The sequence below is a fragment of the Gavia stellata genome, chromosome 12 (genome assembly GCF_030936135.1).
Source record: "Gavia stellata isolate bGavSte3 chromosome 12, bGavSte3.hap2, whole genome shotgun sequence".
Lineage (NCBI taxonomy): Eukaryota > Metazoa > Chordata > Aves > Gaviiformes > Gaviidae > Gavia > Gavia stellata.
In genome coordinates, this window is record NC_082605.1 from 11,278,202 (window position 1) to 11,422,380 (window position 144,179).

General features: G+C 37.2%; 5 protein-coding genes and 1 long non-coding RNA gene across 8 annotated transcripts; 2 read left to right on the forward strand and 4 right to left on the reverse strand.

The window, feature by feature from the left end:
• Nucleotides 1-208: 208 nt before the first annotated feature.
• Nucleotides 209-10,280, reverse strand: ASB14 (ankyrin repeat and SOCS box containing 14). Its single transcript, XM_009821541.1, has 10 exons — nt 10,153-10,280; nt 9,575-9,629; nt 9,378; nt 8,054-8,185; nt 7,799-7,957; nt 5,570-5,815; nt 3,716-3,887; nt 2,231-2,774; nt 1,192-1,345; nt 209-402 (listed from the first exon to the last, which is right to left on the reverse strand). The coding sequence occupies exons 1-10, from the start codon at nt 10,278-10,280 to the stop codon at nt 209-211; spliced, it is 1,785 nt and encodes a 594-aa protein (XP_009819843.1).
• Nucleotides 10,281-13,521: 3,241 nt separating this feature from the next.
• Nucleotides 13,522-83,384, reverse strand: DNAH12 (dynein axonemal heavy chain 12). The gene is made up of 73 exons (XM_059823567.1): nt 83,221-83,384; nt 81,332-81,422; nt 81,021-81,047; nt 79,885-80,074; nt 78,511-78,586; nt 77,496-77,654; nt 76,649-76,844; nt 75,257-75,445; nt 74,085-74,235; nt 73,888-73,979; nt 73,446-73,624; nt 72,513-72,648; nt 71,493-71,618; nt 69,760-69,894; nt 68,586-68,779; nt 67,449-67,689; nt 66,683-66,868; nt 66,116-66,316; nt 64,828-65,022; nt 64,568-64,689; nt 64,151-64,433; nt 63,414-63,533; nt 62,866-63,022; nt 62,463-62,635; nt 60,833-60,985; nt 60,179-60,418; nt 58,770-59,015; nt 58,354-58,473; nt 57,543-57,652; nt 55,838-56,021; nt 54,548-54,688; nt 53,580-53,663; nt 53,308-53,496; nt 52,504-52,623; nt 51,514-51,702; nt 50,687-50,838; nt 49,824-49,962; nt 49,570-49,736; nt 48,263-48,518; nt 45,464-45,763; nt 44,081-44,259; nt 42,289-42,481; nt 42,037-42,198; nt 41,537-41,731; nt 39,506-39,639; nt 39,011-39,173; nt 38,477-38,557; nt 37,096-37,272; nt 36,162-36,293; nt 35,629-35,718; nt 33,933-34,073; nt 33,556-33,797; nt 33,060-33,207; nt 32,059-32,204; nt 30,538-30,752; nt 29,596-29,788; nt 28,542-28,734; nt 27,387-27,559; nt 26,737-26,877; nt 25,631-25,789; nt 24,486-24,630; nt 23,473-23,623; nt 22,889-23,142; nt 22,230-22,370; nt 21,263-21,400; nt 20,086-20,319; nt 19,479-19,664; nt 17,414-17,517; nt 16,071-16,275; nt 15,738-15,875; nt 15,182-15,273; nt 14,855-14,922; nt 13,522-13,712 (listed from the first exon to the last, which is right to left on the reverse strand). Exons 1-73 carry the CDS (start codon nt 83,382-83,384, stop codon nt 13,522-13,524), a joined length of 11,877 nt encoding a protein of 3,958 aa, XP_059679550.1.
• Nucleotides 83,385-87,143: 3,759 nt separating this feature from the next.
• Nucleotides 87,144-91,954, forward strand: PDE12 (phosphodiesterase 12). The gene is made up of 3 exons (XM_009813196.2): nt 87,144-88,400; nt 89,483-89,561; nt 90,304-91,954. The coding sequence occupies exons 1-3, from the start codon at nt 87,144-87,146 to the stop codon at nt 90,744-90,746; spliced, it is 1,779 nt and encodes a 592-aa protein (XP_009811498.2). The 3' UTR covers nt 90,747-91,954.
• Nucleotides 91,955-99,308: 7,354 nt separating this feature from the next.
• ARF4 (ADP ribosylation factor 4) lies at nt 99,309-110,442 on the reverse strand. Of its 3 annotated transcripts, none has more exons than XM_059823014.1 (6): nt 110,304-110,442; nt 103,840-103,920; nt 103,227-103,336; nt 101,797-101,868; nt 101,140-101,265; nt 99,309-100,265 (listed from the first exon to the last, which is right to left on the reverse strand). In XM_059823014.1, the coding sequence occupies exons 1-6, from the start codon at nt 110,368-110,370 to the stop codon at nt 100,179-100,181; spliced, it is 543 nt and encodes a 180-aa protein (XP_059678997.1). In that variant the 5' UTR covers nt 110,371-110,442; the 3' UTR covers nt 99,309-100,178. The 3 variants fall into 3 exon arrangements, with proteins under 3 accessions (XP_059678997.1, XP_059678998.1, XP_059679000.1); XM_059823015.1 differs by having other exon boundaries at nt 101,140-101,259; nt 101,791-101,868; XM_059823017.1 differs by lacking the exon at nt 103,227-103,336 and having other exon boundaries at nt 103,820-103,920.
• A 969-nt stretch (nt 110,443-111,411) lies between these two features.
• LOC132317852 (uncharacterized) lies at nt 111,412-114,916 on the forward strand. Its single transcript, XR_009484244.1, has 2 exons — nt 111,412-111,451; nt 114,307-114,916. It is a non-coding gene; the product is annotated as an uncharacterized LOC132317852 (long non-coding RNA).
• A 49-nt stretch (nt 114,917-114,965) lies between these two features.
• On the reverse strand, nt 114,966-142,828 carry DENND6A (DENN domain containing 6A). Its single transcript, XM_059823103.1, has 20 exons — nt 142,655-142,828; nt 139,276-139,314; nt 139,139-139,181; nt 135,503-135,615; nt 134,434-134,514; nt 133,953-134,058; nt 132,646-132,725; nt 131,069-131,131; nt 130,334-130,389; nt 129,862-129,984; nt 129,596-129,691; nt 126,224-126,318; nt 124,365-124,430; nt 124,206-124,270; nt 123,476-123,565; nt 118,394-118,447; nt 118,198-118,307; nt 117,510-117,612; nt 115,946-116,020; nt 114,966-115,437 (listed from the first exon to the last, which is right to left on the reverse strand). Exons 1-20 carry the CDS (start codon nt 142,826-142,828, stop codon nt 115,306-115,308), a joined length of 1,764 nt encoding a protein of 587 aa, XP_059679086.1. The 3' UTR covers nt 114,966-115,305.
• Nucleotides 142,829-144,179: the final 1,351 nt, after the last annotated feature.

Below are 144,179 nucleotides of genomic sequence, written 5' to 3' on the forward strand. Positions count from 1 at the left end.
CTTTCAGATAGTTTATATTCCAGTAGATACGTCAAATGGGATCACCAGTACTTACATTTTGGGGTTCTCCCCATTTTCCTCAGGGAGGGAGGGGGAGAATGCTGATATTCCTTAATATACATAGGAGATAAAATCCCCAAAGAAAAAAGCAGCTGCACAAGATGGTCTTATCCACGTCAACATTCCCTTCAAAATACAGAACTAATAATTATGTACAGTTGAGGCTGTAGGTTCCTATGAAGTTTTCCTGTCCATAAAGATCATATTCCTTGTATAGTATGTAATCTTTCAAGCAGTTGGGCAGTGGAAGGAAGGTCATGAAGACAGGACAACGGAGACGCAACCGACCCATGCATTCCCGTATCTTCAGACGACAAAGATGCTTCAGAGAGCGAGGATTTGCTAGAAATGAGAAGGCGAGATTGATATTAATATGTTATTTATTAAATTTTGATCAATTTATTTATTCAATAGTCTGCTACCTTTCAAAAGCTTTGTTCCCGATTTTGCTGCATATTCACTCTCTGAATAGACAGATAAAATGCATGTGGCTGTCACTAGACAACCAGACCTGTCAGGATCTAGGCTTTTTACCTCGGTGTGTACATCTCTCAGTTACATTTACAATCACTGGCAGCTAAATCAACACATTTTGTTTCTGTCAAGTTGGCTAAATGGAGGTTAATGCAAGTTTAAGTAGTCAAGTTTGGGGAATGTACTTCAACCCCAAATAACTTGGGCCAGTTTTCTGTCAATCTGAAGAAGCTTCTAAAAGTAGAATTTTGAGTCACTACTTCTTAATCTATGTTCCAGCAAAAAGGACACAGATTTAATCTAGACTAGAATCACCCAATTAAAAATAGTTATTTATTAGATTTGTTCCATCAACTTGAGGCAGGGGGAAAAACTTTTCTCCCCTTGAAGAGGATTGTGTTGTCTACATTGTAATTAAAGTTCCCAGGTGTTCTACATAAATTGTGCAGTTACTGTCTATCAGACTTGTGAGAGAAACTTAGCTTAAATCCCACATAGACTGAGGTCTCTTACTGTCAAAACACAACTTTTGGCCTAACAAGGGTCAAGAAAAGCATCTGAGGTAAAGAAAATGAAAATTAAAATACTACCAACAAAAAAGGTCCCAATCCCAAAACAGCTTATTTGTCATTTCAAATGTAAACATCAGATACTTACTTAAAATCAAATTGATGTCTGGCCAGAGTTCCTGTTCTTTGAGCACTGCTTCTAGCTTCCAGCAGATATTAATATGATCGACATAATCCAACATTACTCGCACTACCTTCCCAGACAGATGCTTCAACCATGACAAGGTTATCACTTCACAGAACTGATTGATAGAAACAAAATATTTAATAGGATAATATTCAATACTCCTGTAAATGTCTTCCACCTCTGCAGGACAAGAGCAATTAAATAACTTCAGCAGAATGCCAGGACGAATGAGCTTTCTGTCAGTCAGGGGAGCTTTAGAGGTTGTCACAGCTTGCATTAAGCCTCACTAATAGAATCTGAAAAACTGAGAGATGGTTATTTTGTACTAGATCCAAAAATGCACATAAGCAGCTGTATATTTGGTAACTAAGTGCTTAAAAAGAAGCGCTACCACTCCCTAAGTGGAATTTAGACCAGTGTCCCAGCGTGCTGAACAGGGGGACCCACCAGCCCAGTGTATGCAACCCCACCTTACCTTCAGTTTAAGGAAGGGTTTATTAGGTTCAAGTGGACTTCACAAACTGCAAAACAATGATGCTGATGGGCGTCTCTAGGAACCTCTTTAGATTGGTCCAGGTTTGTTAATTTCTGCTCAGTGCTTATCATGCCAGCTCCAGGGGCTCCTTATAGCAGGCTTCTAGTATTAGTCTATGATTCTAGTGTCATGATATAAGACAACCTAGCGAGCCAGTCTGCAAGTCCCTGCTTTTACAGCATGGACAAGACTGCCCTGGAGAGCCAATTCTGTACTGATCATTAGCATATCATTAGCTATATTTTCACAATTCAAAAATACCATTTATGATCATTTGCTGTCATGAACCAGGCCTCACGGCAACATCTATTTAATTTTAAAGCCTTGTCTATTTCTATCTTTACGTGTAAACTGTCTTACAATTTCAAAACTTCCTTTTCTGACACTGCATTAAGTACATTTTCATTTAGTTTTAGGAAGGATACCGGTAGTAAAACAACGTATGAAGCCATCTGATATACTTACCATTGTATCTTTGATAACAGTGGAAGTCCATCCATCAGTCACATACTGGGAATGCGAACTGTTTCCCTGAGGGCAATCAAAGCAGCGGTGCACATCATACCCATAGTTCATCAGCATTCTTAACATGACTTCATCTTTCAGAGCATACTGTAGAGCTGATGGAAAATGCGTTGTATTCACTCTGCAGAAGTAATTGACATTAGCCCCATGTCGGAGCAGTAGATTCATTAACTCATAGTTGCCCATTCTCAAGGCTATTTGGAGACAGTTGATGGGATCTTGGTTTGGCAGGGCTCCAGCATTCAACAGCAACTGTGCTGAACAGATATCCCCGTTGGAAACAGCGAAGTACAATGCTGATTTCCGGTGGTCATCGTAGCCTTTGCGAACTCTTTGATCCAGCATAAAATTGGCATCAAACCCAGACTTGAGGAGAAACTCAAGGCACTGAGGATGTGCTCCAGCTGCTGCTGAGTGAACTGGACTTATCCCACTTTCTTTAATGGCATCAAAATTAGTAACTGGAACTAAATTTTTTAGGGCTCTGAAGAATTAAAAAAAGAAGAATCTCAGAATCTTAAACATACTGGTTCACCTAGCTCAATCTTTGAATTTCTCTGTGTTGCTGAGCTTCAGAATTCATCATGACTATATACAATTGTCTTAATCTACCAAATCAGTACCATGGCATGCTATACCTCTGCACTGAGTTTAATTGCTAACAGTTAAATTGTTAGCCAGCAATGGATACTGACTTTACACCTACTACGCATAAAATATTATTCTATTATTCATGAACAACCCCATTTGATGTTAGAGGAATAATGATTCCTTCTCAACAGAAGCCTTTCCTGAATGTCGAGAGCACAGTGTTATTGCTTAACCTATAGGAATTAGGGAATTAACAGAATATAATATATTATAACATGAATACATATAATATATAGTTTAATATATACATTTAAGTTCAAATATAATTTAATTAATATATATAAAATACTAACATAGGAATTAAGAATCCTCAGATTCTTAACCACAATGCAACATTCCTAGTATGGAAGACTTGTTTCTCACTTACTGGTTGTGATTTTAGCATAAATACCTTCCAGTAACCTTCCTGTCTTTAAAACAGGGATAACCCTTATCCCCTATTTGTTTATTTAGCATGTTTACCTTCCTGTGATGGGGTGGAGATGAGGCATACCCAAAGAGAGTGAGGATGTCCCAAGAACCTCAACACCAGATGGGACAGTGTTACTATTTGTGACAAGTGGGGGAATACTATAGGAATTAGTATGTTTATCCTAAAATGATGAAGATTGTATCCTGACTGGTCTCTTACATTCAAACAAAGAAAACTCATATTTACACGGTCAAAAGAATTTATTCTACAAAACTATAGATTTACTGCCTGCTTTGAATAGAATTAGCAAAGTTAACATTTGTGGTGTCACTATTACTTGATTTTTAAATATATTAACTCACAGAAAATGTCCTCTATATGCAGCTCTGTGGATTGGCAAATGACCCGAGTGCTTTGGTACATTGGCATCAGCCCCATATTCTAGCAAAAGACTCAGAGAATCTGGATTTCCTCCTCCTGCTGCTTCAAATAATACAGAAGCACAATCCATTGCCTGTGAAAGCACATCCGCACCTGGAAAGAAGCATCAAGGATTTTCACAGCAGTCACTGTAAATATTCAGCAGTAATTAATATCTCCAGCCCTCCAGTGACACAGTATTGTGAATTCTATTCTTCAAAAAAAACCACTATGGGCATAAATCTTCATGTTAGATCCTTGATTTTAGATGTGTTTATGTAATCCTGGGAACAAGAAGGTCCGAATTGCTTTGAACACAATTACACAGTAAGACTTGCTGCTAGAACTGGGCAAGCAAGGGGTTTGGTTCTTACTCATACAAACAATTGGGTTTTGGCTTACAATGCATTTCAATTCTTCTACTTTACAAAGACCAGACAGGTATGACTGTAAATATGTGAGAACCCAGTACCAAAACAGTTCATATAATCCAGTTCCAGCGCTGCTGAGCCATCATATAAAATTCCTCACCATAAATGTCTTGTCAGGCCTTCCCTAAGGTGACCTCTCTACATGAGAAAACAGTATTGCATTTAAAACCAGTTACAACTACTCACTAAAATATTAATATATTATTTGCATATTAAGAAAATGTAGTCCTTATCAGGTCTTTATTTAACTACATCACAACAATCCTCTTGATGCAGACAGCATTTCATTTTCTTTAGTAAGGGAAGTTACTTCTGCTGCTACTTCTAAAGGTGTATCTTACAATATCCAGTTTTAATCCAATCACAGAACTTTCAGAAGACTAATAAAAATGTGTGTAAATAGGCTAACTACTTTAGAGAGAATATATATGTGTGTGTGTGTGTGTGCATGCATATATACATAGACATATCTCTCTCTCTCATAACATGAAATTGAGATACCAGGAATTCTTTAGACGGACATCAACTCACATCATTTGGGAGTCAATTTCTTCAAAAAAATTAAGATGCCATCCAAAAATGCAAACAAAATATCTTCTGCAATGTGTCAAATTTGCTTGCAGTTTTGCAAAGCATTCACTGATGACTATTACAGTTTGCTACAAGTAAGTCATCTCTAAAAATATATTTTGTATGTGTTTGGATCTGTTAACACTACAGGCTGTATACTCAGTAACATGACAACCGTTCATTTCCTTTCATTTCAGTAATGCAAAGTGTTACTGGCTACTGAGCTAAGAACAATTTTTTGCCTCTGCATTTAGCAATGATTTCCTCAGTTGGAAAGAGGATTCACTTTGTCCCATTTGGGCTTTAAACATTTCAGTACTAACACGTGGCTTACAATTTCTGCCCACTTGAAGAACACCACCACTGAATCTACATGTTACTAAATCAATCTACTGAGTTGTAAAACAGAACCACAAAGTAGCTGAGGGTGGAAAGGACCTCTGGAGATCATCCAGTCTGACCCTGTGCTCAAGCAGAGTCAGCTACAGCAGGTTGCCCAGGACAGCATCCAGTCAGGTTTTCAGTATCTCCAAGGATGGCGACTCCACAACTTCTCTGAGTGACCTATTCCAATGTTCAACCACCCCCACAGAAAAAAGTGTTTTCTTACGTTCAGACAGAATTTGCTAGGTTTCAACTGGCGCCCATTGCCTCTTGTCCTGTTATTGGGCACCACTGAGAAGAATCTGGCTGTGTCTTCTTTACACCATCCCATCAGATATTTATAACACTGGCAAGATAGACCCCCACCCCGAGCCTTCTCTTCCTATAACATCTTGTATAATAAAGTCTCACCTTTTTGCAATAAGAGCTCCATAATTTCTGTATGTCCAATCTGTGCAGCCAGTGCTAGAGGCGTAAGTCCATATCCACTGCGAGGGTCAGGATCTGCTCCAGAACGAAGGAGAAGCTTCACCAGATCTTTCCTGCCTAGTCTGGCTGCCTCATGTAAAGCAGTCCTCTTGTGGACACACTGCAAATTCACTTTTGCACCAGAACTTATCAACAAGGAGGCAATCTCATACGAATCATGTTTAACTGCTGTAAGACAATAAGCAAAGTATCAGCCAGAATGTTATTCAACACTATTCTAGGCACTATGGCTTCTGTTATATGGCAGCCCAGGAAAGCTCGAGCTGTTCCTGGCAGTGCTATTTATACACTGAAAAATGTCACACTACACTGAAAGGTTTAACTTATCAACAAGTCTGTTCTCTGTTTCCACAATAACATTAACTATACAAATGAATAATTTTATGGTAATCTCCTTTTCTCTCTGTAATCCTCTGTTACATTTGGTAATGCAACAGAATGCAACTTTCCTTGCCACCAGATGGAGATCATGTACCTGGTGCAGTCAGGAGCTGGCCTGCTCAGAGAGCTCTGTTTAATCTTCATAAGCAGTTACCATAATATGAAACAAAGTTTAAAATGACTGTCATATGCCTCCTTAGCTTAGTAAGCCTGATCTGTTAAGTCAGTAAGGACCTTAAAAGAGTAATTTGCATTGGCTCCAGTGGATGGAATGAATAGCCAACAGCTTTCCCTCCTTCTCTCTGTGATCTTCCAGGCTGTGCGGGGTAGAACAGTGACTGCCCTCCACCAAGACAGATTATGCAGAGAAGCTTTATGTGCCATAGCTGATTGAAATACCATTGACAGCATACTATAACCTGTGATGTCGCATTACCTGTAACCCACACGGCTGCTTTAGATAAATCCCATACATCCCCGTCTTGGGGGATGGTGCCTCTTAATATAGTGCACTTCAAACGTATCTAGGAAATCTCTGCACCTTTCCTAAGCAGGTGGCCCTGACTAGAAGCTTTAGTCATTTCAAAAGGATGGACTGGGGGTCCTACAGATAGGTAGGCTTTTTCCTCTTCTTTTAACAATAGTTTTGAAAAAAACACCCTTCCAATACGGAAAAACTTACAAGTTCATCCAAGAAACTTACAGTGCTCCTTTAGAACTCAGATAATGAGAGCACACTTCCCTTTTTTTGGCTAGGACTCAGTAAGAATAGCAGCATCATAGACCAAATCGGGGTAAGCAAATGAAATAAACATAGAACATTTTTTAAAAACATCTTGGCAAAATATTAGGACTAGTTCTTTACAAATCAAGAATTACAGTTCTTGTGCCTGATCAAATTAAAATGGCATTCACACTAACAGTGATACTAGGTATGGGACCACCTTCTTCCATCAAAAAAATTTCAAAGAGAAGCAGCGAACCGAGATTTTAGGCCTGGCCAGCTTCTTCACTTGTTATACTTGGATTAATTCCAACAATGTCTGAATAGGGACAAACACTGGTTTTCGCTCTATGTAAAGCAGATAAATCAGGCTGGTTTGCTGTGATTTTTGAAAATCCAAATCAATTACCATGGTTTTTGGAGAAAGAGAAGCTGATGCAATGAAAGAGATACCATGTTAGCAGAGAATATAAACGTTTTATGCCTGCAGACATGAAGAACAGTAACAGCATGACGAAGCAGGAGGACCTGGTTATCTGGCACCACTGCATAAATGATGCCAAGGAAAGCAGAGGAAGACACTCTGTCACTTCATGGAGAAAGCTATTTGATTCTTCGAGGAAAAAGACGTTATGTTCAACCTGAACCTCAAACTCTTTGCAACTGAGGGATGGAAAACGGTAGGCATCTGCAGCTCCCTGCATTGGATCAGACTTTGTGGAAAGATTTTTAGCTTCTCCTACCTCTATGTTTCCCATACTTCAGTAGACCAATAAGGATAATACTTTAATTAATAAATAATGCTAAGAACTTTGTGGTGACAGTTCCCTAACTTGGAATTGTGAGCTCACTTAAAGCCTTGATACTGCCTAAGAAAAACAGAGAGGGACAGAGGCATTCAATACTGAGATTAACATTTTTTGCTCCTTATAGCAAAATATTTTAGATAATGATTTGAAGTCAAATATGTCAAATTGAAACCTAAAATGTGTAACTATGACCTCACCTCATTCCCCTGCCTCTCCACCCCTAAATAAGGTATTCACCTATAACTAAAGGAGAATCTCCCTCTTCATTCTTAACATTGGGATTGCAGCCATTGAGCAGGAGAAAGCGGACATTGTCTACAAAGCAATTTCTTACTGCCACCAAGAGAGGTGTTTCCCCTTTTAGAGTGGTCTGCTCCCACATAATGGCACGGGAGGCTGAAAGACAGAAAAACAGAACACATTTGAAGCTGGATGATTCATCAAACCTGACTTTGTAAAACTTACTGGGGGAAAACCAGAAGGACTCTGTACCTTTCAAAGTTATTTCAAGGATGTTCTTATTTAGCTGTGCTGCAGCTTCATGCACAGGAAGCCAGCCTTGCTGATCTGCTTCTTCAAAAGCAGAACTGTGCCTCACCAACTTCATCAAGGCTTCTTCTTGGCCTGTGATATTTTAAGACAGACACATACCCCAGTACTCATCATAAAACAAAATTCAGGCAACTAATATACTGAGGGCCATTTATACTACCAGTGTATCTAGAATAAACAACTTGGTTTGTCAAAGCAATTTTTTCTCAGAGGATGGTTTACATGAATGGAACAATCAATGATTGACATTGATTCATAAAGCATTTTGATTTATACATTGAAAAAAAAAAACTTACTTACAATTAATATGACTAAAAATATTTCAAATATAATCCTCTCTTATGAGCAATAGTGGATGGAAGTTTAATGTATGAAGTAAACAGATGTCCTAGTGAAACTGTAGGAAAAATATTTAGGTTGGCAAAAGTAAAATGAAGCTGATTTAACAGGATGAGACCTATCTCGTTATTCCTGCTTTTACTAACAATCTTACCAGAACTTTAATCAACACAGATGATTATGTTTTCAATTTTATATCTCACCAAGAAACAGCAAAACTTTCTTGACGGGAAAGCCTGTTTAAATAGAGGCCTGGTTTCTGCTCTTGTTTTTTATCCCATCATTCCTGGGAGAAGGCAGTCTGCCCTCTTGTTACCTACAATTACAGGGTGAGGGGACAGACCGCTCTCAATGTCTGCTGCTGAAGTTCTCCTACATATGAAAGAATTATATATTCATAAGGCCAGAAAGCAAGTGCAACTAGAGTTTACGCACAGTCTTCATAGTGTATGGAACATATATAGCATTTGTTTTTCCAGAAAAGACTTGGTTTCTTGATTCCTGCTCCACTAAATATCTCTATAACTACTTACTACGACACGTATAAAGACTGGACTGTAGGTTTCCCACTGCCAGACAACTGTCCTAACAACTGTACTACTTATGCTCATTGTTTACTTATCTCTGTGACTCAGTATATAAATGGATTATACCACAAAAAGTAGAAGTTTCAGAAGAGCAAACTAAGAGCATCTCATATAGGAATACACTAAATTTTGGCAGTTAAGGAACAATTCCGGAACACTCTTCAGGTGAAGAAGGGATTTTAATCTCGGTATCTCACAAAGTGAAGTGCTTTTAGGAAGCATTAATTGACTGGGGGCCTTGCCATTGTGCTGCTTATTTTACAAGAAAGGCCTGGCATTTCCCCCTAATTCCAGGAGATGAAGCACTGGAATCTGAGAGGAGTGACATTTGACCCCACCCTATTACCATGTTCCTATCTAATAAGTTAGTGTTTGGATGTCCTGTTTTTAGTTGCCTTATTCTTCCCAAGACTATATAAAGAAAAACTGCACTTAAATCAGGGGATCAAACACCTAAAATGTAGGCATTGCTCAGCAATGCAATACCCAAGTGATTTATGGCGTATAAGTTTAGTGCGGTGTATTTGTACTTAACTGTCCGAATTGCTGCAATTATCTTTCCATGTTCCTTACTTGCAATATACTGGAAACTGCATAAACAGAACAAAAATAAAGTGAGAAGTAAAAATTAATGTGAAGTTCAGGATATAATTATACCTTAATTTAAATACTCAAGTCTAGGCTACATGTTAGATTTCTGTAAGTTATGTACATTTTGTCAGGGTTTAACACATTAAAACACTTTTTTTTGGTCTTCCCTTGCCACTGTAAATATTGGATTTTTCACACAAAGGCCAACAATTAAATACTAAAATGAGGGAAAGCTACCATACCAACCTGTTTTTTACATCACATACTTATCTTCTTCATAAAGCCTTGTACTTATTTAGGTGTTGATGTAAAACATCACCTGAAAGTTTTGTATTTTCCATATTTTCAAGGAAATGCGTATACTTTTTCAGGGAGAACTCAGAACAAGCGCGCTATTAGTGGTTTCCAGTATCCATGAGACAAGGTCAGAGCAATACAACATAGTCACAAAGGAAAATAAGGTTACTACATGCTTATAATAATGCCAAGAAAACACCCAAAATAGAAATAATAACTTACTACCTTTCATCCTCTGTTGCATTGCCACTTGTTTCAATTTTATGCATATCTTGTAAGCTTTCCTGAATAGCTTGTTGGGTAGGGATTTCATCATCAGAATCATCATCAAACATACATGTAAAATTATACATGGCAAATGAGCACAACTTGGATCGCTTTTCGTAGAGAAACACTGCTTTTTAATTGGAAGCAGATGTTAAATCCTCAGGTTAAATCTGGAGTAATAGAAATAGCAATTGCTGTTTAAGTATCAAGAGAAATGAAACATAGTTTAAAATAAATCAGTTGGAACTTCCTCATCTCAAGCTCCAGCCTTTTCCCAAGTATTTACGTTTGCGCTGCAAAGAGTTATTCTATTTAGAACAGAGTAACCGTTTTCTATTCCAAGAGCAGGTGCTAGCTTTTATATCTGTTCCACAGACTGAACATACAGAATAGCTACTTGTTCTGGCATTAACTTATTGGAAAGCAACTAAAATAAGTGAAACTCAGTTTTCAGACGAATAGTCATTCCCTCTTAAGTGTTTTAGGCACTCAAATATTATCACAATTGTGCTCTGATGTTTCCTTACTAGGAAAACAGATGTGCAATAAGACTTGGGATGTTTTTTCAGTTTGTTCCAGAGGGCCTGGAATTGAAGGGCAAGTGAAGGACATGAAAGTTTTAACAATAGCTTTTGTTCAAACTGTTTTAACACAGATATCATTAGGACCATATCTTGTAGTCAGGAAAGTATTGTAGATTTGTGCTATTATGTGCATCAGCCTTCCAACTGAAACAACATCAAATTCCATGCTTGAAAAAAAGACCAACTTTAGCACCTTATGTACATATAATATATATGTACATATATATAATGTACAGTCATTTAGAACAGATAAACTTACAATTCTGCATTTTTCATGAATGAATGCCTATTTTTTTTTCTAATACTTGTAAGGGATATATAAAAAATACTGCAATGATATATATCCAAATACAGACAGAAATAAAAAACACTGGCGTAACCACAATGGAGTTAATTAAAAAAAAAAGCTTAAGAATAGCATTAATTTAAAAAAAAAGTTTGCCAAATTGAAAGGGTTCAATTGAAAACATTTTTACCCTTTTAAGATTGTAATACAAACAATGGAGCATAGACATAAATCCCATTGATATTATTTGTTAAGTCTAAATGTTAAAATTTAAGAATAAATCATAAAAAATTATGAACAATCAAATCAATCATTAAATAGCACATTGTGTGTAGATATACACTGTCATACGCATAAGCAGTCACACTGTTCTTTCGTATATTCAGCTACATGGTATTACAGATTAAAATCACAAATGTTCTGTTAGGCTCAAACCTCTCATCTGTTCTACCTTATCAAAACTTCCACTTCTGTCTTTCCAGAGAGTTGGCTTGAAAAAACAACCAAAAATACAGGGCAAAGTAAAACAAAATTAATAAGTAAAACTGAAAGCAAATAAATACATTAGCAAAATGAATGAGCACAGCAAAAGGAAGGAAGTTGTCAACATGCAACTTAGAAAGTTTGGAACAATTCTAGAAACATATTAAAGTTGAGCAGCAGTAATTCATAGCAAACCCGCATCATTTAATCTGTTACCTGATCCACCTAATTTGTGATTGCCAGGCCTTGCTCTGTAATTGCACATGTAGCAAAAAAAGAGAAATATATTAACAAAATATACAGACCAGTAACTGTTAGTATTCAATTATACCTATAGTACAACAAGTAAATAAATGTTTTAAATTTAGACTATTTATTTCTTTTTTGTAAAAGACTACCAATTTTCCTATGAATTGAGAAAATACACTGTTTTTCCTCACCTTCTGAAAGGAGGAAGACCTCACACTTTGAAGAAGTGATTATTAAGTTGAAAGTGATATTTTCAGGATTGAAAATGATCTCAGTAGAGTCTATGTCCATTAATAGCTCACTATAAATACCCGATCATAAGATACTCTGGAACTTTCTCCATGTTTCTTTCATATAGGTTAGTTATGTTTGATAATCTGACCTGACAAATGGTGTCAGCAAAAGAAGGAATTAAAAGTCCAGTTTCTTTGTACAAATGCTCTTGTTAAAAGTTTTTGGAATGAGAATTTGAGAACTGTAAGAAGTAACTATTACATAATGGAAAGAAAACTCTTTAGTGCTTTCCTAAGAGAGTAAACTGAAGATACTGTTAAGAGCTTAATTAAAAGAGTAAGACAGCATAAAAAGAAAAACTAAACCCAGTAGAAGCAAACATAAACAATCAAATAAAATCAAGCAAGACCTCTTACTATGTGTTTCTGATTCCTTAATCACAATTCACATATTAATATAAATAGGAAAGCAAACAGAAGATAAACATATAGACTCTTTAAAGGGAAAAGCACAATTTCAGAAAGACCGACCTATGCTGAAAACTTATGCTGGTGCAATACACAATAAGCAGGGAAATGAAGGACAGAGATGCCTAATTATAATAGTGAAGGTAGGATGGAGTGAGACTTTCATGTGCTTAATTTATTCCTACTGTATTTTACAGAGGGATCCTTACAAAGAAATTATGATGGCTGTGTCTGAATGCAAGACAGAAATAGTTTTTTGCTAGAGGAGATCCAGGAAGAATGCTTGACTAATTTTTTTTGTTCTTTTTTTTTTTTTTTTTAAGAAAGCAGAAGTGCAGAATCAGTGAAGGAATTTAAACTGGACTGCCTCTCTGGAGCAATAGGGAAACAGATAACAGTTTATGGCAGGTGGTCATAAGGGCCATTTTATAATTTATTCTTCACAGAAACTATTCAGAAAAAAAACCCTTACAAAAATCAGAATATCTGAATTAAATCCTGCAAAGGTGAATTTGCTGAGGAAAGCAGGCATCAAAAGTACCTACTATAGATAGTTAAACAATTTCTCATACTGTAATCTCTGCTGTTACTATGACAGAACATAGGCTACATATAAATCTAGATTGAAATCCCAAAACTTACTACCTACTAGCTTTCCACTCACATGATTCACCACTCTTAATGCTTCAAGTTAATTAACTGTAATGTTTCTCTCAGAAAGAGACTGTTTTCATCTTCTGTTAAGATATATTTTGTGGTATGAAAGAAATGCATAAAATCGATGTTTACACTTTATAATATTACCAAAGGCTACAATTCTAGCTGTACCTTTTATAGATTTTAAAAATGCTAATAATACATACATCCTTATTTAAGACAAAATATTGAGGATCAGAAAATATTTGTATGCCCTCTTTTAATATAAAAAAGTCCAGATGTTTCTGTTACACAGTATGTTCTACTTCCTCTGTAAGCCAACAAAAAGAACAGAATCTTGTTAAGACTGTATCTGAACTGTCAGAAGTTAGTCATCCAGCTGGCAGAGCAACGCAACACCTCGCTTGATCCAGTGTTGAACTGGTTTATCCGTGTTAAGCATCAAAGCAATGACAAAGTTAGTAGAATGTCCAGTAGTAGATAAGATTCCTTTACGCTCACTTGTCTTGTAGAGTGGGCAAACATATGCATTAGATTTCTTCATGTCCGATTTTTCAGCTTCAAAAAAAACCCCAAAACAATATATTACATTCAGCAGATCTATTGATAGAAACATAATCTACATAAAAATATTAAGTATTTGCAGTAACATCCTTAAAGCTAAATAAAAACACAAAATTGTTTTGTGAGTAACATAATAAAATTATCTGGCTTTTTTGGTATTTTCTTGTGTGGTTTGTTTGTTTTTAAACCCAACTAATTTAACTGCAATTTGTTTTCAGGACTTGATGCCTTTTCGTGATTCTACCAGCTTTGTAATCATTCAAAAACACATTAAAATCTGAATAGTTACATAGTTCAAGCACAGTTTATACATGAGCTTTTAACAGCTCCACAAGAATTCTGGTCCAGCAGCCACAGAACCTAACTGCAATTCAAGTCACCTGAGATCCAAGGACACAACTCTGCAGGAACTCTTTCTATGCCTAGACTGCTTACATGCAACTTGTGCGAAGTCTAAAATCATGCATGTCTGAACAGATTCATCCAACCTCAAGAGAAAGCACAGGCAGAAAAAGTGGAAACTTTCTAAGACTGCCTATTAGCTAATAACATCTAAGTTGCAACAGCTGCAGTAGAAAGTGCTGCTTGAGTAAATAAATAAAAACAGGGATTTACTGCTCCTGATCAAAGAAAACAAGAGATATGGAAAATATCTAACTACTATGACAGACAACTAGTATAGCAGCTAAAAATAACCTGAGCAAACCTTGCTAAATGATGTGAGGTAAAACACTGAGTCTCAAAGTCAATTAAAAAGCCCTCCTCAACTTGAGTAGAACCAGGAATTCAAGTACCATGTACTTTCCTACCCAAATTAAATTCAACTTTTGGTTGAAAAAATAGATTGGGCAGCACCTAAACATATTTATAAAAAATTCATTTAACTAGTCCTTTTGTCTAATCCATAATTATAAACATCTGTGGGGAGAGGGACGGTCCTATTCCTCAGATGAGATGAGACTAAGTCAAGCTAGCAGGCCCAATTTTTAATGTAAAAGTCACATGTCAGATGCACATGAATTCTGTGCACATTTGGGTACTTTGGTGAAGGTAGGAGCATTGATCTTCTGTAAAAAAGGAATTCACTGTTGCAATTTCTTGTTGAATAGCTCACACTCCAGAGAAATTATACTCACTTGGCTTTATCCAAATGATTGGCATCATATCAAAGAGCAATTTGGGATACTGCTCAGCTAACATTCCCCTGGTGAGAGAAAGCAACGAAGTCATTATTTGTGGTTTCCTGTTGAACCAAATAGGATTTTGGTGTGTGTTTTTTGTTGTTGCTTGCTTGGTTGTTTTGGTTTTTTGTTTTCCTTCCCCATTTTCCATGCATGAAAGAGTATTTCATTTAGTATGTTATTTCAATAATATTAAAAGTATCGCTTAAAATATTTAAACAAATCTTGTCTGAGCACTCAAGAAAGTTTTCCAGAACCATAGTAAAACACTTTGTTACTGACCTGGTCCTGTCCCAGCGAGCTCCATCTAAAAATAATCCGTGGATATAAACACCATCTTCTGGTGCAGTATCAGCAGTATCCTGAGGAATAACCTACAAGAATAAGTGTTCCATGTTACTGAACTTTCATAGCTGTTTGATTTTGAGCTATTATGCCAATAGCCAATTTTCAGAAGATCAATGCAAAATGAGAATAATACAGTAATACCTTCCTTTCGGTAGTACTTTTATACAAAACTATAAAGATGGCAGATTTCTGTGGATTTGTTAATTACCTGTATTGTAGGTTATAAAATAAGGCTGTAATCACACAGACAAAGTACTCTGCAGGCTGTTTTCTTGAGTGGAGGTCGAGGTCCAATGATAGGACTACTTGTAATATACCTCTTTTACGGACATTATTTAACATGCCTATCTTACCAAAGAATTAAATGTATGTCTTCAAATTGTAGTGAGTTAGTTGCAAAATGAACCTTCCAGTTAGGATTTACTAACTACATCTCACTGCAACATCAGGACTCAGATTAATAAAGTATGCATTTATAATTTATCTCTACCTGAAATTCATATCCCAGAAGGTCAATAGGGATCCTGTGCTTCCTAGCATAGTTTTGCATAGCTCCAGTTAAGAAAGCTTGAGTAAAATAGAATCCCGACAGCCAAAAAACCGTGGGCTTCCCTAATTCATACCAATCCTGGAAAGAGAAAAATGACACATTCAATAATCAGAAAGAGACAAATCCCATATTGTTTGACCATTTTCCACGTAACTGTACTCAGACAATCTAAGCAAAATCTATCACTCCTTTCCCAATATTCCTTTAACATAAAGGACAAATTATAGGAAGAAGCAGATCAAACAATTGGTAGTACTGCCTCTTGTACATTACCTGTAAAAATTTCAGTCTTTCTAGAAAATCTAGAATATAGCTCCCTAATGGTTTTAGACTTGGGTATGAACGTTTCGCCCAATTCTCAGGAACTTTTCCAGTAAGTAGACTGCCACACACAGCCTCCAGTTCAGCATCCATAACAACCAGTCCTTTAATGGCTTTCTTCAGGTTAATTAGTGTAATACGAATAGTTTGGATTAAACTGGAATTAAAAAAGAAAACAAAAATTTCATGTTTTGCATGATTTGTAAAAAACTACATCCTCACTGGAAAAAAAGAAAAAAACTGGATTATGGAACCATCTATAGAACTTGTACAGCTCCTACATAACTGTGTAATTAGCCACATCTGTAAAGTCATGGATTTGTGCATTTGTGCCGATTTATTTAAGGCTAGGAACAGTTTAATAAATTATTTTGTTATCTCTGATATACTCTGTATTGTTTGGAAAGAGGATAAATTTGGAACTCCAGATGTATACACTGTATACTAGATGAAGGAAAAAGGTTCAGATTACAGAAGAAGAGGTGGGTAGGGTCTGCAACAAAGGAAAACTTGGAGACTGAAGGCCAGAGAGCATTATTGAAAGTTTGGGAGAATATGAAGTGGGAGACATGAAGAGACAAATAGAAAAGGCGGACAGCGAAAAATAGGGAAGAAAGAATGGAGGAGCAGGCTAAGATCAGAAAGAAAATTAGGAAACAAAGTCAAAAGAGAGACTACGGACCCAAAGAGAAAAATAAGTGATTATAGGTTTGTAATCCTAGGAGAATAATTGTGAAAATAAGGTATAGGAAGAAAGGCATCAGGAAAGGGGAAAAAAAAAGAAAAAATTTAAAACAGAAGCATATAGGACAATAAAGAAATACTCAGAAATATTTCCAAATATCAAGTAAAAGTTTTCATAAACTGTAACTGTGCATGTATTACAGTTTCTAACCCCTTTATGAAGAAATATGAAGAAAATAAAATATAATCAAAAGTTAAAGCTGGTGAAAAAGAAAGTGAAGTTAAAAAAATAAAGGAACATAAAAATACTATTCACATTCTCTTTTCCAAGTGCCTTCTCAGACTCCCTTCTTATATCATGTATTTTTCTCTTTCAGTTCATTTTGCCACTACATCATTTTTTCTGACATCTATCCTATCCTACATTCTGACTTTCCACAAGGAGTAATGGTGCTTGGACTGCAGATATCACTGCAGACAATTAGAAAGGAACAAAATAAATAAATAAAATATTTCACATAACACAGGGTTTACAGTATATGATTCACAGGAAAACTTTTTCTGCAAATGGAATTATTTCAGTTACATTTAATAAAATATAACACTCTTACTTGTTAAATCTTTCCATTTCTTGCACCAACACAGTGTTCATACTTTCTTCATATCTCACAGGATATTTACTTAGGCAACCTTCAATGTCAAAATCATTTGGAAGCTGTAAATGACAACATATTTGGAAATCATTCCATATGTCATTATGCATCGGTATTATAATAAAAGTGCACAGATGTGAAAAATTGCAGAGTAATAGATACCCTTAAACTTTCTGATGAGTATCTTATCAATACAGTATTTAGTAGTACAATCCAAATAAAAATTATGGGGGTTTTTAAAGTGATGTTTATCTTTTAAAAACCACCTTGAATTTTTCTTACCATGAAAAGTTATGAATAACATTTCAATTTTATTCATTTTAAACTTGTTCACATGAATGAATCAACTGTTCTTTCAAGTTGGTTTGCTCTGTTTTCTTTCTCTGTCTCTGTGGCAGTGCACTCCTTCCCTTCCCCTCCCCCCCCTCCTGGGCCACTCTACGATCTCAGGAATTCCAGCTAGGCCTTGGCCTTTGTGCAATGAGTTGGGTGGTTAAGTGTCCCTGGACCATACCAGGAACTCTTGCAGGGCTAAGGTAGGGAACAGCACTGACTGTACTAGGTATTCCTGTTACCTGCCCGAGGCAGGTAGTGAGAGCGGGAATAATGGAATAATCAGTCATTCCCTGACAGCCCTGGAACATTCCTTATCTGGATCGTAGCCCAAGTGGAATGACACCATGGTTACCGAAATTCCATCATTTTCCTAATGACTAAAGCCAATCATCTTGCAAACCCATAAACAGTGGTTCCAAGTGAGGCCCTTTGAGCTCTCCTGGACCACAGAGGGCTGTGACCAGCATCTCCCTCTGAGTAGGATGCCTCTGAGAGTTCACAAACTCTCCAGTTTGTGAAATTCGGAGGACCGTCACCAAAAGCTGGCGATGGGACCTAGGCTGAAACCCTCTCCTCCTTGAGGCTCAACCCTTGCCCACTGAGAAACGCTGAGACATTTGAAGTGATTATTTCACAGAATTCAAAGGGAATTTTTAAGAGGTACCTTTGTATATATATTCATATCTTTGTGTCTGTGTGTGTGCATGCATGCATCAATTTGAGTACTTGATAGCAAGAATAGTATTCCCATTTCAAAACTGTAATCAAGTTACTGTTGTGATTGTAGTAAACTCTATAAACTCACTTTGCAAATCTTAAACTAATCAATGACTAAGTGTTGCTAAAATCTTGTGATCCATCTTAAATTGTGAATGAACCTTAGATTGCTGCTAAATACATATAATCCTTTAGATAAAAACCATTGACCAAGTCTGAGACTAGGACTGGACCTAGCTGCACCCAGACTCCTCTCTGAGGAGTTTAGAAAGCAAGGGGGTCTACTCGGAACATCGTGACTCAACGGAAGGGTTTTCCCTACTCTTTGTACTTCTTCATTAGACATAAATCATTGTTCAAGTCTGGGACTAGGAGTGGACCCAGCCAGTCTTCTCTGAACCCAACAGGAAGATTTCTTTGTTTCTTGTACCCTTTCCTTTCCTTTATACATGAACTGTTGACCAAGTTTGAGACTAAGTCTGGATTCAGCCACACCTAAACTCCTGTTTGAGAAGTTTAGACAGCAAGGGGGTCCATTCTGAACCTCATGACTCAACAGGAGTCTTTACCCTTTTATTTCTCTGGTCTCTTTGTGTAAATCGTTCTATTAGATTCTAATTTGATTGCTCTTTGTATGTTTTAGTAAGTAATAGAGCGAACCTTGCCATCGAATTCTGTTAAGTCGTATTTTATAAACTTCTATTAAAATCTCTTTTGCCAATACCCTTGATGGTGATTCTTTAAGCTGCCTAAACCACTCATTCACAACAAACTGGCATAGTCAGCAGGATCCTAAATCGGGATTCGCAACAGTCTCCTATCTCCTACCTATTTATTACTTTCATATTGCACTAAATTCCTCCCAGGAGGATTTTCTTCCAACACAAAATCAGTTTGACACTGAAGATTCTAGTTAAAGAATTTCTGCTTTGTAAAAAGATAAATTGGAGCCATTGATATAATACAATACCTTGCTAAGAATATCATCTGCAATTTCATAAAGAGTGCTGTCACCACCTCCAGAAGTTCCCTGAGTGTCTCCTCCTTGTGTTAAAAGCAGAGATTCAAAGAGCATCTTAGTTTGCTGAAGATCTTTTGAAATATCCACATTTTCATGCAAACCAAATACCTCTGGTTGCTGACTAAAGGGAAGACTCTAAGACAAAATAAACAATAAACACCTGCATGAGATAAAGCAGCATGCTAGGAATTAGACCCAAGTCGTCTTTAAGAAGCTGAGTGAAAAACTACCACTGACTTCAACTGAAGGTGGATAAGGACCTTAATGGTAGGTATTTGCAGACAGTATTACTGGTGATAGAGCCATCACCTCACTTACAGAAAGCCATTTCCAAGGAATTCTCAATTATCTGCGCTAGGTCCTCCTGTCTACTTACTTATTCCCTCTCAGAAACATTCTAGATCATGGCAAGGATCACAGAAGGATGTTAGGCAAGAAGCCAAGCACACAGCTTAATGTGCTGCAAAACTATTTTTTTAATGCAGAGAAGCCTTTAAGGATTGCTTTTTAGCACATCATCATTATAACAGTTCAAAATCTTGTTGCTACTTTTTACCTTAATAAACTCAATGTAGTCCTCATATGTGCCTTTTGGTGGAGCATAATAGTTGCCACTGGGTGAAAAAGTGTAACGAGGATTTTCAATTATATCTGGATTATAGAAGTCATCCAGCATTGTCAACAGTAAACGTCTGTCCCAGTCATCTGTCACGCGACCTCCATAGTTGCACTCACCAGTTAGGTAAGATACAGCTTCAAAAGGAACGTGGCTATACTCATTTATGAATAACTGAAACAGAAGACATGAGTAATTCTAGAGACTTTAAAGATCTGCAGAACAACAATGTGACCTAGACTAAAGGGTTGGAAGCTATAGTGTATACAAAACTGCAATTTATGGAGTTTTCTCCCCAGGTGTTGGAAATTCAAATTCTGAAGTCTTTTATCAGGTAAAATTACTGTTTAAAATAAAAAGTAGTTAGCAGTAAAAGCCTCTTATGAATATCCAAATTAGTAAGTCATCCAGGTCATTCTCGAATCATTTACAAGTGGATAGTTTTTCCAGCCTAAACTTTCTAGACAGACACTTTTCTGTGTCATAAAGAAATGTGTATTTCACATAATTTTTCTTCCAATCTTCAGAACCATCTGATCTTTTTCATTAATTTCTTGATAACTTTTCCAACTGTTCAGCCTCAACTTCTGTAATTCACAGTTTTAGCTCTCCTGACTTTTCTGTACAGGGCCTGCAAAAGACTTAAGGTCAAGTAGTGTTCAGCATTTCATTTTAGGGAAGGAGAATAGTCTGAGGCTCTGTTTAACTAAGAGTATACATAAAAATATATATATAGATATATATATAGATAAATGTATTAAAAAAAAAATTCCTCCTCCTAACCGCATAAAACACCATAATAGGTGACTGTCACTGACATGGTGTTACTTAAAGCACAGTGAGCTCTTACATATGACAATTTTAACTCTTATTATACTCATATAAACTCATTATATTCCATATGTCTGTATGAACCTAAATCTCATTAAGAACAATTTTTAATTTTATTTCATTTGTAATTTTGAAAATATTTATAATATGATTGACATTCATTGCCTTTGTAGCTGAACTGAAGTCATGAAAATCTATGAACATTTGAGGTAACTTAAATGTATTGCTCCTTTTTGACTATCGGCTTCGCAAGATCAGAGTTAAAGGTAGCAATAGATTATTTTACCTGCAGCTGTCTGATGCTGATTCTCAAGTCTGATTCATTAAATCCATAGGGTATATTCCAACCAAGAGGCCCAAATTTTCTTCTCTCCTGAACAAGAGCATGAAAAAAACAAACTCCAAAGAGCAGTTTCTCCCATACCTTTGAGAAAAACAATACAGGAAAGTATTATTAACTAGCCTGCATGCTCATTGCTAGTCTGTAACTTACATAAGAACACACCATTTGATTACCACTTCCATTTAGGGTACAAATACAGGCAACTATGAAGTATGCTGTTGTTATTTGACTTGGGAACAAACACAGAAATAGTTGCCACATATGCAAGCACATTTAGCTAGTTCCTCAAGTACCATTACACCAGATTTTTCTCTTCTTCCATGTAAAGGGCAGCTGACTTTATAAGAATTCAAATACCACTAGATACTCATTTTTAAGGCTAATAAGCCTTAAAATACAAACATAAAATACAGATGTGTTGTTTAATGTAAGTCCTTAGATACACCCACTTATACCAATGTATATTGATTACCATATTCATATCTCTGAGTAATCCCACTGTTTTTCTTCTTACTTCACAGGCAAATTATTAGCTAAGTGGTTCATCACTTATCAGTAAGACATATGGGCTCTGCAATACTGGTCCCTGGTAGCAAGAAAAGATCTCAGTGCTTACCATCTCAATAAGGATAGGTATGCCCTACTAACGAATGTTCAGAGTTTATGTACATTGTGTAATATGCATGTGTAATACATATGTGATTTAATAAAGCCTAAGGAACGATTTTAAATATTGCCACGTGAAGTTACCAGGCAGAATAATTCTCAACTAATCATCTTTATCATTGCAAAACCTAAACTCAGAACCACAGTAAAAATTTTAGCTTATAATAGTCACTGGACAGAAATCAGTATATCTGTGGATTAAAAAAAAAGAAATAATAAAATAGTCAAGAGATAGGCACAGTACCAGCTCCTTTTCAGGGCATCCAGAGAAGAATGCAGGATCAGAAATAGGATCAGAAAGAAATGACTGCAGTAGGTTTAACCGGAGACCAGTAGGAGGTTCATTTGTCATCTTCACTCCATTCTGCAGAATGGTTACTGGAAACTAGAAATAAAAAAAAGCAAAACTTCATTCAGAAAGTGTGGAATAGATGCTATCTTGTTACAACAATATATTATTACTCTGCTTGTTATGTAAACAGTTATCTGTAAGAAATTACATTATAAACTTCAGCTTTTAAAAAAATTCTCAAAGGCATCAAGAAAGTAAGACCTTGCTGTAAACAACAAACCTGTATTTTAAAATGTTTTTTTGGTATTCAACACCTTATAAATAAAATGCAAAATTGAATTTTTTAATTTATGTGAAATGAAACCTCGGTGACAGATTAATTATATATGCTGGCAAAATGCAGTTCCATCCACTAGTACACAAAATATCACCCATCACAATATCAAAATATTACAAAGGAAGCTTGGTATTACTATGTTGATGATTATTTTTTTAAATGTCCTTTCTTAATTAAATTATCTCTTCAACAGCCTCACTGTATTTCAGAGAGGTTCCGTAATGACATCAACTTCTCCTTTCCCCAAATACAGAATATTTGGGAATGCATGTACCTTTGGTGAAGGGTAACTAGTAAGCCAAAGTCTGAACACTGGATGACATTTTTCACTGTTAAACTCTTCGCATATTTTCTCCAGCATCGGCATCCAGGAGACAGCTAAATGACAATTTTGTAAACAAACCCAGGTTCCTTCTTCCATTCCTTTTTGAATCATTTTTGTAGCTATAGGTCCTTGTCCTTGTCCTAATGAGATGGACTGAAACTTATTTCCAACCATCTCTTTGTCATTTGCAAATTTCAGGAGGCCTTGAACAGAAAGCATAAGCTTTTAGCATTTCTTCATTAAAAAGAAGTTATATCAGGGGAAAAAAAATATTTCAAAATGTTTATTGCTATTTTGTTAAACTGTACATACAATAAGATGGTATAGCTTTGATGTATACTGTACAATTTATTCAGTTTAAAATACCATTTCCATTTTTAGGGAGCACAAAATTTTACCAGTGTGACATGATGCACTCAAATCTACTTGCACGAAGTGCAAAATAATCCTCATTGTGTATTGAAGGGGAAAATCAGGACACTAATCTGAAAAGGTGTACTATGCTTTTGTTTTGTCTTTCTGTGTATACTTACTAGACATGGGATCTGCTCCTGGAGATAGCACAAATATTAAAGGGATTGTAGAATTTGAATCTAAGTAACTTTTTGTTAGATCAAAAGGTGGTGGCTCTACAAATTTCTTCCCCAGTTTATCAGTTACAAATGTTGTTATTGCTGGACCAATCTGATAAAAAAGTAAATACAAACCATTAACATAAATTAAACATAACTGCATATTTGACAGCATCTTTTATGTACCATAATTTAGTTAAATTCCAGAGTCTACAGTCACATCTCTGCTTTGCATGAATTTGAAACTAGTCTTGCTAGCTTTTACTTCAGAAGCAAAATGTTTCACCTCTTGTTGACATCCCCCCTGCTTTTTTTATTTTCCTTACAAGAGGAATAATAATGCTTTTAGAAAATAAAAAATAACATACCTTATATAAGCAATATTAAATTACGTTAAGACTTTAATTCAGGCTTTACCTGATGTGGAGGACCAGCACATTCCCCCTTAGTAAATATTAATGTAATTATTTTTAATTAATTCTAAGGAGCAATTGCAATATGTACTTTAAATCCTAACACTGATTGTTCCTGAAGTACAAGAATACAATTTGCCAAGTGCACCAAAGGCAGAACGTGTTAGAAGTTCGCCTTGGCTGTTCAAATCAACACATTTCATCTCTCTTTGCCTTGGAACCCTTTGTATAAAAGCACATGGGACTAGATACTCTGAGTATTTGTTCAGCCTAATATATCCTGCTGTCAAGTATACTAGGTGCACCAGCAAACAGACCACACATGAACAAGCACTTAAAGAAAACTAGAACAATGAGTACACTCTGGAAGATGCATTAAATCACGTCAGACAACCTATCTCAGCTGATGCTTGTGGTGTTTGTATTGCTCTATTGAAAAATAAGAATAGCATTTATTTTCTTAATAAAATATGAGGAAGAAAAGATTATTTTAACAACCAGTGCAAACTATGCTACAAGACATGGAACAGTCTATAAACACTTGATAAGAGATCATTTTACCTTGTCTGGTCTTAAGCACCGAAGAATTATAATCTTTTGTAATTCATTTAATGTATTACTCAATTGTTCTGGTAATGGAAAGCTTTGTGGCTCTTTGCTGTCATAAATTTTTTGCCATTCACCTATATTTTCAGAGATGTGACTCCTGGAGAAAAAAAGCACTTACAATTACTGTAAATACCTGGAGTCTGTTTTTTGATGTTTATTAAAAGCCAATTACATTGTATTATCATACAAGGCACTCCATAGCTACATCAGCAAATAATCCTACAGTTGAGCTTCTCCATGCTGAAGAGTGAAGAATCTTCTCTCACCATGCTGTTGCAGACATACAAGACTCCACCTGAAAGGTTCCGAGTTGACAGTAAGTTCTGCCTATTCCTCCAGCCAGCACTGATAGGACCTTCATAGGTCTGGGTGAATTTTATGCCTCTCATATTTCTGGAAAGCTCCACTCTTCAACCAAAAAAAATTGCGAGGAAATTCAACCAGGGAAAAAGATTTATTTTCCTTCATGCAACATGCAGAGTACATCCTCTGCAATGGTACAACTCTCAGACTATTTAAAGGCTGGATCATCATCCACATTGCTACTAAAATAGCTCCAAAAAATTTCTTCTAAGAGAGCAGTGTTTCCGCAGGCAGATCCAAATCCTCCAAATATTCGGCTTCTGTCAGCTATTTATATGCATGACTTGTACAGCCATGCTGGTTCCAGAATTTAGGGTTAAATTCTATTTAAATCCAGGGTGAAATTCTCCTGATTTCAGGAGATTAGCTTTTACCAGAAAAATTGCTCCCCCAGCACTGCAGTGGAATTTTGCTACATACACTTCCTTTGTCCTCCACTGACCCCCTTGAAACACTGTTTGTCTACCATGGAGACATTCCAAAATAAAAGTTTCTTTTGGGAATGCCTCAAATAATTTAGGAAAATAGTTTAATTAAATAACATTATAATTAGTGAACCGACTGTTTGACTTAAATAAGTGAAGCAAACCTAATGATGAAAAAAGGGGCTGGTTTTACCATGTTGGTATTCTGGCACTGGTTTGGAAAATGTATAGGAAACGTTCATTTCAGCATGTTACACATGCTTTGGTCAAAAACAATTAAGGCTAAATCACATCAAGATTTTACTATACCTCAGTCCTTTCAAAGCTGGGATTTCACTTGCACGACATAATTCATCCCAGCTCTTATCTGGTAGCCATGATGGATCTGGATTCTTGTACTTATTCTTGAGACCCACACCCCCAGTTAGTAAGAACATAAACTCTTGATGTTCTATTTCATTTTTAGCCCTATATTAAAAAAAGATGGATAATATTCAGTTATTGAGATACAATTTTACATAATATAAAGAGTTGTTTAAAATTAATTACACTTCACTGCCATTTAGTAATATTTCTACTGCAGTAACAGCTGAGATCAGATCTCAGTATTCCATATAGTTAAAAAATCGTATGGTAAAAATCACTGATTAAGACTACAGTAAGGGTTTCAAGAGGTAAATGGTATATTTCTGCTTATTTGTTTTTAAAAAGTGCAATTATTGCTGATTTTTAAAGGCTTTATATAAAATAATGGGTTCCGAGAATACAGTAACCTTACAAATTGGCCCAGGAAGAATGGTCCAGATACAGATGTGTACACATTGTAATTAAGTAAGTATGCACATTATGGTCGTGATCGTGCAATTTTGAACTTATCTTTCCTTTCGCAATGTATTCACACAAAATTACAAAAAAACCAGGAAGATGAAATTCATAAGTCAGTGGAAGAGAAAATACTGCAACTGAGATCTCATGATGTATGCAAAAGGGTAAAAGAGAAAGAAGAGAGAAAATGAAAAACAAAGACAAAACCTACAAGTTGTTGGGATGGCACATTACTATCTTAGATTTCTTTCTTTTTCTTAAATAATAGCAATTGTTCTTGACATAAGGATGCTATGTAGCACTACCCAGGTCCTTTAAAGGGCGTCAAAGATGCATCATTGACAAAACCATTGATTTAATGGAGCATAGGAACATTCTTTTCATAATGTGTCCAGTAGTAGTCATACGTGCACTCACATGCTCTTTCACTTGTAAATATTATCAGTATTAGAAAACCCAAAACATTCATGGCCTTACTCCAAAGGCATTAGTATCAATATGCACAAGAACATACTATCTCATCAGTACCTTTTTCCATAAAAAAAATCATTAGTTTCTGTTATTAAGAGACTTCACAAAAATGAGCTTACATGAGAAGATTACAACAAAGCAAAAACGAGAAGAGCAGCTTGTCCTTTTCAAACAGTGAACGACACACATTGCAATACAAATTGTATGTGAAGTGGTCATTTAGATATCGAAGTCGCTTCTCCAAAATTTTGGATTTGTTACTAAAAAGAAAATAAGTGAGAAACTGAGACTTCAAATTGAATAACTTAAGCAAATCAGTTAAGAAATCTAAATCTATTTAGGGTTGCGGAGGAATTATATTAGACCCACATGCTCCACAAGGGACTCAAAAGCCCATTTCCCCAAAATTTCAATTATACTCAATGTTTTACAGCTCTTTTAAAAGTGCCAAGCAAAATAATGAGCTGAAATCAATTTGCCACAGTTAGGTGGTGGCACTCAGTGTTCATAATGGAGCCTAGTTCAGAACCAGACTTCACCCTTTCTGTAAGTCACATTCTTAAAAATACTTAAATAAAGCACATGCTTACAGTTCATGATTTGCTCAAACAGTAACTAAAAAGAGCATTTACTTCATTAACAAATCATGTTTTGTTTCAAAAGCCTGCATTTAAGGAGGGATGAGAGGTAAATGGTTTCAAAGTGGAGAGAGCTGTTCATAAGAAGAGAATGAAAACACCTTATTTTACACCAGAAAGACTGTATTTACCTATCATGAATAGAGTTGATGAAGAGGTTAACAAACCAACTAAGGGAGTACTGGTACATGGGATCAATGTTTGCCAAGTCTGCAATACTAAAGAACAGCACCGACGAATGCTTTGCAATAGGTCGATAGCCTTCTCGAGATTCAGCTATTTTAAGTTCTGTTTTCTCTGCAATCTAAATATCAATAGTAGTAGATAAAGGAAAGCTTTCAATATTCTTTGTACAAAAATACTACTACTTAATAACATTATTAAAATAGTTCTATACAGCACTTTATAATGCCAGAGTAAGACAACTTTTATGTTCCAAAAGGCACAATCACAGTAGGTAATGACTACGCTAGGTAAAATGAGTATTTGTCCTTAGTGTAGTACTGCCTGATCTATTTACCTATACTACAGGATACAGTAGTCAAAACAAAGGAGAAAGGAGGCACAACAGTTTCGATGCATCATTTAGCATTAAAAGTATCAAGCTATCTCTGCAATATTAAAAAATATGACTAATTTCAGACTGGTTATGTATTTAAGCTCTACTTATTCTACTGTAAATCAGCTTTATACAAAACAATACTTTGAATATAAAAAGGTTTTTCAAAATTTGATCATCAGGTAAATTCTAAAACTACATTTGATAGGCATTAACAAGTAGCAGTAAGGCCAATATCAGCTTAAAGAAAACATTAATATTTTATTTCTCTTAAGTCTATAGTAATTGAAAAAAAAATTTAAAAAATCTTTATTCTTTTACCAATGTTATTTAGCTCTCATTGACTTCAGCTGGTATTTTATGCATTAAGTATAACGAAAGAATCTGAGCTTGCATACCTGTATTAGTCACCCAGTTTATTAATGTCTCCCTGAAAATTTTTGTTGTTTTAAAAAAATTAGTTCCTTCCTTTATCTTAACTTCAGAATTTATTACTTTTCACTCAGTCCTTATAGATATAGATTCATTAAAATATTTTTAACTAAAGACTGAATAAACTACCAGTGAAGATTCTAGAACAGATCCAATTTTATTTTTCTTCACATTTCACAAGCACAGAATTTCCTCCTTATGCTTTGCATCTAATTCACAGTCCTTCTGCTAGCTGCAAATTTTAACATTTAATTTCTACGTATTGTTAAGGGAAGCACACATACACGCTCCTCACCTGCTGTTTTTTAGTGATCTCATTTGCCGTTATTTTAGCAGAATCCAAGACCTCGATAGCAGTCTCATCTTCCAGAATATTCCCTTCAGATGAATGTAAGGTTTCTAAAATTTTCTTCTCAATTTCTTTTAGATGCTTTTTATTGGCTGCAGATTGAAGGATGAGAGCATTTCTTTCGTCTTCTAATTCTGGTCTAATGAAGAAAAACACATACAACAAAAACAGTCAATGCTCATCTTCCACTGACTGTAAAGGAAGCTCATGAAGATGACTCCCTCTTCCTACAATAAATATTTGTAAATATTCTCTTCAGTTTAAAGATAGTTACTCTTCAGCATATATTTATAATTCTGAGTATAGATTTCTTTGCATAACTTCAGTATTTGGAAATGGTGATCTAAACTTTAAAATCTTAACATTTTGCAAATGTCAGTGCATCCTAGTTTTCCTTTATTATATCCCTGGCTGCCTGAAAAAACACCATGTGATATGCGGAATAAGTTTCCTGCTGGAAACACTTTTTTAGCAAACAGCGTTTAGTCCAATTGCATAGACATTTCCCTACAACCAGATACTACTGCTCAGTATCTCTGTGAGGGTTCAGATAAGACCCATAATCAGTTTCAGAGATACTGTGCATTTATTTCATATGAAATTAAAACTAAATCCTCATAATTCTGCATCCTTGTCTGGCAGCTCAGTCATCACAAAAATCACAATAATGATTTAAACTTCATATAACTTTTACATAGTTTTCTAACATTGAAAGAGTATTTCAGGAGAAAATTGCCAGGAAAAAAACAATTATTTTACATCTGCTATTTTAAAACTTATGGACACTTAACCCCACAGTAAACATGACAATCTGTTTCCCTAACAAACTTTTTAGATATGAAAACTAGAAAAACAACCTTTTTTTTTTTTCCAAAGCTGTTACTGAGCAACTTTTACACCATGTAACATTCATTTTGCTTTACAATAAGTTAATCTCTCATTTCCTTCGAATTACGCCATAAAAAATTTAAGCGGCTCTTTGCCATAAAGAGAGACTTACCTCTCTTTTGCTACAACAATACCTAGCAATTGATCTTCAAGTCCTTCTGGTGTTATCATAAAATTGAGTAAAGAAACTTTTGTAGCAAGTTCAGGCATATAATGTGGATTTCTCAGTTTTGTGGTAATAAAAAACTTGAAATCACTGCAATACTCAATAATGGTCTCACCAAGCCTGATACACTCCACACCTCCTAAAGTTAAGATGAGAAATGTTAAGAAAACCGTTACCTACTTCAATTACTTACATTAAAAAAAAAAAAAATTTGTGACTAAATAAATTTCTTGTCAATGACAATTTTCCTGAAAAGTAAAAATAATTAAATAAATAAATCTGATACTTTGACAAATTCTCACAGACTTCGGTAAGGCCACAATTTACTCTTAGCACAATTTACACTTAGCATTTTAGTATGAATGTGAAAACCAATAAAGATAAACTATGTAAGAAGGAAGGAAAACATAATCTTGTTTATCGGTATTTTTCTGCCTTCTTCCAAGACGAAAAGAAAGAAAAGTTGAAAACTGAACTCATAGCTACTCAGCAAGTTTCGGAGAAACACAGGAAAATTATGCCTTAAGCAAAATGCCTTGACAGCTTTTCTTGATTTGTGCAAAATTTAGTAAATATTAGTATTAGACTAAAACATATGAAAATGAACAAGCAAAACATAATTTCATTCCCTTTGCAGAGTCAAGTGTCTTCATTTAGTCTCCTATAGTGACATGGTGAAGGTTTTCATATAAAACCACTATCATGTGATATACGAATGATACTTATTAAAAAATAAAATAAAACCTCAGGCTGTTGTGAAATTACCTTCCTCTTATCACAGGCAGCAGTAAACCAGAGAGTAATAAGAAAAATATCAGATAGTACCACAGACTATAAGATGAACATTAATGTAATCTACTTCAGGGTTCAAAATTAATTTTGCTGTACCTTGTTTAAAAGTCTGTTTAAGTAGCAGAGGTTCAAGTGATGGGTCTAGTTCTTCTCCAACATTTTCTAGCAGAAGTGGAGTTCCAAACTGAATGCAGTTCTCGACAGTTCTCATATAATCTGTGTCACTGACCTTAATAACATTCAGGTGGTTTTCCTTCTCAAAATTCTTGATCCATTTATTTGCTTGACCTTGAGGATCAATCATTAATGGCCTAGAACATACAAGACAGTTTTCTCAGTGCTTGCAGGAGTTTTACAAAATTTTAAACTATTTAAAAATGTTTCTGTGTCAGGCTGCCAAGGAAAAAGTGGTACAATTTTGATTCTGTTATTTTAAGAGATCAGTGAAAAATGGATGTATAGATGTTTTATCATAATTTGAAAAGTAATACCAAAAATAGTTTTAAGAGTTGCAAAAAATATTCGTAACATTTTTCATAAAATACACCAGAATGCAGAATTCTTATAAAATCTTGTTCTGCCTCTCCCTAGAATTCTCAGTATTTAGAATTTATTTATTTTTACAAATTTTGAGTTTGCGCTCATATTTTTTTCACTTAAAAAATAAAAATCAACAATTAGTTGCAATTTAAATCTGAGATGTTGGTATATCAGCTAGTATAAGACTGAAAATGTAAGTGATGCACAAAAAGGACAATATTTTAATTTTGTTCAACAGATTTGTCCCACTTTGCACTTGCTGATTTCACCTATGTGTACGTATTTTATAAGTCAGGCATGAATGATATCAAAAACCTCTTTTAACTGCACCATTGGAGAACTAAGCAACTTTCTAAAAATGGCATTATACACTGGAATCTGAATGTAATCTGAATCTGTCACGAAGACTAATTCTTAAGAGAACACAGATCACAAGAACATCACTAGAAAGTTTTACAGTCTTATATTTCTACTGAATGCAGATAATTTGCAGACAGCTATCACAAGTTTTCATATAATGTAATAGATATCATCCTTGAAATAAAATTTCAGTTGGAGTAAAAAAAGTTGTTAAAGGCCCTAAAAGTATCCTTTATATAGATGTGAGTTTCAACCACAATAAATATCTATAAAACATTAAAATGTCATCTGATAGCCTTAGAACCAAGAACCTGAAGTGGTATCTGGACCCTGCAATTTACATAACCTGAGTCCTACCATGAAACATGTAAAGAATGAGGATTTCTGTGCAGTTCTAAAAATTACTCTTAAAAATGCTTTATTAACCAGTAATAGGACAACAAGGTACAATATGAAAAAATAAAAAAAAAAAAAACAACCAACCTTTATCCAAGAGTACTGCATCTCCTGAAAGGAAAGCTTTCAAGTAACTACATACACAAATCTCTCAAGTGTTATACCTCTTAAATGTCACAGGAGATGGATATAAAGATTCCACTCCTGCTTTCAATTGCATTGTCTCTACAGAAGCTACATTGTCTCCAGATGTTTAGTTTGCTTTTTTTTAAAAAGTGAAAACTTGTTTGGACTTGAAAATTAAACTTTTTTGTCACCTACCAACGTCTTGAATTGTCCACAATGACACCATTGTCTACAGAAAATATGTCAGTTGGCAAACCAGCAATATTCCAGGCTCTTATTTTTATGGGGTCACCAAGAGTCTTACTCAAAGAGAAATTCTCAGAACAAGGGATATTTCTCTCCTGGAAAAAAAGAAAAGAAAAGAAACCCCCATTTATCTTTGTTTCATGTTTCTATACATCTTTTATTAAGTACCACTTCAATCCAAAGTGACAACGTGCATTTCCTTTTAAGACTTTGAAATAGGTCAAGTATAAGTAAAAGTCCTGGGAAAAAGAAAATCATAGTTTCGATAGCTAACTATATTTCCCCACGGAATATTTACTCTCTCTCCAAATTCTGTAGGATTTTTGTACATTCTAAATATGGAGGGTTTGTTACATAAAGTTATGACAATGCATTACCTTAAGAAACTGACACACAGTTGGAAATCATCTAATGACTGTATCTTCCATTAACTCAATACAATAATCCAATGCTGATTTGTTACTGTTTAATGTCACAGTCACAATCAGTGACTTCAAATCACTTGATTTATGAATTATGGCGTTACTATAAGTATGTTGGAACTGTCCCTTTGCAAACAGCATAATCAACCATTTAACTAATGCATAAATACGTGCCAGTGTAAGTTATTACAGCATTTTTTCTTACATTACACATAACTGCAATTTAAATTTAATTCTTTTATTTGAAGGCAAAACAGAGAAAATTCTGATATTTTATTTAAGTAATAATCAAGCCTTACAAAGTCAATGATGTGGTCCCGTTTCTGATATGCTACTTTAAGTCTAGGGTAAATTCACTGATTTAATTAAATTCAAGTTTACAGAATATTGGATCAGTAGAATCTATCCCATTGATCTTAATGAGTTTTACTAGGTTAATATTAAATAAACGACAAGGGATTTTTGAAACCCTTTGCAGTAGTCAAAAAAACCCCAAACATTTATTTAAATCTAAGATAACCTTCTAACCTTGCACAGTTTGCTCCAATCTTTGGTACATTCTTGTCGAAATCCAGCAGTAAAAGCTCCTAGATATGCTATCACACCAGCTGATATCAGAACATCTCCTGTCAAATTATCATATGTGTCTTGAAGGTCATTTGCAGCATTATTCCATCTATGACAAGCAGAAGATACAGGAAAAAAAAAAATGGTGCTGAAACCTCCACATTAATTATATTGATGATAAAAATCAACCTTTTTTGTTGTTGTTTATCTTAATTTCAGTTCGAGAATAAGGACACTGCGTTTATGTATTTTATTCTTGTTTTGAAGACTTTCTCTACAATTCTCCCTATGTTGCTGCCTGTATTTTTACATTACAATGAGGAATCTTTCAAGGCCCCGACACTCTTAAGCAGTACAGCCCTCAGACAGAGATACAGCATTAAAGACTCAGAGAATTGAAGTTCAAACTCTATTTCTACAATGGTTGTTATATCTGACATTTTAACTTTAACCTGACCTTGATTTCTCTCCACCAAGGCCTCCAATCAACTTCTCTGCTCGTTCTAGTTTTTTAGCACACAGATCAACCTGGAATTCTAAACGAGCCTTCTCTTCAGTTTTCTCAGTGAAGGTTCGTTCCAAAGCAGCCAAACGATTTTCAACTGCTGCAAGTTCTTCTCTCTTTCGATTCAAGAGTGTCAGTGTCTCTGCTAAGGACTGCTGTGCCTCTCTTAAACGATATTTCTTGGGTGCGACCACCTATTCAATTATAACCAATACACAAATGCTTAATGCACATTTTTGTAACTTTATTATTTAATACAATGCTTAGGGTGAATATACCAAGCAAAGGGAAGGTTTTATAGCACTGAGGGACTAGGATCAAAAACGCACCTTTGCAACCCTGTCATACACCTCCATTGCCATAATCCATCTGCATAAACCCTCTGCTGCTGAGGAAGCTTTAGCCACCTTTTGTGGATCAAACTCAGGATTAGTCAAGTATTCAGCCCGAATCTTCTGCATGACAGCTGCCTGTATAACAAAAGCATTATCAAAGTCTTGTGGCTAACACTTTAAAATTACACTGATTGACTGCCATTTCTCTACACAATAAAATAGGAAAGAACTACTCTGTATTAATTGTGGTAGAAACCATTGCTCATTTGTTTCTTTTGATTTTCCTATCACACTTTGTGGTCTTTTCCTGTTTTCATCCTAATCCTATCCTTATCCTTTATAATCATGCATTTGGTATGTCTTCCATGTGGCAGCTACCTAAGTGCTAAGAGCATTACAGTCACATAGAAGCCTGAATTTACGCTGTCCCTTGTGCAAAACATGCTAATTTCATTATTTGCTATCTTTTCTCAAGACACAGCTGTTGGGGATCATTATAAAAATTTATTTCTACTAATGTAAGACAAAATCTAACTGAATTACATTGCTTCTGCCTACTTTTGGTGACCAGTTTTATTAAGGAGAAAGCATATTCAATTTCCACTGAATTGGGCAAATGGCAAGAATCACACTCTCAGATAGTAAGATCTTTGGGGGAGATGGTCATATTTTAAATAAAGTTATACAACTAGTACATTTCTGCATTTATTGTGTATCTTCTAATATACTTAACAGAATATTACCCATTTTGTCAGCATTCATTCAACCAAAATAATACAATTAGAAACAGCCATTAAGAAGAGCACCAATGTGGGCAGTTATTTAAAAACAGAAAAAAGTTTATAATGCCAAGTAATTGATTTAGAAAAACTAGCACAAAAAGAGGCATAGAAAGGTTGGACAGGGATCAAATGTTCACTGGTTCCACAAAAAAACCCCAACCAAACCTCAAAACAGAATACATGAAATGAGGCTAAAAGGACCCAGGTTCAGAAGAAACAGAAGGAGGTAGTTCTTCATACCACTTAAAGTAGACTTCTGGAATGCTTTGCAAAAAGATCTTGTAGATACAGAAAGTTTACATGGGCTTAAGCGGACTAGAGAAATTACAGGAGACAGATCCACTGAAAGCTACTAAACACACAGAAACTACATCTAGCTTTGCAAGTCCTTCATTTAAAGTGCTGGAGGCTGGAAGAATATTTGGAGCAACTATCCTATATACTGTTCCTACTCCTTCCAAGGCACCTGCTTACGGCCATTTTTGGACACAGGATAATGGACAGGACAGACTATTTACTCTGATACAGGTTTTATATGTGTTATTTTTACCTTTTCATGAGATATTACCTATAAATTGCAAAGTTAGAAACATTTGTGCACAGAAGGACATTTCATTCAAATAGAAGACAGGCTGCATAGAAGCCTTAGAAATTCCTAAAGTGAATTGTAAAACCTTCTGAAATGCCACTTAGAAGGCTCCCCCTAAGGTATTTTGACTCATTTGCCATGACCATACTCATCCTATAGAGATAACCTATCATATTGTAAAGATCCTTAGTCATAACAGAAGTTGACTAATTTGGGACAAACAGGGCCTCTGATATAGTATTTTTCTAATTTATTTTTTTCCCCTGCAAGAAAGTGTCTACATGATAAAAGTCACTGAAAAGTTAGACAGAAGTCTTACTGGAATATTGTCCTTGTCATATTCTTTCAAATCCTTTAAGAAATTCATGTCACCAAGCAGTTTCTTGCTTGGAGCCCAGTAATCCAAAATCTACAAAACACAGTAGGAAATATCTTTTCAATCTTTAAAACAGACACACAAACAAAAAATGAAAGATCCCTTAATTAAAACTCATGCACATTTAATACTGATGACCATGTATCTCCTTGAGATGTCAAAAAAGGAGAAAGTCAGTCAGATCAAACATTTCCCCCAAAACATACCTAAAGCCAAAAACTGAACTGTGCTCAGAGAAGAGTTATGTATTACCTATTATCTATATACGAGTCAGGTAAATTACATATGTTCTCTTTGCACATTACAAAACTCAGAAAATTTGGAATTCTGGGAAGTTTTCAGTAAAATAATGGACGGAGGCTGTAAGTACTTGCCTACTTCAGTGGACCTTGGGTGATCTTGTTTATTGAACAGCGCTCTGTGTTGAGAAGAACATGAGTTACACTTTTATTTGAAACTATTTTCTGCCATTTTACCTTGCCTCCAGTCCCTGAAGGATCTGCAATTTTTTCAGGTTTTATGTCTTTCATGACACAGACAGCAGCCATGACAAGTTTGACACCAGATGGAGGATTTTTCATTGATTTGACAATTGATATATCAGAAGGCTAAAATAAAAATCACATTTAAAAAATTATGACAAATGTTATGCCTTCCTCACCACTAAGATAAATGAACTAATAGAAAAAAAAGGGGAATTACAACACCATTAGCACTGAACATAATTACAGAGTACTTTTAGAAGGGATGATACAGTGTTAGCAAGACAATGAACAATATCCATCAATGTATCCTATGCAGGGGAAATAAAAATTAAATAAATGCTAGTAACTGTACACTAATGATTAATTAAAATTATGTTTTTAAAAGTCCAGGTCAGAATATTTTTTATATGCTTCCATAAGTGTCATCTCATAGACTACACAGCATCTCATATACTTCGTAACTCCTGCTAAACTACCTCCTGCTATACTAAATTCCCAGAGGACTTCCTCAACAATACTGCTTTCAGATCACAACAATGACAAAACCTTTAAACCAAAGATCCAGATAATTCTTAGCCATAAACAAATGCCATGTTACATACTGGTGGTCAATGTCAACTTAGCTGAAAGAGGAAATTCAGCTGAAACCACTGCTGGTAGCTTCAGGTTTTGGTTACTTTTCCCACAAGCGGGCTTTCTTGCAAATAAACAATTTTTGAAATACACACACCCTCTCTTTGTATTCTGAGTGCATGAAGAGGAAATATACTGAACAATGACTGTACAGGTCCTATCCTTTGCCAAAACTGAGGGAATTTAACACTTTTCAAATTCTTTTCGTCTTAGTGCATTCTTTCCCAAATAAATGGAAGAGTTTCATCATGTCAAATAACTCTTTGAAATGCTGAAGTTTAGATCAGCTTGCCTTCAAAGTGTCAAGAGCATCAAGTGCGGCCTCCAAGGCTGGGATTGCCTCTGCCAGGTCACTCTCACATTCGTTTTTCAATGTCTGAGCTTCTTCAGCTTTTTCTGTAGCAATTTCTTCATCTACTTTTACAGTTTTTCTTTTTTGTTCTACTTCTGCAGATTCTATTTCTATAGTCTAAAGGAAAACACATGGGTGAGCTTCCTATTGAGCAGCGAACGATCAAATAAACTGAACTTACCTAGTAAAGTACTTATGGCATACTGTAAAATACAAAGAGAAAATTGAAGTATTTCAATATTTTAATAAATTTTTCATTCATGTTAAGGGAATAATTTGTTTCTTAGCATAATGCAACATCATCATGGAGTTTTAACAGTAGGTAAACTGCATAAAAGCAGATTACTGTCAATAAACCTATTTAAAGTATGTTTGAAGTTCAGGAGCCAAGAAACTCTTCATATCTGTGCATCAGGCTATAACTAAAAAATTACTAGCTTTTATAGTGAGTTTTCATAGCTCCATAGTCTATAACATTGACTACTGAAATTTATTTTCTTTTCAGTGATGAGTCAAGCCTTCATCCAAGTACTCCCTTTTCAGTTCTACAGAAGTGACATCTACTTTTCTCAGAGGTTGGTAAGAGTAGATAGAAGAGTTATCACTGTATCTGTAAAAATACTTACAAAACAGAAGCAAGTGCATAAAAACATCAATCAAATCTTGCTTTTCTGTGATGCAACAGTAACATACTAGATAAGTATATTTTCACAAGTCAGAATTTTCAAAAACACCTAAGAGATTGGTTCCTAAATCCCAAATTTCTACCAAGTTAATCCTTTTTAGGATCCTTTTAAAAATCAAGCATATAATCCCTGTGCATGCAAAGAGAGACTGTGCAAAACTGTTCTTATTTGGTATGCTGAAGAACTATTTGCTGTTTTTGCAATGTTTGTGAATGATCTTGGGGAACTCAGTCTAACCACTATTAGCATGGAAGTTCCTCTAACATCCTTCAGCATGGAGCTTAGGCAAAGAATATATATCTAGAGTCTGTATCTTACATTAAGAATGCAATTTTCTTCGACTTCTAAGGATATAAACATAAATAGTGGCAAATTTCACAATACTGCAAACCCCAGTAACCAAAAAGTGAGCTCAAAAACCTGAACTCAACTCATATCTTCTGAGCCACATCAGCAACCTTATACAGGCATATTCTTTAGAACCTGTCTACAATCAGATGAGATACTGAAGTAGGAGTACATTGTATGATTAGGAGTCTTCATTCAAAGCCAATTATTACGAAGGTGAAATTATGGATTGCAAGTATACACATGCTTACATTAAAACCCACACAGTTGTATTTGTGCAACTCTACCTTCATCATGTTTGCATTATCCAATTTAGCCTCTTCCAGTCTGGGCTGCAGCTGAACTAGTTCTTGTTTCATTTCACCAACCTATACATATGCAAAAGAATCAGGTAGGATTCAGAAGTGCCAAGTACAATTTCCAACAATTTCTGTAAGACCTAGATTTTACCTAATGACTAATTTATTGATAGAAAGAAATAACATAGAGTTTCAAATCAGAACACTTCAGAGACTAATTTTTATCTCATATGTACAATCTCTGATTTCAAGAACTATGTTCACTTACAGTCACCTGCTAACCATTTAGTAAAGGGAAGCTCTGTTCATGCACTGCTTAGCCATACATGCTTAGAAGTCTGTGGCCTCTAGCATAACTGCTATGACTGTCAGAAAGAAAAGGCAAAATACATTTCTTACAGTTTTACTGTTGAAGATCGAGCTGAACAAAATCTGAGTAATGCTTTTGACTGAGTTCTCCAGGAAAAGACCTGCTTCTGCCAAACATTTTGTATTTTCAGTTCCATTTTTGTCCTAACTCACCTGAGATTCACCAAAAGCTAGTTTATCTAGTCCATTCATGTATTTCTTCTTGGCTTTCATTACAGCATCTCGTTTCCGAGTAAGAAGTTTCCGAAACGCAGCAATGAGTTCAAGATAAGAAGTAGGAGTAACATAATTGTGGCGTCCCAGACTTTGCAAGAACCTATTAAAAAAAAAAAGGTACCTTTAAGTCTCCTTTTCTTTTTTTAGTTTAACTCTTGTTAGCGAAGTTATGTAACTGTTTGACAAATAATAGGAGTAAACAATTTTGACAATTTTATACAATGTTTTTATGCAGGCAGATAGTATACATTAACTTTTAAGACAGAAATGAGTAGTAAGAAATTCAATCACCTACTGTTTTGTTGTTTCTTACTTCTAAAAATTCAACTTTTGAGTTCTCTGTTGCTCAATTTACTGCTTTCAACAGCGTAATATTTCCCCTCTTAATATTTCTATAAATTAATGAGTTGTTCTCCAAAGAAACAGACTGACCTTACAGAGAGTGACAAAACTGAAGTATGAAAGTATTTACAGATGGGCACAACTTCCTGACGCTCACTGTCTGTGAGCTGAAGTGTTTCTAAGAACTTATTAGCCACACGTTCAAGGGCATCTTCAGGCCATGGCTGAGGGAGAATTGAGGAGAGAAGCATTTGTAAATCACAGAATCACTGAATCACTAAGGTTGGAAAAGACCTGTAAGATCATCAAGTCCAACCACCAACCCAAAACCACCATGCCCACTAAACCATATCCCACAATGCCATATCCACACGTTCCTTGAACACCTCCAGTGAGGGTGACTCCACCACTTCCCTGGGCAGCTGGTTCCAGTATTTCACCACTCTCTCAGTAAAGAAATTTGTCCTGATATCCAGCCTGAACCTCCCCTGGTGCAACTTGAGGCCATTTCCTCTTGTCCTGTCGCTAGTCACCTGGGAGAAGAGACCAACAACCACGTGTCTGCAACCCCCTTTCAGGTAACTGTAGAGAGCGATAAGTTCTCCCCTCAGCCTCCTCTTCTCTAGACTGAACAACCCCAGCTCCCTCAGCCGCTCCTCATCAGACTTGTGCTCCAGACCCCTCACCAGCTTCATCGCCCTTCTCTGGACATGCTCCAGCACCTCTATGTCCTTCTTGTAGTGAGGGGCCCAAAACTGAACACAGCATTCGAGGTGCGGCCTCACTAGCGCTGAGTACAGGGGCACAATCACCTCCCTACTCCTGCTGGCCACACTGTTTCTGATACAGGCCAGGATGCCGTTGGCCTTCTTGGCCACCTGGGCACACTGCTGGCTCATCTTCAGCTGGCTGTCAACCAGCACCTCCAGGTCCTTTTCTGCGGGGCAGCTTTCCAGCCACTCTTCCCCAAACCTGTAGCGTTGCATGGGGTTGTTGTGATCCAAGTGCAGGACCTGGCACTTGGCCTTGTTGAACCTCATACAACTGACCCATCGATTCAGCCTGTCCAGATCCCTCTGCAGAGCCTTCCGACCCTCCAGCAGATCAACACTCCTGCCCAACTTGGTGTCGTCCGCAAACTTGCTGAGGGAGCACTCAATCCCCTCCATCCAGATCATTGATTAATATATTAAATAAGACTGGCCCCAAAAACTGAGCCCTGGGGGACTCTGCTTGTGACCGGCCACCAACTGGATTTGACGCCATTCACCATGACTCTCTGGGCTTGGCCGTCCAGCCAGTTTTTACCCAGCGAAGAGTGCACCTGTCTAAGCCATGAGCTGCCAGCTGTTAGCAGTCTTCATACTTCAAAAACAATTTTTACCATTCAAAACACCAGAATGAGACGCACTAGTCCCAACTATGTCTCAAGAACAATGAACTTATATAAGGGTTAGATCAGGCAGTGAGTTCACTATCCATGCAATCTTTTCTGGCAAATCCTGGCTGATCTTCTAGTTAAAAGCTACGTACTGCCATTCTGTCCAAATATTTCTGTGTCTATGTCATCCTTTGGCAGAAAAATGAATTGATGTCAGCACCAGGCCAAGCTACAGAGCTAACTGCACTTTATTGAGAGTAACACTGCTTACAACAAGGATCCTTATCGTTAATTTTGCAAGTTTTATTCTGCTATAAAAGATCTACTGATAAACAACAGCACTTGTATTTGCTAGTCGTTCCAATGCTGCATGATCTGCTTAACAGGCAGCAGAAGTTACGATCATTTTACAAATCACACTGAAATATGGTTTCTCCAGTCCTTTAAAACATACGTTATGCAATAAAATGACAAATTACCATCACCAAACTGAGACTATTCACTACTTCAGAAATGTAAAATTTGTAGCAAAAAAATTTAAGTTTGTTTAGTTGTAGAAATACTGAGATCGCACACCAAAGAGCTCCCAAAATACTACAAAAAATGCCTATGTTATTTTAAAATTTTTAAAAACAAGGAATACTTCCATACAGAAGACAAGAGAAAAATCTAATGGGATATGAAAATATAGATTGTTACAAAACTGAAGTAGTTTGTTGAGGAAAAATATTTTCACATACCTGGAACCAATCAATAGTACAGCAGTTTATGAGTGAAGGAAACTGTCTCAGACGATTGCGAAAAGCATCTCCAATTGGGCTGAATGCTACCACAATATGGACATTTTCTATGCAGCAGTTCACAAAAAATGCAAACAAGGCCAAGGGACTGAGTTCTTCATGTTTATCGCCAGCCTGAACTATTGCACGAACACCCTTAGGAATAATACATAGGGTAAAAACTGTTACATAATTTCTCATTAAGCACTTCTGACGTCCTATAGCAATCCTGTTAATGACAGCATCACCATGAAATAAAGATTTTTATTGATAAATGAAACAGGTAGAATAAATTAGAAAAACAGAACAAGTAGTAAATACTATTTGAGAATAGGATTATGATATTTATCTGTGACCCTGACAACTCATTCCTGTGAACAGAACGCAAGGTCAGAATTAAAGCACTGAACTGACAAAATAGCTTAAAGGGAGGTGACATTAAAGAGAATTTCTAAAGATACCTCTATAATTTCTTGTTTTTCATCTGCTGCAAAAAGATTGGGTACCTCCCCAGTGTTGAGGACACTGTCAACATCTTCTAAAAAGCTTTCTTCTTTAATTTGTGCATCTGTGATTATAAATACAGTTTTCAAGCCTTTTACACCCGCATTTTTCAGAAGACTCTAAAAATGCAAGACAGTTAAAAAATTGTACATTCCAAAACATCCTTCCTCAAAATTAAGTCAAAATGCAGCCAGGTTATTAATACTCACTTTCAGATCTTCTCTCCACTCATTTGTACCATAGGTCTTAGAAATCTCTGGTTGAAAAACACACATTTTTGCCATGAATGCTGCTAGACGAGTCAAAGACTGACGTCCACTTCCACCCATTCCAACCAACAAAGCATTACCCCCTGGCTGCTTCAGAATACGGCTTATACGAGACAAATGTTCCAACATATACCTGTATTTGAAATGTGCTGATTATCAGAATGGCAGAAATATATACACACATTTGTGCACCTATAAATCTGTGAAACAGGTATAGAAATAGCATCTCCAAAACAATTTTCTGAAAGCAGGGTGGAATGGTGGGGTGGGGAAGAAAGGGAGTGGATATGCACCACATAATAAAATAAAACTCACAACTCTTCTATTACACAAATATCAGTACTTAGCTAAATTACAAATGACTAAAAGTTACTAAAAGGAATTGGCAGCGGTGAGAACAAGAGCACTATAAGGATGAAGAAAAACAGAAATTCTCTACTTCTAAGCAGTACTATCAGTTTTAACTTTCTTGAAGTACTATCAGTTTAAATACTTTTTAAAGGAACAACTGGGGAAATATGGGTTATATCAACAAACCTCTCCCTTCACTCTGCCTCTGACAGTGTTTTATAACTTATATGTGAAATAGATATTGGAACCTCTTCAGAAAGCAACATCTGCAGATCACTGAGAGACCTATCTATTGTGAAAACACAAGCATAGTTTATCTCAGAATACGCAACAAGGTCTACAGGAGATTGCCTGCTTAAGCACAGGGCATGGGGTAGTTAAAGTAAGCTGAGCAGCAGCTAAAGGTGGTCTTAAAAAAAGGTTAAAGCATTTAAAAAAAAAGAGAAATTATTGTTTATTTTGATTGGTTAGAAAAACAAAGGAGTCAAGTCCAGATGTTATCCATGAGATTGGACTCTAAGGCTACAGTCAGACATGCTCTCCTGCCTGCTGTTCAGTGAGCTAACTGGGATATTGCTTCTACACTCAGGAAGTGGCCTCTGATCAGGGGCTGCCAGCTCTTCAAACTCCCAGCATAGTTGTATATACAGGTACTCACAAATCCAGCTTGTCAAAATGACCTAGACTAAAATAAGCTGCTGTTAGAAGTGCTTAAACTAATCCTATCACCTCCATGAAGCATCTGCGTGTCAAGTTACGCTGGCAAATATGAAGAGGCAGTAATCTCTAGCAATAGAGGAAGGAGTTGTGACCTCCTAATCTGTCTCAGTTGTAGCTCTGCCATATCACAAGTTAAGGTAACAATAGCAGCCTGCAGAGTCTCAAATCTCACAGGATTAGCTGCAGCACCAGGCTGGGTACATGCCCTGAAGTGGGTCATGGCTGTGCTGCATAATAACAGAGCAGACAACCAGCTATGATTGTGCTATATCTCACTCTGCACCTCACAACCTTAGAATCCTTGTCCTTGGTGAAGTTAAGTCCAGTGGCCGCAGGCAAACCTGACATCCATCTTCACCAGTAACAGAGGCCTAGCAGAAGCAGACCACCTGCCTGATTTGGTGCACAATGTTTCTATAACAACCAAAGAATATATTCAAAGCCTCTTAGGAGAAAAACTTCTTATTATTTACTTTTGGTTAGAAAATGCAGAGGCATAAGAGAAAAATCAGTTCACTTGCACCCAAAATGGTGTAATGCCACAAACACTTCCGTGGATGCACAAAGGGGAGGAGACATACAAAAACCACAGCCCACAAAATTGGATATACTGAATTATCAACTATTGCTTAAAGCTCTTAATAATACAGATCATATGCACCTGAAAACTACAAGGTCCATTCTTGTTTTGTGGGTTTGATTATATTCATCCAGACACTGCTCCACAACATCACCAAACTGCTGAATGCTTGGAATTTCAACATAAAGTCTTTCATCTCCCTCAAGTTCTGGAATCATGTAGTCACCAAAAAACAAACTTCTCATGTTTTCTTCCGTTACCTATGGTAAATATTCAACAAATTATGAGGTCAAGTTTAATATTTAAAGAACATATTCCTCATAAGAATTTTAGAAAACAAATGACAAATACTCAAGACACAAGAACAAGCACTCTGAAATATTTTGACTAACAGACAACACCTACCTCAAAATTCTCTATTTCCTATATACTTATTCTTATAACAATATACTTTCTTGTACTTTGTTCTTGGAACACAATTGGCTCAAATACCCATTAACAGTCACATAATCACGACCTTCAGATTACACCAAATGTATACAGATGTATGTTTAGCAATTTTCAATATATTATGAAATGGACAACTAAGACCACAAAGTTATTTCTTCCATACATCAGTGAAATGACAGGGGAATAAATTAAAAAAAAAAAAACAAACAAAAAAAAAAACACAACAGAAAAAAGGAAGGCAAGGCATACAGTATAACATGATTATACAACATTTTAAATACTAAAATTTCATAACAACTACAGAATGCTATTTACCATACAGTAATGCAGTCACAGGCTAAATTTAGAAAGGGAATGTCTCTGGAAGTCCATTTAAGAGTATTCATACTTGTATTTCTCCTTGCAGGTACTATATTATGCGCAGATCCCAGCTACTTTTGTGGTAGTGATTTATAAATTACTCTGTTTTTTTCCTGTTATGTTACCTCCCATTGCCCAAAGATTTAGTATGTGCTGCTACATCTCCAAGAAAAGATGTGACAGAATTTTTTTGAAAAGTTGCTCTGCTCACCTACAGATTAATTGGATGCTCTATTTCTATGTACAGATATCTAGGAGCTTAATAAAACACTACGCTTGGCAAATTAAACTCCATAAGATATAAATACTCAAGGTTTTTTTGGGTAAATCTGAAAAAAATGTTGCAATGTTTTCTTCAAATAAGGAACAAGTTTTTGTTTCACTATCTGACACACAAAATTCTTTTATGGAAAAGTAATAAGGTTATCCACATTTTAAATGAAATATTTTTTGAAAATTATGTTTACGGACAACAGTTAAACCCTTCCAAACATTTTTCTTTTTTTTTTTTTCCCCGAGGAAGCCATTTTGCCAAATTCAACTCAAATTCTCAAGCACATTTGATCCAAAATTTCACCTGTGATTGAGAAACTTTCTAATCCTAAATTTATAATGAAAGCAATTATTTTGCAGCAGGTTAAACGTGATACTCACAGGTGTGTTTCCTTGCTTCAGGTGTGCAAAAACTGAATCAAATGCTTCTTTGAAATGTTCTTTCACAATATCTTTCGTCAAACTGAACAACCAGGCTCTATCATTGTCTTCCACTAGACGGTCATAGAAGACACGAAATACCTCATGTACAAACAGCCGAATCATTACGTGTTTGCTTACAACTGATTTTTTCTTAATGAACAAGCAGCCATGGATAACACGCGAAAAGTCACGCAGGTTGAATGTATAATGAGATTTGGCTGGTGTGGGCAAAAGATTTTTGATGGCTTTCTTATACACCTTAAGATAACAACAACAACAAAAGAACAAAATCAACAAGACAGTAACACCGACAATATTATTACAATAAATCTTAAATGTCTTCTAAAATTTCATTTATCCAAGAAAAACATTTCACACTTAATAAATCCTAATAATGTCTCAAGATTTCAAAGTCCTCTGAATATATCAGATGCACCTCATGCAGTTCTGGAACACACATGTACTACTAACCTAAACTTGCAAATGGGTAAAATAATTGTAGCAAGTGTGAAGAAATCTGTTGTAGGACCAGGAATACCAATCAGCTCTCTTGACCTCCTTTAATTATATGATATCGTCCCTCAAGTCTAGTATTGAATGATATGTAATGGTAGCTTCCTAGATTTTCAGTTGTTTGAATCTATTTGTTTGCGTATCTACAAATTACTCAAAAATAAATAGAGAGTCAGTAAAAATGCTGAAGGAATAGGCAGATCAAGAAAAGTGTCTTTTGACTATGTTTTGCTCTAATCTGGAACGCATCATCTGTTATAGCTCATGCTGTTATGACAGAAATAGTGTCATTTCTCATTACATTGAACATAAATAACACGCTGGAGTGAATGCTGACAGAGGAAAATTCTAATATGTCTCTGTGTACTCACAGGTGAAGACAATTATCAAACATCAACCTGCTAAAAAAAAAAAATATGTACAGTAAAATCAAGTTTTACAGGTTTGACTATATTCATTGTACCGAGTACACATTTCACCCACTGTCCCATATCCAAAGCCAATTCCAAAGCCCAGTTCTTCTATTATACTTTAGTCTAGGAGCTGGAGGGTATTGCTTCCCAGGATGAAAATCCATGTTAGAACAGATTCTCTAGCAGGCAAATGTGTAAGAGTCTAACAGTATAAACAAACTTTGATGCAGTCTGATGAGAAGTATCTGCATGAATGTATTAAAAGACAACACTCTGAAATTGGTCTAAGATGTATCCTGACAAAACTGAATGTTTTAAACATGTACTCAAATGCATTCAAATCACTAGTAGCTGCTACTATCATTTTCTCTTTAAAGAAGCAAAACTCAGGAATTTCTTGTGAATTAATTTTTGTTTGTTTGTTTTGGAAGGATTAATTGAATCTACAAAAAGATTTCTAGTGGCAGTAGTCAGTCAGCCTTGTGATTCATACATTGACTGTATTATCTAACAATAGTTCTGAAATACCAGCTCTGCAAGTCCTTGGAATGAGATGGATTCAGTCTTGAGTATGTCCTTGGATATAGGCAGAACTAGTAGAAAAGTCTGAGAAAGGCCTCAGTTCTGCAGTAGAAGGAAGTCACATCCCCTGTGAAACTTCAGCCATTTGATTTTGCCTTTGAAGCTGCTTAGATTTTCTGTCAGAAGTTTTCATTGGTCAAACATTAGCTACCTAATGCATTTCCACGATGAATACTTACGACAGGCAGTAGATTTGTTCACACTGCTACTGATTTCTGCTACATAATAAGCCTGCAAAGCTATACTTTGATATTATGTCTGTAACTCAATGCTTCTTTGCAAAAATATCACAAATTGCCATTCATTTTTTTATGTGTGTGGTACACTGCCAATGTGATACTCACTAAAATCTGTAATATGGAACTCCACAAAACATTTAGAAATGCCATACAGCTGGGCCTAATGGCTTTCTACTTCACAACATTTCTGTGATGTCTTTTGTGATACTGGAGTCAGATTTTACAAAGCTGCAAGTTCACGCTGGCTTCCTTAGTCTGCTGTGATGTGTCCATAATTAGCATAAAAACTGGGAGAAGGAGGAGGAAAGTGGAGAGGGCGATTTCTTCATTCTTAGTGTCTCTGAGAAGGAATTTTGGAAGGGTTGCAATTGATATTTTCGTTTTGTCTTTGCGTGTGACAGCTCCCCATGCCTGTCTGTCCCCAAAGAGATTCCAGTCTCATCTACTTGACATTATGTGGACAGGTACCATGGAGCCCACGTTAATACAAATTCAAAGACAATTTTCCTAGAATAAGAAGGTTACTGCAACAATAAAACTAGGTCAATTTTCATAGAATCATATAATTGTTTAGGTTGGAAAAGACCTTTAAGATCATCAAGTCCAACCACTAACTTAACACTGCCAAGTCCACCACTAAACCATGTCCCTAAGCGCCTCATCCACATGCCTTTCAAATACCTCCAGGGATGGTGACTCAACCACCTCCCTGGGCAGCCTGTTCCAATGTCTGACAACCGTTTTTGTGAAGAAGTTTTTCTTAATATCCAGCCTGAACCTCCCCTGCCGCAACTCGAGGCCATTTCCTCTTGTCTTATCACTTATCACCTGGGAGAAGAGACCAGCACCCACCTCGCTACAACCTCCTTCCTGTCAAAGCAGATGAAGCTGTATGTTAGTAAGGAACAAAACATCTAAAATCTCTACCTCACCAATTAAATTATTATAGAGCCAGTGGAATGTTACTGAATAAATTAAAGGAAATTTCCATTAAGGTATTTGCCTCTTACCTCTAAAGTGGCAGTGACAATTTGATTTCCAATTGTGAAGAACTCAGAAGAAAATTCACTAGTCCGCAGGTAGAAAGCTACTACAGTAGAGAAGATGCGGACCATTGTTTCATCGCTAAAAGAATTAATGGTGCAAATGTTGAAGTGTCGCAAAAATCGAGGAGTAACTGGATTCCTCCCACCGCCTGGAGGCCCCATAGCAGCAAGTAACTGTACATCAACAAGTGTAATTTTAGATGTGTCCTTTAAATCATACCTTCAAAATAAATTGCAATGTGACATTTAGATAGTTACAGATATAAAACTTTCATTACAGCTTAGATGCATCTATATTACAGAGTACTCTCTGCATGCATATGTACTTAAAAATATAGTATGTAATATATAATACTATATATATATTTATGTATTTTACATTTTTAAAAACAAACAAACAAAAAACCCAACCAAAACCCAAAGAACAACTAGTCTTATAACTATGCATCAGTTAATCTCAACACATCATATGCTGGCCTGAAAGAAAGATTATTTGTTTAAACTGGGTTACATAAAACCTGATACAAAATTTTGAGACAAGTATTTAAAACTGTAATGTGGCAAAATGTATTATCTCTATTCAAGAGCAACAGGTACTTGAGCAGTGCCTGGAATCACAGAATAATTCAGGCTAGAAGGGACCTCAGTAGACTACCTCTTCCAATCTTCCAATCTAAGCAGAGCCAAAAGCCTCAAAAGCAGGGAAAACCTTTAGCTTATTTTTCTTCATGCCTATTACCAGATCTGATTTCATTGTTATTTTAAAAAACTATTTTGAAATGTTTTTAAAAAAAATTTGTGATGACTAATAGAATCTTGGATGACAGTAAAAAACAGTGCAATGAGTAAAATCAAAAGTTTTATATAATTGCGCATATACACACACATATAAAAACATGTCAATTCACTCTGAGGAGGAAGAGAAAGGAAAGGAACAAGGAACTGCACTGAAAAAATAAAACCGGTGAAAAATGCAGACATAAAAAAGAATTATTTTATTTATATATACAAATACTGCTGAAGTTCAGCCACAAAACCTTCTAAAAAAACACAAAACGAATCTGATGATCAATTTCCCAAATTGAAAAGTCACTTCAAGAGCAACACAGAAGTTGCCTCAACTTTAAATAGTATATTTTTATATAAACCAAAGCTATCTTAACATTTACAAAGCACTTAAAAAAAGTTTTGAAAATAAAATTCAAGTGAATAAATAATTGTAACAGCAAATGAAGCAACAGAAAAGTTTCAATTGTATTTCAAATAATTACCAAAATCCATGGTCAAAGAACTGTCTTAAAAGTTCTATAGGAGGCTGTGCACCATACTTCTCCAAAGCAGGCATATTCATATCATCTACAAAAATAACGCACTTTTTTCCCATTGGAGGGCCAAAGACTCCTTTGCGTCTCTTGTCCAACCTGGCCATAATGATGTTCTATAATGCAGACAGGAATATTCAAAACATAGATTAAATATTCATATATGTTCTCTTTTTGAAAAATAAATTATCTTTTCTACTAACCTGGGTCTGATTGGCACTGGTTCGAGCTGAAAAATTAATGAAGAATGGAAAGTAGCGCTCCTCTTCCAAGTTGTTCATTAACTTGTCCTTGACATAGACAGATTTCCCAGTACCTGTTGGTCCCACTAAAAGCAGCGGTCTTCACAAAGAAAGAAATAAAGCATACAGACTGCAGAAATCTAACAAACTATAAACTAATTGCAATTAGAAGTCAAAGGTTTTACTAACTTGCCCTGTTTGCTCTACCTCTAAAAACATTACATGCCTTAAGAAGAAACTAAAATGTTTTAATGTAGTCATATGACCCTGTCATAATTTTAGTTTGCTCCCACCAACAAGACAAAGCGCACAAAGAGAAAGAGACATTTCTCATTCCCTCATTCTACTAGCTTTGGAGTATGTATGAACATACATAGGAGTTAAATTTCTCCTGATAGGTCTTGCAGTAGTTTAAACTTCACAAAACTTCCAGCCTTGAAATTTAACCTGAGACTCGTTTATATTTCATTCTCTTATATGATCTGACCATAGCTAATATAACTGATTTTAATATGACTAATCAAAGAAAAAAATTAAAATATTTCATTACCAAAGAAGAAAGAGGGTACAAAAACTCTTTGGGCTGTCATAACAGCATCATCAGAATGCGCATACTAAAACTGGTTTATAATAAGGCTTCATAGAAAAACCCAAAAACAGACTTTAAGGCAACAAGTTGTACTGTTTGTAGTAAATGTCTATTTTTAACAGGCCAAATAAACTTTGATGGCTTGATAAGAACAATTAAGGCAATGGAAAGAATAAGAGGTATTTCCACCTATAACCAATATTTCAGAAATTTGCACTGAAGTGAAAAAACTTACTTTCCATGAGTAATGAATAGCTCTATGAAATAGGTATATCGGACTGTATCCATAGTTGGGACTATAATATCTTGAATCTTCACATTTTTATCACTGTAATTAATATTTTTAATAAATCCATTCCAATGAACCCAACATCCTCTGCCTTTCAGCTAGGAAGAAATACAGATGTAAAATAGAATGGTGTTACTTCTATACATATGAAAGGTTTTCCCTATTACTTCAGTTTTGAAATATTAAAAATTAATGATTATTAAATGTTTCAGAAGTTCATCTATTTAGCTTGCTTTATCTCACTAATAAAATGTTAAAGTACATACCTAAGCTTAGACTCCTTTCTTTTCTTAGATTTTGTTCAGCCAAAGCAAACAAAAACATACAAAAAACCACCAGAAGAACCTATGCTAAAATTTAAAACTGTAATTATAATCTAGCATTTCTAATGGATACTATAAACAAAATCGTAATATAAGCAAACTGCCTATGGGCTCAATATCTTGCTTGCTTTCTAGACAGTCCACATCCTTCCTTCTATACCAAACCAAATTTGAGTCTGTCAGCTTAGCTTTAGCTACAGAGTAACTATAGTGTTGAACCATTATAACTGATGTGTACACCTCTTGGCATTTTCTAAAAAAATTTGGTCAGCACATTAGTATTCAAAAAAAGAAAAATAAATGAAAAATGCACTGTGGGATTTAATCTAACACCAACACTCTACAACATCCAACACGCTTTGTAAAGTTCAAATATCCATCTAGCTGTATCTTCCTTCCATTGAGACTGTAAGAATCTACTTCAGTCAATGCAGAAGCAATCAACCATACCTCATACATGTAGTCATAGACCAGGCCTTTCTCTTCAAAGGGACACTCCCACTTTCCCACACTTGTTGGTACAGGATTTATTCCAGATTTCCCAGCCAAAGTCTCCCTCAAGAAATTATCAAAAATTATCCTGCTGTCACCATCACAAGTTCCACCAATGGACCAGACTGTGGCAAAAGCAAAGCAACCCTGCAAGGGCAAAAAGACAAGCAACTGTCTAAAAAGTCAACATCCTGTATGAACCTTGTACAATCTGATCAACAAACATAATTCTGAAAAATACTGTTAAGCAGATAATGTTACAAGTTACCCTTGAATAGCCCTGGTCTGAAGAGATTTAGAAATCTGATTAAAGACAGAGCAAACAAAAAACCTTATTCAAGGACATATACATATGTAAGATAAAAAATAAAGGCCACTGACTAAAGCATTATGTCACATGACAAAGACTGAGAAGAGTTCAATCACGTGGTCTTGTGGATTTTCTAATTGCAAACCAGGATCTAGGAATTTTCTAATTCAATTTTAAATAAATACTTTTACATTCTGTTTTCTTCAGTTTTTCATAAGAACAGTCGTATAAGGTCAGACAGAGCATCCAACTAATATAACGCTCAGAAAACACTCTTCAAGAAAACTTTGCTCAAACAAGCCAATCAGTATTATGTGAACACGTTTCCTTTAAGGGAAACAAGACACTTTGCTTTAGCTAATTACTTGGTTAGTTAAAAAGTACATTTATCAAAAACACTGTTTATTCCAGTTAATTGGAAAAATAGTAAGATAATTAATTAATCATATGCGTTATTTCTAAGACTTGTGTCTCATCTGGGCATTTCTAAAGTTTGGGGGGAGGGAGCAAGGAGGTAGTGAAATTGTTTCGCATGTCTCTTATCCTAAATTAAAGTTGTTTTGATGAGTCCAATTATTTTTGAAGACCGGTGTATGCAGAAACAGGTATACATTTTTCTACAGGTTTAAAAAGCCAACCATAATCCATGCACGGATGTTTCTGTTGGTGGGATCTTCTTGTACAGTTTGACAAATCAACATTTCAAAAAGCCGTGTAAGAGCTACTACAACATTGGCATTGCTTGTAGGTACCAGTTCCTAAGAGATATAAAAGGATAAGTATTATACTTTATGCGTTCAGTTAGTTTATCTTTTGGAGCTAAAATACTAAAATAATTACATAATTAGCTAATTCTGAACAAATATTTGAAGGCAAGGTTTACACTGGTTTTTATTCAAAAGATCATTTGCCCTCCTCTATCCTTGAAATGTCAAGACATTTAACTTGTTAACCATGTTCACAGCTATCATGTGTTCACTACAATCATACATCTTAAAACAAAAAATCCCCATTGAAATAACTACAGCAATACATGAGCAAAAGCCTAAGCACTATATCACACAGAGATTGCAAGGAACTACATGTGCGTTTCCCCTAACGCTTAAAAAAAGTACTTCCCTATTCAACATGACACCTTTAAAGAAAAAAAAATAAAAATGTACACAATTCTCTTGGGAAGACTTTCCACCCAGTGCTTTAAATAGTCACTTTACTTTTGAAAAGAACAAGGTGAAAACTATGATCAACTTACAAGTCTTACGTAACACTCTCATTTTTTAACTTCCCAAACCGGACCTAAGAGTTGCCCTTCTCAAAATAACAGGAGGCTGCTGCATATTCTTTCTAATTGTGCTTGTCATGAGAGAACAGTCCCTCCCTACCAAGGGTAACAGAACGGAAATGGCCACCTAGCTACTGCAGGAAAAAATGGCAAAAAATACCTTGCACTGTTTCTGACGAAGTCTTAATGCTGATGGTATTAACCAATCAAAAAGCCCCTGCAGAAGATCTTGATGTCCCTTTAAGTTAAGGGGTTCAGGCAGTTTACTCAACCAAGAGGTAACAAGTGGCCTCCAGCCCAGTTGAGAAGATTCCAGATAAATCATACCACAACGACTGACTGTAGCAGGCTAAGGAAAAATTGTAAACTCATTTTATTATACATTTAATATACTGAATTTTGGTTTATGTTTTCATTAAATACAAAACTTACTGATGCCTGGGAAAGATCCATTGTTTCAAAAATAAGATTCATCTGAAGGGACATTTGGATGATTTCCCCACTCATCAAACACAGCTTTAATAAAAAAATAAAATCATAAGCAAGATTGGAAAAAAAAAATTCGTTGTAAATTACGCTTCCTGTCACAGGAGTTCTATATGAAAATCAGCAAAATCAAGTATAAGCAAAGGCAAGGTCATCCACATAAAATGTTTAATCACTTGGAGCAATAATTATATTTTTCAAGCTTTAAATAAATTCTTCACTTAAACCACAGTACTCCACATTATCCTACCAGTAGGTTTGTTACAGGTAACTATCAATCTTGCGTATGACAGGGTAAAGACAAGACAGCAAGCAGAAAGGATATCAGCTGCTACTGTTGCTAATACTGACGCATTCGAGCTGGAGACCCACCATTCCTACTTATTAAAAGTCCATTTTGAGCATTTTGACACACTATCATCCAGAACTTAAACTTAAAATGTCATCTCTAATTTTTATATTCACTTTGAGATTCCTAAGGCCCATTTTCAGAAGTGCTGTACGGTTACAACTTTGACTTCAGAAGTCATTAATTTTGAAAATACAACTCTGTGTGTCTTGGGATTGTCTTTAAATGTAAGTGCCTAAGTTTCTGCAAGTTTTGAAAATGTGAGATTTACATTAAATATAATTAAATGTAATTTTTTAAATTTAAATTTTAATTATTTATGTTACAAACTTACAATAGGACATTAAGGAAATACTACACATTTAATGTCTTACAGCAATGAGTTGATTCTGTGATTATGATTCCAATAAAGTAAAAAAGCTTACAACTTGTTACCAAAGCCACCCTGCACTTGCTCTTTTCAAATACTAGGCACTGCTGTTTGCATTTGTGGTTTTATATGTAGAAGAATATTTTCAAAATGTCACATTATTTTATTTATGTTTTTATTTCCACTGACAGATACCTTTTTGTTGTCATCCAGAACTGTGTTCATGCTTTCTATCCACAGAGTATCAATTGGGCCATCAAAGATAACCCATTTGCGTTCAGGAGTCTCAGATAATGCAAATTCTCTGAAGGTATTAGCAATTATACCATCTGTCCACTAGAGGGGGAGAACATAGGAATGAAGTGTAAGACATAGGATACATAGCTCAATTTAAACCGCAAGTTACAGAAAAACCTTCCATTTCCTTTTCATTACTCCTCTCTTTTAATTATTCTTCTATTGTTCTGCAGGGAGCAGAACAGAACTTTGCCATTTCACTGAGGGTCACACAATACAAGCAAATTTTAAAATGGGGGGGGAGGTTCACTTCCAAAAAATACTGTAACAAACAGAAGACTGGCAATTCAATTTACAGAAACTTAGAAGTGCTTCTGCTCCATCTTGCATCTGTTTCTCTCCAAAGTCACCCTAAGTTTCACTATTTCACATTCACTTCTTCATATTGCTTCTTCTCCAAACTTAAGTTTCACACTTGGGATCCCATGAGTTCCTAAGTTTTTCTAGATAGTTTTTGCATTACTTCAATTATACTGGTTAGGAAATGACAGAGACATGAATACAGTTAAATTTGATATGATTTCCTAGCATGGATGCAACTGTATTATGACAACGGCCCTCAGAATGGTATTGCTTTTTTTTGCGTATTTAAACCTACGTAACTGCATACACACTTGGTACTACTTTTTTCTTTTTTTCCCCACACTAATTTAAAACAAGCCATAAAAGTATTAGTTAAAATAAAACCTAGAACTGTGTTCTCATCTGTGTTTAAAATTATAAAAATATGAATTCAACGGTTTACTATCCAGAATAATGGAGGTCTAATATACAGGAAAAGGTGGGGGGGGAGGGAAAGAAAGCACTAGAAATACTACAAAGCAGAAAAACCAGACCAGATTATTAGCTCCTAGTCTTGCACCCATACTGGTATGTTTACTACTTTTTTCTTAAAACCAAACAAGTAATTTAATTTATAGCACAGCCCTATAAACACAGTCTGGAGTCCAGGGAACAGATGAAGAAATGCTGTCTGGAATTTGGACCTAAAAACCAGAAGCAGAAGCTTTGTAAACTGCCTTTCCTGCCCCTGAAAACAACTGTGGAATGACACCATGAGTTAACCTGAAGTTAGAACACACTTACAGAAGTGCACTCATACAAACCCCATGAAAGCCACAGCAGGTGAGAGAAAGAAACAGATAAAGGTGGGCAATTGCTATACACTATTTTTAAAACATACATTACCTCATGGGATACCATATCAAACTGCCCAAAAAGTTGACCCATAGTGATTGATTTTGGATTCACAGTTCTAAAAATTACTTTTTCTTCTTCACCATAACCACGCTCTTTCATAAGAGACAGCGTATCTGCCAACACATGTAGAACTTTGGTCTTCCCAGAAAAAGATTCCCCTATCAGCATAAAGCTGTTAGATGGGAAAAAAAAATGCTATTAATAAATCTGTCTTGCAACTTAGACTGTTACAGACCACATGAAGGCCAACAGCATCATTCATATGCTTAAAGCCAATTTTCACCTAATTATCAAAAAGCAGAGCAAGTAAATCTGGTTTGTATATACGAAACATCATTTAGGCAAAACCAGTATTTTTGCAAATCTGATTGCACAGCCTCTGTACACAAGTTGGCCTCTAAAACATAGATTCACCACCACACGAGTTCATTTATTTGCTGAATCAAAGATGACTTTCTAGTTTCTTTTCAGTCTAGACAGAGTTTATAACAGAGTTCTGGAACAGCACAAACAGTAGGAACATGTACTCCCCCCCCCCCAAATCAAACTATCTTTGCCCACATTTCAAAATAACTTTTTTAGTCACCCAGCAGAGGGATGCGACTATAACAATGTTGCACTAAAAAGATTAATTAATGAGCTGAATATTAACAATCATATGGCTAATGACATAGTATATATATTTTCTCCACACAGTTGCTATTCAGTAATAAAAGCTAGGAATAAAATGGCAGAGATCTGATAACTAATATTTCAATTGAATGAAGGGTTAAATCACTGACAGTCACTGCCTGAGACCCTGCTGTGATACATAGAAGTTTTACTTGCTTAGTTTTAGTTATTTGCTGAGCAGAGTTGACAATAGGATGTTTCAAGACGTGTAACTCCCTTCCTGACAAGATCAAACGGGCCTTGAGGTAGCTCATTATGCCTCCTGAGTACATCATTGGTAACAGGGACTCAGGACGTTTGTGTCAAGATAAACGCCGAAGAACTAGTTCAAACTGACCTTTTTGTAACATTCCGAGGCCAAAGGATGGATGAGCCATTCCATGACCATGTATGGACAAAGGAAGCCCGAAGTTCAACTAGCGGACAGTGTGAGGAAGACTATGAATGACCACCAGAGGGTGAAAAGACCCTAACCCTAATTTTACTGCGCATGCTCGGACTATGCAAATGAATTCTGGGAACTCATTCACATAAGACCGCCCTTTTTAGAAATCTGATGAATACGTATGATTTTTCTGTATATGAACTGAGGTGCTTTGCTAACCCATTGGAGCACTCGTGGCGGACCAATCCCCAGTGCTGCCCAGCGCTGTATTAAAGAATGCCTGCTTAATAACAAACTAGTTGTTATTGAGTTATTCATCTCGGAAAACCGTCCCGATCGCAGGCTCGGTACCAACTTTTTTGTTTCAAATATAGACAAACTTTTATCACCATACTTATATCCGTACCTAAAATCATTATACAGGTGAGGCTACTTCTGATATCAAGAGTAGTACAATTCCCCATACATTCACAAGAATTTTTGAGATATAAAAGCAGTATTGGTGGTCAACTGTTCCCATACAAATAGAAACATTTTGCGACCCTTAAGATCTTTTATACTTGATATAAATAAACACTATGCTATAAGCCAAAATTACAACAAATACTGCTTGTGAAACAGTAATGAGAATCTTACCCATGTCTAACAATCATCATTTCATATGTCTGTATCATTTTCTCTAGAAAAGCTTTTACAGGTTGGACATTATGTCGAATGCAACATTCGCTGGCACATTCCAGAAAATCCTAAAATCAAAACAGATCATAATCTTATCACTGCTACAATTTAAATTACTGTCTTGGACTACATTAGAACAGTTTATGCTCATCATTAAGGGTTTCAAATTAATTAATAACTGAAATACTATTAGTCAGAACATAGCAAACATCCTTGGCGGGCGGGGGGCGGGGGGGGGGATCAACTTCCGTACTTCATGTGCTAGAACAGGAGTTAACTACAATTTTTATCTTGAGAAGGCATATCACCAATGGGAAACCAACAGTGTGCTTTGGAACAATATGGTTTTAACAAGACTCCAACTTGCTCATCTTCTTCCCAACCATCCTCCTACAAAGGAGCTATGCTTTAATTGTTGCTATAAACAAAAGAAAATACAAACACAAAGCTTAATCTCACTTAATTATGTCCAAAAATTAGGAAAGAAATCAGCAAAAGACCCTAAAATTAGGTAAATCTGCAGGTCAATTTCCGATCTGTAGGATGCCTTACACAACCCTTCCAGATGTAAGGGAACTCAGATGTGGATTATACTCAGAACAGATAGAAGAATTTTCTTTGGTACTAAGTTTCATTACAAACATTCAGCAATTTTCCTCATCTTGCAATAACTCACAAATTACTGTATTAATTACACTTGGTTAGAAACAAAACACAGCAAAGCAACCCACAATGATTGTGAGCAAGAAAAAATTACAAGTGTACTTACATTGTAGTCTGCATTGGGAAGCTTGATTCCAGGAAATAAATCACTAGTTATACCCATGAACAGAGGTATATCATGTGACAAAAATTTGGGCTCATTCACATCCTTAATTGATCTAAGAAGCTAGAGGAAACAAATATACTGTTCGTCTTAAAAACACAAAATAAACTGTTTAGCAATTAAAATTATCTAATAGGTAATTAATCTTAATTAATTAAATGGTGCCTTTGACAAGCAGTTAAGCACAACTGTGCAATCATCAGAATAGCACTGGAAAGCACAGCAAGTATTTTATTATCTTTGTTTCACAAAATAAGAAACGTAAAGCAGCAATGTGACAAAACAGTGGAACTGCCTTCAGAACTCAGAACAGCGTGCATCTGTGAAATTCCTTAAGAATTATTCCCTCAGCAACTCACCAATATATCTTCATCTTCCATAGGAAATTTCAATTTTAGATTCCCAGCAGCCACCAGCACAGCTTTAACTGCTCGCATACCATAGTCATAGTGATACTGAGAGGAAAGCTGTTCTGAACAAAGCCTGTAGGTCATTACTATCTTCACTGACAGTGACTTAGCATTCAAAAATCCGTATGAATAGAGCGAAATTTCTGCTATCAGAGTATAGTTAGGAACCATCATGGCTACTGTTCGGAAAAGAACCTGAAATACATATCCAAAGAAATATCCTTAAATAATTAAGTGACAAATGGAAAGTAATTAGGAACTTTTGCAGGTGATGGACCAGTATTCATCCCATCACAGCATTTCTAACTGAAAACAGTAACAGCATTTTAAATTAAGTACTGCTTGGTATGATTAGGTAAGCTGTCGATCATTTGGAACAGTTACACTGGCAAGCAGTGACCTGTAGAACATTTGGGAGCCAATGAAATAGAAGAATTACAAATGTTTGCAGCTTATGACTCACCGGAAAGCTACCATAAGCAAGTTGCCATCAAGATCCATCTCAATGTACAATCCAGTGCAGAAAAGATACTGTGTCTCCCAGCTCTTTTCCCTCATCACTGTCTCAGGAATGCAGTCTGCCCCTTACACTGATACATCCAACACAGCAGTAAGTGAAGCAAGGTGTTGTACATAGCAGGTGAAAGAACTCACTTACTTTAAGTAATCTGCAGTTGGTACACTCCTCATGCTGCATTAACTCTGCTTTAAGTTAGCATTCACAGTATAGTTCCCACTGAGACAACTAGGTCTGGCCCAGTAGCTCTGTGCCACGTTTAGTCTTAAGGAGCAGATGCTGTTCCAAAAGGCTCCAGATTACTTTGCTAAAGCTGAGCCTCCTCAATGAAACAGCTAATCTAGTCAAAACAATAATCTCAAAGATTTTATTTAATCAGGTAATCTAAGAAAATTCATTACATGTATTAAGTGTAGTTCGCTAACACCTCTTTTAAATAAGACTACAATAAATGCAATGTAAAAATACTTTCTTAAAGCATTTTTTCCAGCATACCCCTCCATCTTAAAAAAGTTAACATCCAGATCTTACAATCTACCCACAGCCTGACACTTGCCAGTTTACTTGCTACAGCATTACAGCCTTTGGCCTGGAAAAATAATAATGAAAAACACTAATACACACAAGAAAATTAAAAAATGTATCCAATTCCTTCAAAAAGAACAAAGTACTTAGGAAGGGGAAAAAAAAAAAAAAAGAGGCTTAGTATTTGTCATTATATAACAAGTATATGTTTATATTCCAGGTGGTACAATCTGAATTAATACCAGCAATACACATGTCCCTCAATTTTTTTTGATAAATTCATTCTTAAGCAGAAACATATATTTTATTATTTTACCTTCAGATTATCTGGAAGTTCAGAACGTCCTGCATAACCTGGATTCATAGTAATAGCTACAAAACAGTTGGGGTTAAGCTTCAGTTCAGTTCCTTCAAAAACAAATGTTTCTAGCTTTATCTGTATGGCTCTCTGGATGCAAAGGATCTGCTGTGCCACAACAGACAGTACTTCCAGTTCAATGCGATTGAATTCATCAAAACATGCCCATGCACCTGATGAAGCCAAACCCTTGAAAAACTGCAGATGAAGAAAGATAGCAATAATATCGCTAACAGAATCTTAGAAGATTCAAAAGAAACTAAGTGTTAGAAGTTGAGTTACATGAAAGATACAATTATGGTAATAATACCTAAACCTGTTTAGAGCAAAGATCAGTGATGTACTGAAGATCAGAGTCTTTTCTTGATTTTAAAGAAAGCTAAATCAGAAGATCCTGATCCTGTTAACTCTTGTTTCTTTCATGTTTTAATTAGCAACTTAACAGGACTTCGTAAAGCACAGAAAATTAAACATATGTAGAGACCAGTATATAGTGTCCAAGGGTAGCAGACCACAGGTGCCACACATTGATTTAAGTGTCTCTGCAAAGTAGGGACCCTACAATTTTAATCCTAAAAAATAGAATACAAAATAAATGTATTTTCTATTTACCTTTCCCATTGCCAGGTAATCGAGGCCATCAGAGCAGTTGAAGACAACACACTGAACAGCAAGAGCTTTAGCCAAATCTTTGGTGGTCTCTGTTTTACCTGTCCCTGCTGGACCCTCTGGGGCACCACCGAGGTTTAAATAAAAGGCTCCAATCTAAGAAACAGAAATAGTTTACAGAAATTATTAGTACTTCATTCATATGAAATTATTCTGAATGAAAATGTTAAATTAAATTGCACTAGATAGTTGCATACAGTCATTGGATCTAAGATACAATGGTTATACTAATTAAAAATAAACTGAAACTTACAGCTTGAAAATATATACAAGAGAATTTAATTTTGACCCTAACAGAGAGTTTAGTTTTATTATCATCATGACCATGATTAGGTACTCAAACTTTATTGGACCCAATCTTTCAGTTCTTGCTTAGATACATCTTTCCAATTAAATTTGATGCAATTACTTGGTTGCTATTCTCTTCTATCTCTATTTCTCCTTTAACACACTTTTTTCCTTCTTTTGTTTTACTTTCCCACACCATCGCCCTTTGTTGCATGTGTATTCCATTGACCATTGCATATTCTCTCCTATATTCCATTGAAGCTGAAGGAAAAAAATAGAGTTGCAGACTCTCAACAAAAACTCAGATGTATTTGGCTTCCAATCCACAGTTACAGGGCTACATCTACATTGACAAGTACTGGGAATACTGTATTAAGAACTTGGTGGGCAAAGGACGAGATTTCCATTTGCCAGAGTGCCAGGCTTCCAACTGCTTTGCTCCAAGATTCAAGGTCTGTTAGCTTAAAAAAGAAACAGACTACCAGCTGCATCACCTTCTCACACCAATGTACCTTCATGTTTTGACAAATAGGTACCAAGCATCAGCTACAACCATATCATAAAAATTGAAGCTACAAAGAGGGCGAAAAAATATCTTCAGATGCATCAGTCAGGTCTTTTCAGACCTTTTCTTTCTTATACCCTACGGAATTTGTGGTTAGGTCGTGTCCACAGCATGAAAATTACTGTCTTAGAACAGATAGAGGATGGGTGCCTAGTAAAACTTGAAACCATACTCCAGCCAAATAAACTGCAGTAAATGATAGTCTGAAAAGCCATATCTGAGATGATTTTGGTAACCTGCAGTTGTCAGGTTAGTTGAGGATAGACCAGTACAATAATAAACATCTCTAACAAGAGCAGGGATACTAAGAAGTTGCCAAAATGTTGTACTAGTCTTAGGAACAATACAATCACAAGAGGATCCTTCTCCACTTTATTCAGCAACCACAGAACATCAGAAAAGGATTTTGTGTTCTCGTAATCTAGACAGCAATAAAAATACTGGGCTTTTTTTTCTGTTTGTATTTTAAAAAAATACATTCACAACAGAACAATTCACTAATGTTTCAGTCACATTGGTGGGCTATCCAGATTTTTTGTTGTAAGTCAGTTTCGTGTTCAATATCCTATAGAAATTACAGTCTTTGAACACCTCATTTTAACAGAAATACCAGAGTCTGACAGCAACTGCAAGCCCTAAAAGTATGGCCATAATAAACAGTGTGAGAAATACTATACTACAGTAAATACAGTACTTAGTAGCACTGGTGGAAGATCATACCAAGGTGCGGTAACACCTGTCTGTAAGAGGAGTAATGACAAGGCGTGGTGAGTTTCCAAGGTATTCATAGGCATATTTTACATTGCAATTAATGATGCAGACACGAACATTCTCAGACTCCCAATAATATCGTAGTTGTGCAAGCCACTGAAAGTCTGTTTCACTCTGCACACCTGATAAACACAGAATTGAAAGCAATCATAAAAGACATTTTAGAGAACTGGATTTTCTATTAGGTTTAAATTTAAAACAGCTTTGAAATTATTAACATTGATGCTCACATCCAAATACTCACATACATATCTTAATACTGTTTTAGGCAGCAAAATCAGATTGGTTAACTATTTTTAATTAACTATGTATTAAGACATATGTGAAGAAAAATGTTTTAAAAGATAATTACCACTTTCAATCATTTCCATGAGGACGTCTCTAGCATGAACATCAATAGTAACCAAGGCACCCAGCGTAGTCCTTGCTTGCTTCGACAGTTTTCCTCTTACCAGCTCTACAATATTGTTAAGTTGAAGCTGAAGCGTATCATAATAATCCTTTAAACCCTAGGAGAAAAAAGGTAATTATGAAACTGATTATATGACAGTTTCAAGTGTTCCAGACTTCTTCATGTTGACCAAATACCTTAATGGAGATTGCTTATTAAACCATTCTTCTACATTGTCATGTTTTTGCACCAACTCCTCTCTCATTCACAGTTATGCATTTATGTTGCAAAGTTACATTTTAATCTATGCTTGCCCTAAACAAGAATATTCAAGTACCTGATTCAAAGGTATAAATCACTGTACATAAATTCATGTAAATTAAACTCACATGCTGATCCTTTTTCAAATTTTATTTTGATTGTAGAAAAATATTTGATTAAGTGAGATACATTAGCTGAAATGAAAAATTAATAAAGATTTTTTTAAAAGATTATGCATTACAAAGTACCTCTGGTCCACTGCAAAGAACTTCATGTACCTCACTTGTCCAGAACATTTGAGACACACACAATACCACTTGTCCAGGCCACTCCAGAACCCATCTTTTTCTCTCAGTCTCTAGATATGCCTGAAAGAGTTAAATACACTATACAAATACAGTATCAGTGCAATATATATCATAATGTAATACAGAAGCATATAATGTGATCCTATTAATGTTCTTTGCTAAAAATTTTATTTTCCTATTTTCAAAGTCCAAATAAACTTTAAATGCTCTTTTCCCCTTAGATTTGCAATTCGTTATCAAATAATCTTAAAGATTCTTGCAATTATCTTTCCATATTATGTAAATATTCACAACTTGCTAACTTCATACAAAGAAACATTTTCTGGCTAATGATCTTCTGTTAGGAGGGAGCAAACATACCACAAGTGCTGTATTTCTAACTTGCAATTAAATAAAAACACCTGAATAATTTACTTACATCGGGTGATATATCCTATAAATACAAGCTTTTAGAAGAATTTATATCCAGTGTTACAGGAAAACAACTTGATTCTTATTCAAACTAAACTCTTACTTATTTCACCAGCCTATAAATACAAGGCATGTTAACTTGGTCCTGGCCCCATAACTTCATCAACTCTTGTGTTCAGGAAGAATTTTAGGAAGGCAAGATACAGCCTTAAAATAAAGAAAAGTCTATTTGTGCCACCGTTACTAAATTATTACAAAACCCATACCATTCTCGATCTAGCAATAACATCATGTATACTCTTCAGCATAGTATCTTCTACTTGAATTAACCACTTCTCCACGGCACCTTGAGCTTCAGAAGTAGAAATGGTTGAAATCAGTTCTACACGCTCGCCTTCAGAACTATACATTGCTTTAATATCCAAACTGGGAAGGAAATGTAGCTTAGCAATGCCTTCAAAACACTTCTTCAAGTGAGGCTGAACTCTGAGAGGATCCTTAGTCTCTGACAGGATCTCCAACATTTCATCATTAGACAAGAAAAAGAAGCTAAAAAAAATTTAGAAAAAATTAATAAAGAAAAGCGCCAACTGTATTATCAAGCTACTTTAAAGGCTGACCTTATTCACAATGAAATAAACATTCAGAATATTTGTTTTTTAAAAAGCCAAAACTCATCATACCGGGGAAAAAGGAGACGTTTTTTCTCAAGATAAGCATTAAGCCCTTTCATGATTTTGTCAAGAAGCTCGTTACAGTTCTGAAGCTTCTCCAATAATCCTACCAAGGAAGTAGCAACAAGAACCTGTAACAACAAACACATGCAAACTGTAAGTTATAAATAAGATACTTCAAACAGCAGAAGTTATTCAAATAATGTACAACATGGCTTTGTTCTAGAGATAAGCTACTGGTTCGTTTTAGTACTGTATATTTTCTTTACCTTTGGGTCTTTGGCACAATGCTTCATAATATCCCTCCAGTATCTATCCACAGTCTGAAAGAGACGCCCATCTTCTGGCATCTGTTGCATAATATCCTCAGAAGAAAAAATGGGTTCCAAATAAAGCCACTGTGCTTGCACTTTCAGCCATTCATCAATGATCTCCTGAATCTGAATTAAGCGATTTTCCCACTCCTTAATAAATATTTAAAGAATGTTACCTTAATATTTACAAACAAATAATGTTAGAGCGAATAAATACAGGAAAGGTAGACACTGTGGTACTCTCTAGCTCCCAAGAAGAAAATAAAAATGTCTAGCAGTGAACAAAATAAAAGAAAAATATTTAGGAGTATTTAGGGTCTTCCATGTACACAGACGGCAGTTCTGTGATGACACAGTTCAGAAAGTTTAACTTACCTGGAAATGCAGTTATCACTTTAGTGCTATGACCTTTTAACAACTTCATGGTTAAGTAATACCCAGGAGGCTACCAGTGACAAATTCTATTTCATCTCCCCACAGCAAGGAGCTCTTGGTTTGCAGCTGAATTACAGCAGGGACACAAGAATACCAGAAAGGCCACAGGAGGGATCACAGGAGGGATCCAGCCAGCCCAGTATCCTCTCCCTAAAGTGGCAAATACTCTGGAAGAGGCTGCCTGTAAAGGGTAAATACTACCTATGTTCACTGAGCCTGCTTGAACATGAAGGTTTCCTACACAAAACAACAATGAACTAGGGATGGTAACTGCAAAGCAATTTCACCAGCTTCTCTTCTGCCAATAGTCATGGTGTTAGCACCACAGAGACTACTCTACCCTGAAAATACAGAAGCAGGTGTAAAGCGATCCCATCACTGTTTTGAGGCCTAATTAAAAAACCTCCCAGCCCTCAAGAACTTTCCTCGCCCAGACGAAAACACTATAGGTCAAAATTTGAGTCCAAAACTCAAGGATTAAATCACTAAATGGTCTTACTAACAATAATAAAAACATAATTTCCAGTTATTAAGAAGCAAGGTTAAAGACTCTAATGGAAATAGTGATTTTGCAAAATATGCAAAAAAATAATCACATTCTCTTGGTTGCACTTGAATCTGAACAGAAGAGGGAATTCGAACACAGAAATAATGTAAGTAGGACTTACACGAACTCAAAAGAATCTTGCTGAAAAAGCAATTGAAGCATTTCATTAACAAGTCAAACAATAAAGCTGTAATACAACTGGCATACTCTTGCGTTATAGTTATCCTGCAAATAAAAATGGTAAAAAAGTACTCATCGTACCCTGATTTCTTTGTCAAATGGTTTAATGAAAGTTGATCCTCTCATTGTTTGAGTTTTCATAACCTGATCATCGAGAACAGCTTGAATCTCATCCACCGCAGACAGAATATGAATACCAGTCTCACGATACACACTTGTATTGAAGGAAATTGAACCCCAGGCTTCCATCATAGCATGCATTGCTTTCTCTAACGAAAATTCCTACAGTTTAAAAAGAAAATAGTTTATTTTAGTCACTGCATTATTTTTTTCCAGCTCACTAATTCAATATACAAGCTTATCCAGCTGAAAAAGCTGTTTTGCTCTAACAGCATAAATTAACTTCTTGTTACTATTTTTCTTAGTATATAATTTTCTACTGCACAGAAAGCAGTACACTCAGGAAATACTAATGATGTAACATGAGATACAAACATTTACACACTCACTGTTATTATCTAATGGGCCGAAGTCTCACCAAATCTCTTTTGTTGCATAAGGGCAAAGACAAAAAACTCTAGTAAACCATAAAAGCCATCACCAAGAGACCTGATGCTGTATTTGTCACCATCAAATCTCTGTGCTTACCTTGCTTGCACCTACACTTAGAGCTTCAAACTCTTCCAAATAAGGGGCTAGATTCTGCTTTAAAACTTTTCTCAGGGTAGTTCCAGAGTCTGGTGTTAAATCATATCCTACTATATTTGACATCTGCTGCCAGTGACGAGTTCTCATACCAGGGTTACAAAAGATAGTCACAGTGGGAATATTCTCCTAATTGCGGAAAAACATTTATAAGGTAAAAACTGTGATGTGCATTATTTTGTAACTTTTTCATCATCTTTGATGTGCATTCAAAATTCTGCTGCAGTAGCTGGTGACATGAAAATCTTTTCTGAAAAGTGCAGATGGACCCATTCAGTTATCCATTCAATTTGTAAATAATTGTAGTAAATTAGTGAAGAAATGTAAAACTATTAAGCACAGCCTCAGCAGAAAAGGGAAAAGGAACAATTTTTCAGCTACGTTTTTAAATTGGGCTTCCATTAACATATAGTCCCATTTCAAAATTCCCAACTACATCCTTAAACATTTCTCTGCATTCAAAAATTACTCTTCTTCTGTATGTGTCCACTCTTCAACAATGCACATTCTTAAAACTACAAAGATATCAAAAATCCAATTTTATTAAAATCAATGGGACAGTACAATCTGGAAACGGTGATTCAGAGCTCGCTCGCTCGCTCTCTGTAATAATAGGAGTCTCTGACACTGCATCATCTATCTATACTGAGTGCTGAATTTAGCATTTGTCTCTCAGCATCAAATACTAATATCCCTCACCTTTTCTTACCTTAAAGTCTTTAATCTGCTCCAGAATGGAAGAACACATTCTAAGAGTTGGATTTGCCTTTGTTTCTTCTTCTGTCTTCTCTTCTACAGTTCTGCATTGTGATGTCTTTTTCCACTCCTGTTGAATTTTCTTCTGCTTTTCTTGGAACAGTCTTGATGCTTTGTGTATCTCTCTAAAAAATTCATCAACCTCAGCCTCCATGCTCTCCCCATTTAGTTCCAAAAAGGTACCATCCATCCATCTGAGAAAAACCACAAAGTGAGAAAACAGAATAACAAATAGTCCACAAATAATTAACACTTTGTTTTGCAACACGAGACATAGATTAATAGTTATTTTAATTAAATCAAAGCTCTTGTTTCCAATTATTGTCATTCTATGCAAAATTTTAATGCACAACTAAAGGTGGCTTGGTAACACTCTTCTGCGTATTTGTGTAACTCTCTTAAGTCAGTCACATACTGAAACCAAGTAACTGCATGGGTTGAGAAATATTTAAATTAAGCTCTGGATAGAGATCAACATATGACATCAAAATATGCTAGGCCTTTATACTTTCAGAAAGATCCATACTTTCTAGCCATATCACATTACAATTTCCAAAGTGTGCAGGAACTGGTAAACAATCTCACTTAATTTAGACTCAGACATACTACAGTTTTTGTGATAGGATCTAGCCACCAGATAGCAATGTAATCATTTGAGCACACCTACACGGCATTTTGGACAGCCATTAAGTTAAAAATAGTTTTCACTACATACAGATTGTGAGTTTTCTAATTGAACTTCTTCCTTTCCTGGTATACAAAATGGCTCATAACTAACCAAATTTTTTCTTCCTAATGCATTTCCTTCATAGAGTTTGTCTTATTTTAGGCTTCAGCAGCATGACCAATACAGTTAGAAACCAGTATGCGATATATTCCTTTGCATTACATAAAAAAAAACCTGACATTTTTTCTGGCTGAATTAAAAATAACAACCCTGATATGTAAGTTATATTACTATTATACTTGGATTGCTAATAACAAATAAATATTTATAAGAAAACAAAGCCATATTCTACAACTGACATGAACAAAACCAGCCTAAGTATTTTTCCGGCTCTCCCTCATTTAGCTTCAAGAGCTGAATTACCTTTTTTCTGTTCGTTGCCATTTCAGTATAAGATTAAAGAGTTTCTGATATGGTTCAATCTCAACTTTTAAATTGTTGAGGAGTGGGAAGTCACTCAGTTTCCATCTGAGCAGAGTCTCTTCTTTATTGATAAGAGCTACTGTTTCATCAGCCTCCTGTATGCGTTTCTGTAACACCCTCAGGTCAGCCACATACTGAAATCAAATAATTGTATGTCTTGAGAGATAACTAATTTATGCTCTAAACAGCTATCAGAATAAGGTATCAAAATATAATAAGCCTTTGTATTAAAATTTTAGAAAACGTGAGTTAAAAACCCGTCGTCTTATCCTTGAGTAGATAAACTGTGAAGAACCCAGATTAACTCTAAGAAAAATAAAGTTCATTTTATCATTACTGAAATTAAGAGTATAAAACCATTTTCAAAATGTTTGAGCTTTAAAATTCACTGTTCCAGGAGGCAGGCATACACGTTTTTATGTACCTGACATATCATAAGGGCAACTGGGATTTATTAGCTTAGGACTTCTGCTTTGTGCTTTGAAGTGCTTTGTTTTTAAAAAAACAAAATTACTAAGCACAATTATGGTATCCTCCAATTAGAGTGCAAGACATGCTCTGGTGATTATAAAATACTTCTATCAATATGCAAAGTTTTGGAGCCAGTGGTCTGCTCTTCATTAGCAGAAAAATGAAGTTTTGAGGTTCATGGGCAGGGGGGAGGGAAATCAAAATAGCTACCACTTTTTCTAAACTGCTATTTTTTTGTTCAGTTCCTCAATATATCAAAAACAGGGAAGGAAATTCTGATCCCACTGAAGTTATTTGCAAATAATGTCACTGGGGCCAGAATTGCATGCTCTATATAAACTAGAGTAAAAAAATAATTCACTGTAATATCTCAGTCCTTGCTGGGATTACTTATCAGCTAATTCAAGCACAACTTAATAGTAAACTTTCCTTTAAGTCAAATGTTATTGCCAATGTAATACAAAAAGGCGGCGGATGGCAGGGGTCATTTTATGAGTTTGTTCATTGTGGCAAGAGGATAATAAACGTTTTAGTTCACATTTGTCAAAATAGCTTATTACTTTTAATTCTAAGTTTCTTCCATGACCCGTGTATTAAACATACAAAACATTTCTACCCATTTTATACTAAACGTTAATCAGACCTGTTGCATGCAATCCAGTTCTGAGTATTCTTCGAACTCTGTCACAGAACGCATCAGCTTGTCTAATTCCACCATCAGTTTCTCACATTTATGTATTAGTTCTTGCTCTCCTTTACATTTATACTGTTCAATCAGCTACAAAACAATTGATTTTTTTAACAGTAAAAAAGCAACACAAAAGTGGTTTTAAGTTCTTTCAATTATTATCATATATAGTACCATCTAAATTAAACATTTAGCACAAACAGACAGAAAATAAACAAGACAGATAAGTTATTATCCTTACAATAATTGAAATTTCTTCAGGAGTTGCTTTCTCTATGTCCCATTTAAGTGTGTGCAAGCTCTATATGTTAACATGGAACCCTTATCTCAATAATCATAGCAGTTATGATAGCCTTAAAGGCCTCCTTCAGCAATCAGACAAAAGATAGGAAAGTATTACAGAAAAAAATAGAGAGATTCTCATCTTTGGGATTCAGTGTTTCATTGCCAAAAGAGGACGTCTACAGCTGTTGAAAGCCAATGCTATCCCACATGTAGCTACTGCTATAGAAGGCAGAAATTCTAGAACATAAGACTCCTCTAAAGCACAGGGTCTGCACACAGAGGGGGTTATGTCTAAGGTACCAAAGAAATCAACCAAGGCAGAGGAGATCTCCTAAGACAAGGATACCTATTGCCATGCAAAAATTGTGAAGCAGACAAACAGAACTTCTCCAAAAGAGAAACCAGGCTTTTCCTATTGCACTAGAACAAGAATGGACTCATATCTGAGAGTATAAAATGCAAACATGAAGAATCTTAAAAACTTTTGATGTAAAACTATTCTTGTCCTCAAGCTCTAGCACAATGCACGTTGCTAGACAGTCAGCTACAGAGAGGTATAGTCCTGAGGGACTCTCATTAAGTCAGACACACTCTGTACTACCATTTTCATTAAAAAGAATTTGAACAAGCATCATGGACTCTCTGTGTACAAGTAGAAAATTAATTTTACCCATTTACTTTTTGGGATTAAAAGAATGATAACATGCAAACAAAATATTTTACAGACATAGCAGTCTCCCAAGCTGGGTATGTTTTAAGTCAGAGACATATTTACTACCCTTGGACATATTCCTTCACATCTAAATAAGACAGTGAAAGAGAAATCCTCAATTGTGATATTAAAAAGATACTGGTATTTTTATTTAAAAAAAAATGTTAATTGTTAGTTCTTAAACATTTTTAGAAGAAATTTTTAAATCTACGCTAAATTACTATAGAGAGGCAAGAGAACACCAAAAGGCTTGACTTACTGTATCACAGCCAGAGAGAAAGAATGCTAGCAAGATGAATACAGACAAATGGAAGAAAAGAACGTAATCTACAGTCACACAGAGAAAATTAGATGTTGCATATTTTCTATTAATTATTGCTACCTAAAAACCACAATTCCCACTGTTCTTTTATTGGCAGAACAAAATATCCATTTAACTAAATGACTTCTTGTCCAGAGCACTAACTCTTATTAAGGGCCTGGCATTTACATTTTCAGTACTAGTCACCTGCAGTGTAGTGAATTTTCACCTTCCTATGAACTACTACAAAAAGCCCCCTTTTAATATAAAAATCTGGAAATACGTTATTATATGAGTACATGCATTTGCCTGCTGAGGAAATAAATAGCTCAAGTAAAGTGAAAAGTCTAACAAGCCAATATATACCATAAACTAAGAAAATGCTCTTACATCATCATGCCCATCAAAAATAGGGTTAATCTTCTTTGGCCATAATAGAACTGTTGCATTCAGTGCAATGTCTTCCGGAGCAAATAAAAAAACATCTAAGAAGTAATTCATTTGCCGACAGCACTCCTATATAAAAAGAGATTTCACAAAACTTTAGTTACCATAGGTCTGTTTAAAACATAGGGTAGGACAATATTATCTACAAAGATAAAATAGAAGTCTACATTTCACGTGCTTCTCAGAATTCAGAGCTACTTCAGCCAATTGAATATTAATATTCAAAATACATGTAAAAAGTTACCCAAATCCCTGCCCTGTTCGTAAGCTTATTTCTCTAAATATGACTCCTGTGGCCTGTAAATCTACATGCAAAAATCCTAATATTATTTATATTTAAAAATATAAAAAATATAAATTCTGCAGAATAAACATGTGTTATACTTACAGACCTGTTACCATAATAGAAAATCTGATACATGTCATCATAACATAGAGCAAAGAGCTTCTTATCCAGTAATGTTTTTGGCTGACTCACACCTTACACAATTTTTCAATTTTGTTCTCTGAGCACACACAAAGTACTACTGCTAATGCATCACCATCTATGTTCTGCTCACATAGTAAATTGCTTCTTGTGCGTTCAAAGTCATGACTGTCTTTACACATAAAATTCTCTTTACACTTGTATGTTACATTTTCACAAATAGCTTTTTAAGCAGCCCTGAAGTAAGTCTCTCAGTACAAACAATAAACTGAATGCCTTACAATCTGCTATGATTTATTAAAAGCTGCATTTCCTCACTGACATGCAGAACACATGGGAATGGGAAATAAGAAAGGAAGGCATATGGCAAAGCATGAGCTGGACTTCCCACTTCCTTCTGAAGTAACACTGAGGGTACAGTTTATTCATACATGCAGCATCATCAGACAAAAATCTCTGCACTCCAGAATGAATTCTGTATTTGTACAAGCCAGCATGTTTGGTAAAAGATTAAGAATTACAGGATAGTCATTTACCTTGACCCTTAACAACAGCTCCTGAATACCTTTGGTTTTGACCTTCTTTATGTAAGTTATTGTTTCCACCATTTCCTCTGTTGTCTCAGGAACTTTTAAGGCACGTTCCTTAATTGCTTCAAATTCCCTGCATAGCCTATAAATTTATTTAACATAAAATATTAAAATTTTAAGATTTTAGCTTGACTGGTTTCAAGCTCAGATTTAATGGAATTAAAAGTTCAATTACTTCTTTAACACTGCACAAACTCCATTACTTAATGAAACTAAATACAGAATATAACCAAGTCAGTCTAGAAAAATACTGTTTATTAACTTGCAATAATTGATTTGTTTGGATTTTAGGATATTCTTTTGTAATAAATGCTTCAATTACTTTTGGTAAATACATGAACTTAAGTACAGTATCATTAGCATACACACAAACACTTTCCTAGTAAATATGTTGTAATTTTGGTTATGTGGAATCACTATAAAACTTGACTATAATTGTTCATTTTAACCAAACAATTTAATATGACCTCACTCATTATTTAATCCATACCTGCAAATTAACCTTTAGAATTGATCAGTGTTATTATTTGTCATTATTTATGAAAACCTAGATGTATCTATCATGTAATAAGAGAATCTAGCTAGTCTTTCCTTTGACAGTGCAGTAGAACTGTATTTCACACTTAAAAAGCCAGAACGGTAATGAAGCCCTTTGATCTTCTAGCTCCTCCGTTATCCAAGTCTATTAGTAAGTTCCCCTACTAGTTTTTTTGAGTCTAAAGCAGAGGAAAAAATTCATCAGCTGGTGCAACTTGCATGAGACCATTAGTTAGCCAAGAGTCTTCACTGAACAGCAATATGGTATATTTGCATTTCTTCTACAGGTTTCTACTATGCATTTAACACATATAGCATTCACAAGTAGAAAATTCTACTTACTTTTCATTTTCCTCTCTGAGATTTGCAGCTATTCTGTCCATTAGCATTTTTGCAAAGGTGTTTGCATTATTAGCCAAACCTTGCTTTAAATTCTCACAATTCAAATAGATCATAGGGAAATGAGCCACCTCTGGTAAACTCAAGATTTCCTTCTTGAGGGTGAAGAATTCATCTATGAACTTGAGAAAAACATTAGATTTAACACTTCAGAGCTATTATTTAAATACTTGGCTACATGAATAAGTATTACACATTGAAGAAAATAATTTTTTGTTTTCTATTTACCACAGACTTTTAGGGAAAAAAACACTTATGTTGTAGATTTGTAGGTAGTCAACATAATTATTAGCTACAGGCTAAGCACTCATTATCCTCTGTTGCCTTTTTATTATTGCTGTATGTATAGTCAAAATTATACATAAAACGTAGAATTAAAACTTACAGCAGTATATTCATCAAAACTGTGTTCTTCTGCTTCAAATCTTTCTATCCGTGCCTGTGCAGTTCCATCTACAAGCCAACCATACCTTTCAACTACAATTCAATAATATTATATATTATTATAACTCATACACTGTACAGTAAGTTACTGATTTCAAAAAAGTAACACAGTTATTCAAACACTCTTCTATCACTCACCATAGTTTTCAAAATATTCCTTCGGACCTTCTAAGTTGTCTCTGATAGATTTTTTCAGTGTAGATGTGGCCCATAGTATGACATGGTTAGGAAGCTCAGTGTTCAGAGTTGTAGTGCCTCCCATTATCCAAGAATGTACTGTCTGGATGTTCTAATAGAAGTGCAAGTTCTAATTATTTAAATTTTAAAAAGCAATGCAGGGATACACATATTTTAAAAGTAAGCTGCAATCTGCAGAAGACGCTGTATCAGAAAAATATGAGACCCTAAACATGACCAAGGTCTGGTGCTCCACACACTCCTAGAACAACTCTTCCTGATTCAGAAAGTTTAACAGGAAACATGTAAAACAGATTAAAAATAATTATCCCATCTTACATAAAATTAAATTCTATCCTATGTGCAAACACACAAAACTATACCCAAAACACCTCTCTGGAAGTACCATCATGTATGATTAAAGGCCAATACTAAGTCCACAGGGATACATTTAAAGTCCCCAGAAAGGCTGTCTTCCCTGGAGTCACAGATTGGTTCTTAAGACATACATCTTTAGATATTGTATATATTAGTTGTTAGGGATTTGAGGCTTTTCTTTTTCTTAGAAAGAAAAGGAATATCAACTCTAATCTTCCTTGTCTTTCTCTGGGGAACTTAATTATTTACGCAAGTTTATTACAAATCATCACACATATAACTAAGATGCTAATTATATTTCTATGCAAAATGTTAGTTCACAGAAAGTATACGCTGCAAAACTACTTGATTTTCAATGTTAAAAATAAATCCATAACTAAATTAGAATAGCACTCTCAGGTTTTCTAAACATACCAAAGAAGGAAACAAAAAGGTTATCTTCTAGCTAGTTTTCTTTCCTGGGTAAGTTTTCAGTCTGACTTGTATTTAATGAACAAGCAGACAATTAATTTGTAGACATACACACAAATTTGCAGATTAAAACAGCAGATTAAAACAATCAGTAGCAGGTGTACCATTTTTTTTAATGAAAAAGAAATAAAAAAAAATGAGTTTCAGAGCCTGGAGTTCCACTGGGCATCAAGATTCATGATGTGACCTGCAGAATGTTCACGGAAGTTAAATAACTCAAGTTGCATTCTGCTTCCCATTACCATGGTAGTCAGAGTCCTAATTAAATAAAGATAAAAGCACACCTGGAGAGTCTGTCCTATACGATTTACTATAAACAGGATTGCTTCTTCTAGGTCTTGGAAGCTTGGATAAAACTCCATTTTCTTTTCATCAAGTGTCAATTCCATCTTAAATAAAGGTAGACAATTTCTGTCTTCAGGATCAAAAAGTTTCACAAAAGCTTCAACCGTTCTTCTCAATAATTCTTTCAGCTAGGTAATAACATATATCACCTATTAGTTGAAATAACAGAAAGCCCCATCCCAGTTTGCCTTCATTCAGTAAGCCAGGATTTCCATTCATTTTAGTACTTTTGGCCTGATTCATGAATAACTGCAGTAGTGTAAATTTTCCTAATGAATTCAGTGCGTATTAGTCCCAACTCTTAAAGGATGCGAACTAATGAACAAATAAACAAACATTTCCGTAAAGCCCATGCATTTATTTTTGCTACAAAAGTAAGTCTATTACTAATACATGCTTTAAGTATAAATGAAATATCTGGAATGCATTTTCCTCTGAGGTTTTTTTTTTTTCTTTCTTTAATATGACAATGGTTTGATTAGACTGCTCCATTATTTTTCTATGAAATAAATAAAGGTTTAATCCTAAAAATGACTGCCTTCTCAAACTGCTGAACATATATATTCCCACTGATTATTATATTCTTAAATAGAACTATGTGAACAACAGATGCTTTAAGTTAATTAGAAGTTAAAGAATTTTTAAATTTTCAGTAAACTAAGAACTTCAAAAAACAATTGTCTCAGTCTGAAATCAGTGATTTCATTTGAATGTTCTTATTTTATTTTTATTAGGAAATAAAACAATTGGAAATTCCTAAAACAAAAAAAAAAATTAACTAAGAAACACTTCATATAGCTTCCATCTTTATATAAATAATCAGGGAGAAAAATAATTAACTCGCAAAGCATTGTGGTATCATTTTCCACAGAAAAAAATTGTGTTTGGAAATTCTGCAGAACTATAGCCACTTGCATACATGTTGGCAGAGTTGGAATTTCCGTCTGTCTGTGTAGGTATGTTTGCTTTCAAGGGAGAGAGACCACGTTTTGTTCATTTGGCTAATATATGACATGTAATTGTAGTGCCAAGATCAGTGATAGGAAGGGTCCTGAGGACACAGAGATATTTCCTTCTTTAAGATAACTACATTCTAGTTGGGAGAACAAATAAATTTTCTGCGTCTAAAAAGCTAGAAGAAAAAGTAGACAAGACCACATACTTATTTTAAATGAGGGAAGTTAAAAATATTTAACACTTTGAATACTTTACTGGATTATATGCAACAGATGGCTAATAATGATTAATTAAACAGGCCCTATATCATGAATGTGCTGACTCATTAAAATTACCTAAATTTCACATTAAGTTTATCACAGAAAGATTTTTACCTGATTAGACATAAGCGTAGACACACAGTTGTAAAAAGAGTCAACCTGATCCAACTTCACACCATTCAATGACTCCTTCTGAGTAAAGAGACCAATAACTCTTTGATACCACGTATTCAGTATCTTTTCTTCTGCTTTAGAACAGCTTAGAAAGACATCAGTTTTTAAAGATTCACAGTCAATTGGCCCTTTCAATCTAGAAAAGAAAGTTACAGGCAACTTTATAAGAAAAGTAACAGTAATCTATACTGTATTACAAACCCATGCATTTTTAGCAGAAAAGAACAGTGGGAACGTAAGCATCACTTCTGTAGACTTAAATGTGGGAAAAAATACCCCAAACCCCAGGAAATAAAGAACAGTTTCTAGAAAAAATGAGGAAAAATATATTGAAAGTTATGAAAATTAGAAGTTCCAAGATTAAAAATAAAATTCAACTGACGAAAACCAGCAAGAAAACTGATCTTTGGGGTTAGCGTAGAATTCTCTACAGATAGCAATACTTCTAGAAATCAATTTTTCAAATGCTACTTCAACCAGACTTCTATGGGGATCACAGCATTAAGATTACATAAATAATGAGGAGACTTTTACAGAATTAAAGGCAAAACGTAAATCAAAAGGGCTGATACTACCAGCAATTTAAGCACCAATAAAATATTTATATGTAACAGAGAAAAGTTAAGTGTGTCATAACACAAAGTAACCTACTCAAAAATATTTCTTCAATGTGTCATTTAATGTTATTATATAAAAACCCCTACGATAAATAATAGAATTGTACAAACTCTTCTTTACCAGCTTCAAATACCGATACTGGTCAATAATTCACAAAAACAGACTTCACCTGAAACTTGAGAAATCCACTATACGAAAGATAGATAATGCTGCATAACCAAAATCCAGCAGAGTTTTCATTGTGGGGTGGAGAATGTGCAAGTTGGAAAGGATTTGTTTTTTTGCTTGGATAAAACTGTTATGCCATGGTCTAGAAAAATCCAGGCCTCTGGGGAAAAAAAACAAACAAACACCACAAACAAAACAAACAAACAAACAAGTGTAGCACTCAAGCAATATTTAAATAAAACATCCTTACATATAAAAAATACTATCAAAAACTTTACTTCCTGACATGAATAGTTATTTAAGTGCCATACACGTCCTCAATATGACGCAGTGGAAGCCATAAAGATGCTCTGTCTGATCAACCATGTTTTACACTCCAGAATATTTTCAGATCAGCTGCTCTTCCTAGAGCTCTTTCAATGCAAACTTCTAACTTCACCAACCACTAACAGGAAGTATTTATCATCAATATGTAGATGGCACACATTCTGATGCTTCAGCAAATTGCACATTTCAGATAATTATATTCTGTCTACCTGAATTCCTCTTCTATTTTGGCAGAGCATAATAGCCTTTCCTTCAGTCTCAAGGTTTCACCTCATAACACCTAAGTCACATGAAACCTTGGCATTAGATGCACTTTTAGCATGTTGAAGTACTGTACAATGCTGCTGTCTGCCAGTAAACTGCCCCATACACACACACTTCATTCCAGAGGTGGCTGCAATACCACTTCAGTGTCTGGGCACTCAGACAGAAGTCTCATCTGCAGTCATTAGTGCTACTCTATGTAACTGTAACAACAGTAATAAAACACTATCAGTGCTAGAACTTTGTAAAGCATTCAGATGTAAGATGTTCAAATGTAAGATCCTCTACAGACAGAAGAAAAAGTCTCATTAAGAGACTCCAGAATTAATATTGTGCCGTAACTCTGTTCATGCAGCTCAACGAGAATTTCACTCATGCAACCGTGTGTTTTGCCAGTGGGTTATTTGCTAACTTAATCCACTCACAGAGGTGATAAAGGCAAAGGTGCCTCCTCTTCATCTTCAAGTCCTTTTACGTCTGGTTTAATAAGAACATTTCGCACTAGGAAAAAAAAAAAAAAATATATATATATAAACATTAGAAGAAAATTAAGCCATATTCAATATGTACTTCCTCAGTCTTTCTCCAGGTTGAACCCAGCACATAATAGGATGGAAAGGTAACTGTACCACCCAAGTCTTCAAAACACATTCTCCTAAAGGTAACTCAAAATCACAGCTTCTGTTAAATATCTATACAGATTCAGGTGGCTTAATTCCAATTCTGTCTCCTATTCATGAAGGCTTTCAGATAGACTAGTGTTTAAATAATTAAGTACTTTCTTAAGTAATTTCTTCACTGAGAGGATGGTTGGTCATTGGAACAGGCTCCCCAGCGAAGTGGTCACGGCACCAAACCTGTCAGAGTTCAAGGAGCATCTGGACGATGCTCTTAGTCATATGGTTTAGTTTTAGGTAGTCCTGCAAGAAGCAGGGAACTGGACTCGATGATCCTTACGGGTCCCTTCCAATTTGAGATATTCTATGATTCTAAGTATTTATGGCAATTTTGTTTAATATAATTATAGTGGGATACTATAATTGTCCCACTGATGACATTACCAAGAAGTTAGTCCCATGTTAAATTGTGTATTTTTTTAATCTGCATTTTTAAAAACATCAGCCATCCACCAAAATGTTGACAAAATTCAGCTCTATTTCAGATTTCAGATACTACAAATGTAAATAAAAAAAGACATTAATACATGATTTCAAGGGAATACACTTTCAAAATTCCACTTCATGACTCTTAAAAAAGTTTAAAAATCAAAGTGAGTTGTATGAGTGATATCTGAAAACAGCTTATTATCTTTGCAGATTTTTATGGCGAGCTTCCTCATGCATAGAAAGCAGCATCAGAAAACTTATGGATGTGCTTGTGGATGAACAGCTTAAAAAAAGCTGCTGTTCCTGAAGAGGCAAAAAAAAAGAATGACTAGTACATAAAAAGTTTCTGCTTTCTTTAGTAGAAAACAGCGATACATTCTTGCATCAAATTAACTAAACAGGTTAAAGACTTAAGGAAATAAAGTCATCAGCAATCAACCTTTTTCTCACAATGTCTACAGCTGCCTTTGTCTTTGCATGAACTGTGTCTTTGGCTGGTTTTGCCTTAAACATTACGGCCAATATACATTTGATGAGGAAGAAAAAGAGAAATCAGTGGTTAATTACAAAGATCATGCCTGGCTGAAAGAACAATCTAGAAAAATTATTTTCAGTGGGAGAACATGGAACAGCTTATAATATATGCGGATATTAATATATTAACATTAGTACTGTGTAGTTACTGGTACTTACCCGTGCATCTTCTCATGGTCATTTCATAATCCCTTATTACCTCCCCTAAAAGCTTTTCAGCTAACAGCTCTCTATCTTTGCCTTCCATAAGCGACTGTGGCACCAATGTGAGCATGGACATTAGCCACTGCTGCTGAATGGGAACCACCGGATTACTTTGCACACACTTCTTCATAAAGAGATAGTTTGTCTGAAAGGACAATATTGTCAGAGGTCTAATAATTGGCTATGTCAATATATTTGCGTTAGGTTTGACAATGAAGTCTCTTTTTATTCACCATTTCTTACGCTTAAGCACAGGAGACATAATCTAATTTTTCAGCATTCACCGGCTAGTACACTAAAAGCTACGCTACGGTTGGTAAAATGGTCTCCCTGTCTCAATGCTTAAATACAAAATAATGTACTTCTTAGAATGTCATTTTCCTTGGTTCTCTGCTGAAGTTTATGACTGACAATAAACCAGTTCAAGGATCATGTTATTGTTCTTTGGACAAACATTTATCTGGCAAAAAGTATGCACAAATGGGGGGGGGTTGGGCCAAAGAAATAGGTATTTATCCTTTTGAGTGACAGGTTTGTTATAAAACGAAAAGGATCTGAATCTCTACAGTTTTCAGAATGAGTTTACCTAACATCAGCTAGGAGAAACAAATGTTCTCTTAAGCTACATAATATAAATATTTCGATGCTAATTTGAGTTTGAAGTGACTCTCAGAGATATAGCTTTTAAAGTAAGACTTTACACAAATTTCAGGATTTGTACATATTCTTCAAATCAGGTGAACAATGTCAAAGACTACTTTTTGTACAGGCTAAAGAATGATCTATGACCTCAACTGAAAAAAATCCTGAAGCCTGTTAGAATTTTTTCTAAGTAATGATCTTTAACTAAGGTTTAGATCAAAACTTAAATTACTGATGGACATAGTTTCCATAACAGAAAAATACTTTCCTTCTATTGGATCACAAGAAAAGATTCCTATTTTGCTTCCTATTCCTTTTTTCCCCAACAAAACTATTGGAAAAGCTTTTCCTGTTTAACCACCATTAATTCCACATAACATACTCAACCCCTCTGAATAGCGACCATTCACTCTCTATTCTAAAAAAGCAGAAGAAAGAATTTAACTCACTCTTCGTTGTTTTTGTTCACTGTTCATCTGTATAAAAAGGAACAGAAAATCCTAATGTATTAAAAACATATAAACAATGAAAATAAATCAGAAATACAAAATTTAACAAATATTATTCCTAAAGACTTTATTCTGTAGATATACAGGTATCAATTTCAGTGGGGCTACTTGAACATACAAACACATTTATGAATTACTAAGGAATGAGATAAGTATCTTTAAGTAAATCCTATGTAGTAAGAGGCATATATGCCCCAATTACAAGGAACAAAACAGGCAACAGTTAAAATATTAACGAAATACTTTCTCACAGTGGAAGGCAGTTCCGGGATAGGAGGTACAGGATCCCTATGATATTTTTCTTCCATGGATTTGTGATAGACTTTAAAAGCTCGGTCAATTCTAAAGTAAAACATAGAGTCAGAAGTACAGAAAAACTACAAATAATACATTAAAAATAATGCTATCATTTTAACTGATGCAACCTGTTTTTTCATGTTTACCAACTCTTTGATGACTAAAAGGCAAGGCTGCCTTTGCATACTCCATCTGCTCTTATACGAAGAGCCACATTTATCTTCACCACAATCACAATATATTCATGCCTTGATTCACCTCACCCAATTGCCCAGTGCTCCTGTTAGGATTATACCTTACTACTCCTCAACCAACTACAGCAGACCTTGTCCAACTGCATTATGAAAAAAAAAAAAAGAAAAAAAGAAAATAAAAAAGTGCAGAACAAAACTCCTAAAGCTGTTTAGTTTAAGACCAGCTCTCTTTTACTGCCTGTGGATATAAATTGCTACGTAACTATCAGAAAACTTTAAATGGTTGATGTTGGCATGTCCTGCTGACCTTACACATTAAAACATTTCAGTCCATCCTTTTGGGATATACTCTGCACATTATCTTGCAAAGAGTTATTTCAGCTTTAGCTCAATACAGCTAAAAACTCCCAAGTGGAAGTTAGACTGCCAATTTCAAGTATACACTCAAATCATTACTTCATGGGACCTTATTTAAAAGACAGTTCATTTTGTACAAAAATGTAACTGAATCAATGTTCCAGCAGAATATTCACTGTTTGTCAGATGGCTGGTCAGCAGTCATCTTACTGCACAGTAAATTATCACTACAACATAGTTGACATTTTCAGCATACTGAACACCCGCATTCTAAAAACTGAATTCTGCTACTGCAGGTATCATTGAAAGGTCAGGATTTACTTTCCAAGAGCTAAAATTAAAAGACTTCTTGTTTGTTAGATTTGTGTTATAATAGCCTTTAAACTATTAAAAGACCACTATTTAAAAAGAAAAAAAGAAAAGGAAAGTAAAAGAAAACAAAAAGGCAACCCCCCCTCATTTATCTTTGGTACAAATCAGATTCCCTTCTGTGATCAGTTCTTCTCAGACTTCGATCCTGCAACTTAGTTTAATACCACTGCCTAGCTCCAATGAAGCCAACAATTTGGGACACATACAAGTATCATTTGAGAAAAGACAACCTGCAATACTTGGCCTCTTAAAAAATTTACCCACTGAAGTGGAACAACAATTGCATAACAATTTGTAAAGTAACTGGTTACCATCACCAAACCTAGTCACAGCAAATGGAATCACTAAAAACCCACACCAACAAACATGACATTACATTTTCCTATTGTCCTTACTCCTTTGCAAATGAAAATCTTGAAAGACAATTTTATGTGAATTTACCAATCATCTTGACAGCTGTGCTCCTCTGGCAGCAACACAGATCACTAAGCTCAGCAGCAAATGCATTAAGATAGCGACAAAGAAGCCTGTTAGAAGTAGACCCACATTTGGATCATTCATACAAAAGCACACAAGTAATCCAGACTTTGATTCTCTTTGAAAAAGTTTTTCATAAAGAGAAAGGATTTTTTTCAGTCTATCATAAACAATGTTCAAAATGCGAAGGTCACTTTCTCCTCACAATTCACCCCAACTAACATACCTCAAGCAGATTTTGGGTGCTGTAAAAGAAAAAACATCAGAGATTCCATCAAATGTTCTTCTATTATTAATGATTCTAGATGGAAAGTGTTCAGCACTGCAATAGTGACATCAAAAACCTCTAAAGTTAAGAAACACCATTATTATTTCTGATATGTGAAACGTGCAATGTTTCATTCATTTGAATTTCAACATTTGTTGAATTACATGAAACTCACAGTAACTGATTAAGCATCTTTTGCTGTTCACTGCCTCTTCGGTATGTCAATAGTTTATTCTGTAATGGTGACATATCAGATGTGACTGATGAAGGTAAAACAGTGGGAAGAAACGAAGTTGTCAAAGTCTTTCTATCGGGAAGTGCTCCATCTGAGTGCGGCATCTAAAACCATAATAAAAACGAGATTCTAGAATAGAATTAATCCCATCCAGGGAGCAGTTTAGCAGATGCATGTATTAAGTTGAATTTACGTAAGACATAAAATGAGGTAGCCTCAGGGATTTCCACAAACTAAGTATGAAAGTGTAACTTCCAGAAAACAGAAAAATACTGTATATGCTAAAATTGCAAAGTTCAACAGAAAGTCCGTACATACAAAGTCTACAGTAGAAAAAAAACTATGGTACAGTTCTATTAACTCAAGATCAGCACATTGCATAAAAGTTCTGTTACAAATCTCTTTACGTGCTATTCTACCAGCTGTACAGAGCGCAGAAGACACCAGAAAAGCAGCCTATTAAACCCCCCCAGCAGACTGCACCAGACTGGCCTTGTTCTGGGCAGGCTTCCTGTTCTGATGGGGCAGGAGAGAGCACTGCTGTTTCTGGGGCTTCAGCAGGTGACTACCTACTCCTTTCTTGTCTGGCCACTAAAAAAAAGCTACTGCCTCATTAAGTCCACCCATGCTAAATAACATGGAACAAATTCAGACAATGGGGGCCTCTAAAGTTCTGAGGATAAAAAATGCGCAAAAGCACCCTTGATATTTGGTATTACTGTAAAGATAAAGCTGCAGCAAATTTTCAAATACAAGATCCTAGAATTCTACTGAAGTGAGAGGCAGTCTTTAAAGGAAAAGAAACAAAATCATAAGGACTTCAACATAGACTTATAGATTCACCACAATGTCAAGAAAATGGGAGCAAAATTATGAGAAAGTTATTGTTTAGACACTATATCACTGTTAAAGAGAGTAAGAAAAAGTGCAGGACATCATCGAGAAAGCATTTATATAAAAAGAGCACCCTATTCTTTTCATGTTTCTAAAGGAGAAAAAGAATTAAGCTTAGTTTCTATGTGCAAAGTAGTCATTAAAAGTTCTGTTCCATAGATGGAAAGGTTGAGAAACTGCATGATCATCTTGTAAAAACCAGTGTAAAATTGGGGACTATTCAGAAATAATTTTGTGATACTGAAAGCTTTGTGATGAACTTGGCAGGCTGCTTGAGAACTCTATCTTGAATCTAAACATATATTCTATCGGTAGACCCTAGTGATAGTGTTTTATGTATCTACTTAAGGCAGCGCAGGGCACGATTTCATTTCAACTGCCTGCCTGGAAATGTTTATCTGAGCTACCAGAACAAGTGCCTCTCTAAATACCAAGCAGGTATAAGAGAGGTACCTCTCTTATACTGCAGCAGCTCTGGGCTCTCTAGAAGATATTAACTTCCAGCATGCCAAGGTATGCACCTTCAGAAGCAAGGCTAAGTCGAGCAAAGACTAAACTGAGACTACTAAAACTACTAAAGAGGCAAGCAAGGCGTTAACGTGGCTGAGTGTATGTGACTAAATCCTGGCTTGTGGATGCAGATCCCCCATGAAAAGAAGGCTTGTAATTTGGTGGAGTGGATATGGGATTCAAGCTAAGCAGATGGGAGTTTTGGTTGTGACCACAGTTGTGGGTAGTTGGGCTGTGCAACAGGGAAGTGGAGACAGGTATGCATTTGAAATAGGAATCCTAGTTTGGGGGCAGGATGAAGATGTGGAGCAGGTTATTGGGTAACCACGGTTAAAGATACTTGGCAACCAAAGTTTGATAATCGCCTCCTGTAAAGACAGAAAAATAGAAAAAAAGAAGGAAAAGGAAGAAAAAAACCTGTTGCGTGACTGGGCTCAGGTTCACTAAAAGACTATCTTTCCATAGTGGCTTAAGTCTTGCTCATGGCTGAGTATGGCTATCCCAAAAGACTGACTGTAGGGTTCCCCTGGAAACACGATGCACAAACTCACAACTGCATTTCAACAGGTTCTCACAGGGGAGCAGAAAGCCAAAGCTACCTCCTAAATTAGTGGTGTGTCCTAGAAATTAATTAAAGCGGGTGGTGGTGGAGGCATCAAAAGAAATGAAGCTCAGCTAAAGAGAGCCGAGACAGTATTGCGTTTTCCCGGCGCTCGCTCAGCCCCGGGGACACAGCCCTGTCGGTGTGGAGGGAAGAGCAGCATCAGCCCCTGCGACCGCCCCAGCCCCCCGCAGGGCCACCCCGCCGCCCACGCTGCCCTCACCTCTCCCGGTGCCGCGCTCCCGCTGGCGGGGGGGACCGCCAGGCAGGACGGCGGGGCGGAGGCGGCTCAGGACAACAACGCGGTTGCCATGGAGCCGAGGGCGGGCGGCGCGGCGGCCGGCAGCGGAAGGGGCGAGGCGAGGCGCGGCCACCGGCGCGTCTCCGAGCTCGGCGGAGCGGGACGCGGCGGTGGCTCTGCCGGGACGGGCTGGCCCGCCCGCCCACGCACCCACGGCCCCAAGGCCGCCCGGCTGCGCTGGCGCCATTTCCAGCGCCGGAGGCACCGCGCGGGTTCAAGGCCGCCTCAGCCACGCGCGCGGCTAATTAGCGCCCACCCCGCCAACCCCCCGGAGCGCCCGGCCACCCCTGGCATTACCCACCGCCCGTCTCGGCTCCCAGACGGCCTGCGTGCCAAACCGCCCGCTGCACGGCCAGACCTTTAACCGTGTCCCCTCAGCTTTGGGAGCAGACCTCTCCCGTGAAAACAGAGCAGCGCAGCCCTTAAAAGGGAGTCGCTCCTGCCTAGATCCCGGCTGTTAACACGGCTCACCTGCGCGAAACGGAATGCTCATTCAAAGCATGTTTATTCACAGAAAGGGTGTTTGTTGCACTTTGTACTATCCAAACTACTAATACACTCTTGTCATTAAAAAAAAAAAAAAAAGCAGCAAAGGCTTGGGAAAACCTTACCTTAAATTTCCTAGCCTGCCACAGGGCTTAATATAGCCCAAGCAAGCCAGTAAGTCTCTGCTCCAGCGTCCTGCCTGCAGAAAACAGATAAAAACCTTCTTGTCCCAGATCACAGCAAGAATACTTAAGAAATTATAATACCCTCACGCATCAGATAGCTGTTGCTAATCTGCTACATTTTGTTGAACTATAAATGGAAACTTTAAGAAAATCCAGAGATTTTCTACCCACTTGCCCACATTTGGCAAAGAGACTTTAAAATCCTAATTTTGTATCTGTGTGGGCAGAGACTGCAAGAACAGCTGGAGGGAGTTTTAGACCCATTTTAGAAAGTCCTGGGCACCTGCCCAAGACATGTTAGCAGCCCAGGACTCTGCGGTTTGAAGTTCCACTCCAGACATGAAATGCTCTCTCACAAACCGAAAACGAACCCAAACCCTTGATATCAAGGGATTTTTATCCGTCAACAGTTTGCACGCACCTACACGTTACGTGGGAAAACGACCACTTTTCAGACAGCCGTCTGCCAGGCGGACGCGAAGCGTTCCTGAGGGGACGGGATCTCGCTGCGGAGAGAACAGAACCCGCTGTTTCCCCAGACAGCCTCACTGACACCGCGCGGGCAGGTCAGTCCCTGAGGACGGGGCCAACAACACACCACAGCGAGGAAGGCCGACGCGGCGCGGCGGTCCGGCCCCGACGAGGCGCTGGCGCTCCCGCCGCCGCCCACAGGCCACACGCCCCCGCCCTCGCGCAGCTCCCCGCCCCCGCGCAGCTCCCCGCCCTCGCGCAGCTCCCCGCCCCCGCGCAGCTCCCCGCCCCGCCGTCGGGCGCGAGCAGTGGCTGTCGGGAGCGCCGCTCCGCCCCGCCCCGCCGACGAGGCCGCGCGCGGCTGGTCGTTTCCGGTCGCGCCTCTCGGAAGCGGGCGAGCCGCGGCGCCGGCTCCATGTGGCGCAGGCTGCGCTCCGCCCTCGGGAGGCTCCGCGGCTCGCCCGCCGCCGTCCTCGCCGGTGGCGACCGCCTGCCCGCCGCCCGCGGCGCCATGGAGCGGGCCGTGGTGCGGTGCGTGCCGTCCGAGCCCAAGCTGAGCCTGCGGTTCGTGCTCCCCGACGGCAGCGCCAAGCACATGCAGCGGGACCAGGCGGAGCCGCTGGGCCGGGCGCTGGCCCGCATCGCCACCAACGCCGCCAAGGGCCACGCCAGGGCGGCGAAGAAGAGCAAGAAGGCCTCCGGCCCGGCGGGGGAGGCCGCGGCGGCGGCGCCGGCCGTGCGGCTCTTCTCCCGCGACGGGGAGGCGGTGGCTGAGGAGGTGCCCAACGCGGCGGCCTGGCAGGACGGCGCCGTGCTGCAGATCGGGGAGGCGCAGTACCGCGTGGAGCGCAACCCCCCGACCCTCACCGAGCTCCGGCTGCCGCGCTCGCTCCTCGCCGGCTTCCCCGTGTGCCCCAAGGTGAGTGCCGAGTTCGCCGCGCCGCAGCACTGCCTCTTCCGCTGGTACCGCGAGCAGCGGCCCGAGGCCGGCGGGGAGGCGGCGGCGGGCGACGGCGGCCCGGCCTGGGTGGAGGCGGCGGCGGGCGCCGAGCGGGTCTTCACGCCTTCCAACGCGCTGGTCGGGCTGCGGCTGAAGCTGCGGTGCACGCCCGGGGACGGAGCGCAGCGCTACGGGCCGCCTCGCGAGGTGGAGAGCAGCGGCCCCGTGGAGGCCGGCCCCGGCGCCTGCACCTTCGACTCCCGGCACCTCTACACCAAGAAGGTCTGCGGCGAGGGCTCCGTTCGCGCCGTCTCCTACAACGTCCTGGCCGACACCTACGCCCAGACGGAGTTCTCCCGCACCGTGCTGTACCCCTACTGCGCCCCGTACGCCCTGGAGCTCGACTACCGGCAGAACCTGCTCAAGAAGGAGCTGGCGGGCTACAGCGCCGACCTCGTCTGCTTGCAAGAAGTGGATAAGTCCGTCTTCGTGGACAGCTTGGCTCCAGCCCTAGATGCTTTTGGACTCGAAGGGCTCTTCAAGATCAAGGAGAAGCAGCACGAAGGCCTGGCCACTTTCTACCGCAGGGACAAGTTCAGCCTCCTTAGCCAGCATGACATAGCTTTCAGCGAAGCCCTGCTCTCGGACCCGCTGCACAAGGAGTTGCGTGATAAGCTGGCCAAGTACCCCTTGGTGCAGGAGAAGGTGCTGCAGAGATCATCTGTGCTGCAGGTACCAGCTTTTAGGTGCATTCTTCCTCTTTCCCCTCTCCTCTTCCCACTGTCTCCAGGCAGGTCCAGCCAAGCTAGGTTTGCTGAGCATCAAACCATATGAGAAGGGAGGAGGCGAAGGATTAACAGTCTGAAATATAGACAAAACCGTGGTATGTTTAGGGTAATGAGCAGAGCAGAAGAGCAACTTAGGAACAAGAACAAAATATTGAGGCTTTACTGAACTGGATATATGGAATTACCAATATTTGGTAAAAAAGGCAAAATTACTTTTTTTCTTTTAAGATGAAGACAGCTGTTGAGATTATGGGCCAGGTATCAATGGTGGTATTGGCTGCCAAGTTTTTCACTACTTACTCTCATATGTCAGAATACATATTTGATAAAGCTTAAATGTTGTAGATCAGTTGTAAATGAGATTAACTTAATTTGGCTTGCTTTAATAATGCCACTTCACAAAGGAGAGAAATAAGGTTGGACAGGTTTGTGAGCTTGTTGATGCCAGTGGGCCTGCCAGCAAAGCTATCCTGTAAGTACGAACGTCTAAGATCTAGGTCTGTGTCAGGAATTTCAGAAACACTCATTGGTAGAAGTTTCCTACTTGTGGACTGAGTAGGACTAACAAGGTTTCCTTGATAGATGAAATCACCTCTAAACTTACGTTCAGTTTAACGACTATGCAGTGCTACAGTTTGCTTGCTAAAACCAGAGATACAGCTCCAGTTCTGTTGCAGAGGTGGGAGAATAGAAAGTAAAAGTAGTTAAGAATGGTACAGTATTGCCAACATCTTATGAAAAAATACGGAATGGATTGGAAGAAAAAATACATCCAAACCAGACACTTAAGGACAAAACAACATTTGTCAAATACCTGGATGTAGTGGTAACATTGGTAATATATTGGCTGATCTCCAGACCTTATATAGAAGATAAACAGACTGAATTTAGGAGCTGTACTGTTCATTAGTTATAATTATCAGATTCTTTAAACTGGACCATAAAGGCATAAGCTAATTATTGCATTTCTTAAAATATATAGCCTCTCTACTTAAGACTTACCAAAGATTGCTTTTTCTCTTGAAGGTTTCAGTTCTTCAGTCTGCAACTGATCCTTCCAGGAAGATTTGTGTAGCTAATACCCACCTATACTGGCATCCAAAAGGTAACTTTGTCCTGTTCCTGTATGTAGGATAACGGGTTGGTACAGGGTTTTGTCCTTCCTAGGGAGAAAAGATTTTCCCCCCATTCTTTTGCAGCTATAACCTTTTCTTCTGGAACTGAAGGTTTCTTGCCTTGCTTCTTATCTAGATGAATCAAGCTGAGCTACTAGGTCTGCTTGTTTATGTATTTTTGTTAGAGTAAGATTGTTCTAGTCTGCCTGGGAGTCAGTAGAATACAGCTGAAAGCAAGGCAAATAATGTTACACACAATTCTCCCAAAGAGTAGACCATAAAATGTAGATAGCTTTGTGTGTGACCCTGGCTTCCCAATCCTGTTGTACCTGAAGGAGTTATATTGGGGTACTGCCAGAAGGGCAACCACATTGGGCTACAGAAGCTTTTAAAAGAGCTTCCTCTCTTTAAATTAGTTTTCTTTTGGTTCTGTGCCTTTCAGGAACACAATTGGGATGGTTGCCATGAAATGGAAAGCTGCTGTAATATGGGTGTTTAAGGTTCAGCGTTTTTTTGTATGTGTGAGTTTAAATTAAAACATTGTCTGCCTCTCCTAGGCAAACTTCAAAGAGTTCTTTATGTATGAAAACTATTCTAAAGTGTAGTGAACAGAAAATTTAAAATGAGATTACTGTTTCAGAGCTATACATGATACACGCTTAAAGGAGCAACTTGGAAAATTCCTCCAGTGCTACCGTGAAGTATTTAAAGTAATACTTTTTATATTCTTAGGTGGGAACATCCGTCTCATCCAAGTTGCTGTAGCCTTGTCTCACATCAAGCACGTAGCATGTGATTTGTATCCTAGCATACCAGTCATATTCTGTGGAGACTTTAATAGTACACCGTCATCTGGAACTTACAGTTTTATTAACAGTGGTGGCATTGCTGAAGATCACGAAGACTGGGTCTCGAACGGTGAAGAAGAAAGGTGCAATATGCCTCTAAGCCATCCTTTCAAACTGCTAAGTGCTTGTGGAGAGCCTGCTTATACAAACTATGTTGGTGGGTTTCATGGATGTCTGGACTACATTTTCATAGACAAAAATGCTCTAGAGGTTGAACAGGTCATTCCATTGCCAAGTCATGAAGAAGTAACAACCCACCAGGCTCTGCCAAGTGTTTCACATCCTTCTGATCATATAGCACTAATATGTGACTTAAAGTGGAAGTAGATCAGCTTTTGCATGGTGCTTTTGGGGGTTTTCAAATCAGAAATTTAATTTACTGCTGGGGAACTGAGGTTACACCCTGGCTTGTACGCTACTAAAAGGAAAGTCAGAAGGATTACTGAAAAATTCATGTGTTTAATGGTTCTCGTGAATATTATCACACCGTTCAGAATATTTGCATGACAGCTTTTCCCTACCATTTTTATATGCTAATAGGAAAACCAAATATATTTAAGATGGGGGGTGGGGTTTGAAAACTGGATTATCATATACCTTTTTATAGGTGTTTTTAAAGAATTAAGAATTATTTTGTTAAAAAAGATACCTGGATTTAATCTGGTTTATAAGACAATGTACAAACTGAACCCTGCTTAATTCAGAACCAAATGCAGAACGTGAAAACAAACAGCTTTAGCTGATTCAACCTTATTGTAATTACTGTCTTGACAAGACAGATTTTTAAAGTAAGTTCAGAAATTGTCTTGTTCACTTACTATTACTATATCCAATTTTTTACTGAGTGGCATGAACAGTGTACTCGTACCTAGTACCTTCTGAAAAGATGTTCTTTAATTGAACAGGCTTTCTGTCAACAATCAACCATCTTAAATGCAAGATTATAATTGATTTGGAAGCATTTTGCTTACCCACTTAATATGGGTAATGAGTGTAACTTTAGCACCTGATAAAATTTGACTACATGTGTAGGTAGCATCTACTTTGAACATCTGTTCCTTGTTTATAGTCACTGGTGATGTAAGAAATACTAAAGTTTAGGACAGCCAACTCTGGATGGGAGGGAGCTTTTTAACAATATAATCTGGTTTCATATGGTGGGGGGGACAGAATAGTTAATGATGCGGTGCATTAGGTATCTGTGCCTAAATCTTTAAAAAGAAACACAAGTGAATTGCAACCCTTTATCACGATTGTTCTCTTTTGTTCCTCTATTACATACAAAGACGACTTGAATTTTTAATAGTGTCTTTCCCACATTTTTTCCTTCTAGAAATAGTCTAGTCTTCCCTATTTTGTAGGAGATAGTTTGGGTGTAAGGAAATGTATATTATCTATACCTTCATTGAAGGTGTTGGAGGGGTATGAATCATTTAACAAGCTGCTTTCCCTGCATCATTAGTCCATATGAAACAAACAGCATTTGAAAACCATTTCACTAGATCTCCCTCTTTCACCTAATAAACTTCCCTTTTCAATTATCTGCCACTGTTGTCACTTGATTTCTTTCCAGTTACTGGTGTCTTTCTTGGCAAAAGAAGTCTGCACAGGTTGATAAAAAGGCTGTACCCTGTACTTCCACAACTGGCTCCTCATCTCTGATGCATTCTGGTAGACCATAGGTTATTGCTAGGATTCACCAAACTTTTTATATACTACAAAAAATAGGTAGTCACTTTCAGGCAGCATATTGCTGAGGGTTGTTGGTCCTATCTCTTGTTGGTAGTACCTGCTATACTGTGAAGGATGGTGCTTTGCAGAAGCTTGTAAACATCTGCCCTCTAGCCTTCTCTGTGTTATTTCCAATAAAATTACTTTTTGTTACTGTAGTATCTGAGCATCTAACAAGTTGGTGCTCATAAACATCTGCAGTGGTAAAGCCAACAGGCACGTTTAGCCTCAGAGGTCATACAAGGCTAAAAAACCCCAGACCCATACATCTCAAAGCATGTCTCAAACATCATGACATAAGATGACAAATCTCATGAACTGTCCAGAATTTTGTTACCAATGCTGTACGTAAAAACACAGGTAAATGGGAATTGACAAAAGGACTGTTCCACTAATACACAAGTTAGTAGAAGCCTGTATTACTAAAGATCTCATGTATATATCCTTTGCAAGTAGCTTTTTCCAGCAACATAAGCAGTTACCATCCATGTTCCTGTCATCCCCACCTCTCTTACCTGATCCTGCTCTGTCACCTCTGAATTCTTGCTACTTGTTCCTGCTCATGCCACATCAAACTAAAACAGGGAAGTGATCCAGCTAAAAATACAGGACCTTTAATTTTCTTGGCTGTATTATCATTTCAGTGGGTCATTATACCCTGAGCTGATGCACCATACAGCCTCTTGTGCCCAAATAGCAAGATACAGGCTTGGAGGTGGGAATAAGTGATCAAGGCCTGGAACAAGACATTCACTTGCTTAAGCTGATCTGCCACAAAATGTAACACAAGACCTCATTGAAAGGGTGCTTGTTTATTGTAATGGGCTTTGGCATGCTTATATTTAAACCTTCAGAATTCAGTTTTTGCTAAGCTAAGCCAAATGGTAGCTAAGGGCCTTCAGATAAAAAATGGAAGCAAAACAGAACATGGCAATAAAAGTGGCAATGAATTATGTTAGATCTTTGCAACAAAGCAAAGGACAGTACTCATCCTGTAAAATTGGACCCTAAATACTTTGGGTGGGTCCTTAATCAGTTACTGTTCTCTGAGAAGTCTAATTAAAAAGTAAAGTGTAATTCAGTCTTGCATATGAGTTGAAGGTGATGGCTGTATTCTTCTAAACTACCAAGTTGATGATAACAAAGATATCAGTGATTCATAACTAAACTTCAAGATACAGGAGTGAGGAGAAAATCTTGCAAACTGAACAGAGGCTGTAAACCTCATATCTGGGCAAAGAATATTTACTAATTTAGTAAATGAGGGAAAGCTTACACCTGAAGTTTTAACATTTGCAAGCATATGGCATCTTAAAGGGCAGAAAAATTAATTGGAAGATCTGCTCAAGAAGAAAATCTAAATATCAACACCTTGGAAAAACACTGAAAATTACTACATTACAGCTGAGTCAGAGGTCTTCCACGATTTGCCAGCTCTGAAAAATTTGAGGGGGAAAAAAAAAAACCCAAAACCAAACTCCACTGAGTAATGCAGGTTTGTAGACTGGCAAGAGAAACGTCTCAGTCATGTAGAATAGTAAGATTGCAATTGTTAAGTCGGGAAGTGAAATTGCATTACTTACATAGGCTAACAGCTCCCCTTATAACTTCAAAACACCATTATTTTTCTCCTTTTTAAGTACCTATCCATTGCAACTGGGTTGTTTCGTCTTACCCAAAACATGAAAAACCTGTAACTTCTCCATAGCACCAGAAGATGGAGCTGGCTCAGAGAACAGACTTGCCTGGTATTCTGCCTCCCTTCCAAGAAACAGCAAGTCCCACTCATTCCCTGTACCGGTACTGGGGCTGCTGCTTCTGTCTCCTTGCAGGCCAAGGAGAGGGAGAGCACAGGAAAGCTGGCATCTGCAGGAAGCAAGCAGTAAGGGAAAAACACACACTGGAACAGGCCCGGTAAAATTAGATGGCCCCTGCACATGGCAGATAATCCTTTAATGTCTTCAGGAGGAAATTCAGCCACATGAGCTAGTGCTGGAGATTCTCCAAAGTATCACTGGTTTAATTAGTAAAATGCAGCAGCACAGGCTTACTGCCAATAGGAGCAATGTGTCAGGAACGAGGCAGACCTTTCTGGAGTGAGAATGCAGCACTAGGGTCTAGGTTAGGAAAAAGTGACAATGGAAAAGAATTGTGGGGTTTTTTGGGGGTGAAAAGCAACTGTTAGGTACACCTCTGGCCCATATCCCCTATGTTCCCAAGCTGTATTTACGTCTACAAGAGGTAACATATGGTGCTTCCTACTTCACATGTGATTTCAGCTCCCCTTTTAGCTCCCCCTACACATCTGGACCTTGCCCAGCAATTTATTCTTCTTCTCAAGATCACCTCTAGAGGCCAGATTTGTAGAAGCCCCATTAAGCTTGTCTCCATTTTATTTCATAAACCTAAACTCACCTGTGTTCCTCTTCCAGCAACTGGAATGCTCCATATCCTTCACATCAAAAAATTGGGCAAGATTCTCTTTGCATCTTTTCAAATGTGTGTGGGGTTGGGGTTTTTCTGTTGCGTTTTTCTTTTGCGTGGCTTTTTTGTTTGGTTGGTTTTGGTTTTGCTATTCTACTTTCCCAGACCAGCCATTAAGGAAGAAGGGAAAAAGGAACATGTCACTTTGCTTTCAAATCGACTTTCCTATCTCTGATGCAGTAAACTCAAGAGAGCACTGCTCCAGCATCTGCTCTGACTAGCTGTTGTCTCAAGAGGAAGGAGTTTCTTTCACACTGGCTCCTGCTGTGAACAAATTTGTCACTCACAGAAACATTACTAGAATGAAGAGCACTGAAAGACTGGCCTTCTGGAGACAACAGATACTTGCCTAGGTTCTGGGTTGTTCTGGTTATTGTGAACTGTAGTTTACCTGTGTATTTGGTATGTACAAAAAACAACCAAGTTCTGCCAGATCCTTCAGACTGGTCTGGCAACTTGGAACTTGCATTATTTTTTTCCCTGACCTTGTCCATACCAGACAAAGGGGTCTCAGGCACCTGTGACACTTCGTACTTGAATTCTTACACATCAGTATTTCTTCTATGACTGCTATTTTTGAAAGGACTAATTCAAGCTTTCAGTAAAATGCATTTATGTATCATGGTAAAGCAAACAACAAGGCAAAGTATGATCGAGAGAAGAAGGAAAAAAAGGAGGGGAAAATACCCAACATGCTAAGGAGTCATATCTTTCAACATATCAAATTAATTGTGTAGTTGCCTCATTTCTCACATTCCTAGCATCAAAAAAATTGTTCCAAGACTTTCAACTCCCACCCAGTAAGAGCCTGAGACATTTCAGCTTCCCCAGAATTTGCATCAGATCCCTTAACAGAACCTGATGCTTTTAAAAATTTTTCTGCACAATGCACAACATATTTGATAGCTAAGCTTTATTCATAGGTCCTACAGCAGCATATCAAATGTCATTTCTTACTCAAGACTCCTGTCAATACCACTCTTGACAAGCTTGGGAGAGACATACTGGGACAAGGTGATGTGCAAAGTTTCATTATATTGCACTCAAATTGCCTTTGTCCAGACCTTAACATAAAGGTTACTCAGATGAGCAAGGGACTGCAAACTGGGCTCTGAATTCTTATTACTGGCAAAACCCTAAACCGCTTTTTACACAAGCCAGGCCATTGCTGTAAGCGCCCTGGTAGCATTCTATTGCCTCCAGTACATTGTTTTACTGCTGTATGTTGAAAACACTGAGAACAAACCAAGCAAGTAGAAATGCTTACAGCATTTGTTGCTAATTCCTGATGCATTTAGAACCCATTTTTGTTCTGCTTGCAAACAGTTGAACCAAAGCCCACAGGCTATCTACAAAACTGCTGCAGAACAAGTTCTAGATTATGTTGTTCATGAAGCCTTTTAAAAAAAAAAAAAAACCACAAAACAAAACAACAAATATCCACTACTATTTATGTTGTAGGATTGAGTGATCAGGTTAGTTACATGTGAGAAAAACAAAACAAACCTTTTGCTCTGGTCCGTATGTAGATCTGAATATTCATGCTAAACTATTCTCCTAATGTTGGAAAAAAAATGAAAAGCCAATCATGCATGTACTGAAAATACAAGGAATAAATTGTGTCAGCATGGCCAAATAAAAGAAAAAACTCATTATTCAGTGTTTTGCTCTCTATAGTTAAGCTGGCCATCTGATACACTGAAATAAAAACTCTTGTATACAAATATTACTAGACTGACTCCCCAGTGCAGTAGAACTTACCCATTGTTTGAGTATAGGACTTGATGCTACACAATGAAAAATTTCAGCCACTGGAACTCAGGATTTCCTGTCATTACAGTAGAAAGAGGAATACATTTTTAGCAGTCTTGTGCCTATCCAAGATTTTGAACTTCTGGGACAACAGCTCAGTTCAGGTATTTGACTTCTGACAGGGAAATCACAAAGTTAGTATATCTAAACTCTTAATAGCCATGACAAAATTGGCTCTTTATGGGAATTTCATCTGCCTCTGGAGAGCAGGGCTGTATTATACATTGTCACTGATATACAACATATGTAGGTCACTTATAGTTATTTTCTGGCTAAAGCAATTATTTTAATGAACACCAAAAAGCAACAAAAGTATTTTTACCTATCGACAATGTCTTAAATGATAGAGCCTTTACAGTAGAAGAGTTGTACTGTGTTCGTGTAAGGCAAGCATACAAATTATCAGCCTCTAACTAATGAAGAGGATGTAGAATTTATCCTCTGAGTTTCTGTAATCCAGAAAAGGAGAAGAGCCAGCAATGGAGTGTTTCATCTCCCTTTGGCCTGTTTAAGAAAGTGTCACTGCCACAGCTAATTCATTTACTGAAGGATAGCCATATTAATGGAATATGATATGGATTTCAATACTGCATGTGATCCTAGTACTAAAAGAGATAAGGCACCATAATAAAAAAACCACTATCAGAACTAAGGTTGTTCTTGTACTAACAGACAAGCACTAGCTGCAACAGCTAGCACTAACAGTAGCACTAACTCCAAAGGAAAAAGGAAGCCACCAGGATTTCAGCTCATAGCAATAGCTAGTAAGAATATGCACAACAAACTATTTCACATTTGTCATCTGAAGACAAGGCAGCTTTCTAAGCACATGCACCAACCCCAGGGACTGCTGCTTAGAATCAAGACCATGTAGTCTGAAGTATACCTTGAAAATGTTTAGAGAATTGAGAACAGTTGATGAGAATATAATAACCTGAGGGAAATTTTATTTACTTCTGTCAGTTGTGACATTATTTCACAGCCCATCAAGTATCTTGTTCCTTCCACAGCTTAATACTACGATGTATAAACTGCGTAACAGAGACATCACTTCCAAGACTACAACCTTACAGAGTACTCAAAGGCAAATATAATTTTAATAACAGAGGTCAAGTGTGATCTTATCTATTTACAGGAAGATTGAAGTACTTGCTTCAGTTCCTCTCTATGCTCTGATTAACACCACAGTGACTCCTCAATTACACCCAAGAATTTTATCGACTTTGTCTTACTACATTTCAGTGTAAGCTGTAGCCTTAAGCCCTCCTGCAGATCCCATCACTCTTAAATGAAGCTCAAGATCTTTACTGCTTTCTGACTTTGATTTTGTGAAATTCCTCCTTTTATAGCAGAATTACAACCTACTGGTACACAAAGTGAAGCATAGCGACTCTTTGAAATATGAACTTCTATACACTTGCTGTAACTCAAAACTGTAGTGGCTAAACAGAGCTCACCTAAACCTCTGTATTTAATTACTTAAAAGCATTTGAAAGAATTAAACCAATGAAAACTTCATCTCTACCAAACAGAATGTTTCCTTCAAGATAACAGGCCTAATTTACTTCTAACTTCTTCCTTGGAAGAGGAGATGGTATTTAATTTGTCACAAGCACTGTTTCATTTTAACCTATTGGGACTACCAATACAATCTGTATTATGGACCTGCTGCCTCTTCTGAACAAGGCATTCCTTTTAAGGTTTATTTCAAGAAACTACATGGCTAAAAATATGCATATTAACAGCTACTGATCCAATGCATGGATATATCAACTTTGGTTAATATGTAATCAGCAATTCATTAAAGGTGCAAGCAAAACCCTACTCACCTTACACTGTCTCCTGGTTTTCTGTTACATATTGAAGACAGTTAATGACCATATTCAAGAGCTCTGGAATTTTCTCTCCTTAGTTGTGTTCACAGTAACAGTACTTCCTAGAAACTTAAACCTCAGTTACAGCAGAAGCTGCCTTGGAAGCTGCTCTTAACCTAAACTAGCTTGAGTTTACGAGACCTTGTCACTGGGATTTCTTGTAGCAAGGGTAACAAGACCTGGGCTAAAAACAAGAGAGGAGCTTCACCTGAAACTGCAATGAAATCATGCTAAATCATTACTGAAGACATACAATTAATAGAAAACTTCAGTTGGAAGATGGAGCCACATATGCATCCATACAGCAGACAGGCAACAGAAAAATAGATTTTTAAATACCCATTTTAAAATGGGTACGGCCTCAAAAAACATGTAAATTTAAGTCTTTTGAACGACAGAGGTATAGGGAGGCAGAAATATGAAAGCAGACAGTAGCAGTTGCATAGAGCTGATTTTTTTGGATAATTATCACCATTAATACAATATTGACTAAATCCCTGTACAGGTGTTCAAATTAACTTCTCAGCTAGCAACCAACAGAATCTGTGATTCTCCTGCTAGAACCCATGCTTTTTAAATGTATTTATATTAAAAGTATATTTATATTAAATGTAAAAACCCATGGTTTTTAAATGTAGGTACAACTATGAAACAGACATGCATGCTTTTCAGGCAGTCGTATTTGTTTTATTACAACTTTTGTAACTGTTAGTATTTTCATATCTGGACATCTTAAAAGGAATTTTAGATTTACAACTTCAAAAGACACTTACAGAATTATTTAAGTCTTGATGACAGCTACTCTACTGCACTGTATACAACTTCGTTGCCCACCTTCCATGTCCCGTTCTACATAGCTCCAAACAAGCAACAATCTGAGATGGATGTTCACATTCAAGCTGCAGGAAAGGTCAGTATATGGAAAAAGAATAAGTGATAACTTGCAGTTCAACTATTTCAGGAATCAAGAAGAGCATACACAGAACTATACATTTTATCATTTTATTAGGAATAATTCCAAGTGGGTTATGAAGAAACTAATCCATTGAGTTTGATGAATTTTCCAAAATTTCTTTACGAAGATATGTTCACCAACAAACAGTAAAACTTCAGCAGAACTAATATACACTGGGCAAAAATAGTCAGGCTGATACCAAAAAGCAACATGCAACATAAAAAAAAAAAGATACAATATAAAGGAAGACAATCTGCTGAATATTAAAAACAACCTCAACATGAGCTCTTCGCAACCAGCACAGAACTATTCTACCCATCAAATCCAATTCACACAAAGGCAAGTTGGGCTGACAGAACCCAAGGATTAATAAAATGTTCCTCAGTGCAGTAGATTTGTATAGTGTTTTAGAGCATTTCCTTGGCTGGAACAAGCAGTATTAGGAATTCTTTTTGGCAAGGGAGAGAAATAAATACATACGGAATGCTACATTTTTAAATCAGCAGACTGTCTGAGGAATGAAACAGGGCATCAGTAAACTAAAAGTAGCAGGGAAAAAAAAAAATTAAAACATTAATTTATTGGGGCTCAAAAGAGTATTCAAAACAGATCTTGAAGATGTCACAATAACTATATTCAGGCATTTAGGCTAACAAGGGGAATAAAATCAGAAGATACACTTTTTCCAAGTTAAGGAGATTTTTACCCAAGCATATTGCTACCTTTGCAACATGTAGCTCGGTAAACAATAATTGGCAACAAAATAAGTTGAAACGCTGTAATATCCTGCCCAAATATCAGTTCCAGATACTGTAATAACCAAGATGCAAACTAATTTTGTTGTAACAAGCCTAGACCACTTATATCAAACATGTCCCTGGTGAAAGAGTCATCCAGTTTGAGTTAGCGTTTTGAGAGTTCGTTTGACAGCCAGTCAAGTCCCTCATACAGACCAGTTCCTTGCGTAGCACAGGTAGCCTGGACATACCACTGTTAAAGCAGAACACAGACAAAGATTAAATGTAAATACTGACAAAATGCAAGTGAAGTTATCACAGTACATGACACTCAGACTTACGCTCAAATAGTGTTCTGTAAACACTGGTTTGTGCCATAACTAGAGTCAATATTGAGCAGATGGTATTTTTCTAAGTTTTATAAAGCATATATAAAGTAGATGGGATTCAGACATTAACCAAAACCTCAGTGTTGGCCTACCAAATGCTAGAACACCATTTAGCGCATCAAGAAACAAATACAGAACTTGCATTTGGTTCGTATGCTGAAAACTAGCTTCTTGTTTTTGAAAGACTGCTCTTCATAAAATGGACATGGAATTATCTAAATTAACAGATCTCTAAAACATCTTCTATGGATATGATCTTAGTGTATCAACATACAGACATTAAGCAAGTATTACAGAAGGATACGTCTCAAAAGGCTTGTGCCGATGGACTCTAACGTTTCGGGAGCTACTTCATTTCCTCCCATCTTTGTAGTGGTGAGAATGCAGAATGCATTTTCTCCCCCAGAATAACAAGTATTGGGAAAACAGAAAAGCCCATCACATACTTTGTCAAACATGTTTGACAGCTGTATTTCAGTGACAGACTGGAATATTTGTGTTTTTCCAGGAAAAGGTGAGAGATGAAACACCTGCAACAGCTGTACACACTGGATTATACTTCTACATCACTTATTTTGAAAAAGGACCTTAAACTATGCACTACAGAGTTTAATAGCAGGTACATGCATCTTTCTGTAGAAAGAGGTGAAAACTTCCCTTTCATCTAAGCAGAGATTATGTTTATGATGTATGGTAAGGGAAGACAAGAGTTCAGCAACCAGGAAGTTTAGCACTTACAGTTCTGTTACGCAGAGACTGAAGACCTAGTTTATCTGTCATTTCACTGATTGCCATGGCATTTGGCAGATCTTGTTTGTTCGCAAACAGAAGCAGCACTGCATCTCGCAGCTCATCCTCCTGAAGCTAAGAGGAAAAATGGTCATGTTATTAAATTAGCTCAGTTAAGTACTTCAGTTACTTCAACAAGCGCTAAAGAAACCTAAATACTGATTTAAGGGTTAGAAACGTTTTCATTCTTGCTCCTGAAGTTACTAGTAAGTACTGAGTGAAATTTAACTAGTACCCAACAGAACAACTCCTACAACTAAGGAAATATTCTTTCAATAGGCAGATTAAATTTACCAGCAACTTGCTGCTGAAATTCTTAGCACAAATTTATTTTTCCAAAATTATTTCTTAATCTGCTGCATTTCTACTAAGGTTTTATGAAGGAAAGAGAAGTTCTGACACATTAGTAGCTCTTGAGCTAAAGCTCTCCACAGAGTTGTGGTTACAACTCAGTGCACTATGTGGCCCAGAATTACCAGGTGAATATAATATGCACTGTACAAACTGCCTAAAATTTTAAAATCCTAAATCTCTTAGGGCAGCTGACACACGCAAAACTATGACCTAAATATAACAATCATATTTCAGAAGGTTATAGACATTTACCATTTTCTGCAGCTCTTCTGCTGCTTCCTGGATTCTCTCTCTGTCATTGCTGTCTACCACAAAAATGAGGCCCTGTAAGAAGTTAAGCAGTTTTGAAAAGCCGATGTAAACATGCAGCACTATTTTAACAAACAAAAAATTCATACTGAGTATTGTGACTGTCCCCTCTCTTAGGTAAGCAAATTGGACAGAAATTTCTGTTTAAGCAATGCGTCTGTCTGAACAAGTATATAATAAGTTTGAACTGCAAAATAAAGCTAGGCCTTCTAAATCAAAAAAAGTTAAACACCACAAATGTCAGTTTATAGATTAGTGTGGGATTCATTAGTTTGGAGGAAAAAAAGGACAGATGTCAGGAAAATTTCAGAAGCTAACTCTCCCCCCTTCCTTTTCACTCACTGTATCATGTTAAATGCAGCAAGAGAATCACAAGTGCTTCACCATCTTATGTTTCACTGAAAAAACTCACACCCTTTGAAGTAAGGTCTGAATTTGTTTAAAAAAGTTTGTACCAAACAGTATTTCTAATAGCATCTCTTATTAAAGTGTCCTCCATACACACTCTACTCACTCCTAAAATTTCAGTCTAAACCCACTACATTTTATCATTCTCTTTAAGAAAACAGAAGCATCTTTTAAAAATATTTAGTAACAGGGTTGTATAAGGAACTGAAATTAAGTATTATTCTATTCACAACAGTACTTTGCTAGCTCCTTTTTGTCAGTCCAGACTTCTCCATTTTTCTGCACCAATCACATGCATTACACTGCACAGAAGTTTCTTGGAAACAATTCTATATTCAACACAGCAAAAAAAACCAAAAACAAAAAAACCACAATCCCAAAGTCTCCTGATACCAATAAGCAACTTACCTTATTACCTGTGAACCAAAGGAAAGAATCACACTTATGTCACCACAAATGACAGCAGTCACATCAATACGAAGCAGACACTTTCTAATCAATCGGTAACAAGATCTTTTATGATATTTTTAGATACTCAGCGTACTAAGTACACTGATACAGCACACTAAAAGCTGTATATTTTAAGGCTGATTAGAAAAACCGATTATGTAGAAGGTGTTTAGACAATAACATTTTTATGTATAAGCCAATGCCAGTTCAAACAGATCAAAGCATGGATACAGCAGAGTTGAAGATTTCCTCACAAACAAACCAGCTGCTCTGGCACATTACAGAACACTGGTAGATCCTACAGGAATTCATCCCTGTGAGGCTACACTCATGACTAGACTTGAAGCTTTCGGGGTAACAAAACAGCTTCAACTGGAAGAAAAATCTGGGTATCGTTTAGAGTTTGCAGGGAGTAGTGAGGAGCCTTTCTAAAGGAAGGGACAGAATACAACTTTCCATGTATAATGAGACTTTACAAAACAGGTCTTTAACAATTGCCAACTCAGAACTCTTACCTGTGTGTTTTGGAAATAATGCCTCCAAAGAGGTCTAATTTTATCTTGACCACCAACATCCCAAACTGTGAAACAAATGTTTTTATATTCTACCGTTTCCACATTAAAACCTAAAATAATAGAGTCAAACAGTTAGAAATAGTTCATGCTAAAGTGTAAATCTAATCATGTTAAAGACAGTGACTTCCTAAGTTATATTTCCCCCAAACATATATAAAATGGCTTATCAGAACTGAATTGATAGGATCAAGAGAAAATTGACTGAAGGAAAAAAAAAATTAATCAGTAAAATCCAAGTACACTACCTTTGGTTCAGCAAGTCTTTCAGCCACAAACTGCTAGAGGTTCATGGGTGTTTGGGGGAAGTACTGCTACTTAATTGGTTCCTATACTCCTGAGCATCTGCTACTGGCCACTGTCAGGACACAGGATTATGGTCTGGATGTATCTTTGGTCTGACACAGTTATGTTATAGCAGTACCAGAAAGCCCATGTTTGTCTTGATTCTTATACTAACAGCAAAGATAGCAAATCCCTACACTCTTCAGAAGCCTGTCTGTACAACACAAATTTAGAGTAACGAGAAAGACGACATGAGAATTGGTTTTCTTACCAATAGTGGGAATTGTGGTGACAATTTCTCCTAGTTTCAGTTTATAAAGAATAGTTGTCTTACCAGCAGCATCCAAACCAACTAGAATAAACAGAAAATTTTATTTAGTTTGCAATATTAACTAGAACCTGCTAATTTTAAACTTTTAAGTCATTGTTGATATACTGTTGTGTGTTTCTCCCCATCTCTTCTACCCAGCACTGAGAGAGAGAACACGCAATGAAGAAAACAAGCTCAATAACACACTTCCATCCACAACCTACAGGCTCACAAGTTTCTAGTCACCTTCCTTAGCATTTGTGTTACTTAATTTTTGTCATTCACTTTGAAAGTTTCTTCTGTGTAAGTCAGGATGGTTTTAAATGCCTAGCAACAATCTACTAGCAGCACATAGTTTCTAACCGATCACATGTTTGCCACTCTGCACTCAAGTTGGGGAAGGTCTCATTTACCCAACTTTCAGCTAAGGCCAGTTTCAGATGCACCTGAACCAACAGGAGTTGGCACTATCAACGGAAGACACTTCAGTCTCCCTCATTCCAGACTCTTTTGTCCCTTTGCTAAAACATTTCTTTTGCATTGACAAAACCACATACATTAGGAAACTCCTGTTGTCCCTCTGCATATACCCTAAGGGCTGTAACTCTTCTTCAGGATATCACTTCTATTCATTGAGATCCACTAGGATGCTTTCATTAGGAGTCTCCACTTTTTATCTTGACAGAAGGCCTTCTGCACTGAAATTTGCTCTTCTGTTTCTACAACAAAACTCAAGCTTGCTGTTTTTCAAGGTAAGCTATGTGGTAAATATGTGATCCTTAAAATAAACAAACAAGAACCTCAAAGACATTTTTTGAGAAGCATCACCAACATCACAGGCATAAGCTGTAGTTGTCTAAAACTGCTTGTGCAACTGCTTATTGTTAGGCATTTCAGAACACATAACAGCAACTCAAAATACAATCCTTTACATGAGAATCCAATGCCTAGCACATAAACACCTAAATAAACAGTAGGTACTAAACATTTACCAGAGCAACAGTTCAAATAAAATGTCTATTTGTGAAACTTTAAATAGTCAAAATTTTGCCCAAACAAAAATAATCCCCCATCAAATAATTAAATACTTGCACAAGAAACCAAACGTTATCCTTGTTTGATAACCTTCTTAAGTGTTCTGAGTTAATTTCCTACTTGATGCCTGCGATATATTAAGCTTTAAGTGGTTTGATGACTTGACTATTAATAATACAACTGTTTCCTTAGTGTTGCAATAAAATGAAATTTGAAATTACCTACTTATTCAGAATGAAACCAAACTCTTAAAAAGCCTTCTCCTTCTCAAAGACACAAACTGCTGTTACAGCAAACTAAAAAACCTATCTATAATTGTCCTATACTCTGATACTGTGAACAGGATTACACATGCCAACGCAGTTTCTTTGGTACTGTCATTCCGTGTTAAGAAAAAAAAGTTGTTCTTATTGTTAATGTCATGAAAAAAGAGGGGGGAAAAATATCTACCATCAAACCCAAAGCTCCTTGAGGGGTAATAAACTCTCAAAATGCTCAAATTAAAATGTAAGAGTTTTAAGTTTGCTATTTTCTAAGTGTTGGTCTCTTTTAGAACCACAGGCAAGCATGAACAAAAAAAGACATGGTGCAGCAGAAGTTTCACAAGAACTTGCAAGTCATGAAACTTGTAGATGTTAGCATTTTCTCTACACCAATAAAGTGTCAGGTAGCCTTGGAAAACCCTTTAGGCGAACTCTGAAACCCTCAAATACTCCATCTATGCTGAAAACCAATGTTTTTAATAGCACAATGCTTGAAACTCAACACTATTCTCACACAGCTCAGCTTCAAGGGAGCATTTGTAGGATGCCTAGATCTTTACAAGAAAGAGATAATGTATGTACATGATATATATGTGATAGTTTCCAGTAAATTAACATTAAGACCATTCAGTGAATCACCAATTAAAGCTACACATACTCAGAAACTCTTCTCCCACCCCCATAAAAAACTTCAAACAATTATCAGTAGAAACACTGGCAAGATTTGTTAAAATTAGCCACGAAAGAAAGATGGCATTATCTACACAAATGGTTTTAGTGTGCTTAGGTGTTATATTAAAGATACAGATAAAGACAAAGAAAAAGAAAAAAGCTAATCTCATTTCAAAGAATATACACAGGGTATCGAGAACCATTTGAAGATAGGACTCTGAGCTAAGAAATTAGAAACTAGTCAAGAATTTTAAACTATTTCCTAACTTTAAGAAATTATTGCCCCAGTTACCCACTTTGCTCTTGTGCCAGGGCCCACCACCACCTCAATGGCGTTGGCAGAAGGCTACATTAGCTATGTAAGCACAAAGCCCAGAAACTTTGCTTAAATCCACTGTTACCCACAATTCTAATTAAGCTGTTCGACTTTGCCCTGAGGCAGGCTGAGTTGCGGATACATGTTTCCTTCTTATGACCGCACACTTGAGACAGCAGCTTTTAACTGAGGGAAAGCAACTCCTCCAAATCACCATGACCCTATTTGAAAAAAACTGCCTCTTTTAGCCAAATTGCAAATGTTATGAAGTCTAAACAAGCAATAGTCATGAAAAGCATAGCCTCCATTCATACTTCTTAATCCAATTTGCCATTTACCACCCTTTCTAGAACAAGAAAATTCAGAGCACCAAATCACATTTAATCTTTTGAGCTGCTAAGAAGTGTAACTATTGCTTTTAGTAGTCCAAGAATAAACACATGTTTACATTTGCACTGGAACACTAAATGTAAATCTATGAGCTACTTCCATGTCATGAAGTTTTAGTTGATTTAACTATCAAGATTAAAACCTAAGTCTGAAATCCCCAAATAATGTAAAGTATATTTCTGATTTTACATCTTCACTCTGATTCTACTGTGTGACCAACCATCGACAAGACCAAGGTGTAAGAATCTCAGTGTAGGGTATGACGGGCAGCACTTTGATCACTGGTGGCTGAATATCAAGCTGCCTCACTTATCATACCACAGAACTTCATGTAAACTATAGACGCAGAAAAATTGAGAATTGACTTTAAATGGAATCCCCATCAACACCAATAGATTTTGGTTGTCAGATTGGGATTTCTGAAATTTACTATAGAATACAGCGTGTTGCTGCTTCCAACATAAATGTTCCCCATAATCAGAGAAAGAAAAAAAAAAAGCTTCTACTGTATTTAACTGATTCATGACATTCTTGCTACAAACAAAAGCCAGCTTAAAAAAATAAAATTAACAAATCCCAATTAATTTACTACAGGTTTGTATTCCTTCACTTTTCTTTTACCCAGACAACAGTTCTCTCAAAACTTGTCTTATTTATACTTTACATACTATTCCTCTTTCAGGTTTAGTTTCAATGGGGTAAGTCTTTGGGGGACATGAAGGGGTCATTCTCAATACAGCTTCTCAAGAAAACACAGGCACTCAAAAAAAACCCCAACAGCATGCAAACCAACAGTGGTTAAAAAGCCCGAATAAAATACAAGTTAAATGGTTTTGTGCTGTACGGTGACAAAATTCCTGAAGAATCTGACAATTTTTTTCCCCCAATGTATTTAATAATCACCTTTGTATTCGAAGCTCCTGAGCAGCTATTATCTCAGTTAACATTTGCACAACTACACCAAGACACAGAACACTAAATTAAGATACCGAAAGCTACACAATGAGTCAATTAACTTCTTTTTTAAGTACAAGAAACTATGAGTGAAGAGTTTTACAGACAGGTACATGTAGGATTAGGACTCAGTTTTTCCACTCTAATGCCCCCGTTGCCTAGTCTAACTTTAAGTCATTCAATCCTATCCTACAGTTATTTCTTTTCCCTCATGTTACTTCCATCTATAAAGACAACACAGGGAATTATTTTACATTGATTTCCTCAGAATCATGTTAACATAGTATTTCGGAAGAACACTTAATTATACAAGTGCAGCTTTTTAAAAACAAAATTTCAATAACAGTATACCATTAAATGTCCACTTTTTACCATAAATGTAGTTTGAGAATATAAAAGATAGTGTGTCATGTTTGCTGTTGGTAATGGTACCTGATGAGAAATATTCAAATTCCACAGAACTCAGTAACACAAAGTCTATCTTAAGAGCTAAATTAATTCTACTTTATCTTGAATTCTGTAGAAACAGAATAAAGCTGTGAAAGGGAAGTTTGATCATCTGTTCATTATCAACTCACCCATGTAATACTTTCCCCTAAATATTTCTCCATGAACACCTTACCCCATAAAGTTACTTCACTGGTATACTACTTAAATGCCTAGCCTTGTGCAATTCATTTTCAAATCATAAATTTAAAACTATCATCTTGAGGAAAAGTTTAATTCAGTCCCGGTATTCGTTCACACATCTCTCCTCAAACTGCTGATACATAACGTAGAACACTATGAAGAGCTTCTTTTCCATGTTACAGGTATAAACAAATTATGTGATCTCCCATATAACATATTCTGCTTCTAAATATTCAATTTAGGTCCTATGACACACTCTCATCACAACATAGCAAAAGTTTTACCCCCTTATACTATGTAACAAATAAGGTGCAGTCTCATGCTCTGATCCGGTCCTGTATTTGACTACAACCCATGCCTTAAAATAAGAATTATTTAAAAAAATTAAAAAGATGCAGTTGAACCAACTGCTAGAAAGGGCAGCTCCTTAACTCATATCTAACCTAAATTTGATCTAACTACCTACCAATGAAGAAACTAAAGTCTTGCAAGCTGTTTTGATCTGTATGACAGTGCTTTCCTGTTTTCATTATTTTGCAGAATGCAACAGAACTACAAATACCACAGACTATCTCATCCTACAGTCAAGCTCATTTGAAGATTTAACTTCATTCATTTAGAGTCATATGAAGAGTCTGGCTGCTAGGGAGACAGTCAAATCACTTCCTTGAAACCAACAGATGCACCAAGTTGTCTCAAAGACAAAAATTACTCAGGTTATTTTGAAATGGATGAGAGTCTCTAATTTCAAGCAGCGAAGACACAATAAAAATTACTATGCATGTAATAAAGAACTCTGTCATCACAAAATGCATGGAGAACATGGAAAATTATAATTAAAAAAAGCTGCATTTTGCGTCTGCTGTGCATACCCAGTGTTAAGGATGAGTAGTGCGCCAAGAAGTTTCACAGTTAGGACCCAGTCCCACTGCTGGCTATACTGAAATGAGCACTTCATATAATTTCTTAGGACAAGCTTCTTCAGTCTATGGCCGTGAGTCAAGTTGCATTCACTTTGGGAATAACATTTGATAAAAATTTGGGAGTTAAAATTTGCTTGTACATAAAGCTTGGGGGGTGGGTAGGTGGGTAGAAGAAGGCAGGGAAGAGTTGAAGGGGAGGAGGAAATACCGAATGCAGTACGCGCTTGCTTTGACCTTTTGAACCATCTTAAAGCGAGAATCTTCAAGAGCTGCTGGCTTCAACTCTTACACAGTCTCTGTCAAGAGAACCACATTCTAATTCCAAATAAATAATTATGGGCAGACAGTAAAACTAAGTGAGCACTGGAAAAGCAACCTACAGGGTTTTATAGTTCTGTACGTGGGGTACAGGAGAATTAAAGTGCACAGATGCTTTACCGAAACATCCTTTCCCAAGAGTCAAGAGATACAGACACCTTGGTTACCGAAAATCGGCCATTATACAGCAATTTCTTCAGCTCTTGGTGTTAAACACACCAGGCTTTGTCACATCCTGTGCGAAGTGCCACACTGCTCGGGCAGGAGCGGCGTCCCCAGGCCGAGAGCACAACGGCACCGGCAGCGCGGGGAAAAGCAGGGCGCAACCCTCGCTCGCCTCCTGGGAAAAGGGACACCCTCCTCGGCCCTACGTACGCTCCCCAGCAGGCGGGCACCGGCTTCGCCTACTGCAATTTGATCTTTGTTCTAGGTTTTGCTCCGGCTCAACGCAAGCGGAAACGCAGGTGCCAGGAGAAGGGGCTGAACCCCAGCACGCCCCGCTGCAAACCCCGGGGAAAGCGGGGCTCTGTCTCTCGTCGTCCAACGCAGCCGCGACCCCCGACAGCGGGATTGGGGAGGGCGCAAGAGACGAAAAAACAAGTCCACGGCGGAGGAAAAGGAAGGGCAGACATATCCCCATCCCCACCCCCTTCCCCCAGCGCTCCTTCACTTTCCAACGGCCCCGCGAGCCCTGAAGAAAAGGGGTAGCGGTGTCCCGTCCCCCACGCCCCCCCCCCCCCCCCGCGCCGGGAGCCCGCGACCCCCTCCCGCCAGTCTCCCCTCCCCCACCGCCAGCGGGACGCGTCCGTGAGGGAGCGGGCGGGCCTGGCGTCGGCCGCGGCCGGGCAGGGCGCAAGGGCTGCGGCGGCGAGGCTCCGGGGGGCGGCAGAGGCGGGGCGGCAGCGTGCCGCTGTCGGCCCTTACCCATGAGGATGCGCATCTGCTTCTTGCCGAAGAGGCGCGAGAAGAGCGAGGAGATGGTGAGGCCCATGGCGGCTCCGGCGCGGGGCTGGGCGGCGGCGCAGGGAGCGGGAGGAGTGCGGCGAGGAGGAAGGGAGGGGGAGCGCGGCCCGGCTGCTGTCTGCGCTCACGGATCCCTCCGCGAGCGAGGAGGCAGGCGACTGGGCTGCAGGGCTCGCCCGGAGGCGCCGACTTATCAGGCGGAGGCGGCAGCAACGACAGCGGCAGCCGCTGCTCTGTGACCGGGGAACCTCGCTCGCTCCTTCTCTGCCACGTCACGCTCGCCACGGCCGCCCCGGCTCCAACGCGGACAAAATCACGTCACGCTCGCCACATCCCCCGGTCGCGGCACCACCCTCCGCCACACGTCCGGAGCGCCCAACGGCGGCGGGGACTCCTCCTCCCACAAAGCGCTGCGCCCGCTCCGCGCCCCGCTCGCTCTAACCGCTGCCGCTAGCGCCTGACGGGGGATGTAGTTGCAGGCTTGCGTCCCGCCTCGCCGCAGCTTCCGGCCGCCCCGGGCAAGGCCGAGCGCGGCATGCCGGGAAACGTAGTCCGCCGGGCAGCTCCTCGGGCTGAGGCCGAGGCCCAGCTGCCCCGCGCCAGCGGCCGGCCCCCAGCACCGCCCGGCCGGGCCAGAGCGCCTCTGCCGGGGGCACGCGTGCCCCTAGCTCACCTCACCCCCCACCCTCCTAACTGACCTCACTGCAGCCCGTGCTCCCGCTGTGCTCAGGCTGAGGCGCGGCAGCCACCAGGCTCTCCTCTCCAAGGGCCGAAGGACAGGTGAGAGCGAGACAAGCGAGACAATCCTCAGAGAGGCCCCTGCTAGTAGCAACAGAGCCAGGTAATTAAAAAAAAAGGACACACCCCCCCCCAAAGCTCTATCTCAGAAACACTGATTACTGCAGGATCGTTTTCTTACATTGTTGCTATCACCTGGACCCTCTCCAGAGTCCCGGAGGCTGGAGAGTCAAGGCAAAACAGCGTGATTATGGCACCAGAACAGCACGCGGTTTCTTGGCCAGGAAGCAGCAGACAGATACAGGGCAGTAATATGGGAATAAAACTGAAACAAGCCACGGTTTATTAGAAAAACACCATTTTTTTAAGAGGTATGTTTGATTTCATAACTAGCTGTAACAGCTTCTTTCACAGCTACTGTAAAACCCCCATAGTATGGTGATAATTAAATTTGGGGCAACATAAGATGAGCTGTATTTAATAATTAAGTGACTGAGCCCTCTATCCCAAGGAAGGATTGGTGCAATCAAAAACCCTACAAATTTTCAAGGGAGTCATAGCCTACCTCTGCTAATTAGAAACTATGTCAGTAAACAATAGCTAACATTTTTCAAACAGAAGCTATTTACTTATCCTCCAGTAAAGAAAAACATCTTTAATGGTCTGTATCAAAAGACAGTTCTGAAACAGATCCTAACAACAGGCTACTGTGAGTGAGACTCAACTTAGGCTGTTCTTGTGTGTCATGTTGAAAGTCTTGCTTGAGTTTTAAACTATGTTCTTCTGAACAAAACATCTGTTTTAAGATTGAAAGTGGCATTTTAATAAAGTTTCAAATATGACTTATTTTAACTTCATCTAGTTAGTGCCTAAGATGTTAATATGATCCTGATCAACTCTCTTCAGAGCACTCAGTATTTATACTTTTTTTTGGCCATGAAAGTTAAGCTTCCCTGAACTTAGCTGAGGATAAGTGTACTACAAAGTATCTGAAGGACTCTTGAAGTAAGTTACTTTCTAGACCTCCAAGCTGGCATATTCTTACTACAGCTAGGTCATTAATAGATACCTTTCATTACTTCAGTTGTTTGAGTACAACCTAACAAACATTTGCTTTAGAAGTGATTGTCAATAATCAGCATTTCACTATTAATGCAAGTGGTTGCTCTGTATAATCGTACATAACTATTATCGCAAGATACTTTTGATACATTCTCCTCTATTCAGATCATGGATGTTAACACTGTTAAAGGACTAGCTGCACCTTTACCATATTTGACTGCACTTTATGTCATGTTTTGGTTCTTGGCATTATTTTTATGTTGTTTAAAATAAACTTGAGAAGTCCCAAAGCTTATGCATGTCCCATTTACTCTGCTGCTACACTAACTGAGGCAGTCTTAACTACTTCTGATGACCCAATGGGGGCCCTTTAGCATTTCCTTACTGAAGAGCTGCTACTTCTTTTCTAGGACCCTTTATAATCATCCATGTATTCTCCAACACTTAGGGACTTTTTCTCATCCTGGTCGAAACAATGTGCCTGTACATATGTCTATATAGATATATTTTTTTTTTTAATGTCAGATGAAGACTGAGGTAAAGCTACTGAACAAAGTAGTTTTCTGCAGTGTCCTTTAGCTGTCAAGCCTCAGATGGCTGAGGGTTAGCACAAGCTCTTTACCTATATTTTAAGCACACTGAGTTTAAAACAAAACAAAAACAGAAAATGGGTGGGAAAATTCCAGCTCAGCAAGTTGTCAACTACTTTCTGCAGCTGATACAATTTCTCTGCTGCAACACTGAATGGTTGAAGCATCCCTAGTCAAAATATGCATGCTCAGTGTAAAAGGACTGCAGGAAGACAGGACAAGATTAGAAACCTGCAATGAGGAAAGACTATTCCTGCTTTAGTGACTACATTTTGCCTAGACTTGTAGTTGTAGGTTAAGGTCCTTTTGAACCACAATTACTAAAAGCATTACAAGTCACTGACGAAGACAGCAACCAACCTAGTACAACTTTTCTTTTTGCCTTTCTTTTGAATAAGATTCTAATTCTGTTTAAGCATCTAGTTATTCAGGGATTTAAACTAATACCAACTCCATTAAAGAAACCTGAACTGAGCTTCACTTGCAGTCTACTTCCCACTACCGTGTTTCTCAAGGGCCTCTCAGATGTGTACAGGAAATAGACTGAAGACTGGATAAATTTTGCTTGGAAGCCAGTCCCTGCCATTTGCTTTCTTGAGGATCCTGCAGCTCTATCATATTGCAATCATGATGCATGATCAAACTACAACACCACTCAATCACATCCAGTATTTCTGGTCACCTATGGGGTACAGCTTCATCAAGTCAGATTAAGTACCAGTCTAGACAAGCTGCTGAACAGCTTTGCTTACACAGGAGAGGGGAAAAGCAAACAAACAAACAAACCACACCCATCATCTAAGTCACATAACTTCCAAAGGAAAAAAATAAAAATCAAACCCTTTATTTCCTTTTACAAAAATACATATTTGCAGTCATGTGATAGTTATTGTAGTTGTTACCAGTTTACATTGTTCCAAGAAACTACACAGTCCTCCAGGTTAAATATTTAAGATAATTTAGTATAAGAATGGCCACTTTAATTTCTGGATTAGAAATGCTATTCATCAGGGTGTGCAAAAAAAATTTACGAGTTAGAATTAATGCTGAAGTGGTGTAGTTTGAGTAACATAATAGAAACATTCAACTTTTGGTCATGAGTAATTGTATACAAAGCATAACAGTATTAAAATACATATTTTCATAAAAATACCATTGTGACACTTTGTATCTAAATAAGGCATTTTTAGAAAGATGGTATGAAATATTTATCATACAAAAGCATATTCTTATAGCAGGATTATGTAGTAAGTTTTAAAAAATTGTATCCAAGCACTTAAAAGCAGAGGTTTTTTTTTTTTTTATAACTGTGATCCACTTGTCATAGAAGTGCTATGCTGTGTGTACACTATAGCATTAAGTTTATTCTACTTGAAACTGGTCGAAGTACAACACTGCATGTGGAGCAGCTGAGTTCTCATACACCACTGAAACTTGTTCAAGATGATGAACATCGCATGCTTGTTGCTTAATATGCAAGAGGAAATTATTCGTTATGCATGTCTGCTATATGCATATACCAAGAATAATTTCATGCTACAATCTTTTCTTGCCACAATTTGACCTTTCCATAGGGTTTTTTCAGCTGAAGCCAACGTCTTCTCTCTCCAGTGCCATTACCTCCTCAAACACCCTACTGGTAAGTAAAAAAAAATAAAATTATAACAGGAGCTGACTGCTATGATCTCCAACTGAAATAGATTGATATCAGTTAACTCTACTGAAATAACCGATTTTAAAATCCATATTAGAACACCATTGTGTTTATTTCCTGCAATGAATACTACTTATTTACATTTACACTAGTAATCCACTTTACATCCTCAATGTCAGCAGTTTAAAACCACCAATTAGTATACAATTACTTTATATTTAAGGCATGTAAGTAAGAGCACCCTAATTAACTGACATTGAATGGAAAAGACTTCTCTTCAGGAAATTTTTGTCAGCTGCCTTCTCTTCTTTAAAGATGCTAAATTAATATGGTTTTGGAAAGACAGTAAGAAGGAGAAAGGAAGAAAGTTAAGAACCGATCTGATTATTTCAGCTGCCTCTGGAACAATTTTGAAAGCAATGATTTATCAGTAATACCTCATCTATAATGTATTCTGACCAAGTCACATAATATGCCAGTTGGGCTTATCACTAGATGAAAACTAAAAAAAAAAAAAAAAAAGAAGAAAAGCAATCAGATACTACATCAACAGGACAGTACAGGATCAATATTGATTACCCCTGAGTTAACAGGATTGGGTTTAGCAGCACCAATGAGAAAACATTCTGCAATGCCAGCACTGCACTGTGGTCCTATACTGTGGTATAGTTTCATATGCACACAGATTTTTCTTTAAGAGCACTTATTTCAAACATTATTAGACACAGGAATTCCTTTAGTTGCATTGGTATTTAAGTGGAAAAAAACAGTGGAAATAGTATAGTGGGCTATACTATTAGTAAAGTCCATTCGTAGTGTTAATATACTATTTAGAGCTGTGTTCCAAAGTTCATAGCCACTGCGTTCTGTGAAACTACATTTGCCTTTTGTTTTCCGCACAAAAAAAGCCCAGTAGACATCACGTTGTGCCAGTTTTGAGCAAGATGTCCTGTAAGTCATCTGGAAGTGCTAGTATAATATCATTGATGTGTGTCTGCAGCTTTTTCAGAGTGTCAGTTTTCACAGGAAGCTGTTCTCTGTCAGCCTGCAACTGCAAAGGTACAATAAAACATGAATTCTACTAAAAAAGCAAGTTTACCTTAAGACATGCCAAAGTGACATATTAGCGAATCTGGCAAATGAATTCCTCATTTGCTGACTAGGTAGGAATTTGGACAATAGGATGTTTCCTCAGTCACACAACAGCATGAGCTAACTCTGATTTGGACTTTCAGTAATCACAAGAAAGTTTGGCTTTCAGCTTCCCTGAGGATTCAGCCCTTCTCCCACTCAGATCAGTCACGAAGTTCTAACTAGTTTAAACAAAACCAGTATCAGTGCAATGCTTCCAACATAGCTGGATGATGTTGGGAAGCTAGCTAACTCTTCAGTCATGGCTGAAATGAACTGTTTTTGTTTTAAAAACCTGAATGACTGATTCCTTGAGCTACCTAGATCTTAAAGAATATTTTCATTTAAGTACCTGTAAACAGAACTATATAATACTTTTATCTAGTTAAGTCAGGCAAATTTGAGCCATGCTCAATTCTGTTACTTACCAATTTATTCTTTAACTTTAAGACAAGATCCACTGTTTCTACTTCAGTATGCTTCTGACTCCAGAAAACCAAGTTCTAAAAGAATAAAAATTAAGCATTGAAATATTTATGGCAACATATATAATTTTCAAAAGTTGTACCAAATTACACCTACTGTTCAGAATGGGTCTTCTCTTTTTCCTTATTCTCATGCCATTTACTAAACTCATTTTACTAATGTACTGTCTTCTACTATGAACTGCGAAATCTGTTTTATTTGCACGTTTGCCCAGGACTTAGCAAAACAGGAGACTAGGACACAAACACAATCCAAACAAATAAAAAAAAAAATCATGCCAAACAGGCTTAGTTTCGAAAATAGCATCTACAATGCAAAATGGCAGTGAATTTTTACCAAATCAGATCTGCCAGCACAATGAAATATTAAAATAGTGCCAGGCAGCACTTCTTGTTTCTAGGGCATTGAAAGAGCTCACATAGTCAATAACTAGTAAAATATATTCATCAAGTGAATTTTCTTATCGAAGTTCTGTTCCCCTACCCCTTTACTATTCACCTATTAAAGACATTTCCTCATGTACAGAAAGATGTTAACACCTGGATCAAAAGAAAAAGCTAATAAGGAGCAGAGTCAGTAATAAATTTGTGACACATTCCCTTTTCTTTGCAGTAAGTTAATGTCAAGTATAGTTGGATAGATTCTAGGTGATATAAAATTGACCTAGCTATTGCCCTGCAAATTATTTAGGCTGCTCTACTTGAACGATCTATTTAGGTTGCTACAATGTACTGTTTGGGAATTGATGAGGCAAGGGATAAAAATCAATGTTTTTAAAATAACGAGCATGATTTTTTTTTTGTTTTACAGCTGTGGTGTTGACTATTTTTTTGTTCTTCCTATTCCCTCTTTAGCTGTACAATCTCCCCTCCTCCTGTGATACCTTTCTTTATCAGTTGTTCCCACTCAAATTATACTGATACCCACTTCAGCTTCTTAGGTAAAGAATGGATCTTACAACATAAGATCATGTATGTGGCATTTGGTTATATATAAACAAACAGATTTCACTTCTCCACTTCTAATTACTCTTCATCAGTTGTATGCTTATTTACTATCCATATCTAATTAGCTGTCAATTTTCTATAGTACTCACTGAGTTTATACCTTCAAAGCTACAACCTGTATCACAACTAAAAATGTGTTGGAACACGAAGGAAGGAAGCTGAATGAAGTAACATAACCAAATAAGAGGAAAACCCTTTTTTTTTTTGGCGGGAAGGGAGAATATTCAATTTCAAAATACACAACAAAACAAAAAAGGACTAAAGATACATTTTACAAATGATGACAATCATTATAAAAAAGTGAACTATATTTCATATTGTTCTCTTTTTATGTTAGTTCTAGCCTGTACAAATTCATGTTTTGCTAGATCAGACTTGACAAAATTGTCAACATTTTTATGTTTAACCAATGAAAACAGCAGGAGTAAAACTGACTTGAGGGAGAATATATTTTTATTACAAGATGATAAATATAATCATAAGCACACATTTTTCTAACCTCATTACAGAGTGCTTCTAAATGAAGGGCCTCCAACTTCTGTGTCATTTCTTTCTGCCGGCTCCTAAACCAACCATCGAAGTTGGGCGATTTCAAAAAATGCCTGGTAAAACACCGAAGCAAAATACATGCTATATTTTAATTACTATTTTGATAACACTCTGTTTTCTATGTCATCAAATGTGAAGTAATTACGTTTGAGGTTGAAGGAGATATTAGGACCCTTTCTCTGTTCACTTTCAAAAAAATTCATATTCTGGAGTATAACAGGTGCTTTTATTAATCAAGACAAGGACTGAGAAAACCATGTAAAGAAAAGAGGTCTGAAAGACAATAAAGATTAGGAATTTTGTAAGGAAAAAAAGCAAGGCTCAGTTTGAAATACCCTCATTTTTATCTTTGTGTTTGATTGGAAGGAGGAATCAAGTTAGAACCAGAAATAAACCCACAAATAATACTGGTATACAGAGACTTGTATAGTTAGTAGCATCTTATGAAAACCATTAACAGGTTACAGAGAAACAGATTTAAGCGAGTAAAGTATACTAGCACTATCAATTCCTGTTAAATCGTATCTTCTAAAATTCTTACTCAAATCAATACTAAGTTTGCTCAGGAAAAGAGCATTCGTATTACACTTAGTCTTCATTTATATAATTTAATTTTTTATCCTGATTAAAGAAATGACCTGTAAAGTCCTATCCAGTCTCCTTTTAAACCTGATGTGAGCTGTGGTCCTGCTTTTTCCAGTGTCTTCATGAAATCATCTTGGCTAAACTGCCTCAGCTGTGGTGGACTCTATGGAAAGAAAAAAAATCATTAGCATACCATAACTATTTTCTCTAATTGCCAATTTCCAGCGCATTCAAATTATATTTCCTTACCTTCCATGGTGATATGCATTTTTGCAAAGGCATTAGGCTTGCCACATAACGTTCCTAGAGAAAGGAAAGGTTGTTTGCATAACCAGTATTAAAGATACACAGTCCACGTGTATGTTTACTTATCACTTGTGACCATAGCATTTTCTCTTCTAAGTATTGGCACAGGGTGGGGTCATGCATATTTACCACATGAGAGCATAAGGAGTTTATCTAATACCATTTGTATTTCCCAACTACAGAACTTTACATCAGCAAGATTCAAGAAGGACATGAGTGAAAGGACAAGAAGCAAATGTATACATGAAATATATATATTCTGAACTCCAGCCACTAGTAAATAATCTCTCTTTTCTTTGGTGACAGTCCACAGGTACCTTCATATCATGGGTGATTCCAAACAGTAATGCCACTTTGTATCAAGTATTTTGAAGTGACTTTCAGAGTCCCTCATACAAACATCAAATACAGAACTAACCTACAAAACGCTGTATCAACCGTGGGTATCTCTGCAGTAGCAATGCTTGGCAAAGGCACGGCTAGAATCCAACGGACTATCTAGTATATGAGTAGTGGAGACATTTCTCAGCAAGGCCACTGCTGAAGCTTAAGGTCTGACAACAGGAGGCAGCTCCGCCTTGCCAGCTCACACAAGCACATCAATATAAGCTGCTCTACGTTTTGAAAGTGTTTGTATGCAAATGGCCATGCATTTTGATCTGTGAACATCATCAGCTCCGATAACATTATGAAAAGTCTAGTCCTAGCTTTTGAAAAAACAAAGGACCCTCCCCGTACGCTTTTCTTGTAGTAGAGAATGTAAAGGGTGATCTAACCCTGTAAATTTAAGATTTATGACAGAAAATGTATTCAATTTCTCACTTGAAGTGGAAGTTAGAGCAATATGGGGGGAATGCCAGGGAAAAGTTTTAGATTCACCCTATATGTTTGTCCTGTCTCAAAAGAACAGGAAAGAAAGACAAATTTTAAGGAAAAACTCCTCTAACCATTAACATCCAATGACAAACAGTGTTTAAAGATGTCCCGATCTTGCAGACAGAAATTGGACGGGATTCATGGCATGCTCTAAAATGATGAAAAGTTCAGGTCAGCCATAAAAAGTGTTCAGAGAGCTCAGAATGGGGCAGCTGATATGTAAACATCCAATGCCTGAAGTACCACTTCCCAATTTTAGCCACTTGCCCAGAGAAACAACTTAATTTCACACTAAACTTTTTGGGTTGGTGAAGTCCATCATTACTCTGACTTCATACCTCCAAATGCTAGGTAAGAGCATATTAGAACATCATTATCCTAATGCACAAATTAGAAAACAGATGGCAAATTTCCATTTCAGTGCAAGTTAAAGCCTACAAATCTGCATGGATTCAGCAACCTAAACACAATATTCATTTGTCAGCATAAAGGTATGTCAGGAGTCTGCAAACACTACAGCAGGCTTTCCATTTACAGGACAGTTAAGTTCTTACTATTAGATACAAATTCCTATTATAAAATTTGTTTCAGCAAATTGAGATCTCTGTCCAGAAGGAAAAAAAATAAGCCCATGAACATTAAGCATTCCAAAAAACTCTGCTGACTGGTTAGAAATGAGACAAAATTTGATCCCTAATTTTGGCTTAGAGATTTGAACAGATGAAATACCATGTTTAGAGAACAAATCACCACGTATCTGCCTTTTCCAGAACAGCATGATCCTGTACAATACAATATTCTGATCCACTGAAAAAAATATTCTCTGTGTGACACCCTGAGATAAAGTAGATGTATCTCAACAGTCAGTGATAGTCTCTCCTTTGTAAAATTATAACAGCATCTTCTACAGTCATGTGAATTTGCAGAGTTTCTTCAGAATCTGCTTTAATCACACCCAAAACCAGAAGAAAGTATAACCTGATAAAGCAAACTCTTGTGAGAATCATTCTTTTACAGGACCAACGTGTAGAAACTGCTGGGAGGAAAACAGGAAGTCTTGGGATTTACTTTCTAGAAACCATTCTCATGAGACTCTGAGGAAAAACAAACCAGCTTATCACTAGTAGACAAAGATAAACCAACAAAATCAGAAGGAAAATTCCTGAACAAAAATTACGGTTGAAGGAATTAAATTCCATTACTCTTATTATGAGCCTTCAGACTGCTAGACTCATCTCTACTATAGTTCAGAACAGAAACCGGAGGCTCTTTGCTGAGGTGGAGAACACAAAACTCTGAAAGCTTTCAATCTTGTTCAGGGACCCCCTCCCCAGATGTAAAACTGTATCAGGGTTATGGCCAAGCACAGCAGGACTGAGAAATGGCAGACCATCATGAAAACATTTTATATTCTAAAACCCAAGGCTCAGGGAAAGAGCAGTACTGTGTGTGATCATTGCAGTCACCACTGATCTAGAAGTTGTATTTACTGCCTCTGAGGAAAACAAAGCATAAGGATAATGATCAAAGCCTTCTCTAGGATCAGGGGACATAAGTGTGTTGAATTTGTCCAAAAGTTTATGCCTATACTTGTAAAGCAAGGTTTGACATTTAGCTATATATTCAAATTGGCCTTGTTCTGAGCAGTGGGGTGGGATCAGATGTCCCAGTTAACCGAAATTCATCTTTGATTTTATAATCTAGTGAAGAGCTCTGTATATGCAATTTTTCTCCAATGGTATTTAAGTGTTTGAAATAGCCATCCATACTAAATTTCATTTGCCTATTTTTTTTTCTGAAACAGCAGTTATAATGAGGAAAGCCGAGATCAGGTAAGAGAAAGCAAATTCTATAGCTCCTGCTACATCATGTTGGCCGTTAACATTTCCTGACAGGAAACAAGACTGAGATAAAGCTGAGCTTCATTAATAATCCTTTTGCCAGTTCTAGATGCTCTGAATCTAAGCAATAACATCGCCTTTTTCTCAAAAGTATCTTGTAACTTTTGTTTATGCTTGACATAGGTGCAAGATTTGAAAATCCTGCAAATACTGCAGTAATCTGAGGAAATAGTTGCCTTGAGGCCATAAAACAACTGCACAAGGAGGTTTTACTGCTGAAATTTGTCTACTGCAGGTGATCCAATGGCAAAAAACCTCCAAAATCAACAAACAAAAAAAGCAAACCAAAACAAAACCCAAACTGTCTACCTTCAGAGACAGACATCATTCTTTGAAAATCAGATACAACATAGGTAAAAATGGATTTGCAAAGATAAGTAAGTCTGCGAAGAAGTTAGAGAAGTAAATTAATTGCCTAGAGGACAAGTAATGAAATGCTCTGTCTGGACAGGGCAGATAAAAGGATCCGAGATGTGCTAGATACAGTTTCTCATGCCAAGCATAACAGCAGTGAATGCACAAATATGTCTGGAAAAGGGAAAAATTCTTTAAACGTAATGATTTGCACGGAAAAGCACTATCACTAGAAGACAGAATAAGTATTTAAGGGAAAAAATTTAAGCCAGTCCAATTTACCAGTTGAATTGGTTGACCTTTCACATATTAATAGAAAGATTACCTTGTAGTATCCCTTCAGCTATCATAGCAAATTACTACAAGAGTATACATTTATAGAGCTCTTCTCATTATGAAGTATTTTCCAACTCTGCCTTTCCAATATTGACATTTCTCAAGGTCAGGGGAAACACCCTTACACTTAAATGGGGGGAAAAAAAACCCCAAAAATCAACAGTGGACAAGGGTTCCAAGCAGTGAAGAAATACTAAAGCAATTTCCTTCTTACTGCATGTTAAAATACACACAGAGAGTTTTGCTTTGCATAAACGCTACGCAGCAAGCAAATATCTGAAAATGCTGTCTAGCAACATGTACAAAGAAGCATTCCTTTTTGAGATCTGAACCTTTCGTCTAGGTATATAAATGTTTCGGTTTTGACATTAAGCTATGGCCTTTATAATTTTTATGCTAAGCATGGTAATTAAGGATATACAAGACTATAGTATTTTAGAAAAGTCAAGACATAGATTAATGATAAATTTCTGTAGCTCAGGTATTATTCACAGAATCACAAAATGGTTGAGGTTGGAAGGAACAGACACATCTAGAGGTCATCTGGTCTGGTCCAACTCCCTTCTTTTCTGCCCTGCTCAGGCATGCCTACAGGCTGCCCAGGACTATGCCCTGACAGTTTGTTTTTTTTTGTATCTCCAAGGATGGAGACTCCACAATCTCTCTGGGCAACCTAACCTGTTCCAGTGCTCAGTCACCCTCACAGTAAAGAAGTACCTCCTGTGTTTCACTTGGTGCCCATTGTCTCTTGTCCTGTCACTGGGCACCACTGAAAGGAACGTGGATCAATCTTCTTTACATCCTCCCTTCAGGTATTTATAGATGTTGACGAGATCCCCCCAAGAACCTTCTCTTCCCTAGGCGAAACAGTCCCAGCTCTCTCCGCTTTTCCTCGTATCAAAGATGCTCTAGTCCCTCAGTCATTTTAGTGGCCCTGTACTGGAGTCTCTCCAGTAGTTCCATCTCTGGTACTGGCAAGCCCAGAACTGGACACAATACTCCAGGTATGGCCTCACCAGTACTGAACAGGGGGGAAGGATTGCCTCCCTCAACTTGCAGGCAACACTCCTCCTAATGTGGCCCAGGATACCATTGGCCTTCTTTGCTTCAAGGCCATATTGCTGGCTGATGTCCAACTTCATGTCCAGTTAGGACCTCCAGGTCCTTTTCTGCAAAGCTGCCTTCCAGCCTGGCAGCCCCCAGCATATAATGCCACATCGTTTTTTTCCCCCCCAGGTGCAGGACTTGGCAGTTCTACTTGTTGAACTGCATGAGGTTCCTGTCAGCCCATTTCTCCAGCCTGTTGAGGTCCCTCCAAACAGCAGCATGACCCTCTGGTTTATCAGCCATTCCTCCCAGTTTTGTACCCTCAGCAAACTTGCTGAGGGTACACACTGCCCATCATCCAGATCACTAATGAATATGTTGAACAGTACTGGACCCAGTGTTGAGCCCAGGGACACACTGCTAGTTACTGAATAGTTACTGGACTTAAGCTAACGCCAAAAAAGCTACTCCATATGACACATATAAAAAAAAAGTTAGTCTAAGAACTCACTAATGGAATAATGAAACTTTCCGTCAATTCCAAAAAATACCGCCGAAGAATCACACTCTGTGCTTCTGTGGGACGTTTCTGCTGTACACCCTTAAAAAAACCAAAGAAATAAAATATCACAATAAGTCTGTTACCACAAAATAGGTAAGTACTTGTGAGGTTTTTTTTTCCAGGATATTTAGTCCAGTGCTTCTGTATTCATTTGCCATAAGCTTACACGTAGCAACCCCTACCTTGAACCATGAAAGGAAAGCAATAGTGTCAAGTCCTTTTGCACAGATATTCATCCTTTCAATTGATGATTTTTTATTTTCATGTAAAGAAATTAAAGGAAAGAAAAATTTCTATAAACAAACTTGTGCAAATCAGTTAAAGTTTGGAAGCTCCGATTCTTACACACCTCATGCGTGAGACTTCTAGACCAGAAAGACTAGATGGGGGATGGCAGAGGGTGGAAAAACCAAAACAGATTAACTGATCGATCACTTCAATTCTCTAAATTATTAAGCTAACTTCTTGAGTTCTACCATTCGTGTTGTTATAGAAACTGCTAACAAGGCAGTTTCCTCTTTCTACAACGAGGGTGTGTATCTATCTATTCAGTTATGAATTGGGGCAAAGGAATCAGAATCCAGTTTCATTTCAGTTATGTAGACAGAGCTCAGCCTGAAGTGAAAACACCATACAACAGGAAACAAAGTTCTCATTACGAAGAGACTTGCAGTATTACCTTTTGTAACTGTTTAACAATTTCTTCATCTTTGTTCAAATACGGCTTGTAAGAGGTATAAACACCTGAAGAAAAAAAGAAGCATATAGCCAAAGGGAAAATGGGGTATGCTTTTTAAAATTAAAATACTGGTAATTTAACTCTGAAGCAATGTATTACCAGGCTTGGAGTCCAAAGTTTTTAGGTTCTTCAGTTTTTTCACTTTCACCTGCTTTGGAACTTCACCTGCCAAAACATTTAAAGCCACCTTACTTGAAATCTCCACCCCTGTTACTAGATACTACAGTTAATGTGCTGTATGTTGCACTGATTTTTAGGAACAGATACTTTCATTTAGAAGACTATCTAATATTGTAAGAAACATTAGAAACACCAACAAGCATCCAAGTATATATCCAGAAACATCCAGTAAACATATGAATAACAGCATACAGGCTGTTTTATAAAGGGTTCCCTGTTGAAAAGAAAGAAAAAAAAACAAAGAAAGAAACAAAACCAAACCAAAACCCCAAAAGGACAACCTTCTCAATCAAAGCAGCCAAAGAAAAATACTGACTATATAGCTGTGAATGACTGTTTCATTCATTTCAAATTTTATTCCATCTTCCTTTGTTCCCCTTAGGGCAAATGCTTTCAGGAACAAATCTTTAGTATCTTGGTCAAAATAAAAAATGTATATTAGAAGTTGAAAGAGCAGCCATGGATTAAGTGTTGTAAGAAAATGAATTTAAGTCTCTTTTTCCATAGGCCAAACTAAGATTTTGTTTTGTTTTTCAAACATATCCTTCTCCAGCCAGAAGGCCCTAAACCCTGTTAAGTCTTGCAGCCTTAGCAGAACCTTTCTCTTAGATCTAGTTGGATGCTCAACTTCAGAAAAGATAATAGTATAAATTGCTATTGAAACTGCAGAATGGGGAGAACAGGAAAATAAAAACAAACAAGCAACATCAACACAAAAAAATCACAAGCCCTCTCTTTGTTCCTAAAGAAATAAAATTTAAATTTTTAAAGGCAGGTCAGACAGATACATCTCTAGAACTTCCTGACTAAGCATTTCACATAGCTGCACCCAAACTTCAGAATTACATACTTGAAACTGTGTATCAAATTTGAAGGCAACCTGTATATATGGCTTTGCAGAGGTTTAATAGTTTCATTTAGATTCTGTTTTCCAAACCTTAACTACACAGCAGCTAGCTAACTCCTCCCCACACAACCGCAAACCCCCACAGGTATTCTGAAGCATGGACAGGCATGGTATTTTAATTGCCTAATTATATTGAACACAGTACATAATTCTTAATTAATTTGGTATATTCAGAAATTGAATGTAACTTATTCTACACAAATTAATTTCATGGTGTATTATCCTAACTGGATAGTCATGCATTCCCACTTTCAGAACAGAATAATGAACCTGTCACAGCAAACAGCTGCATTTAGGAATTTCATGTAATAATTAGAATACTGCAGTATTTTATTACAGGCTAGCAATTGACATGTTATCCAAAGATTACATTAAAATTCTACTCAATCATATAAGGAAATCATCCAACTTGAACAATTAATAATTACTGGAATATTGCCGGATTAGAAAGATATTCTCAAAATACCGTCAACCAGCAACTTTTTATATTATTGTAACATTCAAACTTAGCATTCACATGGGTTTTACTTTCTGTGCGCTTGCTGCAACTGATTTATTACATTCTACTCATCCTAAAATTAACATCAGTAATAAGTGATGTTTCTCATTTTAATACCTTAATGGTAGAGAGACAAAAACCGGATTGTGCGAAAGGTAAAACATTATTACTAATGAGTATTACAACCTTTTGCATTTAATACACTAGATTTGGCAATACAAGACATACAGTACTCAAGAGCCTAATTTCACTTGACAGATTTACATCCATGAGGATTTGCTTAGTATTAAACTAAATTATTTACGTTTGTAAATAAATAAGCACGCAGTTAGATCTTGTCGCACAGAATTGTAGAAGATATTTGTACTCTACCTGGAAGTTTTATATCTCCAATTCGGATAATGTGAGGCCAGTGCTGAAGTGTTTTAGCAAAAAAAGGATTTGTCACCCCTAGAATGACAGATGGTCTAGAAAAATAATGACAATGTTTAAAATATGTCAGTAAGAGCTTCTGTCTTAATGAATACAAAAGGTCAACTTTAATTCTTAACTTGAAATTATTTTCCTTTTGTATTTACGAGTTACATTTTAAGTTGCGCTTAAAAGCACGGTATGTTTATCAAAGTTTTTAAGTTTTAGAAAACAGCAAGACAGATGTATCTTAAAGTCCAAACAGTAGTGGAGAATAAAAATGACATCTTCTGCTTAGACTCTTGGCTAAATTCTGCCCATTTGCAATGATGAGAACAGGGTATTCTCTGATTTATTATCTTTTTTTTTTTTTTTTAAAGTGAGCAGGAATCTGACTCATATTTGAAAGACAAATTGCTACTTTTCAAGGTTTGATTATAACCAACTCTCAGTACTTCAATGTGCATGTCAACATGACTGCTGTTTGTGTAAGGCTTCTCAGCCACTGATCTGATGACATGATTAAGAAAGAGACACTTAATATTCTATTTCCTTTCTACCCCTTCAGCATCTTTGTTAAAAGGCAGTTATCAAGTCATGAAGTGCAAGCACCTTAATAGCATTGTGCCCAAGCTCACAACCTGTCAGATTTTTCTGTCTGCTCCATGATTAGAATCTGGCTTCGGGGATGCATAGGGGCATCCAGAGAACAAGAAGCAGTAAGAGCATAGGGCTGCTGCTACAGCATAGGGCTGCAGAATTTTGAATTTATAGCACTAATGATGAAATATCAACATATTTTTCAGAATAGTGGCTGCCATCCACTTCACAGGCAAATGATAGCTTAGGAGAGAGTATAACTGTAAGCCTCATTGGAACTACCATACTAAAAACAGGTTATCATAATTTCTTCAGATTTATTTTAAAAATCCCAAATTTTAACACTTTCTGTACGCCATTCTTAAGTTTCCTGCTTCTGAAGGTAAAGTGGGGAGAGAAACAACAAGTAATCTTGCTTTAATTTTTTATTCAATTCTTCCAGCTATATCATGGTGGCAACTGGGCATCAATTTTTATGTTACCCTACAAACGTTTCTGACTTTCATTCCTCCCTCCACTTGCTAATTATAACTCTCTCTTTCTATACATATATATAAAAAACCTCATTAAGCATTCACAGATAGGACAAAAATCTGATCACACAGCTCTGTAGCTTAGTATAACGTCTGGGCTACGGAAATAGCAATTTTCATCTCTCCATTCCATCTTAGAATGAACAGCATGAAGTAGTATCAGTTTCTCGGAAGTCTTTTCTTGCTTGTTACTGACTGAACCTTCACCAGAAAAATCACTTTTGAGTCCTACTGTTGTTCAAGTATGTTCACCTGAAAACATTTTATTCCAGATGTATTTTTCCCCACTCATTTGAATTCAGTTTCATTATTTCTTGCTGTTTCTATAATCCTGTTAAACTCGTTTGCATTATTGGTTTAAATTCATTGGGATTTGCAAATGTTGTTAATGATTTTTCAGTGTTACCATACATGATTTACAGTCTCACTTCCAAAACAATAATAAAGACCAGTGTCCTTAAAAAGGTCTCAACAGATTCCTTTGTTGTACTCCAAAAAATCAATTTATGATGTTTTATTTTATGTTCTTTTTCATGGTCATGTCATAAGAATCAACATAAGAAACAAACTGAGTCTCCAAAGAACCCAAACAATAAGCACTCTCCTTTTCCCTAGGAATGGATCAAGTCTAGCCTAACTTAACACAACTATTAAATTTTCTCATGCCTATTTTGTGTGAACCAAAAAGCAAGATTCGCACACAACTGGTTTGGACCAAGGTACACAAATTGACATTCTTTCACTAGCTGGAGGGTTAAAGACAGAGGGTTAAAGTCAAGTAAGGCTTTCATTTACACACACACAAAAATAGTAATTCTCCAGGTCCAAGTAAACTGGTAATAAAAATGATGAGGAATCTTATTTCACTGCTACTGCTGATATAATCACAAGACTTGGTAAGCTGCTTAGTGACTTTTAGGAGCCTTAATCTACCATATTTACCAGAAACAATTCTGATTTTAAGCCACTGAAGTAACTTCTGAAAAGGCACGATAAATCAAAACATCAACATGGAAAAATACACCTTGCTCTCCTCTTGCTAAAGGAAATCAAATACACAGAATCTGCATAATCTGGATTCTTCCCCTTCTTAGAGCCACTGCTTTAAAAGCCTGTTTCCAATCTTTCCAATTTGTTTGTTTTCCATAAGAAAGCCAGAGCAATTCTAGCTCTATTTCAAATACTAACGTATGTACTGAACAACCTTTCTATTTTGCTACAGAGGAGCAGATGCAATTTTTAAACATGGGTTACTAAAGTTTAACCAAATTCTTCATGGAATTATTTTTAGAAATTAAATTACACACTGCATAACCATTCCCATGGAATACAATCTGAAACATAATGCCTATGTTTGTATGTTCTTGCACTGCTTTTGCAATACTTTTGTTGAAAGGAAAAATACAGTAAAAAAACCCAAACAAACAAAAAACCCAACATAACAACCACTGCCTGTTCAGACATTAGAAAAAAATTGTTTATAAAAATATCAGTGAATCTAACACATGCACTCCATTCTCAAATCAAGTTGCAAGAAATATGGGAAGTGTATGCTCTCAAATTAAGAGTAGAATTGAAAAAAAAAGGGGGGGGAAGTGTGTCCTTAAAGCTCTTTCAAACAGAATTGTTTCTGTAGACTCACGCACTTAAAAAAAAAAAAAAGAATCTTAATTCCTTAATTATTTACAACATTTTTCTAACAGATTTAGTGAAGAGATGTTTACTTTTTAAATTATTGTCTCAACTAGGACACTGACTGGATTAACTTTACAGAACAGCCGTATGGATGTTGAATTCTAGAAGTCACTTTGTTTAGTAATTGCTTAAAAATAAAAACAATTACTGAACAATTCCCCAAGGAGCTACTACGGAGCTGGTATTGCATAGACAAACCCTTACTGAAAAGCAAAACTTTCTCCTTCTTTCATATTTGCAGTTTTACTTATTCTGTACACAAGTATCCTATGAAGCTCAAATGTACTTTAATTATGACCTGGTGTCATAACTTCTTTAGGCTATCTAACCGGAGTGAAAACTTAGAACAGCTAACTACTGCACTCCGTAGGATAAATTTTATAAGGAATCTAAATGTATTCTCTAATGATAGAAATTCAGAATAGTTAAGCAGTATCTTAAAAACAAATATATGGTTACGAGTGGCTTTGAGCAACACCTTCACAACAAAGTTTGATTTACTTACGGGGCTTGTGTGCGAGTCGTATATTCTTTGAATTCACTGTCATGTATAGTAAAGTATGGCCTGAAATCGCTGCAGTACTTTAACGGTGAAATACAGCTGCAAGGTAGAAAGAGGATAAGCTTGTTTTATGTATACAGTGCAAAATTTCATGAAAGAAACAAGCAAATCTAAAATGTTTTGTTATATTCAAATCAAATCATGTTGCACTCAGCTGCAATCTACAGTGACTCACTTAACCATTAGTTAGGAAGCTGCACTACATTTACCTAACAAGTGCTAACACGGTTTCTGAAGATTCTGATGGTGATGGTGCCATCACGACAAGTGGTTCTCCTAGCAGTACTAGTTCCCAAAGCATCTGAATGTGAAAGAACACTGGACAGAAACACCTAAAAACAGATCGAAGTACTTTAATACATAATATAATAACATAACCAGAAGAAATATGTCTTTTATTAACAACTGGATAAAAAGGAAGTTTGTAGCAGTATTCAATAGTCATTTGAAAATTATAAAATACTCTTGTAAAATGGAACATTTAATGAACTTGCTTATTTATTGCAGTTTCACCCTGAATGTTGTCTGAATTGGTTTTTAGCCAGCTTTACAGAAAAAGAATATTAAAAGCAATACTGGTAAGTGTTAGCTTGCAAACTATGACATGTGTGTTATGGAACAGTCATAAATCTTCAACTTGTGGGAATTCACAACTAGGAATATATCAGTCCAAACTCCTACCTGAAAAGATCTACTTCATGAACAGTCGGTAAAGCCATACAGATCTGAGCATCTGCCTAAAAGACATCACAATGCTTGTTTTTTTAGTCATCAGAATACCTAGGTATTAAATGAAATAGTTTCCCTTAAATGCTTACAGACAGTACATGGTCTATACCTTAATTATTTACCGCTACTGTACTACTGCAGCATGTACTACATTATCTCCACAAGTAACTATTTTGTGTGTTAAAAGCAAGATTCCCCCCCCACACCACCACCACTTACAGGCATGCGACTTTCAGTCCAGAAAAAATACAAAATACTGAAATACTGAAGCTGTTTTAAACAACAGCCATACAGCACATGAAGACACAGAGAGATTTCTTTTATATCCATCTACTATGGCTAAAGATTTTTAATTTGGTTTTCATAATAAAAAAAAAAAACTAGTTTAGTATAGTTTCACCCATTAAAAGGACGTTCAAGTTCGGTAATTTTGTCAGCCAACTATCCTCTTCCAGGTGCTGGACAATCCTCTCCTAAAGTACTTGGAGTAACTGGGTTAGAATACCTTTTCTATGAAGAATCCAACCCTAGACTCCTCCACTCAAAGTTTCAAAGACAGTGGATTTCATTATCATCAAGGTATATGAGGATTTGCTACCAATCTTTTATGAAAAAGTTTGAGGTAAAAGAATGAAGGCATTTAGCTTTGTCTTGGAGTTATATACAATAGAAGTATCTAATCTCTACCTGGTGCATATTCTGTACTATTGGCATTGTTCCAGGCTTGTCACGGTATGTTGGAATCCGCAACTTTGAAAGAAAAAAACAGACAGACTTTTTTCCTTGTATCGAATTCAACAGAGACTTAAAAAGCTGACTTACAGACAAGGTGAAACATTTAGAGAGGATATACTACAGTACGATGCTTAACTTACTCTACAGAACATCCACATAACAATGAATACACAGCAATGATGTGTAGTTTTCAGCTACAGGAATCAATATGCAATACTATGTGGTACTACATTGCAAATTGAATATTAGAATATGAAAATTATACTTCAGTTAAAAAAATACTATTGATAACATTAGTCACAACTATTACAATAATTTCAATAAAAATATGTTTAAATGTCGGCGAGAACGATCTGAAATAAGGTTATGGGGTTTTAAGGTAGTAAAGAATTACTTTTAGAAAAAATCCTCTCCTAAAACATCAGACATCCTGGTGGGTTTGAGGCAGAATCCAAATATACTGAACAACATAAATATATTTTTCTAACCTCACAGTCTGCATCTGTAAATCTTGAGTACTACAAATTCAATCATATTGGAAGCTGGCGTGCACAAATCAATGTAATTTATATACAACAGTTAAAACTGACTGCCCAAACTATGTAAAAAAACCAGGGACAATACCACTGAAGATGGTAATTATGGCTTCACTCAGTTTAGAAATGCAATTTCAACTCTCATGGATAAGAATTACCAATGAGATAAATGCAGGCAATACCCAAATAAGATATATCTGACACTCATCATTATCATCCAGAACACGGCTTTATTAAATTTGTGCTTTCAGCATAGCTACAGAAACAACTTCTTCTCCCTGGTGATGCACACGCGTCTAGCCATAAACTTGAGAATATCTGCTAAGAATATACTTCCAGCTGTAACCTCTGGATCCATCAAATTCATTTAATCACATTCCATATGAAGATGCTATGGCTCCCAGAAGCCCAGCTCTTAGCCACCATTTAAACCCTACAGCTCCTCCCCATGCACTAGATTTAACTTCTCTAATAGCTTTCTTCAGATGTATTTCAGTTTCATTGAAAATTATGAACAGACAAAGAAAATAATTTCTGGTGTGTGGGCCAAAAAAAGATTTTTACTTGTCAGACTTCAAGAACAAGAATGATTTTGATCAATATATTTAATTTGCTCGACTGGACCTTAACTCTCAGTATTTTGAAGTGCTATTTAATGTTTGATTTGACAAATATAATTAGCATTAAAGTCTCCTAGAATGCATATTCCAGAAGGATAATACAGACACTGCAATTAGTAGTTGTACTGAAACACCTCTTTTTAATATCTACAAAAATTACATATTAACCTATGCACCATAAAAGATCTTCCCCTCCTTCCCATAAATCAAGGAATCTCATCAAGATCTCCCAGACCTTCACTCTGAGTGGAGTATACATCTATTCCTGATCTGAAGTATGAGACACTGAAAACAAGGCAGAATACAGCAAGTACCTACACAGTAAATAGAGGGTAGAACACCCTCAGAGAAAAATAAGTGCCCAAGTATTTACCTTCATTATAATACCCATAATAGGCAAATGCAGTATCTTCCCTGAAATTGGTGGTGGCCAACGATCAACATCACTACAAACTTGAAGAAAAAGAGTATAATTTAGAAACAGTTTATATATGCTATAACCCATGATACTGTAGTCACCTCTGTGAACACTGCAATTTTAAATTAGTGCTGATTGCCCACAACAGTTCTGCTTCTCTCTTGATCACTCTATACTCTAAAGAAGTTCTACAGCCTTTTTGACATTCTTAATGTATTATTTCATTAGAACTGTAAAGGTTTTCATCTCAAGAAAACAGTATCCTCTTGTCTTCTATTTTTTGTAGCAACTAGACTCACAATTAGTTGAAGAAACGTTATATGAGAAACCATTAATGTACATACTAAGAAACTTTGAAAAGAACACACATTTATGTACATTAGCTACTGTAGAACAGATAAACACAAGTAGTTGAGGGAAAAGCTAGCTTTCTAGCTCGGCTAGGAAGTTTTTCAGCATTTTGGTGTAAACAATTATGAATATAATTACTAATTCTAGTGATTTCTGCAGACCTTATTTTGTTCATAACACAACCTGTAAAAAAACCTGTTTATCTACAGGTGATTAAAAAAAATACAATTCCTTCATCAAGAATGATTTCCACAAATTGCTGCTCAGTGAAAGCACAAAGACACAGATGTTGTATAGGGCAGACACAGCACAAAAGAACACAGCACTTCTAGGCAAAGAGTAAGTAACTTTCCCATTTGGCCCTCACTAGCTCTTAAAGTTCTACAGTAAGGCTGAAGCACCAGTTATCAGTGCTGCTCTGTTGCTTTTTCTCTTTGGTCAAAAAAACCCAAAAAAAACAAACAAAAAAAACCACACAAAAACCCCACACTCAAGGTTACGTTTGTTCAGTTGCTTAACAGAAGTTATCAGAATGTCCAAAAGGACTCTATTTGTGAAGAGTGCAAATTAAGAATTGCCATCAGCTACTTGTGCCGAACAGCTGGTCCTGAAACATACAACAAAATCCTGGATGTTTTTTAGGGGGGAAGTTCAACTCTCCCATGGAAGATCCAAAATTAGAATCATAGAATCATTTAGGTTGGAAAACACCTTTAAGATCATCAAGTCTAACTGTAGATTAGCTCTGTTCAATGATCTAGAAATCAAGCAAGTTTGCTGAAGTTTCAACCCTCTACTGTGCAAGAAGACAGAAATGCTAACTAGAATGTGACAGTGCTGTTTATTATTTCTCCAAAAGAAGTATGTCATATTATAGGAGCTCTTCCAGAACAACATAATAGTACCACTACCTGCTTCCAGGAAAGCTTCACTTTTTTCAAAATATTCTGGTGCTATTTGCTTAAGCATGGTGCGAAAGAGATGGACATAAGGTAGTTTGCTGATGAGGACCAGCGACTGGAATAAAGAGTAACAAAACAAAAACATAATTTTAAGTTAACCCTTCCCCTCAGTTCTAATGCAGTTCTATTGGTTATCCTCAGAGAACGTCAACTGTGATTTTCTCACACATGCAAGCCAACCACATATTTGACTACAGGCAACTGCAAACAAACAACTCGCAAAAGTTCCCAACTTTTTGTCTTTAACACAAAAAAAATTTGTTCTGACTGTGCAGCTGGAACATACAATAGCTGATGTAAAATCAGACCAATTTATTATAAATCAACAATGAATTTAGTTCAGAAAGCAAGATACTCTTCCTGCTCCTCTGAGGTGACTGAAAAATAATTGATTTACAAATTAATATTTTCCTAAAAGAACTGAAATTACCTTCTGGAAGTAACCTCTTTTTAATGATTTGTCTCGAACTTGTCTGAAATATACATAGCCATAGTAATATGCTGGATCTTTCTGCAAAAGAAAGGAAAGAATTCAATACAACAACCTGATACCACCCTTCTTTCTGAAGAATTTGGTATGCATTTTAAAAGCTTATTTCCCTGCAGGCTCCAAAGTTGATTAGATGCAATAAACTAGAAGGATTACCGGCATTTTTTTCTTAAATAAGTACTTCAAAGAGAAAACACCAGTGTGTAGAAACAGCTGTGCTTTCTGGCTTTACTATTTTTATATCTATGTTCTCCTGACACACCATGAAAGCAAAAATAGAATTAATTTCTGATGAATAAATCAACACTCATAATTTTGTGAAGTAGCACAAAGATTTTAACAGTTAAAAACCTTAAAGCCCTGACTTGAAAAGATAAAAACTAGTCTTTCAATGCATTAGTTTTATAAAAGACTCTTCGAGTATTAAGGAAGCATGCTCTCACATTTCAAAGATAAAACATCAGCTTTGTCCTTCCTACAAACAGGAATTCAAGTATTTGCTGCATAAACAGATCTAAATTGAGTTTGAGAAGCAGACTTCCACTAGCATAGTTAAAGGCCTCAATATTCCACAAGGACATGCTGAGAACAACTTTTTGGCCACTACCTCTTTTAGTTAACTGCTCCATATTAAAAAAACTGAAGGGTGGAAACAGAGGGAGACATCTCAACAACTTTTTTTTTTTTTTTAGCATTTTAAAGCACTTCAGATTTCCAATAAGGTAATGGTTTTTACAATTTTATCTACAGGTTTCTAGTCAGTAACAAACTAGGTCTGCTCATCGATTTAATTCCTTGCACTCCAAAATCCATAGTAAGAATAATTAACGGAACTAATTATAGTTAACTATTATGATAATGACATGCCACAAAAAACATTTGCTGAGCTTTGTCTTTCACAACATCCAGTTCAGAGATTTTGGTTTTCAAGCATTAAATTTAAGCATGAAGACCCGTAAATTAACATTACCCAGAAGAAATTAACTTTTTTTTTTTTTTCATTTCCAACCTTTAAGTAAACTGGTAGATCTCTATCCAATTGGTCCAGAAAACAACACAATGAGACTTTCCTTCCAGGAGACCGCCGAAATCTAAAACAAAACTGTGTGTCCCCAAGACAACCTACATAGGGGGAAGAGATAATTAACAAATAGACAGTATTCTGAGTTTGAGTCTTGTTTAACATAAGGACTTGTCTACAGCCAAAGAGGTAAAATAACTTTGGTTCATTTATCTTGCACTGCTATTGTGCCCTGCTATAGAGACCATTTAAATATTTGTATTTTTATAAGTGAACAATTTCGCATCCTTGGCAGAAATAAATAGCCTACCTTCAACAAGAAAAAAAAGTCACTCTGCCTCACAGTGACTTTATTAGACCGTCACGTCATTAAACAGCTCTACTAATGGCTGTCCTCCTATGTTTTACACATTTTATTGGTCTGCCTGTATCGTTCTGATTATCTTAACCACATGTCATTTCTCCACTGAATGACTGCACTTAACCTTTCTTTGACACCGAACAGTTCATACATAAGTCACACCGTAAAAGTGTATTATGCTGATCTCTTACAACTCCATGTGGAGGCCTAGGACTCAGTATTTTTGAAAGTTGCAAAACTAACTGCAGAAAACTGAGTGAAACTGAGTATTACTTCCCAGTAATACTCCGAAGGAGTGAAGTTTCCCTTCATTTCTATCAAAATTAATTTCTGAAAGAAAACGTAACTAAGTATATTGACTATTTGCAGTCTGAAAATAAATTGGGCTAAGTTTGTATCAGAGATCAAAGAAACTTTCTCCAGGTGGAACAGGAGCACTGCAGTATCAGAACTGGTATCACTGATACTCTCACAGCTGTGTAATCACCATTACAAATGTTGTTTGCTGTTAAAAGAGAAGAAGCTCCAGAAAACCTTTAGTTCAAGTAGAGGCTATATAAGCTGAACAGAATGTGCTGTTCATGGGAATAGTGATAAGGAGGACTGCTACAATCTTCAGAAAATGCAGGTACGTTACTCATTCTAGCAAACCTGTTAAAAAAGTCCCTTTGGAAAGCGGTGTTATTAACATGAACACAATCAATTGAAAGACAACCTCCTGAGCATTGCCAACCTGTGGTAAGCAGACCAACTTCACCGTAACAACGTAAATGTTCATGTAAGTGACTATAAAAACCAATCTACTATGAAACTTATAGCTGCTGTTAAAGCCGTAAGTTTCCAGCTGGCAAAGGACACTTGCTTCTCCATATTGAATCTAACTTCTTCATTAGTGCTTTGCTCTTACAGCTTTTGGACATAATTTGCAAAGACCTCCAGGAAAAAAGTTATCAAGTCATTACCAATCATCTGAACTCTTCACAACTGTCCTGTCTTACATCAGCCAGTGCTAATTGACTAAGCAGTAGGGCAGAGCTCCATTCTCCAGATAACTATTCTTCAGACTTAAAAGCCAATTACACCTTCTCTTTCAGCCACACACATACTGCTACAGCAACCACAGACAGCCTAAACCCTCAGCCAAATTCACTGGCTCTGCAGCTGACAGCATGGGTTAATACTGGCACGTTCAGAGCATTCAGGTCTGAGTCTTAGAACCCCTTGAAGTTGCAGCAGGAAACCCACCATGCACCAAGACAAAACCAAAAGTAGCAAAACATTTGATGGGATAACCATCAAATTCAAAGAGGTAACTAAAGCAAGTGCTTAGCAATATGGAGCCAATTATAACACGAAAAATAACAAAGCACATGCACTATTATTGAACAAAGCACTAAATATCTGCTCCAAGTTTTCATAGCTAGTTTCCTTCATCCAAAGCAAAAAAAAAGCTACTATAAAAAGCTATACACAGAAGACCTAGAAGTAAATTACTTTTAATCATTAATATGTTGAAATACCATTCAGAATATGATGGCTTCTTATGTAACAAGCTATTCTGGTATGTAGAATTTGGAAAGATTGGTAAATGTCTACTCTTTCTTCAATTATCCATGCAGAAAAGGCAAAAGCATTCTTTTAAAGATAACTGTACTAGGAAACTTAGCTTAAAAACACAAAAAGTGTCATGATCTAGTACCTGATTAAATCCATTTGCTCCCCTAAATTCATAGCCACTACAAGTCCTAAAATAATAGCTATTCTTAGTTGTATAAGAAAAAAAATGTTGAATTCATCTTTTGAGCCATAAAAACCTAGGAAAGACTGACCTCAAATTTAGCTGCAAGCTAGGAACTTCCTTCACTGCTACATTATACAAAGCTTTTCCTTTTGTATTACAGCCTACAGTGAAAAAATAAATTGTAACAGATAGCATCACTTCCAGCTAATTTCTAGAACATAGGTTTTATGTAGGTAAACCCTCTATATCACCTGAAACTTCAGCCTACCAAGAGGAACCAAGAACCTACAGGTTCTTAATAGGGACATTATAAAAAGCAAGAAGGTGGGGTTTTTTTCCTGCTGAAAGTAAACCCTCCTTACATATACCTATTCTGCCTAAAATAACTTTTACTACCACTCTTATTTGAAAACAACCAAAAATATTTTTTAAAAAATCAGCCTTTGTTCCTAACACATTATTGTGTACTTTCAGTACACCTTTTGAAGGTTGGACAGATTTATAACCATTAACAAAGAGAGTAATAAGAAGACACAGTTAACTCATCTTCTCCTTCAGTAATAGAAATAAGCTCTTCCCTTATTTACATACAGGATATCAAGAACAAAATACCTTAATTTTAATGACATTAAGACAAAGGGGAAAAATTAGTCAAGATACTTTGTAAAATTACCTAAGAGGGAGCTTACACACATTAAAAGCACACATCGGCATCACCCTGTATCAGAGCTGTTGTGCTGCAGAGCAACCAAAAGCACAGAGCAGAAGCAGTTATAGGGACAAGTCTGTTAACACAGGTTTTTACTTTTGTAAAGAAATCAATGTGAAATGAAACATCTGTACTTCCGCTGTATCTTTTTGCAGGTGGTCCAAGTCATCAGCCACATGCCTCCAATTTCTCTTTGGCAGAAGAACAGTAGAAGTTTAAAGATGAATTTAGCAAGCAGGACCACACAAAGCAACAGAAGCATCAAAATAGAGAAGATACAAGACAGCCTAGGCTTTCCCTGCACAACTGTTCTTTCTAAATGCTTCTGAATTTAGAAGTCAGTTTCACTGTTGTGAGTTTAGAAAATACACGTTTACTCCTTTGAGAAGACGGTTCCATATCCCTTCCATTTGCTTTATTAAACCGTTCAAATTCTGTGCCTACACTTCTCTCTACAATGACAATATTAATCTTCCTTTTAAGCAAAATAATAAGATGTTCATTCTTTACTTGCAAAGTATTCTGAAACACCTACACGTATGGCATCTGGAAGGCCTTATAGATTCACATTCCTGATATTTCATTTACATGGAATAAAAAAAAAAAAAAAAAAAAGAGTTCTCCAACCTTACTGCAATACAGACAATTACAGTTTTATATTCCACATTATTTTTAACTTTTCTATATTGTAATATTAATTAGAATAGTCATACAAGTATTTAATCTAAAAGCATGAATTTATACTGTCAAATTCTATCTTTTTTAACATAGTTTAGTCCAACAACAGATGACTAGAATGAAGGAAACACTTACCTGAATTAGAATCTGGAAAAGACAAATAGCAAATATTGGTTTTCTAAAGGGTGGGGAAAAGAAAAGAGAGCCGTTATATTTCCTGAAGTTACTGAACTAGAAACATATTATATACTTATACAGCAACCGTGGCTTACCTCTTTATCTGTGAGTTTTGAATGTGGAGGATATATTACCTACAGGAAAAAAGTATTATTTTATTTGAAAATAAGCTGGGTATAAGCAGTAAGTGTCTGCTAAATATTTTTATGCTACAACCCTCAAATACCTGCCTAGCCTTAGGCTATTTTCAGTGGTAAGGTATTAATATTATGTCTCTGGTCTAATTTTTCATATGCTTTTAAGCTAACTTGATCACCCGTCTTTACAATGTATTTTGGATGCCAGCTGGAGACCATAGAGATACATTAAAAAATTCAGAGTACTTGAGGTTTTTGGTGCAACAGGTCTCAAAGGAGAGCAAGATTACGCCCTTTAGATTTAATTTGTATATATAAAATGCAGTAGATGACTCCATAAAAAGCCAACAATACATTATTGTCTGAAATCTATTGCAATGGATAGTCAGGTGGGAGTAATCAAAATTCAATCACAAAACACACTCTATATTAACTCTTGGAGGATGAACATTGGCCCCAAATGAGCTGGGAACTGTGAAAGCTCAAGAAATACACTCAAAGCCATGATTTTTGTACTGACAGAAAAAAAGGAGGTTTATTAAATATGTTTTTACAACGCAGAAATCAAAAACAATGCAACAAAATTTAAGATATGGAAGCACCATCATTTAAAAAAAAATGGCTGTACTAAATCAGTGATTATGCAAGTAAGTGAGAAAAGAACACAGAGGGATGAGGACAAACCCGAGATACTTCAATTTCAGCTAAAAAGTTCCTCAAAAAAAAACCTCAAAACTACTGAAATGGGTGGCTAGCTTGTAAGCAAAGGAAATTCAACATAATTTCAAAGAATATGTTTCAAACAAGGTTTCAGTGCTTTCATAGATGGGAACTTCTCTAAGAACAGAAGTTCAACACAAGAACATCCAGATATCTAATTTAGTGTTGTTCAACGTAATGTAAGTAAATTTATCTCCTCATAACACTATCCTACTCTACATAGAGAATAACAAATATATCCACTGGCTGGTCTCTGACTAAGGAGGCTTTCTGTCCCCTGGCCATAAAGTCCCTGATTAACTTCTTTTTCCCTCAGTCCACTATCCAACAACATCCAGGCATACAACATACTATTAGTATAACTAAAGCTAAAAGTAGACATATGGGTAGAATATCTGCATACTGCATTTAGTAAACCTATCATCATCTTTTTAATCTCTTAACATTCTCCTATGCTATCTTACGCTAAGCAATACACTCAAAAGTAACTTTTTCAGCAGTTGAATGATGCTGAAATGATCTGCATCTAGCCAGATGACTGGAGTACCGACCAGACTTGAATTCCTCACTAGCCGGTGCATCTTCCCAGAAGTCAAAGGAAAAGGAATAAAACCAGTTGTGACTGTTACCTCTGTCCTGTCACATCTGCCCAGCCATTCTGACCTGCATGGATGGCCATGTCAGAATATGATGCAGTGATAATGAAAGCAAGCACAGCCCAGGTGGAGTTTTACCAGATTTCACAATATTCTGAACAACCTTACTAAAGAAATCCAAATTGAACAGAGCATGAACACCATTCCTGTGAACTACTGCTATGCCTGCTGTTCATCACCAGAAGGTGTTGAAGATGAAGCTGCCTATCAAAAGCACAAGAGCAAAGGGAAAAAGACAAGACTGCAAGGGAGACACAAAGAAGCAGAATTAGTGGAGACCATCACTTCCTAGTTTCCAAATGTTTGCCTCCATAATCTAAATGTCCTTTACATGTATTTTATTTCCCCCCAGAAATAATAATCTAACTTGCTGGACAGGAAACAAAACAAAAAAGCCTAATTTGTAGGTGAAAGAAAATTAACTTGAAAAGTGCGGTTATTGGAGGACATATAACTTCGGTAACTACTTGGGAACTCTTCCCCTCAAACACAGTCATAAGAACTTTCTTCTAGAATTGCAGATTTGGGCAAGGAGCTGCTTATTTCTGTCTAAGGAGTTTCCAAGAAAAGAAATAAAACATCATCTTTTCTCTGTGTGTGCGCAACAATAGAAATGCTTGCTTTACATTTCCGTGTCTTTTAATATTCTGTACTGTTAAGTAACCTGATCGTTAAGGATTCCAACTGAAACTAAAAGCTAATTATTCTTCCTGCAGCAACATAACTGAAAAAACCCAGGCCTTAGTTATGTAGGCATTTTAAGTTTCATTTTATGCGTCCATTCAGCTAAGATTAATGGGACTGTTAACAGAGTTGTTCGCAGACAGGACAGAGGCTACTCTGTGCCTCCCTCAGCCACTAAGTGCACTACCTGCTTTGTCTTTGTTGCTAACAACACCTTATAACATCAAGTGGATATAACCTAGATAATTAGCACAGTATGCCGGTTTCTTATTTACATGTCTTTTGCAGCCAACAATGCATATCAATTATGTATTTTAAATATTGTAATAGCTAGCTTAGTTGAATTTTAGGCCAGTCTGCCATACATTTATGCTAACACCACTTTAACAAAAAAAAAAAGAGACGACATTTTTCCCTGCACACCGTTTGCTGCACAGTCACATAGTGACTATGGTGAAACAGGATGTGAAACTTATCCAAATGGTAATTATTCTTTCCAGTTTATTTTTTAGCCCAATCAGTTCCCTAATGCAGTTCCACATGCAACTGCATAGATGTTTGCCTGTTGCACAAAGTGGCAAAGAGCAGCAGGGAGTTAAAAAACCCTGTAGTCTGTGGCGTCATTAACGCATCATCACAGTTTGACATCCATCTAACGGTGCAAGGAAAATGCTTTAAACATTTAGATAATTTATTTGCATACCTTAGCGATCTGGAGAAAACGCTTAACTATGAAGACTACTTGCATTCACACTATTTCTATACTCTTCCAAAATCTTTAGCATCTATATGTGATGGAAAGTAGAGCTATTCGTATATAAAGAAAGCTGATGATGCATTTAATACAAATCTTGGCACGAGATGAAAACCATTCACAATGGCACGCTGACGCGACAACCCCCAGAATGAAAAGAGTCGCCTGAAAATAATCAAGCCCACCTCACGCTCCGTGACAGCTGTGGCCGGCCAAGGCTTTCCCACAAAACACTCCCTCCCGCTCTCTCCGCACGCTCTGTCAGACCCCGCTGAAGCGCGCTCCCGCCCCTCCGTCGCCTTCGGGGATTTTGCACAATCACATTTCTCTCAGAACACCGCCGAGCTTCTTCCCCCGACGCTGTGCAACACCGGCACCAGAGGAAGTGCCCGATTCCGGCGGGGCCCTGCCGCAGAGCCGCCCGCCCCCGAGGGAACGGTGCCCACAAGCCCACCGAGGCGCGCGCGGCGCCCCGCACACCGCCGAAGCCAGGCGGCCACGGCGCTCCCGCCGCCTCACGTACCTCCACGGCCTGGCCCAGCTCCAGGTCGAAGCCCACCACACACACGCAGTGCAGCCAGGCCGAGAAACGGTCCCAGGGCAGCAGCGACAGGCACCGGTCCGGACCGTCTGGCTCCGCCAGCGCCGCCGCCGCGTCCTCCCCGGCGCCGCCCAGGCTCCGCTCCCGCAACGACATGGCGCTGCCCGCCCCGCGCCGCCCGACCGCCGCCGCGCCGGCTCCGGCCTCGGCCCCGCCGCGGGGAGTCACGTGAACCCCGGCGCGCCGCCTCCTCCGAGCTCCCCCGGGGACTGGAGCCGCCTGAAATGGGAGAGTCCAAGCGGCCACCAGACGAGAGGGGGCGGCCAGAGCCGGAGAGAACAAACCATTACCGCGGGGGGAGCGGTAGGCGCGGAGCTCTACCCACCACCACCCCCCGCCCCGCTCCGGGGCAGGCAGCGCCACCCCGCGGCCCGCAAGGGACGGGACGGGCGGAGCCGCCGCCCTTGGAGCGCCCACCCGCGGAAAACCGCCCCTCGTTCCTTCTGCCTCGCCTGGCCCACGCACTGCGCGCCGGGCCCGGGAACAGCCCGTACTCGCGTCGCTTCTGAGCTCTAAACAAGCAACGGATCGGCTTCGGCGGCTTGCTTTAGGAAGAACGTTATTCTCCTTTATCGGGGGCCTTGAGACAGAGCAACCTTGCCCTGAGCGCGGATTACCCATCCTCACCAGTGCTCTGGGAGGGTGCTACTGGGGGGGAACTTCTGCAGGCAACATACTGTAGGCAAATAATCACCATTTTCTTTTCCTGTTTGGCACAGAATCACAGAATCGTTTCGGTTGGAAAAGATCTTTAAGTCATCAAGTCCAACCGTTAACCTAACCCTGCCAAGTCCACCACTAAACCATGTCCCTAAGCGCCTCGTCCACACATCGTTTAAATACCTCCAGGGATGGCGACTCAACCACCTCCCTGGGCAGCCTGATCCAGTGTCTGACAACCCTTTCAGTGAAGTTTTTCCTAATATCCAATCAAACCTGTCCTGGCGCAACTTGAGGCCATTTCCTCTTGTTCTGTCACTCATCACTTGGTCAGAAGAGACCAACACCCACCTCACCGCAAACCCCTTTCAGGTAACCATAGAGAGCGATAAGGTCTCCCCTCAGCCTCCTCCTCTCCAGACTGAACAACCCCAGCTCCCTCAGCCGCTCCTCATCAGACTTGTGCTCCAGACCCCTCACCAGCTCCGTCGCCCTTCTCTGGACACGCTCCAGCACCTCAATGTCCTTCTTGTAGTGAGGGGCCCAAAACTGAACACAGGATTCGAGGTGCGGCCTCACCAGAGCCGAGTACAGGGGCACAATCACCTCCCTACTCCTGCTGGCCACACTGTTGTGATACAGGCCAGGATGCTACTGGCATGTCAGCGAACAGCATCTGGACAAGATTATCACTAAGTAATTAATAGGCATGTCCTACATCATGTCCTACACAACACTGAGCATGTCAGGAGTCAGATGGAAATAACCCACAGGCTGATGGCTGGAC

What these genes read in the sequence shown, in the direction of transcription:
- ARF4 (XM_059823014.1), bottom strand. Translation starts at nt 110,370, where the DNA reads ATGGGCCTCACCATCTCCTCGCTCTTCTCGCGCCTCTTCGGCAAGAAG. An exon ending in GCAGATGCGCATCCTCATGG is followed by an intron (nt 103,921 to 110,303) that starts GTAAGGGCCGAC and finishes TGTTTATTCTAG; the next exon opens with TTGGTTTGGATGCTGCTGGT. An exon ending in CACCACAATTCCCACTATTG is followed by an intron (nt 103,337 to 103,839) that starts GTAAGAAAACCA and finishes CTATTATTTTAG; the next exon opens with GTTTTAATGTGGAAACGGTA.
- ASB14 (XM_009821541.1), bottom strand. Translation starts at nt 10,280, where the DNA reads ATGTATAATTTTACATGTATGTTTGATGATGATTCTGATGATGAAATC. An exon ending in AATGCAACAGAGGATGAAAG is followed by an intron (nt 9,630 to 10,152) that starts GTAGTAAGTTAT and finishes CTGTTTATGCAG; the next exon opens with TTTCCAGTATATTGCAAGTA. An exon ending in GCATATAGAGGACATTTTCT is followed by an intron (nt 2,775 to 3,715) that starts GTGAGTTAATAT and finishes TTAATTCTTCAG; the next exon opens with AGCCCTAAAAAATTTAGTTC.
- PDE12 (XM_009813196.2), top strand. Translation starts at nt 87,144, where the DNA reads ATGTGGCGCAGGCTGCGCTCCGCCCTCGGGAGGCTCCGCGGCTCGCCC. An exon ending in AGAGATCATCTGTGCTGCAG is followed by an intron (nt 88,401 to 89,482) that starts GTACCAGCTTTT and finishes TTTCTCTTGAAG; the next exon opens with GTTTCAGTTCTTCAGTCTGC. An exon ending in CCTATACTGGCATCCAAAAG is followed by an intron (nt 89,562 to 90,303) that starts GTAACTTTGTCC and finishes TTATATTCTTAG; the next exon opens with GTGGGAACATCCGTCTCATC.
- DENND6A (XM_059823103.1), bottom strand. Translation starts at nt 142,828, where the DNA reads ATGTCGTTGCGGGAGCGGAGCCTGGGCGGCGCCGGGGAGGACGCGGCG. An exon ending in CATGAAGTAGATCTTTTCAG is followed by an intron (nt 129,985 to 130,333) that starts GTAGGAGTTTGG and finishes ATCTGTTTTTAG; the next exon opens with GTGTTTCTGTCCAGTGTTCT. An exon ending in TAGAAGCACTCTGTAATGAG is followed by an intron (nt 116,021 to 117,509) that starts GTTAGAAAAATG and finishes TTATTCTTTTAG; the next exon opens with AACTTGGTTTTCTGGAGTCA.
- DNAH12 (XM_059823567.1), bottom strand. Translation starts at nt 83,384, where the DNA reads ATGCCGCACTCAGATGGAGCACTTCCCGATAGAAAGACTTTGACAACT. An exon ending in TCCCGGAACTGCCTTCCACT is followed by an intron (nt 81,048 to 81,331) that starts GTGAGAAAGTAT and finishes CTTTTTATACAG; the next exon opens with ATGAACAGTGAACAAAAACA. An exon ending in TTCTTTGCAGTGGACCAGAG is followed by an intron (nt 63,023 to 63,413) that starts GTACTTTGTAAT and finishes TTTTTCTCCTAG; the next exon opens with GGTTTAAAGGATTATTATGA.